Below are 144,179 nucleotides of genomic sequence, written 5' to 3'. Positions count from 1 at the left end.
CACACACTGACAGCATTCACATACATATACACACAGACACACTACACAGCATTCACATACATATACACGCAGACACACAACACACACTGACAGCATTCACATACATATACACGCAGACACACAACACACACTACACAGCATTCACATACATATACACGCAGACACACAACACACACTACACAGCATTCACATACATATACACGCAGACACACAACACACACTACACAGCATTCACATACATATACACGCAGACACACAACACACACTGCACAGCATTCACATACATATACACGCAGACACACTACACAGCATTCACATACATATACACGCAGACACACAACACACACTGACAGCATTCACATACATATACACGCAGACACACAACACACACTACACAGCATTCACATACATATACACGCAGACACACAACACACACTACACAGCATTCACATACATATACACGCAGACACACAACACACACTGCACAGCATTCACATACATATACACGCAGACACACAACACACACTACACAGCATTCACATACATATACACGCAGACACACAACACACACTGCACAGCATTCACATACATATACACGCAGACACACAACACACACTGCACAGCATTCACATACATATACACGCAGACACACAACACACACTACACAGCATTCACATACATATACACGCAGACACACAACACACACTGCACAGCATTCACATACATATACACGCAGACACACAACACACACTACACAGCATTCACATACATATACACGCAGACACACAACACACACTGCACAGCATTCACTACAGATGTCAGCCCTCTATGCTCTGACCCAGGTACAGTACTGTATCTTATTGTGACTGACAGCTCTGTGCACTAATGAAGCCAACAAAGAGGAGTAAAAGCTTCTTTGCAGATTTTTGCATCCCTGGAAGTTCAATCATTGACAAAGCCCTGGGAAAAGGTTAGCTACAGCAATGAGTGGAACTGGCTACACATGCAGCTTGATCAGCATATTCCCCCTTTAAACAGATTGCACTCTGCTTGCCTGTCTACAGCTGCCTGCCCTTCGACAATGCCACAAGAAATGTCAGTGCCACTGCCCATAACAGGAGGAAATAGAAAGAATCTCTGTTCTGCATAAACTACAGCAACAGGGAAAGGACTGTAAAGATTAAATGTACTACCCACCTTGTAGTAACTTCCTGACTTGTTGCTGCAGATGGTCCAGGAGTGAAACGGGAACTGGCTACACCCACAGCTTCAGCCTCCTGCTTACAGATCAGCATTCCCTCCTGTTAACAGAGCCTGCGCTCTGCTTGTCTGCCTGAAGCTGTCTGTCCTTTCCCCTTACCACAGTACATGTAACTGCAGATAAGAGGAAATAGAATCTACACTGCATAACTCCAGCAGCAATAGGAAAGGGGCTATAGGGTACACTGAAGTATCTCTCACTGACATGCTGCAGGCACTCCCACCCCCGGCAGACAAAATATGCTAATGAGCTGTGCCTGTGTCTGCAATGAGCTCCGTAACTGCACTGACTGAAGCTGTATCTCTGTCAGAATCTCTCACTCGCTGTGCATTTTTAAAAAAATCAGATCTCTTCTGCTAGTGCTGTGCTGTGTATTGCAGGCTGTTTATTTGCAAGATAATCTTGCAAATAAACAGCCTGCAATACACAGCACAGAACTAGCAGAAGAGATCTGATTTGAAAACGCACAGTGAGAGAGAGATTCTGACAGAGATACAGCTTCAGTCAGTGCTGTCTGTTACAGAGCTCAGTCTCCACTCTCCTGCAGAGTGTCCCCTCAGTGACTGTCTACCTAAGCAGCACGGTTCAGGCAGTAACCCTATTTCACGCCCGAAATGACTAAAGTACCAGGCAATCTTACTTACTCCCTAACTCAGTCAGATTCTGCATGCCGCTGCCCCCCCATAAAAAAGCACAATTAAAACAATAAAAGTTTTCACTTAGCTGCTCTGATTCAGGGCCCCCTTGCCTGGCAGTAAGTCCACTCCTGCACATGCTGGCTGCTATCTTCTGGCTGCTGCCTGAGATGCTCCTCCCAAACACACAGTTCTTAGTGTGCGAGTGTCACGTGACAGCTGGCTCCCGCACACTAAGAGCTGTGCGATAAGGAAGGCAATGGGCTGGCCTGTAGGTGGCGCTGCAGTCAATGCAGGCTGAAAGTGGAAAAAGCTATTGCCTATACTTCTATCTATCGCACGTGCGATAGATAGAAATATAGGCAAAACAGCCCTTTCCACTTTCAGCCTTAAGAATTAAAAACTGCAGTTTTAATGTTTTTTTACTCAAAACTGCAGTGGAGCCTGCAAGATTGTTTTATTTTATCAACAATAAAGTTTTAAAAATGTATTTATTTATTTTTATTTCTAACTTTTTTTTTTTCATTAGGGGTCAGGGGGTTCCAGGGGTCAGGGGTTCCAGGGGTCAGTCAGGGGGTGCACGTGCTCAAGTGCTCCTATAGAGGAGCCTCCACTGTCATGAACTGGGAAAAAACCTCTGAAGAAACGACAGGAGGTTAATGAGCAGAATTTAAATGTTAGCTAGTCTTAAAAGAACTAGACTCCTCAATATCCAATATAATCAACACCTTTTTAACAACGAATGTACTCTACAGGGAGTGCAGAATTATTAGGCAAATTAGTATTTTGACCACATCATCCTCTTTATGCATGTTGTCTTACTCCAAGCTGTATAGGCTCGAAAGCCTACTACCAATTAAGCATATTAGGTGATGTGCATCTCTGTAATGAGAAGGGGTGTGGTCTAATGACATCAACACCCTATATCAGGTGTGCATAATTATTAGGCAACTTCCTTTCCTTTGGCAAAATGGGTCAAAAGAAGGACTTGACAGGCTCAGAAAAGTAAAAAATAGTGAGATATCTTGCAGAGGGATGCAGCACTCTTAAAATTGCAAAGCTTCTGAAGCGTGATCATCGAACAATCAAGCGTTTCATTCAAAATAGTCAACAGGGTCACAAGAAGCGTGTGGAAAAACCAAGGCGCAAAATAACTGCCCATGAACTGAGAAAAGTCAAGCGTGCAGCTGCCAAGATGCCACTTGCCACCAGTTTGGCCATATTTCAGAGCTGCAACATCACTGGAGTGCCCAAAAGCACAAAGTGTGCAATGCTCAGAGACATGGCCAATGTAAGAAAGGCTGAAAGATGACCACCACTGAACAAGACACACAAGCTGAAACGTCAAGACTGGGCCAAGAAATATCTCAAGACTGATTTTTCTAAGGTTTTATGGACTGATGAAATGAGAGTGAGTCTTGATGGGCCAGATGGACGGGCCCGTGGCTGGATTGGTAAAGGGCAGAGAGCTCCAGTCCGACTCAGACGCCAGCAAGGTGGAGGTGGAGTACTGGTTTGGGCTGGTATCATCAAAGATGAGCTTGTGGGGCCTTTTCGGGTTGAGGATGGAGTCAAGCTCAACTCCCAGTCCTACTGCCAGTTTCTGGAAGACACCTTCTTCAAGCAGTGGTACAGGAAGAAGTCTGCATCCTTCAAGAAAAACATGATTTTCATGCAGGACAACACTTCATCACACGCCTCCAAGTACTCCACAGCGTGGCTGGCAAGAAAGGGTATAAAAGAAGAAAATCTAATGACATGGCCTCCTTGTTCACCTGATCTGAACCCCATTGAGAACCTGTGGTCCATCATCAAATGTGAGATTTACAAGGAGGGAAAACAGTACACCTCTCTGAACAGTGTCTGGGAGGCTGTGGTTGCTGCTGCACGCAATGTTGATGGTGAACAGATCAAAACACTGACAGAATCCATGGATGGCAGGCTTTTGAGTGTCCTTGCAAAGAAAGGTGGCTATATTGGTCACTGATTTGTTTTTGTTTTGTTTTTGAATGTCAGAAATGTATATTTGTGAATGTTGAGATGTTATATTGGTTTCACTGGTAAAAATAAATAATTGAAATGGGTATATATTTGTTTTTTGTTAAGTTGCCTAATAATTATGCACAGTAATAGTCACCTGCACACACAGATATCCCCCTAAAATAGCTATAACTAAAAACAAACTAAAAACTACTTCCAAAACTATTCAGCTTTGATATTAATGAGTTTTTTGGGTTCATTGAGAACATGGTTGTTGTTCAATAATAAAATTAATCCTCAAAAATACAACTTGCCTAATAATTCTGCACTCCCTGTATTTAAAAATAAAAAAGTAGATTTGTTAGTGTCAAATATCTGATGAAGTATATTCTAAATGAGAAAAAACATCATAAGAGAAGGATAATTTAGTATGTTGTCGGTCATTTGAAAATTCATCAACTAAATGAGAAGTTTAAAAAAGACCTATAAATTTTATTAGAAGGCAGGATGTCAGACAAAGCCTTTAGGATAGAATCAGAAAAACATTCTCATAGATTCCTAGGTATATCTTGTACATTAGATGTAAAAAGAATAGCAATAGATAATGCATAAATACTAATGGACTCTGCATGTAAAAGTTTATCATGATAACTTATTACAAACCATAGCTAAAAATTCATAACATTAAAATAAATGAACTTAGCTTTGGTAGGACTGATATCAGTCATCAGGAATCCAACAGTATTTTCTGATACAGTAACAGTTTTTGGAATATCTTGCAATATGTAATAGAAAAACAACATATAAAGCAAAATTATCAAATTCCTTAAATGACAGTTTCAGGAATGGGAAAAAAATTCAAACAGAACAAGCCTCTAGAAACCAGAAGCAACTAAAAAGTGAGACTTAAATAATGCAAAAAAAACTGGCGCCAAGTATGACGCCCACATATTTTTTGGCGCCAAAAACGTCTGTAACAAACACGAGTCAAAAATGACGCAACTACGTGAAAACTTCCGGCATCAACTAAGACGCCGGAAATTACGTCATTGACGTCAGACAAACGTCAATCTCGCGCCAAAAAAGTCTTGCGCCAAAAATGACGCAATAAATTCTAGCATTTTATGCACCTGCGAGCCTAACAGCCCGCAGTTTAAAGGAAAAAAGTCAATTGAAAATTTTAGGTAAGAAAAATATTTCATTCATATGCATTTTCCCAAAAAATGAAACTGACAGTCTGAAAGAAGGAAAATAAACTGATTGACCTGAATCATGGCAAATATAAGTATAAAACATATATTTAGAACTTTACATATAAAGTGCCAAACCATAGCTGAGAGTGTCATAAATAAAATAAGACTTACTTACCCAAAGACGCTCATCTACATAAAGTAGATAGCCAAAACAGTACTGAAACAAGAATCAGTAGAGGTAATGGTATATAAGAGTATATCGTCGATCTGAAAAGGGAGGTAGGAGAAGAAATCTCTACGACCGATAACAGAGAACCTATGAAATAGATCCCCTAGAGGAAGACCATGGTATTCAAATAGGCAATACTCTCTACACATCCCTCTGACATTCACTGCACTCTGAGAGGAAAACCAGGCTTCAGCCTGCTGCGAAGCGCATATCAACGTAGAAATCTAGCACAAACTTACTTCACCACCTCCATGGGAGGCAAAGTTTGTAAAACTGAATTGTGGGTGTGGTGAGGGGTGTATGTATAGGCATTTTAAGGTTTGGGAAACTTTGCCCCTCCTGGTAGGAATGTATATCCCATACGTCACTAGCTCATGGACTCTTGCCAATTACATGAAAGAAAGCTTAGATTTAGATGACACATCAGCCGACCAGGACTTAAGCCATAACGCTCTACGCGCTAAAATGGCAAAACCTGAATTCTTTGACGCTAACTTAGCGAGATGAAAAGTGGCGTCTGTAATAAAAGAATTAGCTAGCTTAAGAGCCTTAATTCTGTCCAGAATATCTTCTAGTGGGGTCTCCACCTGAAGAGCCTCTTCTAGAGCCTCAAACCAAAAGGCAGCTGCAGTTGTTACAGGAACAATGCATGCAATAGGTTGAAGAAGAAAACCTTGATGAACGAAAATTTTCTTTAGGAGACCCTCTAATTTTTTATCCATAGGATCAACGAAAGCACAACTGTCTTCAATAGGTATAGTTGTGCGCTTAGCCAAAGTAGAAATAGCTCCCTCCACCTTAGGGACCATCTGCCATGAGTCCCTCATGGTGTCAGATATGGGAAAAAATTTCTTAAAAGCAGGAGGGAGAGCGAACGGAATACCTGGTCTATCCCACTCCTTAGTAACAATGTCCGAAATCCACTTAGGGACCGGAAAAACATCAGTGTAGACAGGAACCTCTAAATATTTGTCCATTTTACACAATTTCTCTGGAACTACAATAGGGTCACAATCATCCAGAGTCGCTAAAACTTCCCTAAGCAATAAACGGAGGTGTTCTAGCTTAAATTTAAATGCCGTCATATCTGAATCTGTCTGAGGGAGTAACCTTCCTGAATCATAAATCTCTCCCTCAGATAGCAAATCCCTCATCCCTACCTCAGAACATTGTGAGGGAATATCGGATACGGCAACTAAAGCGTCAGAAGGCTCAGCATGTGTTCTTAACCCAGAGCTACTGCGCTTCCCTTGCAACCCTGGCAGTTTAGATAAAACCTCTGTAAGGGTAGTATTCATAACTGAAGCCATATCTTGCAAGGTGAAAGAATTAGACGCACTAGAAGTACTTGGCGTCTCTTGTGCAGGCGTTACTGGTTGTGACACTTGGGGAGAACTAGATGGCAAAACCTGATTTCCTTCTGTCTGAGAATCATCCATTGCCAAACTCAAAATATGTTGTCTGCAAGTTATATACATATCAGTACAAGTGGGACACATTTTAAGAGTGGGTTCCAGAGATAGGCACGGACCAAGGCTGTGCCGGACATTTTCCAAAGTACAGACATTAGTGAAGGATGCCAAGGTACATTTCAAATTAAAAACATCAAACAACACTATCTTTTCCGAGAGGGTACTGGATGCATGGTGGAATAGCCATCCAGTAGAAGTGGTAGAGACAATGAAGTAGTTTAAACATGTATGGGATAGGCATAAGGTTATGCTAGATATAAGATGAGGCCAGGAACTAATTAAAGTATTCAGAAAATTGGGCAGACTAGATAGGCCGCATGGTTCCTATCTGCCGACATATTCTATGTTTCTATAAGTCAGGAGAACGACACTTTGCTGTCAAATGGGCTGCACTTTGGATGCCCCTGGTCTAGTTCCACAAGTACAAATTAGTCATCTAATCAAACAAGTTTAAAATAACATTTTTATAAAGACTGCTTGTGGTATTACCTTTTATTTTTTGTGTGGTTATATTGAGAGTCTGCAACTCCTGACCAAACTCACCCACCTTGATGTTAATTGCATGATTATCATGGTTGGTTACTTGGTTACGTAAGGTTTGTCAGAGTAGGCAGCGACACCAGCACCACGCTGCCACACAGATCAAGGAATTGGGACGGGTCAAGACTCACGGTTAGTTGACTGCAGGCAGCTTGCTTCTTCCCTCACTTTCCCGCTACTAAGCGTGGCGCCACTTCGGTCAAGGAAGAGTGAGGACCAGCATTCATCTGCCCTACTCCTCCCTCCCCTCCGCAAAACGGGTAGCGGACACTGCAAGGGCCACTCACGGACACCAGTGTCCGTGTACGGACACCTTGCCTATCCCTGGTGGGTTCCACAATAGCTTCTAAACAAATTGAGCAATGAGTTTCCTCAATGTCAGACATGTTGAACAGGCTAGTAATGAGACAAGCAAGCTTGGAAAACACTTTATTTAATGAAAAAAAAACACAATTTTCAAAAAACGGTACTGTGCCTTTAAGAGAAAGAAAAAAAAAGGCGTACACAAACTGCAAAACAGGTTAAAATAGCTTCAAACTTTCTGAAATTTTAACAGTGTACCTATTAAGCTTTAGGAGGATTGCACCCCAAGTAAATAAGCAATGCACCCCCAATTAACCAAACCGGAACACAAAATGTCTAAAACCGGTTTAAACCCCTATTAGCACCTTGCCACAGCTCTGCTGTGGCCCTACCTGCCCTTAGGGAACATTAAAAAGATATTAAAGCTTCAATTAGGCCCTCAGGATGAATATCAGGGCCTCAGGAGAAGTTTCTTGCTGCTTGCCAGTACAACTGAATGCGCAACAGAGGCGCGAAAATAGGCCCCGCCCACCACACTCGATGTGGCTGGGGCCTACCCAAATCCAAAAAAACCTTGCCTGAAGCCATGTGGGTTATAATAACCCCAATATAAGCCAAATGAACCCTCATGCAAAAGTCCCAATAAAGAACATTACTCCCAGAACACCCAAACGTTTGTCCTCAAATCTCTCATACAAAATGAGTGCCCAAAATAAATAAACCAAATAAGCCCTTTATGCAAGCTAGTAAAACCTCTTAACCCTAGGATTACTGCTTCCCCTTCCCCTAAAGGGGATACTGTCAGCCTTTCTGAGTTAACACAGTCTCTGCAGAAAAATGACTGAACATACCTCATTGCTGTATAGCAAGAACCGTTCCTCACACTGAAGTTTTCCTGTACTCCTCAGCTTCTGTGGGAACAGCAGTGGACCTTAGTTACAAATGCTAAGATCATCATCCTCCAGGCAGAAATCTTCATCTATGTTCTGCCTGAGAGCAAATAGTACAACACCGGTACCATTTAAAATAACAAACTCTTCATTGAAGATAAAATAAAAACTAACAGTTTAACACCTCTTCTCTTTACCCTTCCTGCTTAGAGCCAGCAAAGAGAATGACTGGGGGTGGAGTTAAGGGGAGAGCTATATAGACAGCTCTGCTGTGGTGCTCTCTTTGCTACTTCCTGTCAGGAAAGACAATATCCCACAAGTTAGGATGAATCCGTGGACTCGGTACATCTTGCAAAAGAAAAGCAGGAATGTGAAGCATAGGAGCCGGCCCATTTTTGGTTGAGAACCTGGGTTATGCTTGCTTATTGTTGGGTAAATGTAAGCCTCCAATAAGCAAGCGCTATCCATAGTGCTAAACCTAAAATGGGCTGGCTGCTAAGATTTACATTCCTGCTTTTAAAATAAAGATAGCAAGAGAACGAAGAAAAATTGATAATAGGAGTAAATTAGAAAGTTGCTTAAAAACATAATTTATGCTTACCTGATAAATTTATTTCTCTTGTGGTGTATCCAGTCCACGGATCATCCATTACTTGTGGGATATTCTACTTCCCAACAGGAAGCTGCAAGAGGATCACCCACAGCAGAGCTGTCTATATAGCTCCTCCCCTAACTGCCACTACCAGTCATTCGACTGAAGACAAGCAAGAGAAAGGAGAAACTATAGGGTGCAGTGGGGACTGTAGTTTAAAATAAAAAACACCTGCCTTAAAATGAAAGGGCGGGCCATGGACTGGATACACCACAAGAGAAATAAATTTATCAGGTAAGCATAAATTATGTTTTCTCTTGTAAGGTGTATCCAGTCCACGGATCATCCATTACTTGTGGGATACCAATACCAAAGCTATAGGACACGGATGAAGGGAGGGACAAGGCAGGCACTTAAACGGAAGGCACCACTGCCTGCAAGACCTTTCTCCCAAAAATAGCCTCCGAAGAAGCAAAATTATAAAATTTTAAAAACCCATGTGGAAGCTACCGCTCTAGTAGAATGAGCTGTAATCCTTTCAGGAGTCTGCTTGCCAGCAGTCCCATAAGCTAAGCGTATTATACTCCTTAGCCAAAAGAAAGAGAGGTTGCCGAAGCCTTTTGGCTTCTCCTCTGTCCAGAGTAGACAACAAAAGATGCAGATGTTTGACGAAAATCTTTAGTAGCTTGTAAATAAAACTTTAAAGCATGAACCACGTCAAGATTGTGTAAAAGACGTTCCTTCTTTGAAGAAGGATTAGGACACAGTGACGGTACAACAATCTCCTGATTGATATTTTTATTAGATACCACCTTAGGTAAAAAAAACAGGTTTGGTACGTAACACTACCTTATCTGCATGAAAAATGAGATAAGGGGAATCACATTGTAAAGCAGATAACTCCGAAACTCTTTGAGCCGAGGAGATAGCTACTAAAAACAGAACCTTCCAGGATAAGAGCTTAATATCTATGGAATGCAAAGGTTCAAACGGAACCCCTTGAAGAACCTTAAGAACTAAATTTAAACTCCAAGGCGGAGCAACAGGTTTAAACACAGGCTTGATTCTGACTAAAGCCTGACAAAACGCCTGCACGTCTGGAACCTCAGCCAGACGTTTGTGCAAAAGAATAGACAGAGCAGAAATCTGTCCTTTTAAGGAACTAGCTGACAAACCCTTCTCTAATCCTTCTTGGAGAAAAAATAATATCCTAGGAATCCTGACCTTACTCCATGAGTAACCCTTGGATTCACACCAATGAAGATATTTACACCATATCTTATGATAGATTTTCCTGGTGACAGGCTTTCGCGCCTGTATTAAGGTATCAATGACCTACTCGGAGGAACCACGCTTTGATAAAATCAAGCGTTCAATCTCCAAGCAGTCAGCCGCAGAGAAATTAGATTTGGATGGTTGAAAGGACCCTGAAGTAGAAGGTCCTGCCTCAGACGCAGAGTCCATGGTGGAAAGGATGACATGTCCACCAGATCTGCATACCAAGTCATCTATCAGCGCTGCCTTGGGATCCCTGGACCTGGATCCGTAACAAGGAAGCTTGGCATTCTGGCGAGACGCCATGAGATCCAGTTCTGGTTTGCCCCAACGTTGAATCAACTGTGCAAACACCTCCGGATGGAGCTCCCACTCCCCCGGATGAAAAGTCTGACGACTTAGAAAATCTGCCTCCCAGTTCTCTACTCCTGGGATATGGATAGCTGATAGATGGCAAGAGTGAATCTCTGCCCATTGAATTATCTTTGAAACCTCCAACATCGCTAGGAAACTCCTTGTTCCCCCTTGATGGTTGATGTAAGCTACAGTCGTGATGTTGTCCGACTGAAATCTGATGAACCTCACTGCCGCTAGCTGAGGCCAAGCCTGAAGAGCATTGAATATCGCTCTTAGTTCCAGAATGTTTATTGGAAGGAGTGCCTCCTCCTGAGTCCACAACCCCTGAGCCTTCAGAGAGTTCCAGACTGCACCCCAGCCCAGAAGGCTGGCATCTGTTGTTACTATTGTCCAATCTGGCCTGCGGAAGGTTATACCTTTGGACAGATGGACCCGAGATAGCCACCAGAGAAGAGAATCCCTGGTCTCTTGATCCAGATTTAGTAGAGGGGACAAATCTGTGTAATCCCCATTCCACTGACTGAGCATGCAGAGTTGCAGCGGTCTGAGATGTAGGCGGGCAAACGGAACTATGTCCATTGCCGCTACCATTAAGCCGATTACTTCCATACACTGAGCCACCGAAGGGCAAGAAGTATAATAAAGAACACGGCAGGAATTTAGAAGTTTTGACAACTTGTCCTCTGTCAGGTAAATCCTCATTTCTACAGAATCTATCAGAGTTCCCAGGAAAGAAACTTTTGTGAGAGGGGAGAACTCTTCTTTTCGTTCACTTTCAGGAATGCCAGAACAATGTCCGTATGGGACTTGGCAATTTGGAAATTCGACGCCTGTATCAGAATGTCGTCTAAGTAAGGGGCTACTGCTATGCCCCGCGGCCTTAGGACCGCCAGAAGTGACCCCAGAACCTTCGTAAAGATTCTTGGTGCCATAGCTAACCCAAAGGGAAGAGCCACAAACTGGTAATGCCTGTCTAGGAAGGCGAACCTGAGAAACCGATGATGATCTTTGTGTATCGGAATGTGAAGATAAGCATCCTTTAAGTCCACGGTAGTCATGTATTGACCCTCCTGGATCATAGGTAGGAATGGTTCGAATAGTCTCCATCTTGAAAGATGGGACCCTGAGAAATTTGTTTAGGATCTTGAGATCTAATATTGGTCTGAAGATTCCCTCTTTCTTGGGAACCACAAAGAGATTTGAATAGAAGCCTTGCCCCTGTTCCTCCTTTGGACCTGGGTGGATCACTCCCATAACTAGGAGGTCTTGAACACAATGTAAGAATGCCTCTCTCTTTATCTGGTTTGCAGATAATTGTGAGAGGTGAAATCTTCCTTTTGGGGAAGAAGCTTTGAAGTCCAGAAGATATCCCTGGGACACAATTTCCAATGCCCAGGGATCCTTGACATCTCTTGCCCAAAGCCTGGGCGAAGAGAGAAAGTCTGCCCCCTACTAGATCCGTTACGGGTCGGGGGCTGATCTTTCATGCTGTCTTAGAGGCAGCAGCAGGCTTCTTGGCCTGCTAACCTTTGTTCCAGGCCTGGTTAGGTCTCCAGACCGGCTTGGACTGGGCAAAATGTCCCTCTTGTTTTGCATTAGAGGGAGTTGATGCCGCGCTCATCTTAAAGTTTCGAAAGGCACGAAAATTAGTTTGTTTGGTCCTTAATTTATTAGACCTATCCTGAGGAACAGCATGACCTTTTCCTCCAGTAATATCAGAAATGATCTCCTTCAGTCCAGGCCCGAATAGGGTCTGCCCCTTGAAGGGAATGTTGAGAAGCTTAGACTTTGAAGTAACGTCAGCTGACCAGGATTTAAGCCATAGCGCCCTACACGCCTGTATAGCAAAACCTGAGTTCTTCGCCGTTAGTTTGGTTAAATGAACAACGGCGTCAGAAACAAATGAATTGGCTAGCTTAAGCGCTTTAAGCTTGTCAAGTATATCATCCAATGGAGTTTCTACCTGTAAGGCCTATTCCAGAGACTCAAACCAGAAGGCCGCAGCAGCAGTGACCGGGGCAATGCATGCAAGAGGCTGGAGAATAAAACCTTGTTGAATAAACATTTTCTTAAGGTAACCCTCTAACCTTTTATCTATTGGATCTAGGAAAGCACAACTGTCTTCAACGGGAATAGTTGTACGCTTAGCTAGGGTAGAAACTGCTTCCTCCACCTTCGGGACCATTTGCCATAAGTCCCGTGTAGCGGCATCTATTGGAAACATTTTCTTAAAAATAGGAGGGGGAGAGAACGGTGCACCTGGTCTATCCCATTCCTTAGAAATAATTTCTGAAAACCTTTTAGGTATTGGAAAAACATCAGTGTAAACAGGCACTGCATAGTATTTATCCAATCTACACAATTTCTCTGGCACTATAATGGTGTCACAGTCATCCAGAGTAGCTAAAACCTCCCTGAGCAACACGCGGAAGTGTTCAAGCTTAAATTTAAATGTAGACATATCAGAATCAGGTTGAAGCATCTTCCCTGAGTCAGAAAAATCACCCACAGAAAGAAGCTCTCCTGCCTCAGCTTCTGCATATTGTGAGGGGATATCAGACATAGCTACTAAAGCGTCAGAGAGCTTTGTATTTTTTCTAGTCCCAGAGCTGTCTCGCATTCCTTGTAACCCTGGTAGTTTGGACAATACCGCTGTAAGGGTATAATCCATAACTGCCGCCATGTCTGGGCGCGCTAGATGTACTTGGCGCCACTTGAGCGGGAGTCCCTTGAGTGGGAGTCAAAGGTTCTGACACGTGGGGCGAGTTAGTTGGCATAACTTCCCCCTTGTCAATTTCCTCTGGTGATAAATCTTTTAAAGACAGAATATGATCTTTATAACTTAAAGTAAAATCAGTACATTTGGTACACATTCTAAGAGTGGGTTCCACAATGGCTTCTAAACATAATGAACAAGGAGTTTCCTCTATGTCAGACATGTTTAAACAGACTAGCAATGAGACCAGCAAGCTTGGAAAACACTTTGATAAATGTAAACAAGCAAAAAATAAAAACGGTACTGTGCCTTTAAGAGAAACAAATTTTGTCAGAAATTGAAAAACAGTGATAAAAAGCAGGAAATCTTCCGAAATCTTTACAGTGTGTATAATAGACTAACAGAGCATTGCACCCACTTGCAAATGGATGATTAACCCCTTAGTTTCAAAACCGGATAAAAAAAACCCATATAAATGTTTTTTAACAGTCACAACAAACTGCCACAGCAGCCCTACCTGCACATACAATGACTTTTGAAGGCACAAAAACCCTTTGTAGAGGCGCTAAGTGTTCAGGGGAAGTCTCAAGCTGCAAAAACTACTGCACGATTTAGGCCTGAAATTAGGCCCCTCCCAACCTGTACTCACAGTGAGAGGGCCATAAAAAACTATCCCTAGGCAAAATCTAGCCAGCCATGTGGAAAAAACTGGGCCCCAATAAAGTTTTATCACCAATATGTAGAAAAAAACGTTTAAACACTTCCAGCAAACGTTATCTTATTTTCAGGAATGTGAGAAAGTAATAAGAATATTATCTTTTACAGCAAGCATGATACTAGTCGTTATTAAATCACTGTAATCAGGCTTACCTTAAATAAATCCGGTATTAACGGCATTTTCTAGCATATTCATTTCTCTAGAAAAATTTAAACTGCACATACCTCATAGCAGGAGACCCTGCACGCCATTCCCCCAGCTGAAGTTACCTCATCTCTTCAGTTATGTGTGATAACAGCAATGGATCTTAGTTACAACCTGCTAAGATCATCAAAAACCACAGGCAAACTCTTCTTCAACTTTCTGCCTGAGGCTAAAACAGTACAACTCCGGTACCATTTGAAAATAATAAACTTTTGATTGAAGATAAATGACATAAATTCACCACATCTCTGTAGCTACTTCCTATTGTGTCGAGAGCTGCAAGAGAATGACTGGTAGAGGCAGTTAGGGGAGGAGCTATATAGACAGGTCTGCTGTGGGTGATCCTCTTGCAGCTTCCTGTTGGGAAGGAGAATATCCCACAAGTAATGGATGATCCGTGGACTGGATACACCTTACAAGAGAAATATCATGCTATATCTGAATGCTGAAAGAAAAATTTGGGTTCAGTGTCCCTTTAATTCTACAAAAACATAATTTATGTAAGAACTTACCTGATAAATTCATTTCTTTCATATTAACAAGAGTCCATGAGCTAGTGACGTATGGGAATATACATTCCTACCAGGAGGGGCAAAGTTTCCCAAACCTTAAAATGCCTATAAATACACCCCTCACCACACCCACAAATCAGTTTAACGAATAGCCAAGAAGTGGGGTGATAAGAAAAAAAGTGCGAAGCATATAAAATAAGGAATTGGAATAATTGTGCTTTATACAAAAAAATCATAACCACCACAAAAAAGGGTGGGCCTCATGGACTCTTGTTAATATGAAAGAAATGAATTTATCAGGTAAGTTCTTACATAAATTATGTTTTCTTTCATGTAATTAACAAGAGTCCATGAGCTAGTGACGTATGGGATAATGACTACCCAAGATGTGGATCTTTCCACACAAGAGTCACTAGAGAGGGAGGGATAAAATAAAGACAGCCAATTCCTGCTGAAAATAATCCACACCCAAAATAAAGTTTAATGAAAACATAAGCAGAAGATTCAAACTGAAACCGCTGCCTGAAGTACTTTTCTACCAAAAACTGCTTCAGAAGAAGAAAATACATCAAAATGGTAGAATTTAGTAAAAGTATGCAAAGAGGACCAAGTTGCTGCTTTGCAGATCTGGTCAACCGAAGCTTCATTCCTAAACGCCCAGGAAGTAGATACTGACCTAGTAGAATGAGCTGTAATTCTCTGAGGCGGAATTTTACCCGACTCAACATAGGCAAGATGAATTAAAGATTTCAACCAAGATGCCAAAGAAATGGCAGAAGCTTTCTGGCCTTTCCTAGAACCGGAAAAGATAACAAATAGACTAGAAGTCTTACGGAAAGATTTCGTAGCTTCAACATAATATTTCAAAGCTCTAACAACATCCAAAGAATGCAACGATTTCTCCTTAGAATTCTTAGGATTAGGACATAATGAAGGAACCACAATTTCTCTACTAATGTTGTTGGAATTCACAACTTTAGGTAAAAATTCAAAAGAAGTTCGCAACACCGCCTTATCCTGATGAAAAATCAGAAAAGGAGACTCACAAGAAAGAGCAGATAATTCAGAAACTCTTCTAGCAGAAGAGATGGCCCAAAAGGAACAAAACTTTCCAAGAAAGTAATTTAATGTCCAATGAATGCATAGGTTCAAACGGAGGAGCTTGAAGAGCTCCCAGAACCAAATTCAAACTCCAAGGAGGAGAAATTGACTTAATGACAGGTTTTATACGAACCAAAGCTTGTACAAAACAATGAATATCAGGAAGAATAGCAATCTTTCTGTGAAAAAGAACAGAAAGAGCGGAGATTTGTCCTTTCAAAGAACTTGCGGACAAACCCTTATCTAAACCATCCTGAAGAAACTGTAAAATTCTCGGTATTCTAAAAGAATGCCAAGAAAAATGATGAGAAAGACACCAAGAAATATAAGTCTTCCAGACTCTATAATATATCTCTCGAGATACAGATTTACGAGCCTGTAACATAGTATTAATCACGGAGTCAGAGAAACCTCTTTGACCAAGAATCAAGCGTTCAATCTCCATACCTTTAAATTTAAGGATTTCAGATCCGGATGGAAAAAAGGACCTTGTGACAGAAGGTCTGGTCTTAACGGAAGAGTCCATGGTTGGCAAGATGCCATCCGGACAAGATCCGCATACCAAAACCTGTGAGGCCATGCCGGAGCTATTAGCAGAACAAACGAGCATTCCCTCAGAATCTTGGAGATTACTCTTGGAAGAAGAACTAGAGGCGGAAAGATATAGGCAGGATGATACTTCCAAGGAAGTGATAATGCATCCACTGCCTCCGCCTGAGGATCCCGGGATCTGGACAGATACCTGGGAAGTTTCTTGTTTAGATGAGAGGCCATCAGATCTATCTCTGGGAGCCCCCACATTTGAACAATCTGAAGAAATACCTCTGGGTGAAGAGAGCATTCGCCCGGATGCAACGTTTGGCGACTGAGATAATCCGCTTCCCAATTGTCTACACCTGGGATATGAACCGCAGAGATTAGACAGGAGCTGGATTCCGCCCAAACCAAAATTCGAGATACTTCTTTCATAGCCAGAGGACTGTGAGTCCCTCCTTGATGATTGATGTATGCCACAGTTGTGACATTGTCTGTCTGAAAACAAATGAACGATTCTCTCTTCAGAAGAGGCCAAAACTGAAGAGCTCTGAAAACTGCACGGAGTTCCAAGATATTGATCGGTAATCTCACCTCCTGAGATTCCCAAACTCCTTGTGCCGTCAGAGATCCCCACACAGCTCCCCAACCTGTGAGACTTGCATCTGTTGAAATTACAGTCCAGGTCGGAAGAACAAAAGAAGCCCCCTGAATTAAACGAAGGTGATCTGTCCACCACGTTAGAGAGTGTCGAACAATCGGTTTTAAAGATATTAATTGATATATCTTCGTGTAATCCCTGCACCATTGGTTCAGCATACAGAGCTGAAGAGGTCGCATGTGAAAACGAGCAAAGGGGATCGCGTCCGATGCAGCAGTCATAAGACCTAGAATTTCCATGCATAAGGCTACCGAAGGGAATGATTGAGACTGAAGGTTTCGACAAGCTGTAATCAATTTTAGACGTCTCTTGTCTGTTAAAGACAGAGTCATGGACACTGAATCTATCTGAAAACCCAGAAAGGTTACCCTTGTTTGAGGAATCAAAGAACTTTTTGGTAAATTGATCCTCCAACCATGATCTTGAAGAAACAACACAAGTCGATTCGTATGAGACTCTGCTAAATGTAAAGACTGAGCAAGTACCAAGATATCGTCCAAATAAGGAAATACCACAATACCCTGTTCTCTGATTACAGACAGAAGGGCACCGAGAATCTTTGTGAAAATTCTTGGAGCTGTAGCAAGGCCAAACGGTAGAGCCACAAATTGGTAATGCTTGTCTAGAAAAGAGAATCTCAGGAACTGATAATGATCTGGATGAATCGGAATATGCAGATATGCATCCTGTAAATCTATAGTGGACATATAATTCCCTTGCTGAACAAAAGGCAATATAGTCCTTACAGTTACCATCTTGAACGTTGGTATCCTTACATAACGATTCAATAATTTTAGATCCAGAACTGGTCTGAAGGAATTCTCCTTCTTTGGTACAATGAAGAGATTTGAATAAAACCCCATCCCCTGTTCCGGAACTGGAACTGGCATAATTACTCCAGCCAACTCTAGATCTGAAACACAATTCAGAAATGCTTGAGCTTTCACTGGATTTACTGGGACATGGGAAAGAAAAAATCTCTTTGCAGGAGGTCTCATCTTGAAACCAATTCTGTACCCTTCTGAAACAATGTTCTGAATCCAAAGATTGTGAACAGAATTGATCCAAATTTCTTTGAAAAAACGTAACCTGCCCCCTACCAGCTGAACTGGAATGAGGGCCGTACCTTCATGTGAACTTAGAAGCAGGCTTTGCCTTTCTAGCAGGCTTGGATTTATTCCAGACTGGAGATGGTTTCCAAACTGAAACTGCTCCTGAGGACGAAGGATCAGGCTTTTGTTCTTTGTTGAAACGAAAGGAACGAAAACGATTGTTAGCCCTGTTTTTACCTTTAGACTTTTTATCCTGTGGTAAAAAAGTTCCTTTCCCACCAGTAACAGTTGAAATAATAGAATCCAACTGAGAACCAAATAATTTGTTTCCCTGGAAAGAAATGGAAAGTAGAGTTGATTTAGAAGCCATATCAGCATTCCAGGTCTTAAGCCATAAAGCTCTTCTGGCTAAGATAGCCAGAGACATAAACCTAACATCAACTCTAATAATATCAAAAATGGCATCACAGATGAAATTATTAGCATGCTGGAGAAGAATAATAATATCATGAGAATCACGATTTGTTACTTGTTGCGCTAGAGTTTCCAACCAAAAAGTTGAAGCTGCAGCAACATCAGCCAATGATATAGCAGGTCTAAGAAGATTACCTGAACATAGATAAGCTTTTCTTAGAAAAGATTCAATTTTTCTATCTAAAGGATCCTTAAACGAGGTACCATCTGACGTAGGAATGGTAGTACGTTTAGCAAGGGTAGAAATAGCCCCATCAACTTTAGGGATTTTGTCCCAAAATTCTAACCTGTCCGGCGGAACAGGATATAATTGCTTAAAACGTTTAGAAGGAGTAAATGAATTACCCAATTTATCCCATTCCTTGGAAATTACAGCAGAAATAGCATTAGGAACAGGAAAGACTTCTGGAATAACCGCAGGAGCTTTAAAAACCTTATCCAAACGTATAGAATTAGTATCAAGAGGACTAGAATCCTCTATTTCTAAAGCAATTAGTACTTCTTTAAGTAAAGAGCGAATAAATTCCATCTTAAATAAATATGAAGATTTATCAGCATCAATCTCTGAGATAGAATCCTCTGAACCAGAAGAGTCCAAAGAATCAGAATGATGGTGTTCATTTAAAAATTCATCTGTAGAGAGAGAAGATTTAAAAGACTTTTTACGTTTACTAGAAGGAGAAATAACAGACAAAGCCTTCTTTATGGATTCAGAAACAAAATCTCTTATGTTATCAGGAACATTCTGCACCTTAGATGTTGAGGGAACTGCAACAGGCAATGGTACATCACTAAAGGAAATATTATCTGCTTTAACAAGTTTGTCATGACAATTATTACAAACAACAGCTGGAGGAATAGCTACCAAAAGTTTACAGCAGATACACTTAGCTTTGGTAGATCCAGCAGGCAGTGGTTTTCCTGTAGTATCTTCTGGCTCAGATGCAACGTGAGACATCTTGCAATATGTAAGAGAAAAAACAACATATAAAGCAAAATAGATCAAATTCCTTATAAGACAGTTTCAGGAATGGGAAAAAATGCCAAACAACAAGCTTCTAGCAACCAGAAGCAAATGAAAAATGAGACTGAAATAATGTGGAGACAAAAGCGACGCCCATATTTTTTAGCGCCAAATAAGACGCCCACATTATTTGGCGCCTAAATGCTTTTGGCGCCAAAAATGACGCCACATCCGGAACGCCGACATTTTTGGCGCAAAATAACGTCAAAAAATGATGCAACTTCCGGCGACACGTATGACGCCGGAAACGGAAAAGAATTTTTGCGCCAAAAAAGTCCGCGCCAAGAATGACTCAATAAAATGAAGCATTTTCAGCCCCCGCGAGCCTAACAGCCCACAGGGAAAAAAGTCAAATTTTTGAGGTAAGAAAAAATATGATAATTCAATGCATAATCCCAAATATGAAACTGACTGTCTGGAAATAAGGAAAGTTGAACATTCTGAGTCAAGGCAAATAAATGTTTGAATACATATATTTAAAACTTTATAAATAAAGTGCCCAACCATAGCTTAGAGTGTCACAGAAAATAAGACTTACTTACCCTAGGACACTCATCTACATGTTTGTAGAAAGCCAAACCAGTACTGAAACGAGAATCAGTAGAGGAAATGGTAAATATAAGAGTATATCGTCGATCTGAAAAGGGAGGTAAGAGATGAATCTCTACGACCGATAACAGAGAACCTTATGAAATAGACCCCGTAGAAGGAGATCACTGCATTCAATAGGCAATACTCTCTTCACATCCCTCTGACATTCACTGCACGCTGAGAGGAAAACCGGGCTCCAACTTGCTGCGGAGCGCATATCAACGTAGAATCTAGCACAAACTTACTTCACCACCTCCCTTGGAGGCAAAGTTTGTAAAACTGATTTGTGGGTGTGGTGAGGGGTGTATTTATAGGCATTTTAAGGTTTGGGAAACTTTGCCCCTCCTGGTAGGAATGTATATTCCCATACGTCACTAGCTCATGGACTCTTGTTAATTACATGAAAGAAATTTACATTTTAATCTTGACAGCCGCATCCAGCTTCCCCCGGTCGTTGCAAGCCTCTTCATACGTCAGAAATGATGGATCGGTCATCCTCCAATCACGACTTCCCCCCCCCCGGGGAAATCAGTGTCTGATTTAACGCCGTGATTGGAGGATGTTGAATTCCTCATTTTAGACCCAGGAAGAGGTTTTGCGACGGGCGGAGGAAGCTGGAGCAGTTGTCAAGATTAAAAGGTAAGTATTTTTTCACAACACGAGTGAAATGTAAATTTTGATGAATTAAAGTGCCCCTGTTTTTAGTTGAATTTTTAAAAACCGGGCACTTTAACATCAAAATTTACATTCACTTTAAAAAACAATGGCCAGGGTGAGATAAATCAGATAAAACTAATTCTGACTCTTATATTCATTCTTGAAAAGTAAATGTCCTTAAAGTGATTGTAAATCAATGACGAATCCGGCTTCCTCTAATCGTTGCGTGCCCCTATTGGCGTCTAGCTCGTGCGGTATGCAACGACTGGAGGAAGCCGGATTCCTCATCCATATGCAAAATACAGAAGATGATGCGGGCGGTCTGTTTACAGTAATGAAAAGGTAAGTATTTTTTTTAAAAAAGCGTCATTGTAAATTTTAATGAATTAAAGTGCCCCTGTTTTTAAGAGGATTTTTAGATACTGGGCTTTAATTCGTTAAAATTTACAATCACTTTAAGAGAAATACGTTTTCTGCAGATCTCACAATTCGGTGTAGTTTCTCCTTTAATGATAATGTAGCAGAGCTATACCAGGTTAAAATAGAGGATGATAAATCGGATTAGTTGATGACTGAATAAAAATAAGTTAACAGTTTTTGAGAGAGGCTAAATTTTTTTACGTTGTCATAAGAAGTACAACCGTCTGAGATTTTTTAACCCCTTAAGGACCGGGCATTACAGACAAAAACTTCCGCAAAAGACCAAAGCATTTTTAGCATTTTTGCCATCACTACATTTAAACAGAAATAGAGCCTTTTTTATATTTACTTATCAAAACTATATTTTTTTTTAGTAGACAACCCAAAGTATTGATCTAGGCCCATTTTGGTATATTTCATGCCACCATTTAACCGCTAAATGCGATCAAATTAAAAAAAAAACAATTTTCACAATTTTAGGTTTCTCACTGAACTTATTTACAAACAGCTTGTGCAATCGTGGCACAAATGGTTGTAAATGCTTCTCTGGGATCCCCTTTGTTCAGAAATAGCAGACATATATGGCTTTGGCATTGCTTTTTGGTAATTAGAAGGCCGCTAAATGCCGTTGCACACCACACTTGTATTATTCCCAGCAGTCACGGGGTTAATTAGGTAGCTTGTAGGGTTAATTTTAGCTTTAGTGTATAGATTACCCTCATACATCACACCCCCAGATCCCTCCTTGACCCATCTCAAACAGCTCTCTTCCCTCCCCCACCCCCCAAAGGTCACCCCCATCTTAAGTACTGGCAGAAAGTATGCCAGTATAAAAAAAAAGGTTTAATTGTTTATATATTTTCTGCAGGGTAATATCCTCCCTTACCTCCCAACCCCCCAAACAGCTCGTTAACCCTCCCCCTCTACATCTTTTGCTGCCATCTTAGGTACTGGCAGCTGTCTGCCAGTACCCAGTTTTCTGCAAATTAGGCACAAAAAAAATAAAAAAATATAAAATATAATTTTTTTCAGTAGTGTAGCTGCCCCCGTCAATATCCTACCCCCCGTCAATATCCTACCCCCCACCCCCTCCCAGATCCCTTTCCCTCAACAGATGCCACATAGGATCCCCCTCATTGCCCCACCTCCTTCCCCCTCACTGCCTCACTTTTTTGTTTTGCATCGCCTGTAGCATGGCGTAGCGGTCCCACTCGCTCCCGCCCCCTCCAGCTATGGGTCGCCCACCCGCCTCCCTCCTTACCCTTACACCTACCAACGATCGGCATCACTGCTGTCCGATGCAGAGAGGGCCATAGATTGCCCCTCTCAGCATTGGTAACTCTGCAACTCTATTTCTGCAGTGCCCCACACATGGGGCATGCAGAAATAGCTCGATCTTGCTATTTTTAGCTCCACTTGTAATCTAGACCTAAATTGTTTTAATTTAAAGGGACAATCTAGTCAAAATTAATCTTTCATGGTTCAGATAGGGCATGCAGTACATCTGATACTTTGGGACTTGGTTAGGAGTCTGGGAATCAGCACAATGTTGTAAAAATAAAGCAAAACTATACCTTGTTACAAAACACCCCCAGACGCGCTATATAAATGGATCATCTACAAAACATTTATAAAAAGAAAAATCTAGTGCACAATGTCCCTTTAACTGCTTTTTTTGAACGAAGGTCCTAAACATGAATGTCAGACACAATGAGGATATTGGGAGCCTTGTGAATACTTATTAGAATTAATATTACATACAGATAACACTCACAGTGAGTGTCATCACACAGTCATTCTTAAATGGATGTTCCAGATGAAAATAAATGCACTAAAGCAAGAAGGAGCAGCGGCAGGTCAAAGCATTTCAGTTACCAATAGAAGCATCTTGTAGTAGATACGTATTAGCACAATTGTTTATACCAAACGATATCACTATGTTGGAGCTATTACTATGGATGTGGACAATATCTAAATATGCTCCGTGCACCAGCATATTAAACGGTGCTCCTGCTTAGACAGCTGGTACTTCAGGTTTTCAGGGGACAAATGTACAATGTTCTGTTCTGTATCACTATGATCTCTAGTAGAAGTTAGAACAAAGGCTGTAAATGAGACCTCACTAGTAGATGAGCACATCCCCCTCTGCCCCTAACACTCACCAGCAGGTACAGAGCCATGGTTCTCTAACTCGTCCAGATGTTTGATTTCAGGGTCCATACACCCAAAGCTCTGGCGGAGGTGGCAGCTGGACTCCACTTTCCATGCAGGCAACAGAGTCTGAAAGAACTCTCTGTATTCCTCATAATTTAGAGGTGTTCCATGATTTTGTGGGGGAACATTGCTGAGCTCCCCATCCACTAAAGTTGCAAACACTGAAGAAAAAAAAAGAAGCTCTCATTAGATTATATATACGAGACCCCTTTGTACAGACTGACACTCATAGGGAGAAGGGACAAAACTGTTATCCTGACAGTAAGTTGCCTGATCAGTCCTATAGACAATAGATGTCCTCATATCCTTCACCCTACAGTGACTGGTGATTGTCAGCTGGCAGCTTTATAATGGGGGCACCTGGCACAACTTTAGTTATTAAGTAAAATAGATATTGACTTTATTTATAAATACTGCTATTTGTTTCATTCAATTATCTTTAAAAATTATAAATCTGAGAAAACCTCACCAGCTTCTTAATAGCTTTGCAGCACTACTGAGAAAATAGAGCCAAACATTTGCAAAAACAAACAACTCATTTATTATGTATAGCTTTGGGGTTAAATGGGGTGCAGCATAAGAGGGTGGGAGACAGTGGGGAGGTGGGTGAGATGCAGTTGAGGGGGTAGAAAGGTGATGGGTGAGAGAAAGAGGAGTAAAGCCAGAAACAGGAAGTAGAAGAGGTGAAGGGAAAAGAGAGTGAGGGGAATGAGAGTGAGTGAAGTGAGTAAAATAAGACAGGGATGGGGAGGAGAGGTGGAGAGTAAAAGGAGAGACAGAGGTGGCTGGTTGTATGAGAGAAAGGGGAGAGGAGTCAGTAAGAGGGGGGACAAGAGTTGGTGCAGTGAGGAGGATAATTTAGTAAAGGGAGACACAGAGGGGTAAAGGGATGACAGGTGTGTGAGTAAAATGAGAGGGTAAGTTTCTTACCTAGCAAGAGACACACATAAGTCTGCTCTTTCTTCATCTTCAGCAACAAAATCAGCTCAGATACAGCTACACATCAGAATTTGCCTACTACAATTATGACATCACAATCACCATCCTAGCCACTCCCCACATCTATGACATCACTGCCATTATCCTGGCCACTCCTCTCACACACTGTTACTAACAGAACACATTACACATAAAGTAATACATAAATACACAGTGGTCTGGGTTGTAATCTAATCCAATAGCCCCCTATGCTTTTCAAATGATTTATCTGAGATCTTTAGATATTTAGCTCATTCCAATTAATTTGTCAACCCCATGATAACACAGTTACTAATGCTTTTCTAAAACAATCAGCCCATTTAAACACCCTTATACCTTCTTGTTGGATTTTCTTCCTAGTCAGGATGCAGTCAATTATGGATTCCCTTGCTGGCCAGGATGCAGTTATTTTTGGATTCCCTTGCTGGCCAGGATGCACTAATTGTACCTCAGCCATATTAGCCCCCCAAATCAAATTTTTAAAACAAACTTCAATAAGTTGGTTAGATCTTTGTTAGATCAGATTTGATCAATTTTGTTTTCTTTAGATCTATCAAGGATTGGTATGAACAATTATTTGGAGGGGGGCTAACCCATCATCAGCCCCCCTTAACAAAAAATTGGACAAAACATTATTTAATTTGATAGATATTTGTTAGATCAGGTATGATAAGCTATTTATTTTGTTAGCTCTAGCATAATTACAGAGATATTAGGTATTAAATTAGGGGGGCTGGCGCCCCAAATCAAAATCTTAGACAAAAAATAATTCAGGCTAATTGATATTTGTTAGATCAGGTTTGATCAGTCAGGTATTTTGTTAGACCCAATATAATTACAGAGATATTTGGTATTAAATTGGGGCGGGGCAAAAACAATAATTAAAAAATAAAAAAAAATTAAGCTGATAGACCTTTGTTAGATTAGTTTAGTTCATTTGTTTATATTGTTAGATCCAACTTGCAAAAGGTGATATTGATAATCATATCATGGGAGCTTCCACGTATTCAGTATTGGGTGTTGGTCACATAATAAAAATTGGACTAAAAGTGATATAATTTAATAGATAGTTGTCAGATCAGGTATGATCAGTCTAGTGTTTAGTTATACCCAATATAATTACAGAGATAATAGGTATTAAATTGGGGGACTAGCCCTCCACTTAAAAACATAATTTATGCTTACCTGATAAATTAATTTCTCTTGTGATGTATCGAGTCCACGGATTCATCCATTACTTGTGGGATATTCTCCTTCCCAACAGGAAGTGGCAAAGAGAGCACCCACAGCAGAGCTGCCTATATAGCTCCCCCCTTAACTCCACCCCCCAGTCATTCGACCGAAGGCTAGGAAGAAAAAGGAGAAACCATAGGGTGCAGTGGTGACTGAAAGTTTCAAAAATAAAAAATACAAATGCCTGTCTTAGGAAAAACAGGGCGGGCCGTGGACTCGATACATCACAAGAGAAATGAATTTATCAGGTAAGCATAAATTATGTTTTCTCTTGTAAGATGTATCGAGTCCACGGATTCATCCATTACTTGTGGGATACCAATACCAAAGCTTTAGGACACGGATGAAGGGCGGGACAAGACAGGGACCTTTAAACAGAAGGCACCACTGCTTGAAGAACCTTTCTCCCAAAAATAGTCTCCAAAGAAGCAAAAGTATCAAATTTGGAAAATTTGGAAAAAGTAAGAAGCGAAGACCAAGTCGCCGCCTTACAAATCTGTTCAACAGACGCCTCATTTTTAAAAGCCCATGTGGAAGCCACAGCTCTAGTAGAATGAGCAGTAATTCTTTCAGGAGGCTGCTGTCCAGCAGTCTTATAAGCCAAACGGATGATGCTTCTCAGCCAAAAAGAAAGAGAGGTAGCCGTAGCCCTTGACCATTCCGTTTACCAGAATAAACAACAAACAATGAAGATGTCTGACAGAAATCTTTAGTTGCTTGTAAGTAGAACTTTAAAGCACAAACCACATCAAGATTGTGCAATAAACGTTCCATTTTTGATGAAGAATTAGGACACAAAGAAGGAACAACAATCTCTTGATTGATATTCTTAATAGAAACAAAACTTTCCAAGATAAATGCTTAATATCTATGGAATGCATGGATTCAAAAGGAACCCCTTGAAGAACCTTAAGAACTAAATTTAAGCTCCAAGGCGGAGCAACCGATTTAAATACAGGCTTAATTCTTTTTTTTTTTTTCTTTTTAATATTTTTATTGAGGTTTTCAAATAATATAATCAAGGACATACAATGTGAGAAGTAACATATTGCGAACTGTTACATTGCAAAAATATCATAACAATAAAAGCAAAAAACATTAGGACAGCATAAGTGTTACTGTATGTAGTAGAGTAAGAACCTCATTTTTCAAAAATTAACGTTATATCCTCCAATTACCCAAGGGGCCACTCATGTGCCCTAGAAAGTTGTTAACACTATAGAGGAGGAATTCTTTCCTAAGCAGTAGTAGTATAAGGAATTATCAAATATTGTACACAATAATGCAGCTGGTTAGCTTCCTGTAAAACAATAGGCATCACAATGATCATAATAAGGAACAGGCAAAATGGAAACATCTTGTTAGAAAATTTAATATAATATGATGTGTATCCCTCTCATGCCACATTGAGTCCCTCAAGGACCCCCATACACTGTAAATATCTTTAGAGGGAATATTATAAACAAAGTTATTTGTAGTTAATATGAATAACGAATTTTGCCAAGCTATGCGAGAAAGGGAAAGTAAGGTCAGCATTCATTATGCACTGCAAGGGTTGCTGTAGGAAAGTGATGTAGGTGCGGCATAGGCTAGATGAGCCGCATAGGTAACCCTCCTAAGCTAGGAGGTATATTATGATGTGGTGGGGGGGGGGGTAGAGGTGGTAAGTTCAATGCAGCAATAAAAAACAGGCTCTGACCTTGTAAAGTTACACAACCATATATACAGTTTCAGGGACATATAAGGGAAAAATAGAAATAGATTAAGCACATAGTGAACTAAAGTTATACCAAGGTCTGTGTTCACAAAACCAATATATTTTATGTGGATTATTTATGATATAGTGAGTGAAAAGGCCCTAAATTGTAGGATAGAAGCAGGTCCAGCCTGCCTAGGGAGCATGTTGGAGGTTTTAGGGCAAAGTTATGTGTCGCAATACATATTAACGGCCACAGCAGCAGATAATAAATTTGCCCCCTGTGTCACACACTAACAAACACAAGATAACAATAAGATATGTCCCAGGGAGCAAACAATGTAAGAGAGGCAAAACTAGATGCGTTGTCCCCAAATCATTAACATATATACATAGCTATCAGTGTATGGTCGGGAAATTGAGTGGGCAGCGGTAACCTGCTTGGACAGCCAGACAGCTAGTCAGGGTTAATCTAGCAAGACCATACATGCTTTATACACACTAGGTAAGCATTGCCTAAGCAATATTATCAATTTGCATGTTGTGAGGTATAAATTTTGCCCAAGGTGTGATATCATACCCCTAAACATAAAAAATATTGACCGTTGCAACAGTAGCTATAACACTATGGGATTAAGATGGCTAGAGTAAAAGGTCTGCAGTCTCATTACTAGTAGTGTCCAAATATGTTAAGTGCCAAAATGCGAGTACACTAGGACCAAACCAAATGTAGGTTTGTATGCAACTTTATTAAGCGATTAAACCACATCTCTCGGGTATGGGCCCTATACCCAAGGAGAGGCATGTGAACTATATTAATAAATGAGGTAGGTCCCAGTAGACTAGCCAATATTGATAGGCCTCCAAATTACCAGCCCAAAAATATAAGAATTAGGATATTCCACCCTGCCTCCCTGCAATCCCATTTGGACTATTAACTTTAGAACACTGACCCTTGCTCTGGGCTTCAAATCAAGGGCAAAGGCTATGTGGATGTAATGCAAGGTGTAAGACCAACATTAACTAATGGCAATAGAACAGAAAAACAAAACAAAAAAGATCATGCTCTAAAATTAAAGGTTAGAAAGGAATATACTAGCTGCTCCCAGGAGCCAGTGAAAAAGCTAACATTGATTTAGGAGATCTTACAAACTTTCAGTACCCATGGTGAAAGACTGAGAAAGTCTTGCAATCTACTTGGAGTGGATAAGCACAACAGAAATCAAGTCAATTCTAGGTGTATGGTGGGGGGGAGGTGGTAATGTAAATAAAATAAGTAAAATAAGTAGCTTAGACCTAGATTTGGAGTTTGGCGTTAGCCGTGAAAACCAGCATTAGAGGCTCCTAACGCTGGTTTTAGGCTACCGCCGGTATTTGGAGTCACTCAAAATAGGGTCTAACGCTCACTTTTCATCCGCGACTGTTCCATACAGCAGATCCCCTTACGTCAATTGTGTATCCTATCTTTTCAATGGGATCTTTCTAACTCCGGTATTTAGAGTCGTTTCTGAAGTGAGCGTTAGACATCTAACAACAAAACTCCAGCCGCAGGAAAAAAAGTCAGTAGTTAAGAGCTTTCTGGGCTAACGCCGGTTTATAAAGCTCTTAACTACTGTACTCTAAAGTACACTAACACCCATAAACTACCTATGTACCCCTAAACCGAGGTCCCCCCACATCGCCGACACTCTAATAATTTTTTTTAACCCCTAATCTGCCGACCGCCACCTACGTTATACTTATGTACCCCTAATCTGCTGCCCCTAACACCGCCGACCCCTGTATAATATTTATTAACCCCTAATCTGCCCCCCACAACGTCGCCGCCAGCTACCTACAATAATTAACCCCTAATCTGCCGACCGCAAAGCGCCGCCGCCTACATTATAGCTATGTACCCCTAATCTGCTGCCCCTAACACCGCCGACCCCTATATTATATTTATTAACCCCTAATCTGCCCTCCCTAACATCGCCGACACCTAACTTCAATTATTAACCCCTAATCTGCCGACCGGAGCTCACCGCTATTCTAATAAATGTATTAACCCCTAAAGCTAAGTCTAACCCTAACACTAACACCCCCCTAAGTTAAATATAATTTAAATCTAACGAAATTAATTAACTCTTATTAAATAAATTATTCCTATTTAAAGCTAAATACTTACCTGTAAAATAAATCCTAATATAGCTACAATATAAATTATAATTATATTATAGCTATTTTAGGATTTATATTTATTTTACAGGTAACTTTGTATTTATTTTAACCAGGTACAATAGCTATTAAATAGTTAAGAACTATTTAATAGCTAAAATAGTTAAAATAATTACAAATTTACCTGTAAAATAAATCCTAACCTAAGTTACAATTAAACCTAACACTACACTATCAATAAATTAATTAAATAAACTACCTACAATTAACCTAACACTACACTATCAATAAATTAATTAAATACAATTCCTACAAATAAATACAATTAAATAAACTAGCTAAAGTACAAAAAATAAAAAAGAACTAAGTTACAAAAAATAAAAAAATATTTACAAACATAAGAAAAATATTACAACAATTTTAAACTAATTACACCTACTCTAAGCCCCCTAATAAAATAACAAAGACCCCCAAAATAACAAAATGCCCTACCCTATTCTAAATTACTACATTTCAAAGCTCTTTTACCTTACCAGCCCTGAACAGGGCCCTTTGGCTGATCGGAACAGCCAATAGAATGCAAGCTCAATCTGATTGGCTGATTGAATCAGCCAATCGGCTTGAACTTGATTCTGATTGGCTGATTCCATCAGCCAATCAGAATATTCCTACCTTAATTCCGATTGGCTGATAGAATCCTATCAGCCAATCGGAATTCGAGGGACGCCATCTTGGATGACGTCCCTTAAAGGAACCGTCATTCGGCTAGTAGGCGTCGGGAGAAGAGGATGTTCCGCGTCGGAGGTCTGCAAGATGGATCCGGAAGAAAGAAGATTGAAGATGCCGTTGATAGAAGACTTCATCCGGATCATGGACCTCTTCAGCTCCCGCTTGGATGAAGACTTCAGCCGGATCATGGACCTCTTCAGCTCCCGCTTGGATGAAGACTTCAGCCGGATCATGGACCTCTTCAGCCCCCCGCTTGGGCTTGGATTAGGACATCGGAGGAGCTCTTCAGGACGGATCGGTGAACCTGGTAGGGTGAAGACAAGGTAGGAAGATCTTCAGGGGCTTAGTGTTAGGTTTATTTAAGGGGGGTTTGGGTTAGATTAGGGGTATGTGGGTGGTGGGTTGTAATGTTGGGGGGGGTATTGTATGTTTTTTTTTTACAGGCAAAAGAGCTGAATTTCTTGGGGCATGCCCCGCAAAGGGCCCTGTTCAGGGCTGGTAAGGTAAAAGAGCTTTGAAATGTAGTAATTTAGAATAGGGTAGGGCATTTTGTTATTTTGGGGGTCTTTGTTATTTTATTAGGGGGCTTAGAGTAGGTGTAATTAGTTTAAAATTGTTGTAATATTTTTCTTATGTTTGTAAATATTTTTTTATTTTTTGTAACTTAGTTCTTTTTTATTTTTTGTACTTTAGCTAGTTTATTTAATTGTATTTATTTGTAGGAATTGTATTTAATTAATTTATTGATAGTGTAGTGTTAGGTTAATTGTAGGTAATTGTAGGTAGTTTATTTAATTAATTTATTGATAGTGTAGTGTTAGGTTTAATTGTAACTTAGGTTAGGATTTATTTTACAGGTAAATTTGTAATTATTTTAACTATTTTAGCTATTAAATAGTTCTTAACTATTTAATAGCTATTGTACCTGGTTAAAATAAATACAAAGTTACCTGTAAAATAAATATAAATCCTAAAATAGTTATAATATAATTATAATTTATATTGTAGCTATATTAGGATTTATTTTACAGGTAAGTATTTAGCTTTAAATAGGAATAATTTATTTAATAAGAGTTAATTAATTTCGTTAGATGTAAATTATATTTAACTTAGGGGGGTGTTAGTGTTAGGGTTAGACTTAGCTTTAGGGGTTAATACATTTATTAGAATAGCGGTGAGCTCCGGTCAGCAGATTAGGGGTTAATAATTGAAGTTAGGTGTCGGCGATGTTAGTGAGGCGGATTAGGGGTTAATAACTTTATTATAGTAGCGCTCAGGTCCGCTCGGTAGATTAGGGGTTAATAAGTGTAGTTAGGTGGAGGCGACGTTGTGGGCGGCAGATTAGGAGTTAATAAATATAATATAGGGGTCGGCGATGTTAGGGCAGCAGATTAGGGGTACATAGGGATAATGTAAGTAGCGGCGGTTTACGGAGCGGCAGATTAGGGGTTAATAATAATATGCAGGGGTCAGCGATAGCGGGGGCGGCAGATTAGGGGTTAATAAGTGTAAGGTTAGGGGTGTTTAGACTCGGGGTGCATGTTAGAGTGTTAGGTGCAGACGTAGGAAGTGTTTCCCCATAGCAAACAATGGGGCTGCGTTAGGAGCTGAACGCGGCTTTTTTGCAGGTGTTAGGTTTTTTTTCAGCTCAAACAGCCCCATTGTTTCCTATGGGAGAATCGTGCACGAGCACGTTTTTGAGGCTGGCCGCTTGCGTAAGCAACTCTGGTATCGAGAGTTGAAGCTGCGTTAAAAATGCTCTACGCTCCTTTTTTGGAGCCTAACGCAGCCTTTATGTGGACTCTCAATACCAGAGTTATTTTTATGGTGCGGCCAGAAAAAAGCCGGCGTTAGTTTTTCGGGTCGTTACCGACAAAACTCCAAATCTAGCCGTTAGGGACTGAAAGGCTTATTATGATAAAGGGGAAGGGTAATTGGGTAAATGTATTAGGTATCAAATGCAAAGTACACTAAGTAGACAGGCTTCAGTGCTACAGGGCCACATAAACATACGCAGATTTCCATGATTAACAAGGGAAAAATGCATGAATAGGAGACCCTAATAGGTGTCAGCTTAACAAGCGTGGAATGGCCCAGTGTAGAAATCATGCACATTTGCTGTTATGATAGGACAGTTAAACATACGATATTGGTAACATGTCTGAGACTTTATCATGTAAGAAAAAGACCCTACTTATACAGGGCGATTTACAATGTAATGTAGAGCGAGATCTAAAAGCTAGATCCAGAATTCTTCCATAGAGCCATAAACTTGGAAGAAGAAAAAAATGGGCACCCACTGCCCCAGCTGCTGGTAGTGATGTGCCCTAATTAGAAACAACTCCAAGGCTCTACAAGCATGGCTAATACAATATAGATACCTCTTATCTAGAAATGTAGTATGATGGCTGCTCTAACTCATTCATATGTGATAGTCAAGCTAACTTTTCAAAGGTTATGAGCAGCTAAGAGTGTGTAGCAGGAGCCCAGATAGAAAAAGTTTGATATGGTGCAAGACATATCTGAGGGTTAAATAGGTCAAGCATCATATGCTAGGGCGTTAAGCAGTATTAGATTCAGCAAGGGAACACACTTTAGGTACTAGGTAAACATTTCTAGTTAGAACAGAGCCCTTTGCAACAATAGAGCAATACATTACATAATATATAAAACAGTGTATAATACAGATTAATCTATCTAAATTGCATACAACTGAAGGTAACTAAAGTGGCTAATCAGTAGTGTGCTAAAGCATCAAGTCCAAGGCTGGTCTCCCCCAAAACAAATAAGACCATTTTATATAACTATAGGGAATGTCAGTTTTTTCATTCAATCCACCACAAAAACCCAGTAAAATACAATTATAAAGGTCTTTGAGAGTGAAATAGAAAATTATGATTCCACAAGAGGAGATTAATAAGTGAATTGTGCATTACTAAATTAGGGTGTCCGTTTTCTCTTATGTTCTCTTTAATCAATTTGCAGCCTGGGTGAGAGATGAAGCAGTGGAGCGGCATACTAGAAGGGAGAAGCTTTTACCCCACTCCAGAACGAAAGGTTAAAGGCAGTCCATGGGCCAGCTGACATCTCCCGTTCATCCTATAGGGCACTATATGCAGGTCCGAGCATGAAGTCAGGCAAGTGGTCATCTCACTGTTATGAGTGCCTCGGAGATCTCCTTTAATGCCTTTTGAGTAGTCTAGCTTAGAGGGACTTCGGTAGGGTGACCCGCAAACTAATGGCATGAGCAGCCCTCGCACCCATATCCACCCGGTAGTGCGCTGGAGTGAATCAGCTAGCGGTGCATCTCCTCTGTAAGGCACAGTCCGTTTTAAGGCATGCGGTTTATTAACTATATCCAGTTCATCTCCATCATCCTGCTCCTCTGTCTCCTGGATAGCACAAGGCAATGATGGGCGTCCTGCTTGATACACCAAAAATGGCGGCTGTCGTGGGTCAATTGCCTGCTGCGCACTTCGCTTCAGAGTCAGGTAGAGCGATCGGAGCAACAGTATAAGTAATGAAGGGCTTGGAAGGCTCAATCCCTGCGACCTTAAAGGCTCCGCCACAGCGGTCCAGCAATTCCTTCATTTGATTGATGATGAGCTCAGCCATATTTTCCCCCATTCAGTATACTCGTGGTAGTTAGGAAATAGGGACCACAGGAGTGATTAGTACTGCCAAGCTGCCTCAAAAGTAGCAGGAATATAGCTCTTTAGCTGAATCTCCAAAGTGGGGTAGAAATTGATAGAATAGGGCATAAATCCTTTAAAAATTATTAAATGAATTAGGAGCTCTTGGAATGTGCGTCTTATCTCAGCGAGAGTTGGCTCCACCCCCCTACAGGCTTAATTCTGACCAAAGCCTGCCTAAATGCTCGAACGTCTGGGACATCTGCCAGACGTTTGTGTAGTAAAATAGACAAAGCAGAGATTTGTCCCTTTAGAGAACTAGCTGATAATCCCTTCTCCAAACCCTCTTTGAGAAAAGACAAAACTCTAGGAATCCTAACCTTACTCCAAGAGTAACCTTTGGATTCACACCAATAAAGATATTTGCTCCAAATCTTATGATAGATCTTTTTGGTGACAGGCTTTCTAGCCTGAATCAGGGTATCAATGACTGACTCAGATAAACCATGCTTTGCTAAAATCAAGCGTTCAATTTCCAAGCAGTCAGACGCAGAGAAATTAGATTTGGATGCAATAACGGACCCTGGATTAGAAGGTCCCGCCTCATTGGCAGAGTCCACGGTGGAACCGAGGACATGTCCACTAGGTCTGCATACCAAGTCCTGCGTGGCCATGCAGGAGCTATCAGGATCACCGAAGCTCTCTCCTGCTTGATTCTGGCAACCAGACGTGAGAGGAGAGGAAACAGTGGGAATACATAAGCCAAATTGAAAAACCAAGGCACTGCTAGAACATCTATCAGCACCGCCTTGAGATCCCAAGACCTGGACCCGTAACAAGGAAGTTTGGTATTCTGACAGGACGCCATCAGATCCAAATCTGGCGTGCCCCATAGCTGAATTAGCTGGGCAAACACCTCCAGATGAAGTTTCCACTCCCCCGGATGAAAAGTCTGATGACTCAGGAAATCCGCCTCCCAGTTCTCTACTCCTGGTATGTGGATCACTGATAGATGGCAAGAGTGATCCTCTGCCCATCAAATTATTTTGGTAACTTCCATCATCGCTAGAGAACTCCTTGTTCCTCCCTGATGATTGATATAAGCTACAGTCGTGATGTTGTCCGACTGAAACCTGATGAATTTGGTTGCAGCAAGCTGAGGCCACACCTGAAGCGTATTGAAAATCGCTCTCAGTTCCAGAATGTTTATCGGAAGAATCGATTCCTCCCGAGACCATAAACCCTGAGCTTTCAGGGAGTTCCAGACTGCACCCCAGCCTAACAGGCTGGCATCTGTCGTTACTATGAGCCACTCTGGCCTGTGGAAACACATTCCCTGAGACAGGTGGTCCTGAGACAACCACCAGAGAAGAGAATCTCTGGTCTCCTGGTCCAGATGCAGTTGAGGAGATAAATCTGCATAAACCCCATTCCACTGTCTGAGCATGCTTAGTTGCAGTGGTCTGAGATGTAGGCGGGCAAAAGGAACTATGTCCATTGCCGCTACCATGAGACCGATTACCTCCATACACTGAGCCACTGATGGCCGAGGAATGGAATGAAGAGCTCGGCAAGTGGTTAAGATCTTCGAATTTCTGACCTCCGTCAGAAAATTTGTCATTTCCACCGAGTCTATCAGAGTTCCTAGAAGGAAACTCTAGTTTGAGGGAAGAGAGAACTCTTCCTTATGTTCACCTTCCACCCGTGAGATCTCAGAAAAGCCAACACAGTGTCCGTATGAGATTTGGCCAGCTGGAAAGTTGACGCCTGAATTAAGATGTCGTCCAGATAAGGCGCCACTGCTATGCCCCGTGGACGAAGAACCGCCAGAAGGGACCCTAGTACCTTGGTGAAAATTCTGGGAGCCGTGGCCAACCCGAAGGGAAGGGCCAAAAACTGGTAATGCCTGTTTAGAAAGGCAAATATGAGAAATTAATGATGATCTCTGTGAATAGGGATGTGTAGATAAGCATCCTTTCAATCCATTTAGTCATATATTGACCTTCCTGGATCAGAGGAAGAATAGTCCAAATGGTCTCCATCTTGAAAGATGGAACTTTGAGGAACTTGTTTAGAATCTTGAGATCCAAGATTGGTCTGAAAATTCCCTCTTTTTTGGGAACCGCAAACAGGTTTGAGTATAAATACAGAGAATAAGATATCAGCGCTAATCAAAATATATATATAAAAAAAAATTATTTGTAACTAAATATAAAGGTCACAGATGAGGTATGGGATTACATATAGAAAATGCACACAAAATAATACAAAATAATACAAAACAATAATATGCCCATGAAGTTACAAATAAAAAAATTTTTAACAAAGACAATGCAAACCTAGATTCCAAAATAATAATCCCGTGTGAGATAGAGATAATGTCCAATGTTTGGGATAGACCTAGGTTGTACCCAAAATGATGCAGCTTCTCTTTGGTGATGATTCCTGTGATCACCAGAGTCACGTAGAAACTAGAGCAAAAGAGGTACAAGAAGCGCAAACAAGCTTGAGTATTTTATTACAAACAAGTATTTAAAATAAACATAGTAACTTACACTTAGGTAAGCAGATGTATTCCCCGGTTACATTCAGAAACAGCAGTCTGAGTCCTGAACAAGCAGGCAGAAATATGTCCAGATGTAGCGGTGGACCGCCGAACAGAAAGTCGGCGTCTGACGTCACTGCGAGAAACAGGATCCGGAGCGTCCCCCTTTAGGCCTCAACCTCTCAGCTGTCAAAACTGTCTGAAGAGACAAGTCACCCTTAGTGAGATCACTAAGGGTGACTTGTCTCTTCAGACAGTTTTGACAGCTGAGAGGTTGAGGCCTAAAGGGGGACGCTCCGGATCCTGTTTCTCGCAGTGACGTCAGACGCCGACTTTCTGTTTGGCGGTCCACCGCTACATCTGGACATATTTCTGCCTGCTTGTTCAGGACTCAGACTGCTGCTGTTTCTGAATGTAACCGGGGAATACATCTGCTTACCTAAGTGTAAGTTACTATGTTTATTTTAAATACTTGTTTGTAATAAAATACTCAAGCTTGTTTGCGCTTCTTGTACCTCTTTTGCTCTAGGTTTGAGTAAAATCCTAGCCCCTGCTCCTCTCTTGGGACTGGGCGGATCACCCCCATGGTATATAGGTCTTCTACACAGCGTAAGAACGCCTCTCTCTTTGTCTGGTTTGCAGACAATCGAGAAATGTGAAATCTCCCCCTTGGAAGGGAGTCCTTGAATTCCAGAAAATATCCCTGGGACACAATTTTTTTTTTAAATATTTTTTATTGAGGTTTTACAGAACTAACAAATAACAGAAATCGCCTGTTGACATCATAGATGAACAATACAATTCAAATTTAGTAAGTTATTCAAAAAGTTGTAGCATAAACAAAAGTAGGCTAATGAAACCTCATTTTATGATAGGTAGTATAAATGACTAACCAGTTAGAAATCAACTCTCAGGCCATACGGCCTCTGAAAATAAAAGAAGACTGGTATACAGATAAATATTCTTTTTATGAACTTCAGGCTATGAGGGGGGGGGGGGATATTCAGCGGGTCAGCACCGCTTGTCAAATATGGGGAGGTATGGGAGGGCGGAGCCAGATAAGAGAGCAACAGAGAGGATATGATGGGACCTCTAGGGAAGTTGCTGGGGAGTTAAGGGTAGATTCAACAGTCTACATAGGCCATATAAAATTTGGGGTACAAGTGAAAATAAGAGAAATTTTTATAGTCATATAGTTATTGCTATAGATATTCTTGGTTTCTCCTTGAGATCTAGCTAGGAAGGACCATATAGTAAAGTATAATATTAGCAGAGATCATAGTAAATCATACTGGAGTGTATTAACTAGGCATAATTTCATCAAGCATAGTGGACAGAACTATTATTGTACCCAACTCTAGGCCAAGAGGGTATAAGTATCTATGTTGACCTGATTTGTGCCAGATTGAGGGAGGATGACGTATGGAATAGTCAGAAGATAACTTTTATGATACATAGCATAAAACATATATGGAGGTTGTCATAAAGGATATGAGCATATATATTATAGATTCAGTTGTACTTGCCATAACTCCACAACTATTGAAAGGTCAAGTCATATGCAAGGCAGCGAGCATCGCAGGTGGCAGTATGTAATAAGGGCTAGTTACCTTTTGGGCACATCATACATTATGCAGTATTACTGAGAACAGAGCCATTACTGTATGTTTCTCAGATTAGTGTCTAAGGGAGTGACCCTCTATATACGTGAACATAGTTGAGGCGTGTTGGTATATAACCATTACCACAGTCAAACATTAGTTAAATCATGCTAGACACGCCAAACATCTAGCTAAATTATATATAGCTGGAGCAGTTAGATATAAAGCTTATGTGGTCTCACAATGGTGGATAATGAGCCAATCTAAAACTTAAGTAATCTAGACATATCCTTACCAAAAAACTAATGCATAGTTGAACAATCATTTGAGTAAGTGCTTTGAGGCGTAGGGAACAAAATATACCTATTTATGGAGATGTTGAAATATGAGAGTAGAATCTTCCAATCTTGTATTTATGTTATATACTGAACAGGATGAACACCTGTTATCTTATATAAGGGGTATAGGTAGTAAAGTATAGGTACACCCTAAGAGGTTCATATAACCCTGAGTGAGCTTTATAGTGAGTGTTGACAAGTGGGACATTCAATACACCAAATAACGAGTTGATATTAACAAGAGATATACTGCCCTGCCACAAGGATAAAAATATAATCGGACCTATATGTACAGTGGAGGAGACGGACACATCTGTTTATTAGCAATACTATAGTTAGCGATATGACACCCGAAGCTCATTGTATGGGAGGTATGACGCTAAAAGATATCTGAGAGACAAGTGCTTTACTTGTAGAGTCATCAATAGGTAATTGCTGCTTGCCATGTATGTTACCTAGCATAAGTTTAAAATGTGTTTTACCAACTAGCATCATATGTGGAAACAAGAACAAGCTTTGCGAAGTAGTGCATAAACTTTTAGAAATACTTATATAGTTGCTGCAGCGCATAGTAAAATATTTTAGCCTCCAAAGGAATTAACTAGTTAGAATGCTATATATTATATATTGCAGAGAGAGGTCTCCACGTCACTTTCATAAAAGAAGTCAAAACATCACAATATGTACAACTAGAGTCTGAAAGTGAATATATTGTAGGGAGAATCAGAATCTGCCAGATATCTTTAACAGGGCAGGGGATGTATTAATATAAACTCAACCACACTTCCCCTGACAGTCTGATGGCCTAGAGTAGGGATGTAGCAGAGAGCATGCTTAAAAATAAGAAGATTAATTCTATATAGGGGAAAAAGGAAAACAGAGCTATAAATAACTAGGATGGGTCTATGTGCTACCAGTGTATAATAAACATATGTGGTATTGCGGCGGCAGTTAGTGTAAACAGCTCTCAAGCATACAACAGAGGTCAGTTACAAGGAGGTATAGGAAAGTCTCCAGGGTCTATATAGAAGCTGTGATACAAATATGCTGTAAGGAGCACTGCTCACCACTCTTGGGTCCTATATTAAAGTAAAATAAAGTGAAGGTCTATGAGAGCAAAAAATAGTGTAAACATATAACCACAATATCTACATCTCCATTAATGGCAAGAGAGCAATACGTATTTATAGTTTGGAGGGAGATAGACCATTTTAAATTATAACAAAATGATATGCTCTTAAACATTGCAAGTTAAGGAATAGTCCGGTGCGAACTGTTCATGAGTGTTGGAGTCTGTTATTAACCACAATAGCTACAGCATTGGGCTTACGGAGGCATCCAGGGGTCACCGGAAAAAAGAAGCCTGATATCGGAGCTGATGAATAAGGCTTCAGCTGCGCAGCTTCTAAGCTCACCCCACTCCTACCTTTATGCAGCTACTGGAGGATAGATCAGAGTCTGTCAGCGGTGCGGATCTGCATGGCGCGATAGTAAGGGAGCCCAGGACAGCACACCTCCATACCGGAGTTGACTGCTCCTCACATGGCGTGAAAACGGACTTAGGTAGGTCAGAGGGAACCAGGGCTGAATGTTTGAGGTGGCTGAGACTCTGAGCATCCGCAAACAGTTCCGCTGCAACCCAAGGGCTGTCTTCAAAGAGATTAAGTTCCGGTAACCAAGCTCTTACAGGATCCGACCACGGCGTTGCTGGTAAGGCTGTTAGACTACCGCTAGTGGGAGCTGGTATTATGGCTAGTGGAGGCCCAGTTTCTTGCTGTTGAGAGGTATCCGCCATGTTAGTGAGAATAGGCTGTATGAGGCTTGATTGAATGCTGAGCCCCATCAGCTCCGCCATATGGAATCGGGGACACCCTTTGCCTGAATGGTGTATATCTTCTGGACATTGAGGTGTATCGCAACTCATCTGGGTAGCGTCCAAAACCACACTCGTTGTTGGTGCATTCTGGGTTTCATTCATAGTTGCTCTGAGCACCACTGTTAGGTCCTCGTAGTGGGCGTCCATAGTGAAGATTAAGTTATGCAGCATCAAGATAGCTTGCCCCTCCATAGCGTATATGTAGCTGAGTCTGAGTCTCCAAGACGAATAACAGAGCGTGACTGTCTTTTAAAATGGCACCGTACCTCACATAGTCAGCTTAGCAGGGCAGAAAGATTCTTATGTCGAAATGGTAGCTAAGACAAAGTTTTTAGAGCCATTGAGATATTCATCCTACTCGTCAAGGCTCAGTAAAGATTTAAGCTTGATATAAGGCTCCTTAATGCGTTCAAAATAAGCTAATATTTAAACAAATGTTAGGAGCTCTAAAAAGATGCGTCTCTCTGCATCGGCAGTTGGCTCCGCCCTGGGACACAATTTTTAAAGCCCAGGGATCTTGAACATCTCTTGCCCAAGTCTGAGCAAAGAGAGAGAGTCTGCCCCCTACTAGATCTGGTCCTGGATTGGGGGCAACCTCTTCATGCTGTCTTGGTGGCAGCAGCGGACTTCTTGGGCTGTTTACCCTTGTTCCAAGTCTGGTTAGGTCTCCAGACTGACTTGGATTGTGCAAAATTTCCCTCCTGCTTTGAAGTAGAGGCAGTTGAAACGAGACCACTTTTAAAGTTCCGAAAGGAACGAAAATTATTTTGCTTAGCCCTTGTCATATATATATATATATATATATATATATATGTTTGTATGTATGTGTTTATATATCTGAGATCTTCCATCTTGAGAAAGGCCCAAGGTGGGGCCGAGATTTAGACAGTCACTGCTAGAGTCTGTAAATAGGGTAAGCCTATTCCTATTAGTTCTTATATTATTTATCATTATTTGTGATTTTCACATGTGATTTTTGTTGTTACAGGTATCAACTTTATTGGATTCTTTGTTCACTACATTTTTTTGGATCACTATCTTTGTATTCTTTTTATTTTTATTTTGTATTTATTATGTTTTATTTTTTTTAATTTTATTATTATTTTTTTCACCGTATATATATATATATATATATATATTTTTTTTTTTTTTTTTTTTTTTCACCAAATATATTTTTTCACTGGATATTACTTCATTAGGATTCATCACATTAGGATTCTCCATTTGGATACACTGGACACTCACAGAGGACACTTATAGAGGACATTATATTTATTTCCATTGGATTTTTTTGGACACTATAAACAGTTACGCCAGTAACTGGTTATCACTAATTTGAGGACACTCATCCTTAGGAATTTACTAACTGTTTTTATTGTTTTTAATTGTCTTTGTGGACTGTGTATAGGGTACCCTAGTATATGTATAATTTGTATTAAATGTATTTTTAACTATATTGTTTACTTTGATATTATAGTATTTATAGATACTTTAGCCATTATGCTACTCCCTTCCATCATTCATATCCAGTGCCGATTATGTTTTACTTGCTCATTTCCTTTGTTGCATTCTGCTCCCATGCATTCCCCTTCCTTCTTGGTTCCAGAGATATGAGGTGATGCATGCTCCCTATGTGTTCTTTACTCAGATGACACCTTAGACAGGGATAATATAACATAACTGCTTATTCTACGTTAACCGCCCCATGAGTGGCAGACATTTTGCGTGATAATATCTTACTGGGATATACTTATATATAGCGGATCCTATTTCATCCCCAATAAATTAGAATGCCTGCTATTTCAGAGAAATGCCAAGTGTGTAGTACATAATAGTTGTTAACTGTGTTCCTATGACTAATTTGCCATATCATTATGAATAAGATCACTGTTAATTCTCTAATATGGCTCCTACCCACAGCTACAACAATTTAGTTACAATTTTAACCCTGATCTCATATCTTTAATAGCTTATTACAGACTATAGAGGTAATATACTACTATCCTAAAGTATTACACCTTACCCAAACAACATTTCACCTTGGTCATCTTAATTTAAAGAGTGGATCAGTGTGCTGTCTGCAGCCGAGATGGCTCACCTCAGTCTCTTTAACTATGACCACTCACACCAGTATATTCCCCCATACTTTTTACTAAATGATCCCATTTCCTATATCAAGAGCTGTACAACTCTAGATTTGGTGATGTTACACACCCTTGAATATGTTCGTCTGCACTTACAATTGTTTATATATTGGCTCTAGGTGTTCATAGATTACAATATGCCTTGCCTGTGCGCCTACAGTAAAGCCTACTCCTAGCTCTCATGTTTGTTTGTTTTTTAGAATTATATGCAATAATGGTTCCATTATTATTATTATTAGTATTTTTGTTAATTTTAGATAATGGGCCCACAAGTGGCCCTTTTATTCCAGATCCCTTATATTCCCCTCTCAAGTTTCACCCAGCTTTCAAAAGTCCAAGAGAGGCTGATACCTTTTGATAAGGGGAAATCATTTACCATTAAGATAGATTCTATAAAGGGATATTTCATTTGTTATTCAAAAATAAGATACCTGTTAGAGTCCAAGAGTGACTCTTTTTGTTCCTCCCCTAAACCCTCCCCTCTGCTGTCTGATTTATGTCTCTGGTCCAAGAGTGGCCAATGTTTATAATTAAGGAAGCTTATACTCTATACTTTATGTCAATATCCTAGAAAGGGATACTTACTTTCACATATAATTTTGTTAGTTCCCTAAACCCTCCCCACTATTGCTTGATTTATATTTCTGGTGGTCCAAGAGTGGTCAATGTTTATAATTAAGGGAGTTTATATTCTATACTTTATCAATATCCAGGAAGGTAATACTCACTTCCTCATATAAAGAAAAAAGGAAATTTATGCTTACCTGATAAATTTATTTCTCTTGTGGTGTATCCAGTCCACGGATCACCCATTACTTGTGGGATATTCTCCTTCCCAACAGGAAGCTGCAAGAGGATCACCCACAGCAGAGCTGTCTATATAGCTCCTCCCCTAACTGCCACCTCCCAGTCATTCAACCGAAGACAAGCAAGAGAAAGGAGAAACTATAGGGTGCAGTGGTGACTGTAGTTTAAAAATTTAAAAAACACCTGCCTTAAAAAGACAGAGCAGGCCGTGGACTGGATACACCACAAGAGAAATAAATTTATCAGGTAAGCATAAATTTTGTTTTCTCTTGTAAGGTGTATCCAGTCCACGGATCATCCATTACTTGTGGGATACCAATACCAAAGCTTTAGGACACGGATGAAGGGAGGGACAAGGCAGGTGCTTAAACGGAAGGCACCACTGCCTGTAAGACCTTTCTCCCAAAAATAGCCTCCGAAGAAGCAAAAGTATCAAATTTGTAGAATTTAGAAAAAGTATGGAGCGAAGACCAAGTCGCCGCCTTGCAAATCTGTTCAACAGAAGCCTCATTTTTAAAAGCCCATGTGGAAGCCACTGCTCTAGTGGAATGAGCTGTAATTCTTACAGGAGGCTGCTGGCCAGCAGTCTCATAAGATAAGCGGATTATACTTCTTAACCAAAAGGAAAGAGAAGTTGCTGAAGCCTTTTGGCCTCTTCTCTGTCCAGAGTAAACAACAAACAATGTATTTGGTACACATTCTAAGAGGGGGTTCCACAATGGCTTCTAAACATAATGAACAATGAGTTTCCTCTATGTCAGACATGTTTAAACAGACTAGTAATGAGACCAGCAAGCTTGGAAAACACTTTAATAACTGTGAACAAGCAGAAAATAAAAACGGTACTGTGCCTTTAAGAGAAAAAAACAATCACAGAAACTGCAAAACAGTGAAAAAAGCAGTAAATCTTACGAAATTTTTACAGTGTGTATAATAGGCTAAAAGAGCATTGCACCCACTTGCAAATGGAGGGTTAACCCCTTAGTTTCAAAACCGGATAAAAAAAACGATATAAACGTTTTTAAACAGTCACACAAAACTGCCACAGCTCTACTGTGGCCCTACCTGCCCATACAACGACTTTGGAAGGCACAAAAACCCTTTAGAGAGGTCCTAAATGTTCAGGGGACTCCTTCAGGGAAGCTGGATGTCTCAAACTGCAAAAACTAATGCACAATTTAGGCCGAAAATAGGCCCCTCCCAGCCTGTACTCACAGGGAGAGGGCCTTAAAAAAACTATCCCTAGGCAAAAACAGAATTTATGCTTACCTGATAAATTACTTTCTCCAACGGTGTGTCCGGTCCACGGTGTCATCCATTACTTGTGGGATATTCTCCTCCCCCACAGGGAAAGGCAAGGAGAGCACACAGCAAGAGCTGTCCATATAGTCCCTCCCAGGCTCCGCCCCCCCCAGTCATTCGACCGACGGTTAGGAGAAAAAAAGGAGAAACTATAGGGTGCCGTGGTGACTGTAGTGTATAGAGAAAGAAATTCTTCAAACCTGATTAAAAAACCAGGGCGGGCCGTGGACCGGACACACCGTTGGAGAAAGTAATTTATCAGGTAAGCATAAATTCTGTTTTCTCCAACATTGGTGTGTCCGGTCCACGGTGTCATCCATTACTTGTGGGAACCAATACCAAAGCTTTAGGACACGGATGAAGGGAGGGGGCAAATCAGGTTACCTAAACAGAAGGCACCACGGCTTGCAAAACCTTTCTCCCAAAAATAGCCTCCGAAGAAGCAAAAGTATCAAATTTGTAGAATTTGGACAAAGTGTGCAGAGAAGACCAGGTCGCTGCCTTACATATCTGATCAACAGAAGCCTCGTTCTTGAAGGCCCATGTGGAAGCCACAGCCCTAGTAGAGTGAGCTGTGATTCGTTCAGGAGGCTGCCGTCCAGCAGTCTCATAAGCCAATCGTATGATGCTTTTCAGCCAAAAGGAAAGAGAGGTAGCAGTAGCTTTTTTGACCTCTCCTCTTGCCAGAATAAACGACAAACAGAGAAGACGTTTGTCTGAAATCCTTTGTTGCTTCTAAATAGAACTTTAAAGCACGGACTACATCTAAATTGTGTAACAAGCGTTCCTTCTTTGAAACTGGATTCAGACACAAAGAAGGTACAACTATTTCCTGGTTAATATTCTTGTTGGAAACAACCTTTGGAAGGAAACCAGGTTTAGTACGCAAAACAACCTTATCTGAATGGAACACCAGATAGGGCGGATTACACTGCAGAGCAGATAATTCAGAAACTCTTCTAGCAGAAGAAATAGCAACCAAAAACAGAACTTTCCAAGATAACAACTTGATATCTATGGAATGTAAGGGTTCAAACGGAACCCCTTGAAGAACTGAAAGAACCAAATTTAGACTCCAGGGAGGAGTCAAGGGTCTGTAAACAGGCTTGATCCTGACCAAAGCCTGAACATCTGGCACAGCTGCCAGTCGTTTGTGTAACAAGACAGATAAAGCAGAAATCTGTCCTTTTAGAGAACTCGCTGATAATCCCTTATCCAAACCTTCTTGGAGAAAGGAAAGGATCCTAGGAATTTTAATCTTACTCCATGAGAATCCCTTGGATTCACACCAACAGATATATCTTTTCCATATTTTATGGTAATCTTTCTAGTCACAGGTTTTCTGGCTTGTACCAGAGTATCTATCACAGAATCCGAAAACCCATGCTTAGACAAAATCAAGCGTTCAATTTCCAAGCAGTCAGCTGGAGAGAAACTAGATTTGGATGTTCGAATGGACCTTGTACTAGAAGATCCTGTCTCAAAGGTAGCTTCCATGGTGGAGCCAATGACATATTCACCAGGTCTGCATACCAAGTCCTGCGTGGCCACGCAGGAGCTATCAAAATCACAGAGGCCTTCTCCTGTTTGATCCTGGCTACCAGCCTGGGAATGAGAGGGAACGGTGGAAACGCATAAGCTAGGTTGAAAGTCCAAGGCGCCACTAATGCATCCACTAGAGTCGCCTTGGGATCCCTGGATCTGGACCCGTAGCAAGGAACCTTGAAGTTCTGACGAGACGCCATCAGATCCATGTCTGGAATGCCCCATAATTGGGTCAACTGGGCAAACACCTCCGGGTGGAGTTCCCACTCCCCCGGATGAAAGGTCTGACGACTCAGATAATCCACCTCCCAGTTTTCCACTCCGGGATGTGGATCGCAGACAGGTGGCAGGAGTGATCCTCCGCCCATTTGATGATCTTTGTCACCTCTCTCATCGCCAGGGAACTCCTTGTTCCCCCCTGATGGTTGAAGTAAGGAATCTTATGAATCTGGCCTTTGCTAGTTGAGGCCAAGCCCGGAGAGCATTGAATATCGCTCTCAGTTCCAGAATGTTTATTGGTAGAAGAGATTCTTCCCGAGACCATAGACCCTGAGCTTTCAGGGAATCCCAGACCGCGCCCCAGGCTAATAGACTGGCGTCGGTCGTGACAATGACCCACTCTGGTCTGCGGAAGCTCATTCCCTGGGACAGGTGATCCTGGTCAGCCACCAACGGAGTGAGTCTCTGGTCTTCTGATCTACTTGAATCACTGGAGACAAGTCTGTATAGTCCCCATTCCACTGTTTGAGCATGCACAGTTGTAATGGTCTTAGAAGAATTCGCGCAAAAGGAACTATGTCCATTGCTGCAACCATCAACCCTACTACTTCCATGCACTGAGCTATGGAAGGCCGTAGAACAGAGTGAAGAACTTGAAAAGCGTTTAGAAGCTTTGACTCTCTGACATCTGTCAGGAAAATCTTCATTTCTAAAGAATCTATTATTGTTCCCAAGAAAGGGACTCTTGTTGACGGAGACGGGGAACTTTTTTCTATGTTCACCTACCACCCGTGAGATCTGAGAAAGGCTAGAACAATGTCTGTGTGAGCCTTTGTCTTTGAAAGAGACGACGCTTGAATTAGGATGTCGTCCAAGTAAGGTGCCACTGCAAAGCCCCTGGGTCTTAGAACCGCTAGAAGGGACCCGAGCACCTTTGTGAAAATCCTTGGAGCAGTGGCTAGTCCGAATGGGAGAGCCACAATAGGTAATGTTTGTCCAGAAAGGCGAACCTTAGGAACTGATGATGATCTTTGTGGATAGGAATATGCAGATACGCATCCTTTAGATCCACGGTAGTCATAAATTGACCCTCCTGGATTGTAGGTAAAATCGTTCGAATAGTTTCCATTTTGAACGATGGCACTCTGAGAAATTTGTTTAGAATTTTTAAATCCAGAATTGGTCTGAAAGTTCCCTCTTTTTTTTGGGAACTACAAACAGATTTGAGTAAAACCCCTGACCTTGTTCCACAGTTGGAACTGGGTGTATCACTCCCATCTTTAACAGGTCTTCTACGCAATGTAAGAATGCCTGTCTCTTAACTTGGTTTGAAGATAAGTGAGACATGTGGAACCTTCCCCTTGGGGGTAGTTCCTTGAATTCTAGAAGATAACCCTGAGAGACTATTTCTAGTGCCCAGGGATCCTGAACATCTCTTGCCCAAGCCTGAGCAAAGAGAGAGAGTCTGCCCCCTACTAGATCCGGTTCCGGATCGGGGGCTACCTCTTCATGCTGTCTTGGTAGCAGCAGCAGGCTTCTTGGCCTGTTTACCCTTGTTCCAGCCTTGCATTGATTTCCAAGCTGGTTTAGTCTGGGAAGCGTTACCCTCTTGTCTAGAGGCTGCCGAGTTGGAAGCCGGTCCGTTCCTGAAATTACGAAAGGAACGAAAATTGGACTTATTCTTAGCCAGAGCGCTCTGCGCGCCACAATTGTAAACCCTGAATTTTTTGCCGCTAACCTCGCTAACTGCAAAGCGGCGTCTAAAATAAAGGAATTAGCTAACTTAAGTGCGTAAATTCTATCCACGACTTCCTCATACGGAGTCTCCCTACTGAGCGACTTTTCCAGTTCCTCGAACCAGAACCACGCCGCTGTAGTGACAGGAATAATGCACGAAATAGGTTGAAGGAGGTAACCTTGCTGTACAAAAATCTTTTTAAGCAAACCCTCCAATTTTTTATCCATAGGATCTTTGAAAGCACAATTGTCCTCAATAGGAATGGTCGTGCGCTTGGCTAGAGTAGAAAACTCCCCCTCGACCTTAGGGACTGTTTGCCATGTGTCCTTCCTGGGGTCGACCATAGGGAACAATTTCTTAAATATAGGAGGAGGGACAAAAGGTATGCCTGGCTTCTCCCACTCCTTATTCACTATGTCCGCCACCCGTTTAGGTATCGGAAAAGCATCAGGGTGCACCGGGACCTCAAGGAACTGTCCATCTTGCACAATTTTTCTGGGTTGACCAGATTGTCACAATCATCCAGAGTAGATAGCACCTCCTTAAGTAATGCGCGGAGATGCTCTAATTTAAATGTCACAACATCAGGTTCTGCCTGCTGAGAAATTCTTCCTGTATCAGAAATTTCCCCATCTGACAAACCCTCCCTCACTGCCACTTCAGATTGGTGTGAGGGTATGACAGAAAAATTATCATCAGCGCCCTCCTGCTCTACAGTGTTTAAAACAGAGCAATCACGCTTTCTCTGAAATGCTGGCATTTTGGATAAAATATTAGCTATGGAGTTATCCATTACTGCCGTCAATTACTGTATAGTAACAAGCATTGGCGCGCTAGAAGTACTAGGGGTCGCCTGCGCGGGCATAACTGTTATAGACACAGAAGGAGATGATGTAGAACTATGTCTACTTCCTTCATCTGAGGAATCATCCTGGGCAACTTTACAATTTGTGACAGTTCTGTCCTTACTTTGTTTGGACGCTATGGCACAATTATCACACTATATTTGAAGGGGGAACCACATTGGCTACCATACATACAGAACATGATCTATCTGAAGGTACAGACATGTTAAACAGGCTTAAACTGGTTAATAAAGCACAAAAACCGTTTTAAAACAAAACCGTTACTGTCTCTTTAAATGTTAAACAGGGCACACTTTATTACTGAATATGTGAAAAACTAGGAAGGAATTATCCAATCTTTACCAAATTTTCACCACAGTGTCTTAATACATTCAAAGTATTGCACCCCAACTTTCAAGCTGTTAACCCTAAAAATGTGGAAACCGGAGCCGTTTTTAATTTTAACCCCCTTACAGTCCCAGCCACAGCCTTTGCTGCAACTTCACCAATCCCAGGGGGGTATATGATACCAAATGAAGCCTTCTAGGAACGTTTTTAGTGGATTCCAGACCCTCACACATGCAGCTGCATGTACTGAACTCAAAATTAACTGCACAGTAATGGCGCGAAAATGAGGCTCTGCCTACTACAGAGAAAGGCCCTTCCTGACTGGGAAGGTGTCTTAACAAGTGCCTGGTGCTAAAAACGTTCCCCAATGTTATAAAAGTGTGAAATACAACTTTAAACTGCATATAATACTTAAATAAAGCAATTGATTTAGCCCCTAAAAGTGTCTACCAGTTTATAGCCCATAATAAGCCCTTTATTCTGTTTGAGACTAAGAAAATGGCTTACCGATCCCCATGAGGGGAAAATGACAGCCTTCCAGCATTACACAGTCTTGTTAGAAATATGGCTAGTCATACCTTGAGCAGAAGAGCCTGCTAACTGTTTCCCCCAACTGAAGTTATCTCATCTCAACAGTCCTATGTGGAAACAGCAAACGATTTTAGTAACTGCTGCTAAAATCATATTCCTCTCACAAACAGAACTCTTCATCTCTTTCTGTTTCAGAGTAAATAGTACATACCAGCACTATTTTAAAATAACAAACTCTTGATAGAAGAATAAAAAAACTACAACTAAACACCACAAACTCCTCACCATCCCCGAGGAGATGCTACTTGTTCAGAGCGGCAAGGAGAATGACTGGGGGGGCGGAGCCTGGGAGGGACTATATGGACAGCTCTTGCTGTGTGCTCTCCTTGCCTTTCCCTGTGGGGGAGGAGAATATCCCACAAGTAATGGATGACACCGTGGACCGGACACACCAATGTTGGAGAAATCTATTCAGCCATGTGGAAAAAATTGGGCCCCGGAATAAAGTTTTATCACCAATTTGTAATAAACGTTCATACACCTTCAGCAAACGTTATATCTATTCAGTAATGTGAGTAAATAAAAAAAATATGACCCTTTACAGCAAGCATGATACCAGTCGTTATTAAATCACTGTAATCAGGCTTACCTTAAATAAATCCGGTATTGTCAGCATTTTCTAGCATATCATTTCTCTAGAAAAATTTAAAACTGCACATACCTCAGAGCAGGAGACCCTGCACGCTATTCCCCCAGCTGAAGTTACCCATCTCTTCAGTTATGTGTGAGAACAGCAATGGATCTTAGTTACAACCTGCTAAGATCATCAAAGACCACAGGCAGACTCTTCTTCAACTTTCTGCCTGAGGCTAAAATAGTACAACTCCGGTACCATTTGAAAATAACAAACTTTTGATTGAAGATAAACTACATTAATGCACCACATCTCTCTAGCTACTTCCTATCTTATCGAGGGCTGCAAGAGAATGACTGGGAGGTGGCAGTTAGGGGAGGAGCTATATAGACAGCTCTGCTGTGGGTGATCCTCTTGCAGATTCCTGTTGGGAAGGAGAATATCCCACAAGTAATGGATGATCCGTGGACTGGATACACCTTACAAGAGAAACTAAGGTTGATTTTGTGTCTTACTTTACTATGTATGCAGTATTGCAGTATGAATATTTTCTATTACTGTTATATTTAATTGCCAACTTGTATTATAATACATGCCCTTTAACCATGTATCTTGCAATGCTATGTATAACAATGACCTTGTCGATTGCTATCATGTGTTTCACGTTGGCTGTATATACGGAAATCTTGTACTGTTTTTACTTTTCAACCTCAAATTAAAAAAAAACAAAAAAACTTTTATGATTCAGATAGAGCATGCAGTTTTAAGACACATTCCAATTCTACTGCATTAAAAAATCACATTAAAAACATTAAATCACAAACATTACACATTGCGATGATTGAAAGTCACTGAGATGCACAAAACTTGTGTCATGGTGCTGCAAAAAGCAAAAACAACGCTCTTTAAACAATATGACAGTTTTCCAGAGCGAAGGTGTTTGATTCTTACTTATAGCAAAATACTCTGGTCTCTGTATGGGTATCCTCCAATTCAGGAGTCTCAAGACTTCTCAATAGTGCCACTTCCCCACTGCTATCTTATTTGTATCTGAGGCTCAGAAACCAGTGAACAAGCAATAAGGTAGTGGGGTCAGTGATTTACTTAGGATATACAAATAAGAGAGAAGTCGGGAGATACCCTTATCAGTTTATTCAGTGCTCCCCCCTCCTCCAAGATGTGACTACCTGTTTCCCAGAGGTACGTACCACCACAAAAAAAGCCTTTGCAACACATACTAAAAAAATGTAATGATTATAGAGCTTGACACACTTCCAGTGCAAGGTAACCCCTGCAGCATGACAAGCTATCGCAGGAAACTTGCTCATTCTGCCCATCACTGGTTGCTCTTGGGAGGGTGGCAAGGAGTTCAGGATTTTGTGCCATGGCGCATTAGGGTATGACCAGGAACACCCTGTGTGCACGCCTATGTGTGTAAGGATTTCTCCAGTTATCTTCTTGACTCTTTGAGTCTGGAAGCAGCAGTGAGGAAGCAAATAAAGAATGGCAACCTGAGGAGAACATCAACAGCCAACTTAAGAATGAAGTCCAGTCTAACTTTGTTGAGAGACTGCTTTCCAAGGAGGAAAACCCTTTGTATTGGTGGAGCTAACAAAGATAAATATCCCACCATGGCGAAATTTGCAAAATCCTTGTTATGCATCCCAGGCACCTAAACACCATCTGAGCGCCTCTTCTCTGCTGCAGCCAATATAACTTGTAAAAAGAGAGCCAGCCTCAGCCAGGAGCAGGTGGACATGTTGACATTTTTGCACATCAATGGAAAGTTTCTGGAACAGTGAATAACAGAATGTTATAAACAGTGATAGTCTTCCTCCTTCTAGTTCTTCTTATCAAATAGTTTGTGGTTTTGTTTTGCTTGATTATAAAAATGTGTTATGCTGCCTAACAATTGGACAAACAGTTGTGCTAATGTAAAGTTTTAGTCTGAAGTTTATATTTGTAACAGTTTGTAAATTGTATTTTAAAGGGATATTAAACTGCTGTGCACAACTACAAAATAATAGTAACTACTCACTATGTCATTGCAGTTCATCCTGTTCCTGCAGCTCTTTTAAATCAGTACTCCTGTTTTAATAGCTTAAAGGTGCCAGATACTTAAGCTCCGCCTCTTCATGATGGGTGTCGCCATCTTGGAGTGCAACTATTTCCACAGCCTGTGACAGAAGCAGTGCACACTCACAGATCAGTAACATTGCCAACTTTTTTAGTTGTATCATGCACATTAACACATTAACACTTAACAGCCTGCTTTGCCTAAATTAATTTAAGAGTGGATAATTATCTATTCTTGGGTTAATAAAATCATACGCCTAGATTACGAGTTGTGCGTTAGGGTAAAAAAGCAGCGTTAAGAGGTCCTAATGCTGCTTTTTTACGCCCGCTGCTATTACGAGTCTTGAAGGTTTAGGGTCACCGCACACTTCTTTGGTCTTACTGCAAAACGACTTACGTAAACTTTGTAAAGTCTTTTTTCTTTGGGACTTCCATAGCGCCGGTATTACGAGTCTGTCCTGGGAGGCCAAAAAGTGAGCGGTACACCCTACCCCATCAACCTACATTATATGTATTAACCCCTAATCTGCTGCCCCAACATCGCCGACACCTACATACTATTTATTAACTACCAATGTCGCCGCAACCTACCTACATTTATTAACCCCTAATCTTCCGCCCCCAACGTCGCCACCACTATATTAAAGTTATTAACCTCTAAACCTAAGTCTAACCCTAACCCTAACACCCCCTAACTTAAATATAATTACAATAAATATAAATAAAATTACTATCATTACCTAAATTATTCCTATTTAAAACTAAATACTAACCTATAAAATAAACCCTAAGCTAGCTACAATATAACTAATAGTTACATTGAAGCTAGCTTAGGGTTTAATTGTATTTTACAGGCAAGTTTGTATCTATTTTAACTAGGTAGAATAGTTATTAAATAGTTATTAGCTATTTAATAACTACTTAGCTAAAATAAATACAAATTTACCTGTAAAATAAAACCTAACCTAAGTTACAATAACACCTAACACTACACTATAATTAAATAAATTAACTAAATTAAATACAATTACCTAAATTAAATTAGCTAAAGTACAAAAAAAACAAACACTAAATTACAGAAAATAATAAACAAATTACAGATATTTAAACTAATTACACCTAATCTAATAGCCCTATTAAAATAAAAAAGCCCCCCCCCCAAAAAAAATAAAAAAACCCTAGCCTAAACTAAACTACCAATAGCCCTTAAAAGGGTATTTTGCAGGGCATTGCCCCAAAGTAATCAGCTCTTTTACCTGTAAAAAAAAAATACAAACAAACCCCCAACAGTAAAACCCACCACCCACACAACTAACCCCCCAAATAAAATACTATCTAAAAAAACCTAAGCTCCCCATTGCCCTGAAAAGGGCATTTGGATGGGCATTGTCCATAAAAGGGCAGTTAGCAAAGTCCCTAACCTAAAAATAGAGTGCATGTAATGTGAAAATATCCATCCGATGCGGAGCTGGTCCATCTTCAAGACATCCGACGCGGAGCATCCTCTTCTTCCGACGACTAAAGCTGAATGTACCTTTAAGTGACGTCATCCAAGATGGCGTCCCTTAGATTCCGATTGGCTGATAGAATTCTATCAGCCAATCGGAATTAAGGTAGAAAAAATCCTATTGGCTGATGCAATCAGCCAATAGGATTGAAGTTCAATCCTATTGGCTGATCCAGTCAGCCAATAGGATTGAGCTCGCATTCTATTGGCTGTTCCAATCAGCCAATAGAATGCAAGCTCAATCTTATTGGCTGATTGGATCAGCCAATAGGATTGAACTTGTCCATCTAAGTTTAAATGAGCAGTGTTCTGCAATATGACTTCTGTTAAATAATTTCCAAAAACGGCTCTTAAGGGTGTACACCCACAGTTAATCCACCCCAGGAGGAAAAAAAAACAATACTATGTGGAATAACCCTGATTTCCAATAACAGGTTTCATGCGTCTTGGCAAGCTCTCCACAAGTCTTTCACATTGCTGTTGGGTAACTTTATGCCACTCCTGGTGCAAAAATCCAAACAGCTCAACAACTTTGTTTCATGGCTTGTGACTGTGACGGATACCCTGGCTACAGCGACTGGGTAGCTCCGCCAAACGGGTCCTGCTTCCTCCCTGCCGACTGCAGCTATGTAGCTGGCAAGTGACCACAGCCTGTAGCCACCCCTGATGCCCGACAGCACCAGTACTCAGGGTCCCACCCTGTGGCAGACTCCGGCTACCCAGACCAGGTAGCTCTGCCAGAGGGTCCTTCCTCTGCCTGAAACAGGCTGCTATGTAGCCCAGGAAAGTGATTTTAGCAGGAGCCCACCCAAATAACTAGACATACTAGAATTCAGGTGAAACAGGAACTCTCTTTATTGTAAAACATACACTCCTTTTATACACACAGCTCATCTTGATAAAAACCTGGACAATCCCACAATTTTCCCGCCATTCCCGCCCCTCCAGACTGACCGACACCTCCATAGCAGCCACAGTCCCACAGAATCCCAGTACCTAGGGGTGGTGGTTTTGGGGTGATCCCGGTAGAGCAACAGCACTTCCAGGGTGTCCCCAGATGCCACAGTCCAAAAATTAGTTTACTGGGGACCGGAGTTACAGGCCATTGAAGTTATGGGGTTAGGGGTGTCCAAAACCCCCGGTTCCCAAAGGAGCTCCCCTCCGATAATTCCCCCACCTCTTGGTTTCCCTAGGCGCGACTAATCCCCAAAAGATCGGAGCTCTGGGGCACATGGTTGCTGGAGTGACCAGGAGTAAATTTAGCGGGTGTCCTGCTGTCCTGTGGCTGACTGGGAGTTCCAGGAGCCCGGCCAGCCTAGGAGGGTTTTCCCGGTCATAGACCAGCTCTTCTCTTAACAAGTTTAGAACACAAAAACACGCCAACAAAAAGCTTCCAGAGATTGTTTTTACTCTGAGGAGCCCAAAACCACTGAGAAACAACAGGGGTGAGGTTGTAGGGGGTAGGGGTTTAGCCCTTGCAGCCCGGTATCTATGACAGTGACCATCCATCTTCCTCTTGATCACATTGCAGAAGTTTTCAATGAAGTTAAGGTCTGGAGACTGGGCTGACCATGACAGGGTCTTGATCTGGTGGTCCTCCATTCACACCTTGGCTGTGTGTTTCATGCAATATTATCCTGCTGGAAAAAAAAACAATCCTCAGAGGTAGGGAACATTGTCAGAGCAAAGGAAAGCAAGTTTTCTTACAGGATAACCTTGTACGTGACTTGATTCATGAGTCCTTCACAAAGCAAATCACTTTGATCACTGAAGCAGATCATCACGATCCACCACCGCGTTTCACAATCGGTGAGAGACACTGTAGCTTGTAAGTCTCTGTCTAACCATTAGACAATCAGGTGTTATCATTTTTTTTGCAAATGAATGCTCTAAATGACAATATTTTAATTTGGATTTTGGGAGAAATATTGTCAGTAGTTTATAGAATAAAACAACAATATTAATTTTATTTAAAACATACCTATAAATAGTAAAACTAGAGAAACTAGGGCCTAGATTTGGAGTTTGGCGGTAGCCGTGAAAACCAGCGTTAGAGGCTCCTAACGCTGGTTTTAGGCTACCGCCGGTATTTGGAGTCAGTCAGGAAAGGGTCTAACGCTCACTTTTCAGCCGCGACTTTTCCATACCGCAGATCCTCTTACGTCAATTGCGTATCCTATCTTTTCAATGGGATCTTCCTAACTCCGGTATTTAGAGTCGTGGCTGAAGTGAGCGTTAGAAATCTAACAACAAAACTCCAGCCGCAGAAAAAAGTCAGTAGTTAAGAGCTTTCTGGGCTAACGCCGGTTCATAAAGCTCTTAACTACTGTACTCTAAATTACACTAACACCCATAAACTACCTATGTACCCCTAAACCGAGGTCCCCCCACATCGCCGACACTCGATTAAATTTTTTTAACCCCTAATCTGCCGACCGCCACCTACGTTATACTTATGTACCCCTAATCTGCTGCCCCTAACACCGCCGACCCCTATATTATATTTATTAACCCCTAACCTGCCCCCCACAACGTCGCCGCCAGCTACCTACAATTATTAACCCCTAATCTGCCGACCGCCACCTACGTTATACTTATGTACCCCTAATCTGCTGCCCCTAACACCGCCGACCCCTATATTATATTTATTAACCCCTAATCTGCCCCCCTCAACGTCGCCTCCACCTGCCTACACTTTTTAACTCCTAATCTGCCGAGCGGACCGCACTGCTACTATAATAAAGTTATTAACCCCTAATCTGCCTCACTAACCCTATAATAAATAGTATTAACCCCTAATCTGCCCTCCTTAACATCGCCGACACCTAACTTCAAACATTAACCCCTAATCTGCCGACTGGAGCTCACCGCTATTCTAATAAATTTATTAACCCCTAAAGCTAAGTCTAACCCTAACACTAACACCCCCCTAAGTTAAATATAATTTAAATCTAACGAAATAAATTAACTCTTATTAAATAAATTATTCCTATTTAAAGCTAAATACTTACCTGTAAAATAAATCCTAATATAGCTACAATATAAATTATAATTATACTATAGCTATTTTAGGATTTATATTTATTTTACAGGTAACTTTGTATTTATTTTAAACCAGGTACAATAGCTAAAATAGTTAAAATAATTACAAAATTACCTGTAAAATAAATCCTAACCTAAGTTACAATTAAACCTAACACTACACTATCAATAAATTAATTAAATAAAATACCTACAATTACCTACAATTAAACCTAACACTACACTATCAATACATTAATTAAATACAATATCTACAAATAAATACAATGAAATAAACTAACTAAAGTACAAAAAATAAAAAAGAACTAAGTTACAAAAAATAAAAAAATATTTACAAACATCAGAAAAATATTACAACAATTTTAAACTAATTACACCTACTCTAAGCCCCCTAATAAAATAACAAAGACCCCCAAAATAAAAAAATGCCCTACCCTATTCTAAATTACTAAAGTTCAAAGCTCTTTTACCTTACCAGCCCTGAACAGGGCCCTTTGCGGGGCATGCCCCAAAGAATTCAGCTCTTTTGCCTGTAAAAAAAAACATACAATACCCCCCCCAACATTAAAAATGAGACAAATAAAATTTGAATTATATAGATCGATAAGACTGATATTTACAATCAATTTACTAACGAATTGTATAAATTTATTATAAATAATTATGTATATATTATACAAAAGTGTAAAAATTCCATCTTATATACATAAAGAAATAAAACATATCTCTATTTATAGTAACACTAAAGATGTATCTAACCAAATAATCCACCTTAAATTTTGGGAAAGATATCCATATATTTAACTATAAAAATGTAAAAATTCCACCTTATATACAGAAAGAAATAATGTATTTCTATTTATACCACCAGAAAAGATATGTATAACTAAAGAATCCACCTTAAATTCTTGAAAAAAATCCACCTTGAATAAACCACCAATCGAAATGAAGAAAGTATTAACCAATCAGGAAGAGAGGAGGGCTTTTTAAAATACCGGGTTACAGAACTCAAATCATTCGTCTTGATAAAGCCAACCGGCGAAACGCGTAGACGTTACTCACTGCAGCCCATATATCCCCTGCAAGATCTCAAATAATAATTGAGTACGGGGGAAGAAGAAGGCAAAGAAATAAAACAAACGGCCGTTTGTGTATTGAATACTTGAGGAGCTGTTAACACGCCGGAGCGTGCAACGCAAGTTCTCACCCTATTGTCAAGCTTGCTGCCGGAGCTGACTGTCTAAACTAATCAGAACAGAGGGTATTGAACCACCGGAGCCGCACAGATAAATACAGGCTCAAAAAACCAAAGCTCCCAGGAGATTCTTGTATCGTACAAGATCAGGAAACAGAAAGGAGACATACAAAATCTTCCCGGTAAGATAGAATTGCAATATCGCCAGACACAGTAGGTGTCAGAAGACCCGGTAAGCCCTATAATAACACTTACAAACATTCACAAAAAAGACTTAAGTGTTACAAGTTTACTAATAAACATTTCTACATATTCCTCTGACAACAAAATAACGAAAGTGTATCAGATTGCATAACACATATGAACTTTTAACTGGATCTGTGCAATTTTATAGCAATAACGAGAAAGAAAAAAAGAGGAAAAAATGGACTTTTAAAATCAAAGCTTCTAACATTTTTATTTGCAAATATAATTCTAAGACATCAAATTGCAATAAGTTGTTTAGATAAAGTGGATCAAGGTGGTATTATGTAACTACAATTTAATTTAATTATATGTATAAAGTATAAGATATAAGGTGTTTTATATTTTAAGCTAGTTACAATCTGTTTTAACTTTTGTCATACAGGGAGACGTCCCATATTTGAATTTATCGTGTCCTCAATCACCATATTTTGTGCAATAAATTTTACTGTATTATATCAAAATATAAACCTGTATTTTATAAAAAATATATACTTGTTTTTATACTGTTCATAAGAATTTTTAATAACATACATTTTTTAGAAAATATCCTACAAATAAATTACATATTTATTATATTTATCAATCTCCATATCTTCCTTTAAGCTTTTTTTAGCGCTCCCAAACTATATATATTTTAAGTTTTTTGTTTATTGATTTGGTAATTATAGGGAAGATTACTTGTGAGGGAGCATAAGGATAACTACGTGGCGCTTATCTTAATTTAACCCCTAAACTTTGTATTTATTTTAAACCAGGTACAATAGCTAAAATAGTTAAAATAATTACAAAATTACCTGTAAAATAAATCCTAACCTAAGTTACAATTAAACCTAACACTACACTATCAATAAATTAATTAAATAAAATACCTACAATTACCTACAATTAAACCTAACACTACACTATCAATACATTAATTAAATACAATATCTACAAATAAATACAATGAAATAAACTAACTAAAGTACAAAAAATAAAAAAGAACTAAGTTACAAAAAATAAAAAAATATTTACAAACATCAGAAAAATATTACAACAATTTTAAACTAATTACACCTACTCTAAGCCCCCTAATAAAATAACAAAGACCCCCAAAATAAAAAAATGCCCTACCCTATTCTAAATTACTAAAGTTCAAAGCTCTTTTACCTTACCAGCCCTGAACAGGGCCCTTTGCGGGCATGCCCCAAAGAATTCAGCTCTTTTGCCTGTAAAAAAAAACATACAATACCCCCCCCAACATTACAACCCACCACCCACATACCCCTAATCTAACCCAAACCCCCCTTAAATAAACCTAACACTAAGCCCCTGAAGATCTTCCTACCTTATCTTCACCATACCAGGTTCACCGATCGATCCAGAAGAGCTCCTCTGATGTCCTGATCCAAGCCCAAGCAGGGGGCTGAAGATGTCCATGATCCGGCTGAAGTCTTCATCCAAGCGGGAGCTGAAGAGGTCCATGATCCGGCTGAAGTCATCATCCAAGCGGGAGCTGAAGAGGTCCATGATCCGGCTGAAGTCTTCTATCAACGGCATCTTCAATCTTCTTTCTTCCGGATCCATCTTGTAGACCTCCGACGCGGAACATCCTGCTGGCCCGACGGACTACCGACGAATGAAGGCTCCTTTAAGGGACGTCATCCAAGATGGCGTCCCTCGAATTCCGATTGGCTGATAGGATTCTATCAGCCAATCGGAATTAAGGTAGGAAAATTCTGATTGGCTGATGGAATCAGCCAATCAGATTGAGCTTGCATTCTATTGGCTGATCGGAACAGCCAATAGAATGCGAGCTCAATCTGATTGGCTGATCGGATCAGCCAATCGGATTGAACTTGATTCTGATAAATTTCCTACCTTAATAGTGTAGTGTTAGGTTTAATTGTAGGTAATTGTAGGTATTTTATTTAATTAATTTATTGATAGTGTAGTGTTAGGTTTAATTGTAACTTAGGTTAGGATTTATTTTACAGGTAATTTTGTAATTATTTTAACTATTTTAGCTATTAGCTATAGGGAGGGCAGATTAGGGGTTAATAAGTGTAGGCAGGTGGAGGCGACGTTGTGGGGGGCAGATTAGTTAATAAATATAATATAGGGGTCGGCGGTGTTAGGGACAGCAGATTAGGGGTACATATCGATAATGTAAGTAGCAGCGGTTTACGGAGCGGCAGATTACGGGTTAATAATAATATGCAGGGGTCAGCGATAGCGGGGGCGGCAGATTAGGGGTTAATAAGTGTAAGGTTAGGGGTGTTTAGACTCGGGGTACATGTTAGGGTGTTAGGTGCAGATGTAGGAAGTGTTTCCCCATAGGAAACAATGGGGCTGCGTTAGGAGCTGAACGCGGCTTTTTTGCAGGTGTACTCCTGAACCTACCTTGGTATGATTTTCAACAAAAGGAAACAAAAAGAATAAAACAAATTAGATAATAGAAGTAAATTGTAAAGTTGTTTAAAATTGCATGATTTTTTTTTTTTTACTTTACTGTCCCTTTAAAGCACTTTATTGCATTAAAAAGGGACAGTTTACCCTAGACTTTCTTCCCCTTTAATTTGTTCTCAATTATGCATTTTATCTGCTGGAGTGTATTACATTTGAAATAGCCGATTTTGCCTTTGGTATCCATACTTACTCAAAAGACCAGAGTATTTTTAACATTTTTGCTATTGCTCCATTTAAACTACCATTTAAATTACCTTTTAAAACTATATTATAATTTTTTTTGTAGACAACCCAAGGTATTGATCTGGGCCCATTTTGTTATATTTCCTGCCACCATTTCGCTGTCAAATGCAATCAAATGAAAAAAATTGTTAACTTTTTCACAAACATTAGGGTTCTCACTGAAATTATTTACACATCACATATGCAGTCATAACATAAATGGTTGTAAAAGTTCCCCTTTGTTTAGAAATAGAAGACATGCATGCCATTGCCTTTTGGTTAGTAGAAGGCTGCTAATTGCAGCTGTCCACTACACTTCTGAAATTCTTGGCAGTGAAGGGGTTAATCTAACTATAGTGTAGAGATTACCCTCCCACCTGATACCTAGCACCCCTGAATTCCTACCTGATCCCTCATAAACAGCTCTCTTCCTTCCCTCACCTCCCACTGGCCACCACCATCTTAGGCACTGGCAGGCAGTCTGCCAATAGCCGCGTTCGGCAAGCGCCTCCAGCGAGCCCAGGCTCGCTTGGAGCGTTCAGGAAAGGCTTCCAAGCAAGGTGCTGGGTGTTTGCTGAATGCTCAAATGACGTCAGTCCCAGAGCTTCCAGCTTGCTGGTAACGCTGGGAGTGAGAAGAGCAAGTGTCTGAGCGTCTCAGCTCCCTATGACGCGGCTTGGGAGCGTTTTCTTAATGCTCCCAAAACAGTGACGTTTCCAAGCGCCATGTCATCACTCAAGGGATTTAATTGGGGCTGGGTCTCGGCACTTGCCGAACATGGCCAATGTGAAGTTTTAGGGACATTTTTAAAAAAATCAATAAAAATAAAATCTGAAGTGTAGGATTCACCCCTTACTGTCTGCTAGTACCCTGTTCATATACATTTTTACATTTCTTATATATATTTTTTTATTTTTTTTTAAATTTTCAGTGGTGGCATTGTCCTTAGAAAGGCATGCAATGTGCTGCACTGGAGGAGCAGAAAAAAAGTATGCAAAGAATTTAATCCCAGCGCTGCCTAAAGCTTCTTCCACAGTCCCTGTTCAGAGAAACTGAAGTAAGAACTAAACCCATTAAAAGTGACAACTGTCTTAAAAGGGAAATGTCACTTCTAAAAAAATGAATTTCATGGCAAATAAAAAACATCATGTACGGGGGCGTAGTTACTCGGTCATCCAAAATGGCCACATTCTTTAACTCCCGACTGGTGGCATTATGTAAGGTGCTAATATTATAATTGAACACCCACAATCTGATTTACATATGGTCCTTAACACCACAAACAACCACTGTATGCTCTGGTGCTGGATCGAAACTAGAGGCCTGCATATCTGTCTCCCACAGCCACTGAAGTGATGGCACACTATTAGGATGGCCTAACCCTGGATCTACACAACACTTCTTCTGAGGAGACCAAGTAGAAGTTGGCTTACACTAACAGGACATCGTCTTGAAATCTATAATAAAGGGATCCGGTTGCATACTACAAGCAGATATCTACACACTGAGTTATGCGACATGCAGTATTTATTAAGACTTTTCAACTAGCTATCTTCAAGAGATAATATGAGCTCTGTAGCTGTCTGAAGATATCTTCTAATATAGCCCTGTCTAAACCTACTGACATTTTTTTTCTACATGACTGTGCCCTGCTTGTCTGCTATGTTGAATTTACTACTACATGGCCAGCCCGCTTAAAGTTAGTTACTATTTCACGGTTCTTACCAACACAGTGAACATGAAGCTTCTTAAAACATTTGACCAGCTGACTTTTTTGGGCAATCTGCAGCTTTATTTTTTATCCTGATTCACATGACCTGATTAATTATTTTCAACATCTCTTATATAATATGCTCCGATTGTCTGTTATAGTGCACTGCACATAGTAAGACCTACACACTTTTACCTTGGACTGTTTCATAATTTCTGATGTCACTGAGAGCGCCAAATCCCATATTTCAGTTTGCACAAATTCACAAACATAAGAAATTAAAGGCTCCTCTGACTAACTAGCACCTCTGGACAATCTGAGGCTCCATTTTTTACCTTAACCCATATAAACGGTTTATCCACACATCCACATCTTGTCAGAAGCATTTTGCTAAACTTTGATCTGTACCTTCACCTATGGCGACGTGGACGTCTACAAAACAAGATAAGCTTAATAGGTCGGTTATGACTACCCCTTGAGTGGTAAACATTTTTTTTTAAATTAACAGATAAACAAAAACAAGGGGAGGACTCAGCTACAACTCCCCCTGATGACATTGTTACACCTACTACTGAGACAACACCAGCACCAGTAGCAACTGTCTCAAATACTCAAGATTCTCGCCCGGATCGGATCAGGAGTTCGGCCCGGTGTGGTGAAGACAAGGTAGGGAGATCTTCAGGGGGGTAGTGTTAGGCTTTTTTAAGGGGGGTTTGGGTGGGTTTAGAATAGGGGTATTATACCTAGTTAAAATAATTAACTATTTACCTGTAAAATAAATATTAACCCTAACATAGCTACAATGTAATTATTAATTATATTGTAGCTATCTTAGGGTTTATTTTATAGGTAAGTATTTAGATTTAAATAGGAATATTTTAGTTTATAAATGAATTAGATTAATTTAATAAAAATTTAGTTAGGGGTGTTAGGGTTAGATAGAGTTAATATAGTTAATATAAATACTATAGTAACTATATTAACCCTAATATAATTAGGGTTAATATAGTTAATATATATAATGTAATAACTATATTAACTATAATATACTTAGGGTTAATATAGATAACATAGCTGGCGGCGGGGTAGGTAGATTAAATTAGGGGTTAATAATTTTTATATAGGTGGCGGCGGTGTAAGGGGTCAGATTACGGGATAGATAAGGTAGATGACAGCGGTGTAAGGGGTTCTAATTAGGGGATAGATAAGGTAGATGGCGGCGGTTTTAGGGGCTCACAGTAGGGGGTTAGTTTATGTAGATGGCGGCGGGGTCCGGGAGCGGCGGTTTAGGGGGTAATAACTTTATTAGGGATTTCGGGGGGGGGGTGGATCGTGGTTGACAGGGAGATAGACATTGCGCATGCGTTAGGTGTTAGGTTTATTTTAGCAGCCAGTTTAGGGAGTTACGGGGCTCCAATAGTCAGCGTAAGGCTTCTTACGGCTGCTTTTTGTGGCGAGGTGAAAATGGAGTAAGTTTTCTCCATTTTCGCCACGTAAGTCCTTACGCTGCATATTGGATACCAAACTGCGCTGGTTTGGTATACCTGCCTATGGCCCAAAAAACTACGGGCGACGGCAGAAATATACGCGCGTAACTTCTAGGTTACGCCGTATATGTGATACCAAATCAGCGTAAATATTGGCGTCGCCGGCTTTTGCGGGCGACGCTTTATATCGGATCGACCCCCTGCTTTTCAAATAAAGATAGCAAGAGAATGAAGAAACATTGATAATAGGAGTAAATTAGAAAGTTCCTTAAAATTGCATGCTCTATCTGAATCATAAAAGAAAAATTGTGGGTTCAGTGTCCCTTTAATCATGTCACCTTTTATTCTATCCAGCGAGTGTCCAGTTACTTTGCAAGCAATGAAACATCTTATTAACCAGGTGAAGTTCTGTATAAAGGATGAATGTGCTGACCTAAAGAGAGAGATAAATGAGCTGGGCTTCAGAGTGGAGGCCTTGGAAGATGACAGAGACCAAACTAGATGAATTAGAAAATAGTACACGTTGGAACATCAGACTTAAAGTGAATGCAAATTTTGATGCTAAAGTGCCCGGTTTTTAAAAATTCAATTAAAAACAGGGGCACTTTAATTCATCAAAATTTACATTTCACTCCTGTTGTGAAAAAAAACAACTTACCTTTTAATCTTCACAGCAGCTCCAGCTTCCTCCACCCATTGCAAAGCCTCTTTCTGGGTCTAAAATGAGGAATCCGGCTTCCTCCAATCACGGCATTGAATCAGACACCGATTCCCCCGGGGGGGAGCTGTGATTGGAGGATGACCTATCCATCATTTCTGACATCAAAAATGGCTTGTGACGACCGGGGAAGCTGGAGCTGCTGTCAAGTTTAAAAGGTAAGTTTTTTTTCACAACACGAGTGAAATGTAAATTTTTATGAATTAAAGTGCCTGTGTTTTTAATCAAATTTTTTAAAACCAAGCACTTTAGCATCAAAATTTACATTCACTTTAAGGGTATCTATGAAGCAGTTTCTGGCGCTAACTTGAGAACTTATCTAGGTGAATTGTTTCACTCATTACTCTGATCTTACCTATATATATATATATATATATATATATATATATATATATATATATATATATATAAAAAAATATAAAACAGCCTCCTCTGTTTGGCTAATTCTGGTCCTTTTTAAATAATAGGCTGGCTGCTTATTTTTACTTCCAAAATGTAGAAACTTGCATTTTCCAGTATTAAATCTCATTTTCCATTTACCTGCCAATTCATCTATTTTTTGTAGATCCCCTTGTAAAGCAAGGTCATCCTGCCCTGCCCCATGGTATAGGCTTGTATGTTCTAGTTTGTTTCAAACTATCTCCCATTGGTTCCTCTCTTGTGTATACTGGAAAAAAAAGAACTGGTTTAGTACCTCAGCCTTCTCCCTGCCACTGCAAATTATGCTACCCTTCACACATTTTAATGTACCTATATTGTCCTTCTTAGATTATTTGCCATTTATGTACTTAAAAAAACTTTTAGGATTTGACTTAGAATCCTTTGCAATTAATCTTTCAAATACAAAGTCTGGATAATGTGATTGCTTTTTTTTGCATGCTTTGTTACATTCCTTATACTGTTTATATGGTATGTTGAGTCTACTATTTTCTTTGAATAATTAAAAAGGTTTTTTTTTATTTCTCTTAACATATTATTTAGCTACATTGGCTTGGATTTATTTATTTTACTTTTATAATCATGTGGTATGTGTTGATATGTATATTTATTTAACAAAGTTTGCATTGTTATCCATTTATCCTCTGTATTTTTATTACAGAATACTTTGTCGCAATTTATGTTATTTAACAATTTACTTAAATCAGGGGTGGGCAGACTTTTGTAAGGCAAGGTCTACCTGTAATTTTATTCCAAGTGACGTGGTCACCTAACTAAAAAGAAAAACACCAGTCACTGGCTGAAAATTGTATTTTTACAACAAATAATACAGCTTTAAATATCAGCTGCACTCTTTAATAATAAATACAGTCACGCTCTTTAATTACTGTGAGAGCTCTCTCTTTACGTCACGTCGGGACTATCAAGCTACCTTATCTGTGTACCGCACAATCAAGACGGCTCGAGTCTAGGGCTAGCGGAGTAGTCAAGCCTGGAACACATGGAAAACCCACAGCTCAGGTACAACGATGACAATGAACTATTCTCAGCCAATCGTAGACAGACTCATTCTACAAATTTTATTGACTGGACGCCATGTCAGGTTGATTAGGGGGCAGGTCCTGTTGGCTGCTCTCCATCCGTCCACTACTAGCTGAAGACTATTGCAAATAGTTGGGACAATGACAGCGGCAGGACCTGCATGCTCTGTACTTCCTCACATAGCAACCAGACACTGGTATAGCAGCAACAGCACTGACCTGCACAATTTGGTGACAACACATTCTGGGGACAGAAAGCTGCAGAAACTAGCAGAAAGTATAGCTAATATTAGTGTGTCAGAGAAAGTATCAGAGAGCAGCATCAAAGCCTGGTACAGAGTAAGTAAAAGAACCTGAGTAGTAACAGACCCTGGGGAAAAAACACCAGACCATTCACCCAGCAGAGCCTGGTGACAAGTAACGGAGGACAGAACTAGAAATTTGCAGCAGAATATCAGACAGAGCAGGACCTGAAACTGCCAAAAGTTCTGTGGAGACCAGCCTTGTCCACTACATGTGCACAATATTCTAAACTCTCACGGAAGAACTCACACTTTTCCATGTTTACTTTCTGTCTGAATTCCTGTAGGCGCTGTAAAACAGCTTCAACATTCACTTTATGGGCAGCATCATTTTCACCGGTGATAATAATAATAATAATGTTATCTAACATAGAATGGACATGTGGAATACCTGCCAGGATCTCATCCACTATCCGTTGCCACACTGCAGGTGCAAAAGCAATTCCAAACACCATCCGTGTATACTGAAATAATCCTTTGTGAGTTATTGATAGTTAACAGGTGTCTCGAGTATGGATGTACCTCTAACTGTAAGTACGATTGATGTAAGTAAATTTTTCACCACCTGCCAGAGAACTAAACAATTCTTTAATCCGTAGTAAAGGATACTGATCAACAAGCATCAGTTAAGTGCCACTCTGAAATCTCCACAGATGCCCCCATATTCCCCCCTGACATTCACTGCTAGAAACTGAAACAATGATCCCTTGATTTCGTAGTCTTTCCAGTTCTGCTTCAATTTTATGTTTAAGTGCAAATAGTAAAACTCTTGGTTTACAAAATTTCAGAATAGTAAAGCTGAACCTGCTTGCCTTTAACTATAGCTAGGGTCCCATAAAATACAGTCTTGTATTTGTGCTTTAGTGAACTGATCCAAGTAGAATTTGAACTGCCACTTTGGTCCAGTAGTTTATTAAGAGGTACTGTAACTATTGTGGTAACTTTGGCATGCCCAATGCTTGGATCCAGGATCTACCAAACAAAGGTGGTCCTTCTAAAATGTAGAGGTGTAGCTTTTTAGTTATAACATTAAAGGACCAGTAAACACAGTAGATTTGCATAATCAACAAATGCAAGATAACAAAACAATACATTAGCATTTACTCTGAATTTCAAATGAGTAGTAGATTTTTTTCTAACAAATGTAAAAGTTATATATATTTCCACTCCCCCTGTACCATGTGATAGCAATTAGCCAATCACAAATGCATATACATATAGTTTGAATTCTTGCACATGTTCAGGAGCTGGTGATTCAAAAAGTGTAAATATAAAAGACTGTGCAGATTTTTGTTAATGGAAGTAAACTGGAAAGTTGTTTAAAATTACATGCTGTATCTGAATCATGAAAATTTAATTTGACCTGAGTGTCCCTTTAAATGTCACTGTAGGTGATACACACCCAATAGGCTTTATTATTTCATTTGAATATGTTTGCATGGTGACAACTGTTGGAACAATTGGTTGCTTTTGGCACAGGTGGTTCCAATCAGCAGCTGTGATAACAGAGACTGTTGCTCCTGTATCAACTTCCACAATGAGCGATTTGCCACCTATATACACCTTAGCTTGCAGTTCTGGTATGTCGTTCTCAGGATCTGTGTGTGTTGTTTCTCTTTGGAGACGAAAAGTTGAATATGATTTGCTGCCTTAATTTTATCTCTGTCTAAAGAACTTCTGCATGGTCTTTTTGAATGACCAATCTTCCCACACCCATAGCAGGTGCTATTGCTAAACCTGCAGGTATTTGCTGTGCGATTTTTGTCACCACATCTATAACATGCTGTCTGTGGCCCTTGTCTAGTTGGATACTGTTTATTTAGGTGCATACTTGTATGAAAAACATTTACTTATTTTTTGTTTGTGTAGATTCTGGAGCAGAACCTTAAAGGGACAGTATACTATAAAATAGTTTTTCCCTTAATGTGTTTCCAATAACTTTTTTTTACCAGCTGCAGAGTATAAAATGGGTGAGATTTGCTTTTTTTTAAGGCTTATTTGTGTATATGAATTAGCTGATGTTGTGTTTTGTAGCCACAACCTAATAAAATGGGTTGAGCTTGTAGGTATAATCAGATCTCATTACATTATCACATTATGTAAATATACATGTGTCTTTATCTTATATCTGCCCATAAACCAATCACCAATAGTTGGAGAGAACAATGGAAAATTAACATTTTATTACCTTATCTCTTCTATAACCCACTGGGAGTTAATCTCTTCTACTGGCTGTGTGAACACAGGTTGGCCTCGTGGCCAACAACTTTCAGGATGGGTGGGGATACCACAGGCTAAATAAACTAATTCAAATGCCAATATAAGGTCAATGGAAATACTTGTAAACAATTTAATACACTGCAGCAGGTAAAGTGGATCATTGGGAACAAATTAAAGGGGATAATTTTTTGAGTAAACTGTCCCTTTAAGCATGAGTTCTTTTTTTGTATTCCATTGCCTTAAAATTATGTTTTTAATATTGCCGTATTCAGGAAACTAGTGAAGTTTTTGTTAGATTCTCCTTTTACAAAAAATATATCATATCCAGAGAAAACAATTTCTGTTTATTATTTTACGTAACTAATGACATAACCAATTTTTTTTTAATTTTTTTTAAAAAGCAGTGAATTATGTCTGCCTTAATTTTTTTTTTTTTTTTTTACATTCTGCTCCTGTTGGCTCTTGCCCTTTGGACATTACAGAAGGGGTCACATAGGAAAGAGACATCAATCTCAAATGGAATTCTCTAAAATTCATTGTAAGAGTTGCTCTCTCTAGATTCTTTATTCTAGATTTTAATGTTTCTACATTTATCATCATATGTCATCATATGTCATATATCATATAAGTATTTTTTTTTATCCATCTAGATATGGTAAACTGTAGTAACAAATGAGAGTCTTTATTAGCTTCCAATTTTTATCAATAAGGCTGATATTGAACGATTAATATTCTTATAACTTAACTAAATTATTTATTTCACCTGACTCCCAAGTTCTCCCTAAATAATTTTGTAATAACCTAAGGTAATTCCTAGCCTGAAAAAAAAATGAAAAATCGCTTGTTTGAGCGCCCAAATTTTTTAATTATTCAAAGTCTGCAATATTATTGATCTGAGGATCTATAATTTGATGTAAATAAACCAAACCCTTTTCCTTCCAATTTTTTATAAATTCTGTATGAATTTCCTAAAATCTCTAGGTTCTTTTTAGGTAATTTAGAATATTTTATATGTACCAGAGCTTTACATGAGAAAGGTTTTACTAAATTATATTCTAATTTATACAATGAGAAGTGGTTACCTTCTGTTATCCAGTCTGCGACTAATTTACTTAAAGGGACATGAAACCCAAAAAAATTCTTTCATGATTCAGATAGAGAATTTTAAATAACTTTCCAATTTACTTTATCTAATTTGCTTCATTATTTAGATATCCTTTATTGAAGAAATAGCAATAGACATTGGTAAGCCAATCATGTGAGGTATCTATGTGCAGAAACCAGTCAGAACTACTGAGCCTATCTAGATATGCTTTTAAACAAATGATATCAAGAGAATGAAGCAATTTAGATAATAGAAGTACATTGGAAAGTTGTTTAAATTGAATGATCTATCAGAATCATGAAAGAAAATGTTTGGGTTAAAGGTCCATTTAAACCAGGGGTGGGCAAGAAGTAGATTGCGGTCTACCAGTAGACCGCAAGTGAATTTTGAGGTGAACGCCTGTAAGATTTCAAAAGTCTGCATAATAAGAAAAAGATTTCTCACACATCTACAGCGGCGAGGCTCTTCACTCAGAATCTAGAATTCTGGATAGAATCTAGATTCTGAGTGAAGAACCACGCCACCGTAGATGTGTGAGAAATGTTTCTCTTATGCAGACATTTGAAATCGGCTATGATTCTGAGTTTATGACGGTGGTATGGGCACTGTACTTCAGCATACGCGACTGTAGCTGAACTCGCTGACCCAGCTTTGGTTACAGGACCTGCCACCTAATCAACCTGACATGGCGTCCAGCCAATAAAATTACTTTGTAGAATGAGTCTTGAGCCGTCTTGATTGTGAGACTACTTATCATACGCAGACGCTGTACACAGATAGGGTTGCTTGACGATCCCAGCATGAGGTAAAGAGAGCGCTCTCGCAGTAAGTAAAGGCAGAGCTCAGCTTTATTTTTTAAAGAGTGCGGCTGATTTTTAAAGCGGTATCAAACAAAAATAGGACCTGCTAGCTGAAAACTGTGTCAAAAATACAAGTTTCAGACAGCAGGTCCTATTTGTGTCAAAAAACATAATTTATGCTTACCTGATAAATTTATTTCTCTTGTAGTGTATCCAGTCCACGGATCATCCATTACTTGTGGGATATTCTCCTCCCCAACAGGACGTTGCAAGAGGATCACCCACAGCAGAGCTGCTATATAGCTCCTCCCCTCACTGTCATATCCAGTCATTCAACCGAAACAAATCGAGAAAGGAGAAACTATAGGGTGCAGTGGTGACTAAAATTTAATTAAAATTTAGACCTGCCTTAAAAGGACAGGGCGGGCCGTGGACTGGATACACTACAAGAGAAATAAATTTATCAGGTAAGCATAAATTATCTTTTCTCTTGTTAAGTGTATCCAGTCCACGGATCATCCATTACTTGTGGGATACCAATACCAAAGCTAAAGTACACGGATGATGGGAGGGACAAGGCAGGAACTTAAACTGAAGGAACCACTGCCTGTAGAACCTTTCTCCCAAAAACAGCCTCCGAAGAAGCAAAAGTATCAAATTTGTAAAATTTTGAAAAGGTATGAAGCGAAGACCAAGTCGCAGCCTTGCAAATCTGTTCAACAGAGGCCTCATTTTTAAAGGCCCAGGTGGAAGCCACAGCTCTAGTAGAATGAGTTGTAATTCTTTCAGGGGGCTGCTGTCCAGCAGTCTCATACGCTAAACGGATTATACTCTGAAGCCAAAAGGAAAGAGAGGTTGCCGAGGCCTTTTGACCTCTCCTCTGTCCAGAGTAAACAACAAACAGGTTAGATGTTTGACGAAAATCTTTAGTAGCCTGCAAGTAAAACTTCAATGCAAGGACTACATCTAGATTATGCAAAAGGAGTTCCTTCTTTGAAGAAGGATTAGGGCATAATGATGGAACAACAATCTCCTGATTGATATTCTTGTTAGAAACCACCTTGGGTAAAAACCCAGGTTTTGTACGCAGAACTACTTTATCTGAATGAAAGATCAGATAAGGAGAATCACAATGTAAGGCAGATAACTCCGAGACTCTTCGAGCCGAGGAAATAGCCATCAGAAAAAGAACTTTCCATGATAGAAGTTTGATATCAATAGAATGAAGGGGTTCAAACGGAACCCCTTGAAGAACTTTAAGAACCAAGTTTAAGCTCCATGGGGGAGCAACAGGTTTAAACACAGGCTTAATTCTAACTAAAGCCTGACAAAAAGCTTTAACGTCTGGAACTTCTGCCAGACGCTTGTGTAAAAGAATAGACAGAGCAGAAATCTGCCCTTTTAAAGAACTAGCTGATAATCCTTTATCCAAACCCTCTTGGAGGAAGTACAATATTCTAGGAATCCTAACCCTACTCCATGAGTAATTCTTGGATTCACACCAATGAAGATATTTACGCCATATCTTGTGGTAAATTTTCCTGGTAACAGGCTTTCGTGCCTGTATTAGGGTATCAATTACTGACTCGGAGAAGCCACGCTTTGATAGAATCAAGCGTTCAATCTCCATGCAGTCAGTCTCAGAGAAAGTAGATTTGAATGATTGAAAGGACCTTGTATTAGAAGGTCTTGTCTCAGAGGCAGAGTCCATGGTGGAAAGGATGACATGTCCACTAGGTCTGCATACCAGGTCCTGCGTGGCCACGCAGGCGCTATCAATATCACCGATGCTCTCTCCTGTTTGATCTTGGCAATCAGACGAGAGAGCAGAGGAAACGGTGGAAACACATAAGCCAGGTTGAAGAACCAGGGCGCTGCTAGAGCATCTATTAGTGCCGCTTCTGGGTCCCTGGACCTGGATACGTAACAAGGAAGCTTGACGTTCTGGTGAGAAGCCATGAGATCCAGTTCTGGTTTGCCCCAGCGGAGCACCAATTGAGCAAACACCTCCGGATGGAGTTCCCACTCCCCCGGATGAAAAGTCTGACGACTTAGAAAATCCGCCTCCCAGTTCAGTCCGACTGAAATCTGATGAACCTCAGTTTTGCTAACTGAGGCCAAGCTAGAAGAGCATTGAATATTGCTCTTAACTCCAGAATATTTATTGGGAGGAGTTTCTCCTCCTGGGTCCATGAACCCTGAGCCTTCAGGGAGTTCCAGACTGCACCCCAACCTAGCAGGCTGGCGTCTGTTGTTACAATGGTCCAATCTGGCCTGCGAAAGGTCACACCTTTGGACAGATGGACCCAAGATAACCACCAGAGAAGAGAAGCTCTGGTTTCCTGGTCCAGATTTAGTAGAGGGGACAAATCTGTGTAATCCCCATTCCACTGACTGAGCATGCATAATTGCAGTGGTCTGAGATGCAGGCGCGCAAATGGTACTATGTCCATCGCCGCTACCATTAAGCCGATTACTTCCATGCACTGAGCCACCGTGGGGCGCGGAATGGAGTGAAGATCACGGCAAACATTTAGAAGTTTTGATAACCTGGACTCCGTCAGGTAAATTTTCATTTCTATAGAATCTATCAGAGTCCCTAGGAAGGGAACCCTTGTGAGAGGAAATAGAGAACTCTTTTCTTCGTTCACTTTCCACCCATGCGACCTCAGAAATGCCAGAACTATCACTGTATGAGACTTGGCAATTTGAAAGCTGGACGCCTGTATCAGGATGTCGTCCAGGTAAGGAGCCACTGCTATGCCTCGCGGTCTTAGAACCGCCAGAAGTGAGCCCAGAACCTTTGTAAAAATTCTTGGGGCTGTAGCCAACCCGAATGGGAGAGCTACAAACTGGTAATGCCTGTCTAGAAAGGCAAATCTCAAGAATCGATGGTGATTCTTGTGAATCGGAATGTGAAGGTAGGCATCCTTTAAGTCCACTGTGGTCATGTACTGACCCTCTTGGATCATGGGTAGGATGGTTCGAATAGTTTCCATCTTGAATGATGGAACTCTGAGGAATTTGTTTAGGATCTTTAAATCCAAAATTGGTCTGAAGGTTCCCTCTTTTTTGGGAACCACAAACAGATTTGAATAAAATCCTTGTCCTTGTTCCGTCCGCGGAACTGGATGTATCACTCCCATTACAAGGAGGTCTTGCACGCAGTTTAGGAATGCCTCTTTCTTTATCTGGTCTGCAGATAATCTTGAAAGGTGAAATCTCCCTTGTGGGGGAGAAGCTTTGAAGTCCAGAAGATATCCCTGAGATATGATCTCCAACGCCCAGGGATCCTGAACATCTCTTGCCCACGCCTGGGCGGAGAGAGAGTCTGCCCCCTACTAGATCCGTTATCGGATAGGGGGCCGCTCCTTCATGCTGTCTTGGAGGCAGCAGCAGGCTTTCTGGCCTGCTTGCCCTTGTTCCAGGACTGGTTAGGTTTCCAGGCCTGCTTAGATTGAGCAAAATTTCCCTCTTGTTTTGAGGTAGAGGGAGTTGATGCTGCACCCGCCTTGAAATTTCGAAAGGCACAAAAATTAGACTGTTTGACCCTTGATTTGGCCCTGTCCTGAGGAAGGGTATGACCCTTACCTCCAGTAATGTCAGCAATAATTTCTTTCAAACCAGGCCCTAATAAGGTCTGCCCCTTGAAAGGAATGTTAAGTAATTTAGACTTTGAAGTCACATCAGTTGACCAGGATTTAAGCCATAGCGCCCTACGCGCCTGGATGGCGAATCTGGAATTCTTAGCCGTTAGTTTAGTCAAATGAACAATGGCATCAGAAACAAATGAATTGGCTAGCTTTAGTGTTCTAAGCTTGTCAATAATTTCAGTCAATAGAGCTGTATGGATGGCCTCTTCCAGGGCCTCAAACCAGAATGCCGCCGCAGCAGTGACAGGCGCAATGCATGCAAGGGGCTGTAAAATAAAACCTTGTTGAACAAACATTTTCTTAAGGTAACCCTCTAATTTTTTATCCATTGGATCTGAAAAAGCACAACTGTCCTCAACCGGGATAGTGGTACGCTTTGCTAAAGTAGAAACTGCTCCCTCCACCTTAGGGACTGTCTGCCATAAGTCCCGTGTAATGGCATCTATTGGAAACATTTTTCTAAATATAGGGAGGTGGGGAAAAGGGCACACCGGGTCTATCCCACTCCTTACTAATAATTTCTGTAAGCCTTTTAGGTATTGGAAAAACATCAGTACTCACTGGCACTGCAAAATATTTATCCAGCCTACACAATTTCTCTGGCACTGCAATTGTGTCAGTCATTCAGAGCAGCTAATACCTCCCCAAGAAATACATGGAGGTTCTCAAGCTTAAATTTAAAATTAGAAATCTCTGAATCAGGTCTCCCCGATTCAGAGAAGTCACCCACAGACTGAAGCTCTCCGTCCTCAGGTTCTGCATAGTGTGACGCAGTATCAGACATGGCTCTTACAGCATCTACGCGCTCCGTATCTCGTCTAACCCCAGAGCTATCGCGCTTGCCTCTTAATTCTGGCAATATGGCTAATACTTGTGATAGGGTATTATTCATGATTGCAGCCATGTCCTGCAAAGTAATCGCTATGGGCATCCCTGATGTACTTGGCGCCATATTAGCGTGCGTCCCTCGAGCGGGAGGCGAAGGGTCCGACACATGGGGAGAGTTAGTTGGCATAACTTCCCCCTCGACAGACCCCTCTGGTGACAATTCTTTTATAGATAAAGACTGATTTTTACTGTTTAAGGTGAAATCAATACATTTAGTACACATTCTCCTATGGGGCTCCACCATGGCTTTTAAACATAATGAACAAGTATTTTCCTCTGTGTCAGACATGTTTATACAGACTAGCAATGAGACTAGCAAGCTTGGAAAACACTTTAAACCAAGTTAACAAGCAATATAAAAAACGTTACTGTGCCTTTAAGAGAAAATTTGAAATAACAGTGAAAAAAGGCAGTTACACTAACAAAATTTTTACAGTGTATGTAACTAGTTAGCAGAGCATTGCACCCACTTGCAAATGGATGATTAACCCCTTAAAACCAAAAACGGATTAATAAATGACAAAAAAACGTTTTTTCAACAGTCACAACAACTGCCACAGTCTACTGTGGTTGTTACCCTCCTCAAACACGACTTTTGAAGCCTTTTGAGCCCTTCAGAGATGTCCTGTATCATGCAGGAGGAAGCAGAGTGTCTCTGTCTGTAATTTTAGCTGCGCAGAAAAGCGCTAAAATAGGCCCCTCCCACTCATATTACAACAGTGGAAAGCCTCAGGAAACTGTTTCTAGGCAAAAATCAAGCCAGCCATGTGGAGAAAAACTAGGCCCCAATAAGTTTTGTCACCAAACATATAAAAACGATTAACATGCCAGCAAACGTTTTATATTACACTTTTATAAGAGTATGTATCTCTGTTAATAAGCCTGATACCAGTCGCTATTAAATCACTGCATTTAGGCTTAACTTACATTAATCCGGTATCAGCAGCATTTTTCTAGCAAATTCCATCCCTAGAAATATGTTTACTGCACATACCTTATTGCAGGGAAACCTGCACACCATTCCCCCTCTGAAGTTACCTCACTCCTCAGAATATGTGAGAACGGCAATGGATCTTAGTTACTTCTGCTAAGATCATAGAAATCACAGGCAGATTCTTCTTCTAATGCTGCCTTTGATAAAACAGTACACTCCGGTACCATTTAAAAATAACAAACTCCTCCTCTTACTACATCCATCTTTGTTGAGAGTTGCAAGAGAATGACTGGATATGACAGTGAGGGGAGGAGCTATATAGCAGCTCTGCTGTGGGTGATCCTCTTGCAACGTCCTGTTGGGGAGGAGAATATCCCACAAGTAATGGATGATCCGTGGACTGGATACACTTAACAAGAGAAATACAATTTTCAGCCAGCAGGTCCTATTTGCGTCTAAAATACAATTTTCAGCTAGCAGATACTAGTTGTAGCAAAAATACTATTCTTTGTGTTTTTTCAATAAATATATTATTGTAATTACTATTATCAATACCGTTTTGTTTTTTTAGTTAGGTGACCACATCACTTGGAATAAAAAGTAAATTTATGCTTACCTGATAAATTAATTTCTTCTACGATACGACGAGTCTACGGATTTCATCCTTACTTGTGGGATATTAACCTCCTGCCAACAGGAAGTGGCAAAGAGCACCACAGCATATATAGCTCCTTCCTTCCCTCCACCCCCAGTCATTCGACCGAAGGTTTAGGAAGAGAAAGGAAAAGCTAAAAGGTGCAGAGGTGACTGAAGTTGTAAAAAATAAAATATAATCTGTCTGCAAAATGACAGGGAGGGCCGTGGACTTGTCGTATCACAGAAGAAATTAATTCATCAGGTAAGCATAAATTTACTTTTCTTCTACATCATACGACGAGTCCACGGATTTCATCCTTACTTGTGGGATACAATACCAAAGCTACAGGACACGAATGAAACGGGAGGGACAAGACAGAGACCTAAACGGAAGCCACCACTGCTTGAAGAACTTTTCTCCCAAAAACAGCCTCAGAAGAAGCAAAAGTATCAAATTTGTAAAATTTGGAAAATAGTATGAAGAGTAGTGATGTTGCGAACCTAAAAATTTCGGTTCGCGAACGGCGGACTCGAACTTCCGCGACTGTTTGCGAACCGCCATTGACTACAATAGGCAGGCGAACTTTAAAACCAACAGGGACTCTTTCTGGCCACAATAGTGATGGAAAAGTTGTTTCAAGAGGACCAACACCTGGACTGTGGCATGCCGGAGGGGGATCCATGGCAAAACTCCCATGGAAAATTACATAGTTGATGCAGAGTCTGGTTTTAATCCATAAAAGGAATAAATCGCCTAACATTGCTAAATTGTTTGGAACAACGTGCTTTAAAACATCAGGTATGATGATGTATCGATCAGGTAGTGTAAGGGTTATGCCCGCTTCACAGTGACAGACCAAACTCCCCGTTTAAAGGGACAGTCTACACCAGAATTTTTATAGTTTTAAAAGATAGATAATCCCTTTATTACCCATTTCCCAGTTTTGCATAACTAACACATTTATAATAATATACTTTTAACCTCTGTGATTATGAAATTAGATTACACTAGCAGACTGATGTTTCAGTCAAAAAAGTTTTTTTTTTTAAATATTTACACTACTGTTACAACAAATATGAGTGGTGCCACTAACTTGGCAAGTGGGCCTGGCACACACGCTGGCAGGCAGGCAACTTCAATTAGATTACACTAGCAGACTGATGTTTCACAGTCAAAAAAGTTTTTTTTTTAAATATTTACACTACTGTTACAACAAATATGATTGGTGGCACTAGTTGGCAAGTGGGCCTGGCACACACGCTGGCAGGCAGGCAACTTCAATTAGATTACACTAGCTGACTGATGTTTCACAGTCAAAAAACATAATTTATGTAATAACTTACCTGATAAATTCATTTCTTTCATATTAGCAAGAGTCCATGAGCTAGTGACGTATGGGATATACATTCCTACCAGGAGGGGCAAAGTTTCCCAAACCTTAAAATGCCTATAAATACACCCCTCACCACACCCACAATTCAGTTTAACGAATAGCCAAGAAGTGGGGTGATAAGAAAGGAGCGAAAGCATCAAAAATAAGAAATTGGAATAATTGTGCTTTATACAAAAAAATCATAACCACCACAAAAAGGGTGGGTCTCATGGACTCTTGCTAATATGAAAGAAATGAATTTATCAGGTAAGTTCTTACATAAATTATGTTTTCTTTCATGTAATTAGCAAGAGTCCATGAGCTAGTGACGTATGGGATAGCAGATACCCAAGATGTGGAACTTCCACACAAGAGTCACTAGAGAGGGAGGGATAAAATAAAGCCAGCCAATTCCGCTGAAAAAATAATCCACAACCCAAATCAAAAGTTTTAATCTTATAATGAAAAAAACAGAAATTATAAGCAAATGAATCAAACAGAAACAGCTGCCTGAAGTACGTTTCTACCAAAAACTGCTTCAGAAGAAGAAAACACATCAAAATGTCAGAATTTAGTAAAAGTATGCAAAGAAGACCAAGTCATTGCTTTGCAAAGGTGATCAACAGAAGCTTCATTCTTAAAAAGCCCAGGAAGTAGAAACTTACCTAGTAGAATGAGCCGTAATCCTCTGAGGCGGGAATCCACCCGACTCCAAATAAGCATGATGAATCAAAAGTTTAACCAAGATGCCAAATAAATGGCAGAAGCCTTTTGATCTTCCTAAAACCAGAAAAGAAAACAAATAGACTAGAAGTCTGTCTGAAATCTGAATAGCTTCAACATAGGATTTCAAAACTCTTACCATATCCAAAGAATGAAAGAATCTTGCCAAAGAAGTCTTAGGAAAACAATAATTCCTCCCTAATGTAGTTAGAATTTACAACTTTAGGTAAGAATTGAAATGAGGACAGCAAAAAGCACCTTACCCTGATGAAAAAATCAGAAAAAGGAGATTCACAAGAAAAAACAGATAATTCAAAAACTGTTCTAGCTGAAGAGATGTCCAAAAAGAACAATACTTTCCATGAAAGTAATTAATGTCCAGAGCAAGCATATGCTCAAATAGAAGAGTCTGAAAAACCTTCAGAACCAAATTAAAACTCCAAGGAGGAGAAATTGGCTTAATGACGGGTTTGATATGAATCAAAGCCTGAACAAAATGATGAATATCAGGAAGCAACACTGCCTTATTCTGATGAAAAATCAGAAAAGGAAATTCACAAGAAAGAGCAGATAACTCAGAAACTCTTCTAGCAGAAGAGATAGCCAAAAGGAACAATACTTTCCAAGAAAGTAATTTAATGTTCAGAGAATGCATAGGTTCAAACGGAGGAGCATGTAAAGCCCTCAGCACCAAATTGAGACTCCAAAGAGGAGAGATTAACTTAATGACAGGCTTGATACGAACCAAAGTCTGTACAAAACAATGAATATCCGGATGATTAGCAATCTTTCTGTGAAAACAACAGAAAGAGTAGAAATTTGTCCTATCAAGGAACTGAAAACAAAACCTTATCCAAACCAACCTGAAGAAATTATAAAATTCTAGGAATTCTAAAAGAATGCCAAGAAAATTGAGAAAAACACTAAGAAATGTAGGTCTTCCAAACTCGATAATAAATCTTTCTAGAGACAGATTTACGAGCCTGAAACATAGTATTAATCAATGAGTCAGAGAAACCTCTATGACTAAAAATCAAGCGTTCAATCTCCATCCCTTCAAATTTAAAGATTTGAGATCCTGATGGAAAAATGGGCCTTGAGAAAAAAGGTCTGTTCTTAACGGAAGAGTCCAAGGTTGGCAACTGGCCATCCAAATGAGATCCGCATACCAAAAACTGAGAGGCCATGCTGGAGCCAACAGCAGAACAAACAAACACTCCATTAGAATTTTGGAAATCACTTTTGGAAGAAGAACTAGAGGCGAAAGGATATAGACAAAATGATAATGCCAAGGAAATATCAATGCATACACTACTTCTGGCTGAGGATCCCCGGACCTGAATAGGCCCCTGGGAAGTTCTTTATTCAGATGAGATGCCAACAGATCTATTTCTGAAAACCCTTACATCTGAAAAATTGAAAAACATATCTGGGTAAGAGAGACCATTCTCCCGGAAGTAAAGCTTGATTAACAGAGATAATCCGCTTCACAAATGTCTATACCTGGGAAAAAGACCACAGAATTTAGATAGGAGCTGGATTTAACCGAAGCAAATATCCGAGATACTTTTGTCCCAGCCTAAGGACTGATAGTCCCACCCTGAAGATTGACATATACCACAGTTGTGACATTGTCTGAAAAACAATAAACGTCTCTTCTTCAAAAGAAACTAACTGAAGAACTCTGAGAATGCACAGAGTTCTAAAATATCAAATGGTAATCTCGCCTCCTGAGATTTCCAAACCCCTTGTGCTGACAGAGATCCTCAGACAGCCTCCCAACCAAAAAGACTCACATCTGTAGAGATCATGGTCCAGGTTGAAAGAAACGAAGAGACCTGTAAAACTAAATGAAGGTGAACTTAACCATCAAATCAAGATAGTTAAACATTAGGATCTGAAGATTTAAAATGTGAAATCCTAGAATCCCTGCACCATTATTCAGCATAAAAAACTGGAAAGGTTTTCCATGAAAATGAGCAAAGGGAATTGAATCCAACGCTGCAACAAAACCTAAAACTTCCATGTATATATAGCAACTGAAGGAAATAATAGAGACTGAAGGTACCGACAGACTGAACCCAATAAAATTGTCACTTGTCTGTTTAGAGACAAAGACAGTGACCCAAACTATCTGGAAACCTAAAAAAGGTGACCCTTGTGTGAGGAATCAAGAGCTTTTGAAAAAAAGATCCTCTAACTATGTCCTGAAAGAACAAAGTTGAATCATATGAGATTCCGCAGCCTCAGAAAATAATCTGAATGAAAACAGAAAATGAAGATATGCATCTATTGTATCTAATGAAAACAAATAATGCCATCACTGACCAACATAAGGCTGAATAGTTTTGAATAAAAGCCCAAAACCCAGTTCCTAAAAATAGAACTGGAAGAAATACCCCAGAAGATTCCAGGACTGAGCAGCGCTTGAACCCCAACAGGTGATCAGCCGCGCTTCAACATTATCCCAAAATATATAGGACCGAAACACACTTAACAAAAGTGTTAGCCTTACTGGAATAGCTGGAATATCATAGAGAAAAAAAGACTTCTCACAGACGGTTTTACTCTGAACTTAATTCTGTACCCAAAATCAAAGAAATTTGCAAAACAACAAATTTCAAAAAAATCTTAAACTGCCCCTTACCAGCCAAACTGGAATACGGCACATACATTGCAATTTTAGGGAGCTGATTTTGAACTAAAAAAATTCCAATTAAAAACATGTTACTTGGGAATTTGTTCCTTAAAAAGAACAACCAAACTAATATAAGCTTAAAGTTTTAGTCTTAGAACTCAATCTTGAAGCCCAGAGTAACAGTTAAGAATTGAATCCAATTATAAACCAAATAATTGATTATTTTAGAAAAAAAGAAATATGGATTTTTAGAAATCACAAAATTCTTCTAGCTAAAACAGCTAAAGACATAGATTAAACCTCATTTGCAAAAATATTCAATAAAATGAAGACACAAATGAAATTATTAGCATGATAACCTAGTTAAAGGACCAGTCAACACACTGAACTTGCATAACAAATGGAAAACAACAAGGCAAATGCAACAGCACCTAGTCTAGTAGATTTTGTCCCTTTAACAATGCTAAAATAAATCATAATCTGATACTTGATCTTAAAGTAAACAGAAAAATGAAGCAATTGCAACATCATTCAAATAAATCACAGGTCCAAGAAAAGAACCTGAAAATAAATAATTTTCCTTAAATAAGATACATTCATCTAAAGGAAAATAAATACTATTTTGCTATAGAAACAATAGCATAATTAGCAGGAGTAGAGATAGCCCCATTAAATTGGAGAACCCTCAAAATTGAAATTAACTGCCGGCAAAGAATATAGTTTAAAACCTTTGAAGAAGGAATAAAAGAAAATTCTCAGCCTATTCCATTCCCTAGTATGAGGAACTGGAAAAAAACCTCTGAAAACACAGAAGAATAAATACGCAGAAATAAAATGTTAGCTAGTCTTGAAAAAGAACTAGTTACCTTAATATCCAAAATAATCAACACCTTTTCAACAAAGAACAAATGTACTTTAATAAAAAAATAAAAAAGTAGATTTGTTAGTGTCAATATCTGATGAAGAAAATTCTGAATGAGAAAAAACATCATCAGAGAAGGATAAATTAGTATGTTGTTGGTCATTTGAAACTTCAATAATTAAAAAAGAAGTTTGAAAAAGACCTACATTTTTTATTAGAAGGCACGATGTCAGACAAAGCCTTTAAAATAGAATCAGAAAAATATTCTTATAAATTTTCTAAGTAATTCTTGTACATAAGATGTAAAAAGAATAGCAATATATAAAGCATAAATACTAATGGATTCTGCATGTAAAAGTTTATCGTGATAACATATTACAAACCAAAGCTAAAGATAAACATTCATAACATTTAAAATAAATGAACCTAGCTTTGGTAGGACTGAACTCAGTCAACAGGAATCCCTTAGAACGTTTTGAAACAGGAACAGTGAAATCTTGCAATATGTAATAGAAAAAAAACAATATTTAAAGCAAAATTATCAAATTCCTTAAATGACAGTTTCAGGAATGGGAAAAGAATGCAAAATAATAAGCTTCTAGAACCAGAAGCAATAAAAAGTGAGGTTTAAATAATGTGAGGAAAAAAAGTGGAACAAAAAATACGCCCACATTTTTTAGCGCCAAATATGATGCCCACATTATTGGCGCTAAATACAACGCCCATATTTTTGGCGCCAAGTATGACGCCACATCCTCTGACGCCAGAACCGACGCCCACATTTTTTGGCGCAAAAAAATGTCTGAATACACATGCGTCAAAAATGACGTTAACAGAATACAACTTCCGGCATCAACTACGGCGCCGGAAATGACAAAATTTTTGTGCCAAAAAATGCCGCGCCAAGAATGACGCAATAAAAACAAACATTTTCTGCCCCCACGAGCCTAACAGCACACAGGGAAAAATGATCAATTGAAAATTTTCAAGGTAAAGAAAAATAAATTGAATTCAAATGCATTATCCCAAATAATGAAACGGACAGTCTGAATTTTAAAGGAATACTGATTATCCTGAATCATGGCAAATATAAGTTTAAAGACATATATTTAGAACTTTACATATAAAGTGCCCAACCATAGCTTAGAGTGTCATAAAAAATAAGACTTACTTACTCAAAGACACTCATCTACATATAGTAGACAGCCAAACCAGTACTGAAACGAGAATCAGTAGAGGTAATGGTATATAAGAGTATATCGTCGATCTGAAAAGGGAGGTAAGAGATGAATCTCTACGACCGATAACAGAGAACCTATGAAATAGATCCGTAGAAGGAGACCATTGACTTCAAATAGGCAATACTCTCTTCACATCCCTCTGACATTCACTGCACTCTGAGAGGAAAACCGGGCTGCAGCCTGCTGCGAAGCGCATATCAACGTAGAATCTAGCACAAACTTACTTCACCACCTCCATGGGAGGCAAAGTTTGTAAAACTGAATTGTGGGTGTGGTGAGGGGTGTATTTATAGGCATTTTAAGGTTTGGGAAACTTTGCCCCTCCTGGTAGGAATGTATATCCCATACGTCACTAGCTCATGGACTCTTGCTAATTACATGAAAGAAAAGTTTTTTTTTAAATATTTACACTACTGTTACAACAAATATGAGTGGTGCCACTAACTTGGCAAGTAGGCCTGGGACACACGGTGGCAGGCAGGCAACTTCAATTAGATTACACTAGCAGACTGATGTTTCACAGTCAAAAAAGTTTTTTTTTTTTTAAATATTTACACTACTGTTATAACAAATATGAGTGGTGGCACTAACTTGGCAAGTGGGCCTGGCACACACACTGGCAGGCAGGCAACTGCAATTAAATGACACTAGCAGACTGATGTAAAAGTTTTTTTAAAATGTTTTTACACTAATGTTACAACAGATATGAGTGGTGGCACTGAGGAAGTAGGCACAGTATATGCTGTGAGCCTGACACACAGGCTGGCAGTGGCAGGCTGGCCTGGCAACTAAAATTAAATAACACTAGCAGACTGATGTAAAAAAAAAATTTAAAAAAATTTACACTAATGTTACAACAGATATGAGTGGTGGCACTGAGGAAGTAGGCACAGTATATGCTGTGAGCCTGACACACAGGCTGGCACTAGTGGCAGGCTGGCCTGGCAACTAAAATTAAATAGCACTAGCAAACTGATGTAAAAGTTTTTTTAAAATTTTTTTACACTGTTACACCAGATATGAGTGGTGGCACTGAGGCTGGCAGTGGCAGGCTGGCCTGGCAACTGAAATTAGATTACACTAGCAGACTGATGTAAAAGTTTTTTTTTTTTTTAAAATTTACACTAATGTTACACCAGATATGAGTGGTGGCACTGAGCAATTAGGCACAGTATATGCTGTGAGCTTGACACACAGGCCTGCTGGCAACTGAAATTAGATTACACTAGCAGATGTAAAAGTTTTTTTTTTAAATTCACACTAATGTTACACCAGATATGAGTGGTGGCAGTGAGCAAGTAGGCACAGTATATGCTGTGAGGCTGACAGGCAGGCAAATGCAATTAGATTACAAAAAAAAACAAAAAAACGACTGAAGTTCTAGCCCTAAAAAGGGCTTTTTGGGGTGCTGTCCTTACAGCAAAGATCAGATGAGTCCTTCAGGACTGTAGTGGACACTGAATACACTAGCCTAGCTATCAATTTCCCTATAAAATCAGCAGCAGCAGCACTATCCCTCCTCTCACTAAGAATGCAGGATCATAATGAATCTAAAATGGCTGCTGCCCAAGAGCTGTGAGGGTCTGGGAGGGAGTGTCTGCTGCTGATTGGCTGAAATGTGTCTGCAGACTGTGAGATACAGGGTCAAAGTTTACTCAATGATGACGAATAGGGGGTGGATCGAACATCGCATATGTTCGCCCGCCGTGGCGAACGCGAACAAGCTAAGATCGCCGGGAACTGTTCTCCGGCGAACTGTTCGCGACATCACTAATGAAGAGACGAGCAAGTCGCAGCCTTGCAAATCTGTTCAATAGAAGCATCGTTTTTAAAGGCCCATGTGGAAGCCACAGCCCTAGTAGAATGAGCCGTAATTCTTTCAGGAGGCTGCTGTCCAGCAGTCTCATATGCCAGGCGGATGATACTCCTCAGCCAAAAAGAAAAAGAGGTAGCCGTAGCTTTCTGACCCCTACGCTTTCCAGAATAAACAAGGAATAAAGAAGATGATTGACGGAAATCCTTAATCGCCTGTAAGTAAAACTTCAAAGCACGGACCACGTCCAGGTTATGTAACAGACGCTCCTTCTTAGAAGAAGGATTAGGACACAAGGAAGGAACAACAATTTCCGGATTAATATTCTTATTTGAAACAACCTTAGGAAGAAATCCAGGTTTGGTACGCAAAACCACCTTATCAGAATGAAATATAAGATAAGGCGAATCACATTGTAACGCTGAAAGCTCAGAAACTCTACGAGCAGAAGAAATAGCAACCAAAAACAAAAAACTTTCCAAGATAACAATTTAATATCTATGGAATGCATGGGTTCAAACGGAACCCCTTGAAGAACTCTAAGAACTAAATTCAAACTCCAGGGAGGAGTAATTGGTCTAAATACAGGCTTAATTCTGGTTAGAGCCTGACAAAATGACTGAACATCTGGAACATCTGCCAAACATTTGTGAAGCAAAATTGACAAAGCAGAAATCTGTCCCTTTAAGGAACTTGCTGATAACCCTTTCTCCAATCCTTCTTGGAGAAAAGACAGAATCCTGGGAATCCTAACTTTACTCCATGAGTTGCCTTTGGATTCACACCAATAAAGATATTTACGCCATATCTTATGATAGATCTTTCTAGTGACAGGCTTACGTGCCTGAATCAAAGTATCTATGCCTGAATCAGAGAATCCCCGCTTAGATAAGATCAAGCGTTCAATCTCCAAGCAGTCAGCTGCAGAGAATTTAGATTTGGATGTTGGAAAGGTCCTTGAATGAGAAGGTCGTGTCTCAGAGGAAGTTTCCATGGTGGCAGAGAGGACATGTCCACTAGATCCGCATACCAAGTCCTGCGTGGCCACGCAGGCGCGATCAGGATTACTGAAGCTCTCTGCTATTTGATCCGAGCAATCACGCGTGGAAGAAGAGGAAACGGTGGAAACACATAAGCTAGGCATAACGACCAAGGCACTGCCAAGGCATCTATCAGTTTGGCCTGGGGATCCCTCGACCTGGAAGCTTGGCATTCTGTCGAGATGCCATCAGATCCAATTCCGGTCTGCCCCATCGGAGAATCAGAGAGGCAAACACCTCCAGGTGGAGTTCCCACTCCCCCGGATGAAAAGTCTGTTGACTTAAAATATCCGCTTCCCAGTTCTCTACTCCTGGGATGTAGATTGCTGACAGAAAACAAGAGTGGGCCTCCGCCCATCGAATTATCTTGGATACTTCTATCATCGCTAAGGAACTCCTTGTTCTCCCTTTATGATTGATATAAGCTACAGTCGTGATATTGTCCGACTGGAATCTGATGAACTTGGCCGAAGCCAACTGAGGCCACGCCTGAAGCACATTGAATATCGCTCTCAATTCCAGAATATTGATTGGAAGTAGAGACTCCACCTGAGTCCATACAACCTGAGCCTTCAGGGAATTCCAGACTCCACCCCAGCCCAGAAGGCTGGCATCCGTTGTCACTATCACCCACGAGGGTCTGCGGAAACACGTCCCCTGGGACAGATGATCCGGTGACAACCACGAAAGAAGAGAGTCTCTGGTCTCTAAATTCGCATAGTCCCCATTCCACTGTCTGAGCATGCATAGTTGCAGTGGTCTGAGATGAAAATGAGCAAACGGAATGATGTCCATTGCCACTACCATTAACCCAATTACTTCCATACACTGAGCCACTGATGGCCGAGGAATGGACTGATGGGCTCGGCAAGTATTTTGAATCTTTAATTTTCTGATCTCCGTCAGAAATATCTTCATGTCTACAGAGTCTATCAGAGTTCCCAAGAAGGGAACCCTTGTCCGTGGAACTAGTGAACTCTTTTCTAGGTTCACCTTCCAACCGTGAGTTCTCAGAAAGGACAACACTGTGTCTGTATGAGATTTTGTCAGATGATAAGTCAACGCCTGAATTCAAATATCATCCAGATAGGCGCCACTGCTATGCCCCACGGTCTGAGAACCGCCAGGAGGGACCCTAGAACCTTTGTGAAGATCCTGTGAAGAGCCACGAACTGAAAATGTTTGTCCAGGAAGGCAAACCTTAGGAACTGATGATGATCCTTGTGTATAGGGATATGAAGGTATGCATCCTTCAAGTCCATAGTAGTCATATATTGACCCTCCTGGATCATTGGTAAGATTGTTCGTATAGTCTCCATCTTGAATGATGGAACTCTGAGAAACTTGTTTAGACACTTGAGATCTAAAATGGGTCTGAAAGTTCCCTCTTTTTTGGGAACCACGAAAAGATTTGAGTAAAACCCCTGTCCCAGTTTTGGAACGGGACGAATTACTCCCATGGTAGAGAGGTCTTTTACACAGCGTAAGAACGCCTCTCTTTTTATCTGCTCTACAGACAATCGTAAAAGATTAAATCTCCCTCTTGGGAGAAAATCCTTGAATTCCAGTTGATACCCGTGGGTCACGATTTCCAATGCCCAGGGGTCCTGAACATCTCTTGCCCAAGCCTGGGCAAAGAAAGAAAATCTGCCCCCTACTAGATCCGGTCCCAGATCGGGGGCTGCCCCTTCATGCTGTCTTTGTAGCAGCAGCGGACTTCTTGGGTTGTTTACCTTTGTTCCAAGCCTGGTTGGGTCTCCAGACGGATTTGGATTGAGCAAAATTCCCTTCCTGCTTTGTGGAAGAAGAGGAAGCAGTCTTAACAGACTTATCCTGAGGTAAGGCATGACCTTTACCTCCAGTAAATGTCAGAAATGATTTCCTTCAACTCAGGCCCGAATAGGGTCTTACCCTTGAAAGGAATAGCTAAAAGCTTAGATTTTAATGACACATCAGCAGACCGCGATTTTAGCCATAACGCTCTATGCGCTAAAATGGCAAATCCTGCATTTTTCGCACCAATTTAGCAATTTGAAAGGCGGCATCTGTAATAAAAGAATTAGCTAGCTTGAGAGCCTTAATTCTATCCAAAATGTCCTCTAAAGGGGGTCTCAACCTTCAGAGACTCTTCTAGAGAATCAAACCAAAAAGCTGCTGCAGTAGTAACTGGAACAATGCAAGCTGTAGGTTGTAAAAGAAAACCCTGATGAATAAATCATTTCTTTAGAAGACCCTCTAAATTTTTATCCATAGGGTCTTTGAAAGCACAACAGTCCTCAATAGGTATAGTTGTACGCTTAGCCAGGGTAGATATAGCTCCCTCCACCTTAGGAACCGACTGCCAAGAGTCCCGAATGGTGTCTGATATGGATACATTTTCTTGAAAGTAGGAGGAGGAGAGAACGGTATACCCGGTCTGTCCCATTCCTTTTTTATAATTTCCGAAATTCTTTTAGGAACCGGAAAAACATCAGTGTAAGTAGGTACTCTAGATATTTGTCCATTTAACACAATTTCTCTGGTGGTATCACAATAGGGTCACAATCATCCAGAGTCTCTTAAACCTCCCGAAGTAACAGGCGGAGGTGTTCAAGCTTAAATTTAAAGGACATGACGTTCGAATCTGTCTGAGGTAACATATTTCCTAAGTCTGAAAGTTCTCCCTCAGACAGCAATTCCCTGACCCCCAACTCAGAGCCCTGCGAGGGTACATCGGAAATAGCCAATAAAGCATCAGAGGATTCAGTATTCACATTAATACCTGGCCTACTGCGTTTACCCTGTAACACTGGTAATTTAGATAATACCTCTGTAAGGGTAGTTGACATAACTGCAGCCATATCCTGCAGAGTAAAAGAATTAGACACACTTAAAGTACTTGGCGTCGCTTGTGTGGGCGTTAAAGGTTGTGACACTTGGGGAGAATTGGATGGCATATCCTGATTCTCTTCAGACTGAGAATCATCCTTAGACACACTTTCTTTATTTAAAATATGCTTTTTACATTGTAAGGCCCTTTCAGTACAAGAGGTACACAAAGTAAGAGGGTCGTTAAACACTTTATTTATTGATTTCAACAATTTCTCGAAAAAAGTGTACTGTGCCTTTAAGAAATAAAAAAGCGCACAATTTTTCCTAAACTGCCTAAAATGTTAAATAACGCTATACAATTAAATATTCAATTTGGCCAAAAATTATTGCACCTGAAGAGCAAAGGGTGAATTTAACTTCTAAAAGGCATTTTACAGCAAAAAATATATTATATTGAAAAAAATGACCCCTGCAGAACCCAAGTGTAGGCCCCACCGGAGCTAATGCCTGCTGCCTTCTCAGTCAGAGTAAACTGCGCATCTGAGCACGCGAAAATAGGCGCCGTCCATCATGGACGTCGTTAATATCAGTCTGTATAACCGCATGGGATGCGGTTTGCAAAATAAGCCATGTGGTCCCCATAAAACACTACTGTAACACTGCAGCCATACTGATTATTTGTAAGTTAATCAAATAAAAAACGTCAAGCTGCCTTTCCCAGTGTCCCATTGATATTGCTATCAGCCCAGTACTATGTCAAATAAAGATATCAACACAGGATTTTCAGTAATAACCTCTGTGTACAGGTCTACTGCTTACCCCTTCCCTTGCAGGGAAAACATGTAAGTCAGTTCTGATATACCAAGTCTCCTCAGAAATAAAAGACTGAACATACCTAAATGCTGTTTGTAGCATGAAACCGTTCTCCACACTGAAGATTTCTCTTGCACTACCTTCAGAAGCTCTGTGAGAACCAACGTGGATCTTAGTTACATCTGCTAAGATCATCAACCTCAGGGCAGAAATCTTCTTCCATATCTCCCTGAGGAAAATAGTACACCCCAGTACCATTTAAAATAAAAAAACTTCTTGATTGAAGAATCTAAAACTAACACCTCACTTTACCTCTTACTATTACTAACACAGGCAAAGAAAATTACTGGGGGTGGAGGGAAGGGAGGAGCTGTATATGCAGCTCTGCTGTGGTGCTCTTTGCCACTTCCTTTTAGCAGGAGGTTAATATCCCACAAGTAACGATGAAATCCGTGGACTCGTCGTATCATGTGGAACCTAGAGGTAGCCCTTGCCTTACAAAGTCTGCCCACCCCTGCTTTAAACATATCCAAATATAGATTTGTAGATTTGGGAGTGCAAAACCTCCAAACTTTCTTTTAAAACCTGAAGTCTATTCATTGCTATTCTTGTTTTTTTTCTTATTCCATAAAATTGTTATCATTGACAGTTTTAGTAAAAAAAATAATCATTTTAACAAGATTCATTTTTCAAGTTATCGTAAAAGGCAGATTACTCCAGTTTTTTTAATCCTCAAATAATTTATTAAATAATGAGGGAAAAATTCAAAATATATAAATCTGCTGGATCTTTAGAAATCTCTATTCAAAGATAAATAAATAATCTGCCTACTATTTAAAAAATGTGCTATTCTATTAAGATTAGTTTTATCTAACCATATAATCTCTGATTTATTCATGTTAAATTTAAATCCTGAAACAGAACCAAATCCGTTTAGGATTTTCAATATTTTAGGTAAATTTTTGCTAGGTTCTTCAATGAACATGCCATCTGCATACATGGCTAGTTTTACCTCATAATTGACGATTCAGATACCCCTCATTTCTTTCCTTAATTTGATTGCCAAAGGTTAATTGGCTAAATTAAATAGGGAAGGGGGCAGCTCTTACGGGTTCCTCTACCCAACCTGAAAAAAGACGAGAGTTCTCCATGTATTATTAAAGCTAAGGATGGTTTATCATATAGAAATTTGATAAAATTTACAAAATTTCCTGTTAGACCAAATTTCTGCAAATAAGTAAATAGGTGGTCCCAACCTACAGGGAGTGCAGAATTATTAGGCAAGTTGTATTTTTGAGGATTAATTTTATTATTGAACAACAACCATGTTCTCAATGAACCCAAAAAAATCATTAATATCAAAGCTGAATATTTTTGGAAGTAGTTTTTACGCGAACAAGCTAAGATCGCCGGGAACTGTTCTCCGGCGAACTGTTCGCGACATCACTAATGAAGAGACGAGCAAGTCGCAGCCTTGCAAATCTGTTCAATAGAAGCATCGTTTTTAAAGGCCCATGTGGAAGCCACAGCCCTAGTAGAATGAGCCGTAATTCTTTCAGGAGGCTGCTGTCCAGCAGTCTCATATGCCAGGCGGATGATACTCCTCAGCCAAAAAGAAAAAAAGAGGTAGCCGTAGCTTTCTGACCCCTACGCTTTCCAGAATAAACAAGGAATAAAGAAGATGATTGACGGAAATCCTTAATCGCCTGTAAGTAAAACTTCAAAGCACGGACCACGTCCAGGTTATGTAACAGACGCTCCTTCTTAGAAGAAGGATTAGGACACAAGGAAGGAACAACAATTTCCGGATTAATATTCTTATTTGAAACAACCTTAGGAAGAAATCCAGGTTTGGTACGCAAAACCACCTTATCAGAATGAAATATAAGATAAGGCGAATCACATTGTAACGCTGAAAGCTCAGAAACTCTACGAGCAGAAGAAATAGCAACCAAAAACAAAAAACTTTCCAAGATAACAATTTAATATCTATGGAATGCATGGGTTCAAACGGAACCCCTTGAAGAACTCTAAGAACTAAATTCAAACTCCAGGGAGGAGTAATTGGTCTAAATACAGGCTTAATTCTGGTTAGAGCCTGACAAAATGACTGAACATCTGGAACATCTGCCAAACATTTGTGAAGCAAAATTGACAAAGCAGAAATCTGTCCCTTTAAGGAACTTGCTGATAACCCTTTCTCCAATCCTTCTTGGAGAAAAGACAGAATCCTGGGAATCCTAACTTTACTCCATGAGTTGCCTTTGGATTCACACCAATAAAGATATTTACGCCATATCTTATGATAGATCTTTCTAGTGACAGGCTTACGTGCCTGAATCAAAGTATCTATGCCTGAATCAGAGAATCCCCGCTTAGATAAGATCAAGCGTTCAATCTCCAAGCAGTCAGCTGCAGAGAATTTAGATTTGGATGTTGGAAAGGTCCTTGAATGAGAAGGTCGTGTCTCAGAGGAAGTTTCCATGGTGGCAGAGAGGACATGTCCACTAGATCCGCATACCAAGTCCTGCGTGGCCACGCAGGCGCGATCAGGATTACTGAAGCTCTCTGCTATTTGATCCGAGCAATCACGCGTGGAAGAAGAGGAAACGGTGGAAACACATAAGCTAGGCATAACGACCAAGGCACTGCCAAGGCATCTATCAGTTTGGCCTGGGGATCCCTCGACCTGGAAGCTTGGCATTCTGTCGAGATGCCATCAGATCCAATTCCGGTCTGCCCCATCGGAGAATCAGAGAGGCAAACACCTCCAGGTGGAGTTCCCACTCCCCCGGATGAAAAGTCTGTTGACTTAAAATATCCGCTTCCCAGTTCTCTACTCCTGGGATGTAGATTGCTGACAGAAAACAAGAGTGGGCCTCCGCCCATCGAATTATCTTGGATACTTCTATCATCGCTAAGGAACTCCTTGTTCTCCCTTTATGATTGATATAAGCTACAGTCGTGATATTGTCCGACTGGAATCTGATGAACTTGGCCGAAGCCAACTGAGGCCACGCCTGAAGCACATTGAATATCGCTCTCAATTCCAGAATATTGATTGGAAGTAGAGACTCCACCTGAGTCCATACAACCTGAGCCTTCAGGGAATTCCAGACTCCACCCCAGCCCAGAAGGCTGGCATCCGTTGTCACTATCACCCACGAGGGTCTGCGGAAACACGTCCCCTGGGACAGATGATCCGGTGACAACCACGAAAGAAGAGAGTCTCTGGTCTCTAAATTCGCATAGTCCCCATTCCACTGTCTGAGCATGCATAGTTGCAGTGGTCTGAGATGAAAATGAGCAAACGGAATGATGTCCATTGCCACTACCATTAACCCAATTACTTCCATACACTGAGCCACTGATGGCCGAGGAATGGACTGATGGGCTCGGCAAGTATTTTGAATCTTTAATTTTCTGATCTCCGTCAGAAATATCTTCATGTCTACAGAGTCTATCAGAGTTCCCAAGAAGGGAACCCTTGTCCGTGGAACTAGTGAACTCTTTTCTAGGTTCACCTTCCAACCGTGAGTTCTCAGAAAGGACAACACTGTGTCTGTATGAGATTTTGTCAGATGATAAGTCAACGCCTGAATTCAAATATCATCCAGATAGGCGCCACTGCTATGCCCCACGGTCTGAGAACCGCCAGGAGGGACCCTAGAACCTTTGTGAAGATCCTGTGAAGAGCCACGAACTGAAAATGTTTGTCCAGGAAGGCAAACCTTAGGAACTGATGATGATCCTTGTGTATAGGGATATGAAGGTATGCATCCTTCAAGTCCATAGTAGTCATATATTGACCCTCCTGGATCATTGGTAAGATTGTTCGTATAGTCTCCATCTTGAATGATGGAACTCTGAGAAACTTGTTTAGACACTTGAGATCTAAAATGGGTCTGAAAGTTCCCTCTTTTTTGGGAACCACGAAAAGATTTGAGTAAAACCCCTGTCCCAGTTTTGGAACGGGACGAATTACTCCCATGGTAGAGAGGTCTTTTACACAGCGTAAGAACGCCTCTCTTTTTATCTGCTCTACAGACAATCGTAAAAGATTAAATCTCCCTCTTGGGAGAAAATCCTTGAATTCCAGTTGATACCCGTGGGTCACGATTTCCAATGCCCAGGGGTCCTGAACATCTCTTGCCCAAGCCTGGGCAAAGAAAGAAAATCTGCCCCCTACTAGATCCGGTCCCAGATCGGGGGCTGCCCCTTCATGCTGTCTTTGTAGCAGCAGCGGACTTCTTGGGTTGTTTACCTTTGTTCCAAGCCTGGTTGGGTCTCCAGACGGATTTGGATTGAGCAAAATTCCCTTCCTGCTTTGTGGAAGAAGAGGAAGCAGTCTTAACAGACTTATCCTGAGGTAAGGCATGACCTTTACCTCCAGTAAATGTCAGAAATGATTTCCTTCAACTCAGGCCCGAATAGGGTCTTACCCTTGAAAGGAATAGCTAAAAGCTTAGATTTTAATGACACATCAGCAGACCGCGATTTTAGCCATAACGCTCTATGCGCTAAAATGGCAAATCCTGCATTTTTCGCACCAATTTAGCAATTTGAAAGGCGGCATCTGTAATAAAAGAATTAGCTAGCTTGAGAGCCTTAATTCTATCCAAAATGTCCTCTAAAGGGGGTCTCAACCTTCAGAGACTCTTCTAGAGAATCAAACCAAAAAGCTGCTGCAGTAGTAACTGGAACAATGCAAGCTGTAGGTTGTAAAAGAAAACCCTGATGAATAAATCATTTCTTTAGAAGACCCTCTAAATTTTTATCCATAGGGTCTTTGAAAGCACAACAGTCCTCAATAGGTATAGTTGTACGCTTAGCCAGGGTAGATATAGCTCCCTCCACCTTAGGAACCGACTGCCAAGAGTCCCGAATGGTGTCTGATATGGATACATTTTCTTGAAAGTAGGAGGAGGAGAGAACGGTATACCCGGTCTGTCCCATTCCTTTTTTATAATTTCCGAAATTCTTTTAGGAACCGGAAAAACATCAGTGTAAGTAGGTACTCTAGATATTTGTCCATTTAACACAATTTCTCTGGTGGTATCACAATAGGGTCACAATCATCCAGAGTCTCTTAAACCTCCCGAAGTAACAGGCGGAGGTGTTCAAGCTTAAATTTAAAGGACATGACGTTCGAATCTGTCTGAGGTAACATATTTCCTAAGTCTGAAAGTTCTCCCTCAGACAGCAATTCCCTGACCCCCAACTCAGAGCCCTGCGAGGGTACATCGGAAATAGCCAATAAAGCATCAGAGGATTCAGTATTCACATTAATACCTGGCCTACTGCGTTTACCCTGTAACACTGGTAATTTAGATAATACCTCTGTAAGGGTAGTTGACATAACTGCAGCCATATCCTGCAGAGTAAAAGAATTAGACACACTTAAAGTACTTGGCGTCGCTTGTGTGGGCGTTAAAGGTTGTGACACTTGGGGAGAATTGGATGGCATATCCTGATTCTCTTCAGACTGAGAATCATCCTTAGACACACTTTCTTTATTTAAAATATGCTTTTTACATTGTAAGGCCCTTTCAGTACAAGAGGTACACAAAGTAAGAGGGTCGTTAAACACTTTATTTATTGATTTCAACAATTTCTCGAAAAAAGTGTACTGTGCCTTTAAGAAATAAAAAAGCGCACAATTTTTCCTAAACTGCCTAAAATGTTAAATAACGCTATACAATTAAATATTCAATTTGGCCAAAAATTATTGCACCTGAAGAGCAAAGGGTGAATTTAACTTCTAAAAGGCATTTTACAGCAAAAAATATATTATATTGAAAAAAATGACCCCTGCAGAACCCAAGTGTAGGCCCCACCGGAGCTAATGCCTGCTGCCTTCTCAGTCAGAGTAAACTGCGCATCTGAGCACGCGAAAATAGGCGCCGTCCATCATGGACGTCGTTAATATCAGTCTGTATAACCGCATGGGATGCGGTTTGCAAAATAAGCCATGTGGTCCCCATAAAACACTACTGTAACACTGCAGCCATACTGATTATTTGTAAGTTAATCAAATAAAAAACGTCAAGCTGCCTTTCCCAGTGTCCCATTGATATTGCTATCAGCCCAGTACTATGTCAAATAAAGATATCAACACAGGATTTTCAGTAATAACCTCTGTGTACAGGTCTACTGCTTACCCCTTCCCTTGCAGGGAAAACATGTAAGTCAGTTCTGATATACCAAGTCTCCTCAGAAATAAAAGACTGAACATACCTAAATGCTGTTTGTAGCATGAAACCGTTCTCCACACTGAAGATTTCTCTTGCACTACCTTCAGAAGCTCTGTGAGAACCAACGTGGATCTTAGTTACATCTGCTAAGATCATCAACCTCAGGGCAGAAATCTTCTTCCATATCTCCCTGAGGAAAATAGTACACCCCAGTACCATTTAAAATAAAAAAACTTCTTGATTGAAGAATCTAAAACTAACACCTCACTTTACCTCTTACTATTACTAACACAGGCAAAGAAAATTACTGGGGGTGGAGGGAAGGGAGGAGCTGTATATGCAGCTCTGCTGTGGTGCTCTTTGCCACTTCCTTTTAGCAGGAGGTTAATATCCCACAAGTAACGATGAAATCCGTGGACTCGTCGTATCATGTGGAACCTAGAGGTAGCCCTTGCCTTACAAAGTCTGCCCACCCCTGCTTTAAACATATCCAAATATAGATTTGTAGATTTGGGAGTGCAAAACCTCCAAACTTTCTTTTAAAACCTGAAGTCTATTCATTGCTATTCTTGTTTTTTTTCTTATTCCATAAAATTGTTATCATTGACAGTTTTAGTAAAAAAAATAATCATTTTAACAAGATTCATTTTTCAAGTTATCGTAAAAGGCAGATTACTCCAGTTTTTTTAATCCTCAAATAATTTATTAAATAATGAGGGAAAAATTCAAAATATATAAATCTGCTGGATCTTTAGAAATCTCTATTCAAAGATAAATAAATAATCTGCCTACTATTTAAAAAATGTGCTATTCTATTAAGATTAGTTTTATCTAACCATATAATCTCTGATTTATTCATGTTAAATTTAAATCCTGAAACAGAACCAAATCCGTTTAGGATTTTCAATATTTTAGGTAAATTTTTGCTAGGTTCTTCAATGAACATGCCATCTGCATACATGGCTAGTTTTACCTCATAATTGACGATTCAGATACCCCTCATTTCTTTCCTTAATTTGATTGCCAAAGGTTAATTGGCTAAATTAAATAGGGAAGGGGGCAGCTCTTACGGGTTCCTCTACCCAACCTGAAAAAAGACGAGAGTTCTCCATGTATTATTAAAGCTAAGGATGGTTTATCATATAGAAATTTGATAAAATTTACAAAATTTCCTGTTAGACCAAATTTCTGCAAATAAGTAAATAGGTGGTCCCAACCTACAGGGAGTGCAGAATTATTAGGCAAGTTGTATTTTTGAGGATTAATTTTATTATTGAACAACAACCATGTTCTCAATGAACCCAAAAAAATCATTAATATCAAAGCTGAATATTTTTGGAAGTAGTTTTTAGTTTGTTTTTAGTTTTAGCTATTTTAGGGGGATATCTGTGTGTGCAGGTGACTATTACTGTGCATAATTATTAGGCAACTTAACAAAAAACAAATATATATCAATTTCAATTATTTATTTTTACCAGTGAAACCAATATAACATCTCAACATTCACAAATATACATTTCTGACATTCAAAAACAAAACAAAAACAAATCAGTGACCAATATAGCCACCTTTCTTTGCAAGGACACTCAAAAGCCTGCCATCCATGGATTCTGTCAGTGTTTTGATCTGTTCACCATCAACATTGCGTGCAGCAGCAACCACAGCCTCCCAGACACTGTTCAGAGAGGTGTACTGTTTTCCCTCCTTGTAAATCTCACATTTGATGATGGACCACAGGTTCTCAATGGGGTTCAGATCAGGTGAACAAGGAGGCCATGTCATTAGATTTTCTTCTTTTATACCCTTTCTTGCCAGCCACACTGTGGAGTACTTGGACGCGTGTGATGGAGCATTGTCCTGCATGAAAATCATGTTTTTCTTGAAGGATGCAGACTTCTTCCTGTACCACTGCTTGAAGGTGTCTTCCAGAAACTGGCAGTAGGACTGGGAGTTGAGCTTGACTCCATCCTCAACCCGAAAAGGCCCCACAAGCTCATCTTTGATGATACCAGCCCAAACCAGTACTCCACCTCCACCTTGCTGGCGTCTGAGTCGGACTGGAGCTCTCTGCCCTTTATCAATACAGCCACGGGCCTATCTATCTGGCCCATCAAAACTCACTCTCATTTCATCAGTCCATAAAACCTTAGAAAAATAAGTCTTGAGATATTTCTTGGCCCAGTCTTGACGTTTCAGCTTGTGTGTCTTGTTCAGTGGTGGTCGTCTTTCAGCCTTTCTTACCTTGGCCATGTCTCTGAGTATTGCACACCTTGTGCTTTTGGGCACTCCAGTGATGTTGCAGCTCTGAAATATGGCCAAACTGGTGGCAAGTGGCATCTTGGCAGCTGCACGCTTGACTTTTCTCAGTTCATGGGCAGTTATTTTGCGCCTTGGTTTTTCCACACGCTTCTTGCGACCCTGTTGACTATTTTGAATGAAACGCTTGATTGTTTGATGATCACGCTTCAAAAGCTTTGCAATTTTAAGAGTACTGCATCCCTCTGCAAGATATCTCACTATTTTTGACTTTTCTGAGCCTGTCAAGTCCTTCTTTTGACCCATTTTGCCAAAGGAAAGGAAGTTGCCTAATAATTATGCACACCTGATATAGGGTGTTGATGTCATTAGACCACACCCCTTCTCATTACAGAGATGCACATCACCTAATATGCTTAATTGGTAGTAGGCTTTCGAGCCTATACAGCTTGGAGTAAGACAACATGCATAAAGAGGATGATGTGGTCAAAATACTCATTTGCCTAATAATTCTGCACTCCCTGTATAGTCACATGCTTTTTCTCTGTCTAATGAAAGAATTGCAGGGTTTTTTATGTCTTGTATTGTAGTATTGTTTATCTGTTGATTCCAAAAGGTTATAAAATTTAAGACTTTGTGGATATTTAGACACTGAACGACCTTTCATGAAACCTGTTTGGTTCATGGTTATAAGGTCTGGGAGGATATTTAGTAATCTCTTGGCAACTATACTTACCTGGATTTTATAATCTAGATTCAGGAGTGAAATTGGTCTGTACGCAGTGACTTCTAAGGTTTGTCAATTTTAGGTATTACCATGAGGGAGTCTGAGAATCTTGTTGAGAAAATGGTCTTTTTTTTTCTTATAAGAAGAATTTTTTTTCCTATAAGAAGTAGAATTATATAAATTAAATAAAATTGGCGTCACCTCATCTTTTAATATCTTTAAAATTCTGATGGGAGATGATCAGGGCCTGGTGCTTTATTTAAAGTGAATTTATTAACATAATTCTAAATCTCCCTTAATTCGAGAAGTTGATTGAGTTCCTCTAATGCCTGTGGGGAGATCTGACCAATATTTAAATTCTTTTCAGAGTTTATTTTTCAAATTCCCCTCTTAAAAACTATATAGTTCTACATAATAGTTTACAATCTTTTCCATTTTTTTTATGCTTGTATAGATTTTTACTTCTTGAAAGATCAATTTTTTTTTTTCCTATTGGAAAAATTACTTTTTGTAATAGCCATGTTTTGTATTGTGCAGTCTAATCAGTATAAGCTCTTTTCTCCTGAATACAGTATTTTGCTTGCTGAACTGTTCTCTAGCTATACTGCACACATTTGCTCCAGCCTTAATGCATTCAACATGTATAAGCAGAGATACTGTCTCAAATGCATCATTATATTCTGCTAGATGTTGATTCCTCTTTGCTTGCCATATCCAGTGCAGCAAGCATTGCTCCTTTTTTGTATATAAATCTAACAATACTTTAACCAGTGAGTCTAATACCAGTAGCAGAAGCACAATCATTAAATCTCTTGCACACACAAGAAATCAACATAGGGTTTATAATCCCTGCTCATTTGCAAGGGTTTGGAAATCTTTAAATCTAGAAGAAACACTCAATAAAACATTGAAAATAATTCCCAAAAATGTAAATTAACAGTACTAAAGGGCTATAATAAATAAAACAAAAAACTTGCTACCCACATGTCAAAGTCACCATGGATGTATTATAAACCACAAGCCATGCTAAGGAGCCATTGACAAAGACATACCGGTTATCTAATATTTCGTAGAGGAGCAGAAACCACCTTTGTAATATCATTTGTCTGGAACAATGAAATGGTTAGCATACAAAAGTTGTCCTTAACAGCCTATTTCATGTAGTACAGCTCGAAAGTGCCTACTTGAATCTCATTTTTAAACGCAGACTGTTTTGTGCATTTATTAATAATCTTGCTTTACTGATATGAATTGTATAATAATTCAAGTAATTTCCCTTTATAGTTGGAGTTTGCTGAACTTTAATTAAACACACAGAGCCTAACCCTATGGGAGATAGTGTCTGAAGATCAATGCTGATCATTGGAAAGAGGAATAAAAGTTATTTGAAACTTCTTGCTCCTTCCTTGGTCAGACCTAGCTAACTGCAAAAGAAAGGGTGCATGTTTGCCCATTTGAGTAGGTGACATATAGACCTTTTATATATATATATATATATATATATATACACACATTACTCCCATAACTGCTATATTCCAGTTAGATTGTTGAAACTTTGCAAAAGCCTCTTTCTAAAGGTAGCTTTCCTCAACTTGGGGTGTGTAAGGATCTTGGTTGCTTGTTCTGCTCTTTAGACTAATATACCCAGTAGTTAATCGAATGGCAAATTTGCACCATCGCCACAGGTGATGTGTGTTTTACAGCATGTCTGTTACTGTCCTGCTATAAAGAGGTTAAACTAACCTTAGGCAGCACTAATGAAGATTTGGGAGATGACTTTACCTGAATGGGGTCAGTATCTATACTCTAAAAATGAGGGGAGAGAGAAAAAAAAAAAAGTTGGAAGCAGATCTTGATCAAGTTAGTAAGGCAGGGTACAGAAAAGGTAAATTCAAACAGGCTAAAAAGTGTACTCAATTTGTAATACTACCCTTGTGAGAAAGGTGGTATGGGACTGTCCTAACTCTTCTTGGTGACAGGCAGCATAACCAATAGTAACATATAATGTTCAGTTGTTCGACACATGAAACTTATCTCAAACATCAAATTTAAAGGGACAGAGTTCCATTGAAGCTACATGTTTAACAAAATAGTGATTTTATCAGAAAGTTGTGCAATAAGTTAATCACACCACACTGAAAGCAACTGAAAACAAAAGCAGCCATTTTAAAGTTGTTACAATGAAAGATTTTCTTTTTCCTTGCCCCTCAGTGTCACATGAGTATGGGTAGCCAATCAGTAGATAAGCCTTTGAATGGCTGTGGATGCTTAGAAGTTACTGGTAACATCAGTGATGAACTCACCCGCCCATCATGAAAACAGTTACTGGAAAACTGCATTGTGTTCCTAGACATAGAGCTCATACAAATTGATGTTAAAGTTGCTAAGAGTTAACTTAATATAAGTATATATTTTGCACGTTAGTCTTTTTTTTAAACCCCTTCTGAACACTTTTTCTATGAGTGAAGTGCTGTTAATTTTAAAGTAGATTACCTTATTCAGAGACAGTATAAAAAAAAATGCAGCTGCTAAGCAGAAATATAATATCCATAAAGTTGTCATGAAAGGAAAAAATACTCAGTCTATTGTATTCATGTTTAACCTGCTTACATGTATGGAAACACAGAAGCATTAGACCTTACTAAATTGTCAAAAGGCGTTGTGGACAAGTACACTTAAATTATACATAACCACAGTGTGATGGCCGAAGAAAAATGTAAATCACAATGTAGGAAAACTCGCTCTGGCAAAGAATGGACACGTTGCGGCAGTAATATGATAAAGGGAGCTTAAAATAAAAATATATATTTATGCTTACCTGAACAGTTAATTTCTTTTGTGGTGGTAAGACTCAACAAGCCATTACTCCTGAGAACTGAAGGCAAATATTCTCAAAACTTCAGGAGCCCTTAAAAACCCTCCTAACTCCCTGATAGACTAGTTGGACATATAACCAAGCAAGGGGAAAAGCAATAAAAAAAAAAAAAAGGAAGAGGGGGAGAAAAACTGCCGCCAGAAAAAAAAAAAAAAAAAAGGATTAAATATGGCAAATAAATAAAAAAATGGTCAAGTCTCAGACTCTAACCACCATGAAATAAATTAATTGATCAGGTAAACTTATTTTCTTCATAAAGGTGGTGAGATAACCAAGCTGGGAAGCCCACAACATTTATCCTTTAAAGCAAAAACTTTAAATATTGAATGCCCTAGAACTACGGTTTCCTACCAAAAGCCATTTCAGAAAAATCAATCATCAAATAGGAAGAATTAGGGGGGGTTCCCAAGCTGGAGTAATCAGAATTACTGATACTTCCTGATTAATCTTGGCTATCACTTTTAGTAACAGAACAAGAGATGGAAAGATGCAAGCCAGACAAAACAAGCAATGAGCTACTAGAACAACCACAAACTTCACCTGGGGATCCATGAAGTTCTCAAAATATCTGATGAACTTGTTGCTCAACCAAGAAGCCATCAGATCTATTTCTGGAAGACACCAATCATCCACAGTCTGATAGAAAACCTCTAAATGAAGAAAATACACCCTTGATGAAGAGACTAGCAACAGAGAAGTCTGCTTCCCCCCCCCCCCCCGGAATATGAACTGCATAAACTGAACAAAGATCAGGCTCTGCCCAGAACACCTCCCTCATCAACAGAGAACTGCAAGTTCCTTCTTGATTATAGAAGCCACCACTGTGACATTGTCTTAATGCAAATGCAGATGTTTATCTTCAACAGAAGCCAGCCATGAAAATTGCACAATGTTCCAGAACATTTATAGGTACCCTCACTTCATGAAGAGCCCAAACTCCCTTCACTCTGAGACCCCCATATTGCACTTAGTCTTTCAGGTTGGACAGACCAAAAAAAAAAAAAGGCCCTAGAACAAAGCACTTATTAATATATCAACAAAAAACAGGAATGGTCTTGCTCAGAAATCCAGAAGGATTTTCTGAGAAAGATACCTGCATCAAAGACTTATCTTCATATCCCTATCCACAGGGCTCATCTTCAGTTTCTATTGTAGCTATAACCTTACCCTGTAGAACAAGAGGTAGAATAGTCCTAAATTGTCTCCATCTTAAAAGTAGGAACTGGCCTATAAGAAGTCCCCTCCTTCTTGGAAACAATTAACATGTTGAAATAAAACCTCTTTTCTAGTTCCAAGATTGGAACAAGGCCAATGATTCCCATAGATTTCAGATCTAAGGCTAAGGCTCTTGCCTTTAAAAGATTCTTCAGAACATGAAAAAGAAGAAACCTCCTCCTAGGAGGCCTAGAATCTATTCAGAACCCATGGGTCTTGGAGATTGAAACCAAAAGGTGTAATTTTTTTTTTTTTTAAATATTTTTTTATTGAGGTTTTTCGAATGTTACAACAAAAAGAGAAAAAATGTGTGTCACAGATACAATAAATAAATATATATTATCTTTTCAGGCGGGTATATTAACACCCACATGCGAGAGCTTATTTTGTTTATGACATTATAATGTACAGGAGACTAGGTAACCCAGAAACCTAGGTTAAATAATAAGAGATGAGTATCCAAATAGACATTCTTTGCACAGGGTGGGCATCAAAGGAAGGACCTGCTGTTTATATAACTAATAGGGAGGGACATAGCTTTGTCAGAGTATAATTATTAAAGGGACACTGAACCCCAATTTTTTCTTTCATGATTCACATAGAGCATGCAATTTTAAGCCACTTTCTAATTTTTTCCTATTATCAATTTTTCTTCGTTCTCTTGCTATCTTTATTTTAAAAAGACATCTAAGCTTTTTTTTTTATTCAGAACTATGGACAGCACTTTTTTATTGGTGGATAAGTTTATCCACCAATCAGCAAGAACAACCCAGGTTGATCACCAAAAATGGGCCGGCATCTAAACTTACTTTCTTGCATTTCAAATAAAGATACCAAGAGAATTAAGAAAATTTGATAATAGGAGTAAATTACAAAGTTGCTTAAAATGTCACGCTCTATCTGAATCACAAAAGAAAAAATTTGGGTACAGTGTCCCTTTAACAAAATAAAGTGTTTCTAGTACGTATGGTATACCAAGAGAGGCTTGGTTATAACAGTGCTATAGCATCAAGTGCAGTAATGATCTGAGTAAAGGGTTATCCCCTATCTAAAAACAGAAATCTCTCCCGACCCTCCTGAGGGCTTAAGTGTTTAATACAGGGGAACGCAAAGGATATAAAATACAAAGAACCCCTTTCTGTATCTGCAGGTCACTTGCATATCTACGTTCTATAATATGAGGTATACCACAACTGGGTTGTATACTTCAAGGTTTTAGACCCCCATGAAACTTAGACATGTCTAACATCTTAATATTGCAGGGAATATGGATAGAGAGTGCATGAATAAACCTTCTGGGAGCTTATTAGCAGTAGCTAACTAGATAAGTTGCAATTGTATATTTAAACTTTCTGAGTGAGTAAAACCCAGAATAATAACCTCTCAACTCTATTTTCTGAATGGATATGAGCTAGAATCCAGTATTCCATCTGGGCATGCAGAGGTGCACCTGTAAATATGAGAGCAGAGAAAATAGACATAGAGCTAGATAGCGTTGCTCATTCATCAAACACTAACCATGCAAAGTACTTAGGAAAATAGTATATATGTAAAAGGAACTATTCTGCAAAGAATTAGTTTAAATGAAACATTAAATGCTATATAAATTATTAGGTGGCGTCAAGTATTTGGACACTATAAGGTCAATATATAGTACAGCGTTTTGCCACGAGCACTATGTAATAGTAAAATATATGTACATGTTGCAATGATCCTGCAGTGGGGATTTTTATGAGATAAGATAAGCAGGAGCTGACCTATACAAATAGCATATTAACTCCACATCTCTACCCCTCTTAACAAGTATAATGATTTGGACTTCTTTTGAACATCATAAAAAAAAAAACAGGGCAAATATGGATCCAAACAGTTTATATTAAGTAAGCTTAGTGTCTGGTCTCATATGCTACATTTTGTCATGAATCCTTCTGGGATATAAAGGCAAGTTACAAAGGGGAGCCAATACCCTCAGCAACTGTTTAGAAAACTACCCCATGCTCACAGCATACATCAAGAGAAGGAGTACAGCCCAAACATAAAGCTGAGGAGGTGTAATAGGCAGATAATATCCTTTGAATTTGGACAGAGAGACCTTAATAAGTAACATAACCTGTTCACTCATATAAACAACTGTTAGCTGTGCGTCCCTAATAGAGTATTGTTAACTTAGCAATTGTATATGCAAACAGCCTAGGAGTTTAGGAATTTGATGCAGCTTGCAGACCACTGTCTAACTTTCTCTGTAGAGCCATCTTTTAACAAATTGTCAATCAGATCTACTGCAGTTGGGTGAAAGCGTTCTATAAATTAGTGACAATAATAGGGTCAATTACAATAGCATGTAGACAAGAAACTGGGGTAGAATAGTTCAACATTTCAAACCTAGTGAGGGACAAAAAGCAAGTCATGTTAAAAAAAAAACAATAAACATAGAAATCAGAGACAGGTAAATGGGACAGTGTTAACATTGGAAGTCCACAATAAGTGAAAAGTTTGATGAAGGAAAGGCTCAAAAGCATTGCGGTTTCAACTTTCCTAACCACCAGGGATCTCCATTATAAAGCAATAACCAGTCTTACAACGGTGCAGACATTCGATCCAGCCCTGCTCATCCGTCAGATGACCCATAAAACTAGCCACCCGGATCAAAAGGGCCCCGCAGTAAATCATAGGAATATGTGGTGCCTCCTCCGTGGGATACTTGTGGGAGATCCAGTAGTCGAAGGACCCATTTTAACCTGTGTGACTAAGATGGCGGACTGCGCATTATAAACAATCTTCAGCCTCTCTGTATATCTCCAAGGATTCACCCCGGCACTCACCTTGCATAACTGGGGCATGTAGGTACTTCTACAGAGATTAGTAGCAGGGCTATTTTTCTCCAGCTCCATCCCAGTCGGCTGCTTCGAGGCTAGATCAGTATGCAAGACTGCGCTTAGCAAAGCTAGATCTGAGGAGGTCTCTGAGGACAGGGGAGCTGTGGCCCGAGAGTGAACGCCATTAGGTCACTCAACCAGAGTAGAAAGAGCACCGCTATCTTCGTCTGTGCTCTCACCCTGGGGACAAAAGTGTTGCAGGTCATGGTTTTCCTCCGATAGGCTAGCTGTCATGACAAAGTCCTCTCCCGGAGCATCTGCCGAGTGCTCCCTGTCAGAAGAGAGGCATCGGGTAAGAGAGGCAAACTGCGCCTCCATACGGAGCTCTAATGTGGCGAGCGCAGCCCATATTTGCGCATCCATCCTCTCTAGTGTCTAGATAAACGATATCGTCCCAAGTAGAGAAGTATCAGAAGAAAGATCCTATTCTAGGGACAGATATACCATAATATGTGAGTTGTACCAGTATTGACTGTAGAGACAGCGGGCTTTTCACTTTCTATGATATCGTGGCGTGCCTGACGTCCTTGCTGTAATGGCGGCTCCTCGCCTCTTCACAGGGTCAATTCTGTATGGGGAATAAGAAGCTAGGTTAGAGGGCGATTGACCATACTGTCCTATGCTTTGCCAGGTAATTCTCCTCTTGATAGGCTGTGAAAAGAGGCTGCGATCTGTATGTGATTCGGTTCTCAGTAGGTCTGCTCAACTCTATTTTCTCAAGAACTGCATGTCAGCATCTAAATGATGCTCCCATGTAAGCTGTGAGTCTTAAGCCTATTTAAATTATTTATAACTTAGATTTTGGGGCTTTATGGCAAGTTTTAGTATATTATAGGCAGGAGCTCTCAACACCTGCATCTGCTCAGCTTCACAGTTGGCTCCGCCCACCCCAAAAGGTGTAATATTAATCCCAACCAGAAGGTATGGATCAGGGCAGTACCCTCAGACTAAATAGAGGAGGCAAATTTCTTAGACTGTCTAGACGTAATCCAATTTAAATCTAGCTTCCAGGCAAATCTGGAAGAACCCCATTTCTGAATAATAGAGAAGGACTTAAAGTTCCTACATTGACAAAAGAAACAAAACAAAAAATAAAACTATATAAAAAGCCCTGATCTTACACTTAGACTTCTTGTTCTAAAGGGGGAAAAACACAATTTATGCTTACCTGATACATTTATTTCTCTTGTGGTGTATCCAGTCCACGGATCATCCATTACTTGTGGGATATTCTCATTCCCAATAGGAAGTTGCAAGAGGACACCCACAGCAGAGCTGTCTATATAGCTCCTCCCCTAACTGCCATATCCAGTCATTCGACCGAAAACATGCAGAAAAAGGAGAAACCATAGGGTGCAGTGGTGACTGTAGTTTAAATGAGAAAATTACCTGCCTTAAAATGACAGGGCGGGCCGTGGACTGGATACACCACAAGAGAAATAAATTTATCAGGTAAGCATAAATTGTGTTTTCTCTTGTAAGGTGTATCCAGTCCACGGATCATCCATTACTTGTGGGATACCAATACCAAAGCTAAAGTATACGGATGAAGGGAGGGACAAGGCAGGTACTTAAACGGAAGGTACCACTGCCTGTAAAATCTTTCTCCCAAAAATAGCCTCCGAAGAAGCAAAAGTATCAAATTTGTAGAATTTTGAAAAAGTATGAAGCGAAGACCAAGTCGCCGCCTTGCAAATCTGTTCAACAGAAGCCTCATTTTTAAAGGCCCAAGTGGAAGCCACAGCTCTAGTAGAATGAGCTGTAATCCTTTCAGGAGGCTGCTGGCCAGCTGTCTCATAGGCTAAACGGATTATGCTTCTTAGCCAAAAAGAAAGAGAGGTTGCCGAAGCCTTTTGAACTCTCCTCTGTCCAGAGCAGACAACAAACAAAGCAGATGTTTGACAAAAATCTTTAGTAGCTTGTAAGTAAAACTTTAAAGCACGAACCACGTCCAGATTGTGTAATAGACGTTCCTTCTTTGGAGAAGGATTAGGACACAAGGATGGAACAACAATCTCTTGATTGATATTCTTGTTAGATACCACCTTAGGTAAAAACCCAGGTTTGGTACGCAGGACTACCTTATCCATATGGAAGATCAGATAAGGAGAATCACATTGTAAAGCAGATAACTCGGAGACTCTACAAGCCGAGGAAATAGCTACCAAAAACAGAACTTTCCAAGATAAAAGTTTGATATCTATGGAATGAAGAGGTTCAAACGGAACTCCTTGAAGAACCTTAAGAACCAAATTTAAGCTCCATGGGGGAGCAACAGGTTTAAACACAGGCTTGATTCTAACCAAAGCCTGACAAAATGCCTGAACATCTGGGACATCTGCCAGACGCTTGTGCAAAAGAATAGACAGAGCAGAAATCTGTCCTTTTAAGGAACTAGCTGACAATCCTTTTTCCAAACCATTTTGGAGAAAAGATAATATCCTGGGAATCCTAACCCTTGGATTCACACCAATAAAGATATGTACGCCATATTTTATGGTAAATTTTCCTGGTGACAGGCTTTCGTGCCTGTATTAAGGTATCAATGACTGACTCGGAGAAGCCACGCTTTGATAAAATCAAGCGTTCAATCTCCAGGCAGTCAGTCTCAGAGAAATTAGATTTGGATGGTTGAAAGGACCCTAAAGTAGAAGGTCCTGTCTCAGAGGCAGAGTCCGTGGTGGAAAGGATGACATGTCCACCAGATCTGCATACCAGGTCCTGCGTGGCCACGCAGGCGCTATCAAAATCACTGATGCTCTCTCTGCTTGACCTTGGCAATCAGTCGAGGGAGCAGAGGAAAAGGTGGAAACACATAAGCCAGGTTGAAAGACCAGGGCGGTGCTAGAGCATCTATTAGCGTCGCCTTGGGATCCCTGGACCTGGATCCGTAACAAGGAAGCTTGGCATTCTAGCGAGACGCCATGAGATCCAGTCCTGGTTTGCCCCAACGATGAATCAATTGTGCAAACACCTCCGGATGGAGTTCCCACTCTCCCGGATGAAAAGTCTGACGACTTAAAAAATCCGCCTCCCAGTTCTCTACACCTGGGATATGGATAGCTGATAGGTGGCAAGAGTGAGTCTCTGCCCAGCGAATTATCTTTGAGACTTCTAACATCGCTAGGGAACTTCTTGTTCCCCCTTGATGGTTGATGTAAGCCACAGTCGTGATGTTGTCTGACTGAAATCTGATGTACCTCAGAGTTGCTAACCGAGGCCAAGCCTGAAGAGCATTGAATATCGCTGTTCCAGAATATTTATTGGAAGTCGTTACAATTGTCCAATCTGGCCTGCGAAAGGTCATACCTTTGGACAGATGGACCCGAGATAGCCACCAGAGAAGAGAATCCCTGGTCTCTTGATCCAGATTTAGTAGAGGGGACAAATCTGTGTAATCCCTGTTCCACTGACTGAGCATGCATAGTTGCAGCGGTCTGAGATGTAGGCGTGCAAACGGCACTATGTCCATTGCCGCTACCATTAAGCCGATTACTTCCATGCACTGAGCCACCGAAGGGCGCGGAATGGAATGAAGAACACGGCAGGAATTTAGAAGCTTTGATAACCTGGACTCCGTCTGATAGATTCTGTAGAAATGAAAATTTACCTGAGTCCCTAGGAAGGAAACTCTTGTGAGGGGGGATAGAGAACTCTTTTCCTCGTTCACTTTCCACCCATGCGATCTCAGAAATGCCAGTACTACGTCCATATGAGACTTGGCAATTTGGAAGTTTAACGCCTGTATCAGGATGTCATCTAAATAAGGGGCCACTGCTATGTCCCGCAGCCTTAGGACCGCCAGAAGTGACCCTAGAACCTTCGTAAAGATTCTTGGGGCTGGAGCTAATCCAAAGGGAAGAGCTACAAACTGGTAATGCCTGTCTAGAAAGGCAAACCTGAGAAACCGATGATGATCTTTGTTATCGGAATGTGAAGATAAGCATCCTTTAAATCCACTGTAGTCCTATATTGACCCTCCTGGATCATAGGTAGGATGGTACGAATAGTTTCCATCTTGAATGATGGAACTCTGAGGAATTTGTTTAAGATCTTTAGATCCAAAATTGGTCTGAAGGTTCCCTCTTTTTTGGGAACCACAAACAGATTTGAGTAAAAACCCTGTCCCTGTTCCTCCTTTGGAACTGGATGGATCAGTCCCATAACTAGGAGGTCTCGTACACAGTGTAAGAATGCCTCTCTCTTTATCTGGTTTGCAGATAATTGTGAAAGGTGAAATCTCCCTTTTGGGGGGGAAGCTTTGAAGTCCAGAAGATATCCCTGGGATGTAATTTCCAACACCCAGGGATCCTGGACATCTCTTGCCCACGCCTGGGCGAAGAGCGAAAGTCTGCCCCCTACTAGATCCGTTACCGGATAGGGGGCCGTTCCTTCATGCTGTCTTAGAGGCAGCAGCAGGCTTTTTGGCCTGCTTACCTTTGTCCCAGGTCTGGTTTGGTCTCCAGACCGTCTTGGACTGAGCAAAAGTTCCCTCTTGTTTGCATTAGAGGAAGTTGATGCCGCACTTGCCTTGAAGTTTCGAAAGGCACGAAAATTAAACTGTTTGGCCCTTGATTTGGACCTGTCCTGAGGAAGGGCATGACCTTTTCCTCCAGTGATATCAGCAATAATCTCCTTCAAACCAGGCCCGAATAGGGTCTGCCCCTTGAAGGGAATGTTAAGCAGCTTAGATTTTGAAGTCACGTCAGCTGACCATGAATTAAGCCATAGCACCCTGCGTGCCTGTATAGCAAAACCAGAATTCTTAGCCGTTAGTTTAGTCAAATGAACAATGGCATCAGAAATCAAAGGAATTGGCTAGCTTAAGTGCTCTAAGCTTGCCAAGTATGTCATCCAATGGAGTCGCTACCTGTAAAGCCTCTTCCAGAGACTCAAACCAGAACGCCGCAGCAGCAGTGACAGGAGCAATGCATGCAAGGGGCTGTAGGATAAAACCTTATTGAATAAACATTTTCTTAAGGTAACCTAATTTTTTTATCCATTGGATCTAAAAAAAGCACAACTGTCCTCGACAGGGATAGTAGTACGCTTTGCTAAATTAGAAACTGCTCCCTCCACCTTAGGAACTGTCTGTCATAAGTCCCGTGTGGTGGCGTCTATAGGAAACATTTTTCTAAAAATAGGAGGGGAAGAGAACGTCACACTTGGTCTATCCCATTCCTTATTAATAATTTCTGTAAACCTTTTAGGTATTGGAAAAACATCAGTACACACCGGCACTGCATAGTATTTATCCAGTCTACACAATTTCTCTGGCACTGCAATTGTATCACAGTCATTCAGAGCAGCTAAAACCTCCCTGAGAAACACACAGAGGTGTTCAAGCTTAAATTTAAATGTAGAAATATCAGAATCAGGTTGCATCATCTTTCCTGAGTCAGAAACATCACCCACAGACTGAAGCTCTCCCTCCTCAGCTTCTGCATATTGTGAGGCAGTATCAGACATGGTTCTTAAAGCGTCAGTATGCTCTGCATTTCATCTAACCCCAGAGCTATCTCGCTTACCTCTAAATTCAGGTAGTCTGGTTGATACCGCTGACAGTGTATTACCCATGACTGCCGCCATGTCTTGTAAAGTAATCGCTATGGGCGCCCTAGATGTACTTGGCGCCATTTGAGCGTGAGTCCCTTGAGCGGGAGTCAAAGGATCTGACACGTGGGGAGAGTTAGTCGGCATTACTTCCCCCTCGTCAGATTCCTCTGGTGATAAAATTTTTTAAAGACAGAATATGATCTTTATTGCTTAAAGTGAAATCAGTACATTTGGTACACATTCTAAGAGTTAACAAGCAAATATAAAAAACAGTACTGTGCCTTTAAGAGAAACAAATTGTCAAAATTTGAAAAACAGTGAAAAAGGCAGTAAATCAAACGAAATTTTTACAGTGTATGTAATAAGTTAACAGAGCATTGCACCCACTTGCAAATGGATGATTAACCCCTTAATTCAAAAAACGGATCAAAAAAACGATAGACGTTTTTTAACAGACACAACAAACTGCCACAGCCTGCTGTGGCCCTACCTTCCCCAATAAACGACTTTGGAAAGCCTTTGAGCCCTTTAGAGATGTCCTATAGCATACAGGGGACTCCTGAGGGAAGCTGGATGTCACAGTTTGTAATTTTAACAGCAACAACTGTAACTTTTATACTACAACAGTGGAAAGCCTCAGGAAACTGTTTCTAGGCAAAATTTAAGCCAGCCATGTGGAAAAAACTAGGCCCCAATAAAGTTTTATCACCAAAGCATATATAAAAACGATTAAACATGCCAGCAAACGTTTTATATTGCAATTTTATAAGGGTATTACCCCTGAGAGTAAGCATGATACCAGTCGCTATTAAATCACTGTATTCAGGCTTAACTTACATTAATCCGGTATCAGCAGCATTTTCTAGCATTTTCCATTTCTAGAAAAAATTGTAACTGCACATACCCCATACCAGAGTAACCTGCACGCCATTCTCCCGCTGAAGTTACCTCTCTCCTCAGACATATGTGAGAACAGCAATGGATCTTAGTTACAACCTGCTAAGATCATAGAAAACTCAGGCAGATTCTTCTTCTATTTACTGCCTGGGATAAAATAGTACAACTCCGGTACCATTTAAAATAAACTTTTGATTGAAGATAAAAAACCAACTGTATTTCACCACTCTCTCTTACTACCTCCATGTGTGTTGAGAGTTGCAAGAGAATGACTGGGTATGACAGTTAGGGGAGGAGTTATATAGACAGCTCTGCTGTGGGTGTCCTCTTGCAACTTCCTGTTGGGAATGAGAATATCCCACAAGTAATGGATGATCCGTGGACTGGATACACCTTACAAGAGAAAGCTCCTTTACCTCCAGTCACAGGAGAAATATCATCCAGACCAGGATCAAACAAAATTTTCCCATGAAAATTAAGTGACAAAAGCCATGTCCTATCAGAAATCTGCAACCTTAAAGGGACACTGAACCCAATTTTTTTCTTCTGTGATTCAGATAGAGCATGCAATTTTAAGCAACTTTCTAATTTACTCCTATTATCAATTTTCCTTCGTTCACTTGCTATCTTTATTTGAAAAAGGCATCTAAGCTTTTTTTTGGTTCAGTACTCTGGACAGCACTTTATTGTCGGGTGAATTTATTCACCAATCGGCAAGAACAACCCAGGTTGTTCACCAAAAATGGGCCGGCATCTAAACTTACATTCTTCCATTTCAAATAAAGATACCAAGAGAATGAAGAAAATTTGATAATAGGGAGTAAATTAGAAAGTTGCTTAAAATTTCATGCTCTTTCTGAATCGCGAAAGAAAATTTTTAGGTTCAGTGTCCCTTTAACAGGATTTGAAAAAGGTTGACAATTAAACAAAAACAAAAAAAGAAACCAGTTTGCTAAAAAGCCTTCCTACAAAAAGACTAACTTCCTATTCATAGCGTCTAGTTAAAGAAGTACTATCCTCATGAGGAACATTAGAACGTTTAGTAAAAGTAGAAATAGCCTCATCTATCTTAGGGATAGTTTCCCCAAACTCTATGTTAGAAGCTGGTAAAGGAAATATTAAAGCTATAGAGATAGTTCTGAAACAACATCAGGAACCAAAAAAAAAAAAATCTCAGTTGAAAAACCAAACCAAAAACCAGACCTTTTCTAAGAAACCCTAGGATCTTTGTTCAGGTCTAAAAAGAAAGAGGATGATGCTGTATCTTGGTCAGAGACCAACTCCTGATCATCTAAAAATAACACCATCTAAGACGAACCAGGGTCAGAAACATCTAATTGGAATATATGTCTTAAGTTGCATAAGCTAAATGATGGATTATAAAAAACCAACTCCTTACGCGTACTTACAGGGGAAGGGGTATATCCATCACTCTTTCAGATACGGTAGAGCATACAAAACCTTTAAATCCTGGCCCAAAATTTGAAGAACTCCCTGTATAGAGCAAACAGAGGGGCAACAGATATACTTAGCAGCAAACAAAGCATTGGACTGATTAAAATGCAATAAATGACCCATGCAAGAATTGCAAAGCTGAGGGATTACATCAATAAATTTGCAAAAACACACTTCATATTAGTAGGAAAGTGATCAGAGGATCAAGCGTCTAAGGAACCATATATAATAGTGGGGACAGAACCAGAATGCTCCATCATGAAAAAACAGGCGTAGACTGAAAACCATGGAAAAACATAATTTATGTAAGAACTTACCTGATAAATTCATTTCTGTCATATTGGCAAGAGTCCATGAGCTAGTGACGAATGGGATATACAATCCTACCAGGAGGGGCAAAGTCTCCCAAACCTCAAAATGCCTATAAATACACCCCTCGCCACACCCACAATTCAGTTTAACAAATAGCCAAGAAGTGGGGTGATAAAGAAAGGAGTAAAAAGACTCAGAGGAATGTGGAAATAATTGTGCTTTATACAAAAAATCATAACCACCATAAAAAAGGGTGGGCCTCATGGACTCTTGCCAATATGAAAGAAATTAATTTATCAGATAAGTTCTTACATAAATTATGTTTTCTTTCATGTAATTGGCAAGAGTCCATGAGCTAGTGACGTATGGGATAGCAAATACCCAAGATGTGGAACTCCACGCAAGAGTCACTAGAGAGGGAGGGATAAAAATAAACAGCCACATGCTGAAAAATTAATCCACAACCCAAAATATAAGTTATTCTCATGAAGAAAAGAAAAACTTAAAACATCAGCAGAAGACTCAAACTGAAACAACTGCCTGAAGAACTTTTCTACCAAAAACTGCTTCTGAAGAAGCAAAAATATTAAAATGGAAGAATTAAGTAAATGTATGTAAAGAAGACCAAATTGCCGCTTGCAAATTTGATCAACTGAAGCTTCATTCTTAAAAGCCCACGAAGTGGCGTCTGATCTAGTAGAATGAGCTGAAATTCTCTGAAGCAGGGATTAACCAGACTCCAATAAGCTTGAAGAATCAAAAAGCTTTAATCAACAAACCAAGGAAATAGCAGAAGTTTTTCTGACCTTTCCTAGGACCAGAAAATATAACAAAATAGACTGAAGTCTTTGCTTAGTAGCTTAAATATATTTCAAAGCTCTCACCACATCCAAAGAATGAAAAGATCTTTTCCAAAGAATTCTAAGGATTAGGACACAAGGAAGGAACAACAATTTCTCTACTAATGTTGTTAGAATTCACAACCTTAGGAAAAAAATAGAAATGAAGTCTGCAAAACCGCCTTATCCTGATGAAAAATCAGAAAAAGAGATTCACAAGAAAAAGCAGATAGCTCAGAAACTCTTCTAGCAGAAGAGATGACCAAAAGGAACAATACTTTCCAAGAAAGTAGTAAAATGTCCAAAGAATGCATAGGCTCAATATTGAGGAGCCTGTAAAGCCTTCAAAACAAAATTAAGACTCCAAGGTGGAGAGATTGATTTTATGACAGGCTTAAATACAAACTAAAGCCTGTACAAAAACAGTAAATATCAGGAAGTTTAGCAATCTTTCTGTGAATGAAACAGAAAGAGCAGAGATTTGTCCCTTCAAGGAACTTGCAGACAAAACCTTATCCAAACCATCCTGAAGAAACTGAAAAATTCTTCCAACTCTAAAAGAATGCCAAGAGAATTAAGAATACCATAAAATGTAGGTCTTCCAAAGTCAATAATAAATCTTTCTAGAGATAGATTTACAAAAACTTGTAACACAGTATTAATCACCGAGTTAGAGAAACCTCTATGACTTAGCACTAAACGTTCAATTTCCATACCTTCAAATTTAATGATTTGAGATCCTGATGGAAAAACGGACCTTGAGACAGTAGGTCTGGCCCTAACGGAAGTGGCCAAGGTTGGCAACTGGACATCCGAACAAGATCCGCATACCAAAACCTGTGGGGCCATGCTGAAGCCACCAGCAACACAAACGATTGTTCCATGAGGATTCTGGAAATCACTCTTGGAGGAAGAACTAGAGGCGGGAAAATATAAGCAGGTTAATAACACCAAGGAAGTGTCAGCACACCCACCACTTCCGCCTGAAAATCCCTGAACCTGGACAGGCATTTGATAAGTCTCTTGTTTAAATGAGAGGCCATCAGATCTATCTGTGGCAGACCCCATATCTTGAACAATCTGAGAAAACACATCTGGATAGAGGAACCACTCCCCAGGATGTAAAGTCTGACGGCTGAGATAATCCGCCTCCCAATGTCTATATCTGGGATATGCACCGCAGAAATTAGACAGGAGCTGGATTCCGCCCAAGCAAGTATCCGAGATACTTCTTCATAGCTTGTGGACTGCGAGTCCAACCCTGCTGATTGACAAATGTCACTGTATGTGATATTGTCTGTTTGAAAATAAATGAACAGTTCTCTCCAACAAAGGCCAAAACTGAAGAGCTCTGCGAATAGCACGGAGATCTAAAAAATTGATTGGTAATCTCGCCCTCTTGAGATTTCCAAAAACCCCTTGTGCTGTCAGAGATCCCCAAACAGCTCCCCAACCTGAAAGACTTGCATCTGAAGAGATCATAGTCCAGGTTAGCCGAACAAAGAAGCCCCTTGAACTAAACACTGGTGATTTACCACCATGTCAGAGAGTGTCAAATATTGGGATTTAAGGATATTAATTGAGATATCTTAATATAATCCCTGTACCATGGATTGCAGCAAACAAAGCTGGAGAGGTCTCATGTGAGAACGAGCAAAGGGAAATGCGTCCAATGCTGCAGTCATGAGGCCTAAATTTTCCATGCATATAACCACTGAAGGAAATGACTGAGACTGAAGGTGCCGACAGACTGCAACCACTTTCAAACGTCTTGTCTGTTAGAGACAGAGTCATGGACACTGAATCTATCTGGAAACCTAAAAAAGGTGACCCTTAGTCTGAGGAATCAAGAAACTCTTTGGTAAATTGATCCTCTAACCATGTTTCCGAAGAAACAACACTGGTTGATTAGTGTGAGATTCTGCAGAACGGAGGACTGAGCTAGTACCAATATCATCCAAATAAGGAAACACTGCTGCTAATCCAAAAATGGAAAAGCAAGGAATTGGTAACTCTTGTCTAGAAAAGAGAATCTCAGAAACCGATAATGATCTGAATGAATCAGAATATAAAGGTATACATCCTGCAATTCAATATGGACCTAATGTCCTTGCTGAATAAAAGGCAGAATAGTCCTTAAAGACACCATTTGAAAATTGGTATTCTTACATAACGATCCAAAATTTTCAGATCCAGAATTGGTCTGAATGAAATTTCCTTCTTTGAGACAAAGAATAGATTTGAATAAAAAAAAAAACAGACCTTGTCCCTGAAAAGGAACTGGCATGACTACCCCTGAAACTCCAGGTCTGAAACACACTTCAGGAAAGCCTGAGCTTTAACTGGATTTGCTGGGATACGTAAGAGAAAAACATCTTCTCACAGGAGGATTTATCCAGAATCCTATTTGAAACCCCTGAGAGACAATACTCTGAAACCATTGATTTGGACCAAATTATCCAAAATTTTCTTGAAAAAAAAAAACCTTAATCTGCCCCCTACCAGTTGAGCAGGAATGAGAGTCGCACCTTCATGCGGACTTAGGGGCTGGCTTTTTGGTTTCTTAAATGGGATGGATTTATTCCATTTAAAGAAGGTTTCCAAATGGAACCAGATTCCATAGGGAAGGATTAGGTTTTTGTTCCTTATTGAAAAAAAGAATGAAAACAATTTAGAAGCTTAATATTTACCTTTAGGTCTCTTATTACCTTGGAAAGAAGAAATAGCAATCTAGAATTAAAAAGTCACAACAACAATCCAAGATTTAAGCCTCAACTCTTGTAGCTAAGAATAGCTATAGACATAGATCTTAACATAAAAAAATGGCATCCAAACTGATTAGTATGTTGCAGAAAGCGAACAATACTAAATAAATCAGAATCCAATTCTTGTTGCGCTAAAAAAGTTGCTGCAGCTGCAACATCAGCCAAAGAAAATGCAGGCCTGAGATGACCTGAATATAAATAAGTTTTCCTTAGATAAGATTCAAGTCTCCTATCTAAAAGAACTTAAGTACTATATTCCATAGGAATAGAGGTACATTCAGCAAGAGTAGAAATAGCCCCAACAAGTTGAGGATCTTTTCCCAAAACTCTATAGAAATTGCTGGTAAAAAGATACAATTTTTTAAAAACCTTGAAGGAATAAAATAGGTACCCTGCTAATTCCATTCCTTAGAAATCATAAGAGAAATAGCATCAGGAACGGAAAAAAACCTCTGGAGCAATCACAGAAGGTTTAAAAAACAGAATTTACTAGTTCTAATATCAAGAGCACTAGTTTCCATGATATCCAAAATAACACTTTTTCTAACAAAGAACGAAAATACTTCATTTTAAATAAGTAGATTTGTTAGTGTCAATATCTGAGGAAAGATCTTCTAAATCAGATAGATCCTCATCAGAAAAGGATAATTCATTACATTGTCGGTCATTTGAAATTTCATCAACCTTATGAGAAGTTTTAAAAGACCTTTATAATAATTAGAAGGCAGAATAGCAGACAAAAGCCTTCTGAATAGAATCAGAAACAAATTCTTAAAATTTCATAGGTGTAACATGTACATTAAAGGTTGAAGGAACAACAACAGTAAATGTTCTATAAACTGATGGATACAATATCTGCATGTAAAAAGTTTATCATACAATGACATTCGGAAATATAATGCACTTAGATTTAGTAGTACCGACATCAGGCAGCAAAGTTCCAACAGATACTTCTGAGGCAGGATCAGATTGAGACATCTTGCAAAATGTAAAATAAAAAACATATAAAGCAAAATTTGTCAATTTCCTTAAATTACAGTTTCAGGAATGGGAAACAAATGCAAATAGCATAGCCCTCTGACATATAAAAAGGCAAGAGGCAAAAGCAATGGGGCAAATAAATATTGAAAAAAATTTAGCGCCAAGTATGACGCACAACGTAACTGAAATTTTTTTTGGCGCCAACCATGTCCGAAAATGACACACTAACGTCACTAACGATGCAACCGTGTGAACTTCTGCGTCAATTACGATGCCAGAAATGACAAACTTGCGTCAACGGACGTGCCTTTCGCGCCAAAAATTCTCGGGCCAAGAATGACGCAATAAAGTGTAGCATTTGGCACACCCGCGAGCCTAAGTCAGCCCGCAATTTGAAACAAAGTAGTCAATTGAAAAAAGACTAAACCCCAGGTAAGAAAAATATTTCTTAATATTAACTTCCCCAAATATGAAACCGACAGTCTGCAAAAAGGAAATACATGAACCTGACTCATGGCAAATATAAGTACAATACATATATTTAGAACTTTATATAAATGCATAAAGTGCCAAACCATAGCTAAGGTGTCTTAAGGAACAAAAACATAAAGACACCCATCCACATATAGCAGATAGCCAAACCAGTACTGAAACAGTTATCAGTAGAGGTAACAGTATATGAGAGTATATCGTCGATCTGAAAAGGGACGTAGGAGATGAATCTCTACGACCGATAACAGAGAACCTATGAAATAGACCCCCGTTAGGGAAATCATTGTATTCAATAAGTGATAATCCCTTCACGTTCCTCTGACATTCGCTGTACTCTGAGGAATAGGGCTTCAACAATGCTGAGAAGCGCATATCAACGTAGAAATCTTAGCACAAACTTACTTCACCACCTCCATAGGAGGCAAAGTTTGTAAAACTGAATTGTGGGTGTGGTGAGGGGTGTATTTATAGGCATTTTGAGGTTTGGGAGACTTTGCCCCTCCTGGTAGGATTGTATATCCCATACGTCACTAGCTCATGGACTCTTGCCAATTACATGAAAGAAATAAATGTGGTAGGCAAATTATAATCAAGGATTTAAAACACAAGAATCAAAAAAAAGAAAATTTATGCTTACCTGATAAATGTATTTCTTTTTAGACACGATGAGTCCATGGATTTCATCCTTACTTGTGGGATATTCACCTCGTGGTCAGCAGGAGGCGGCAAAGAGCACCACAGCAGAGCTGTTAAATAGCTCCCCCCTTCCCTCCCACTCCAGTCATTCGACCAAAGTTAGTTAGAGAAAGGAAAAGCCAAGGTGCAGAGGTGTCTGAAGTTCACAAAAAATAATAACCTGTCTCAGAGAACAGGGCGGGCCGTAGACTCATCGTGTCTAAAAAGAAATACATTTATCAGGTAAGCATAAATTTTCTTTTTAAAGACATGAGTCCACGGATTTCATCCTTACTTGTGGGAAACAATACCAAAGCTAGAGTACACGGATGATAAAGGAGGGACAAGACAGGGAACCTAAACGGAAGGCACCACTGCTTGAAGAACCTTTCTCCCAAAAACAGCCTCGGCCGAGGCAAAAGTATCAAATTTGTAAAATTTAGAAAAAGTGTGAAGAGAAGACCAAGCTGCATCCTTGCAAATCTGTTCTACAGAAGCTTAATTTTTGAATGCCCATGAGGAAGCAACAGCCCTAGTGGAATGAGCCGTAACTCTTTCAGGAGGCTGCTGTCCAGCAGTCTCATATGCAAAACGGATGATACTCTTCAGCCAAAAAGAGATAGCCGTAGCTTTCTGACCCTTAAGTTTCCCAGAGAAAACGACAAACAAAGAAGACTACTGACGAAAGTCCTTAGTCACTTGTAAATAAAATTTTAAAGCACGGACCACGTCCAAATTGTGCAAAAGACGTTCCTTTGGAGAATAAGGATTAGGACACAAGGATGGAACCACAATTTCCTGATTAATGTTCCCGTTTGAAACAACCTTAGGAAGAAACCCTAGGACAGTACGTAAAACTATCTTATCCGAATGAAAAATAAGGTAAGGAGAATTGTATTGTAATGCCGAAAGTTAGACACTCTTCGAGCTGAAGAAATGGCAAGAAACAGAAAAAACTTTCCAAGATAACAACATAATATCTAAGGAATGCATAGGCTCAAACAGAACCCCTTGAAGAACTTTGAGAACTAAATTCAGACTCCACGGAGGAGTAATTGGTTTAAATACAGGCCTGATTCTAAATAAAGCCTGACAAAAGGACTGAACATCTGGGACATCCGCCAGACGTTTATGTAACAAAATAGACAAGTCAGAGATCTGACCCTTAAGGGAACTTGCCGATAAACCCTTCTCCAATCCTTCTTGGAGAAAGGACAAAATTCTGGGAATCCCAACTACTCCATGAGTAGCCCTTGGATTCACACCAATAAAGATATTTATGCCATATCTTATGGCAAATCTTTCTAGTCACAGGCTTACAAGCCTGAATCATGGCATCTATGACCGAATCATAAAATCCCGCCTAGATAAAATTAGGCGTTCAATCTCCAAGCAGTCAGCTTCAGAGAATCTAGATTTGGTGAAGGAAGAGCCCCTGAATCAGAAGATCCTTCCTCAACGGGAGTCTCCAAGGAGATAGAGATGCCATCTCCACCAGATCCGCATATCAATTCTGTGAGGCCCGGTCAGTGCCATGAGGATCACCGAAGCCCTCTCCTGCTTGATTCGAGCAAATACCCGAGGAAGAGCAAACAGAGACAATAAGTATGTTAGACTGAAGGTCCAAGGGACCGCCAGAGCATCTATCAGTTCCAGGAAATATCAATTGCTGGGAGCAATTGAAAAGAATGTACTTACATAGCACTCAGCAGCACAGGTTTTTAACTAGCTAGGTACCATAGGTGAAGAAGCCCATGAAAGGCAAGTTTAAAACTTAACTTTTATTAACTCGATTAAAAAATAAAATTCTAAAAAATATCAGCTAGTGTGACCGAGAATGAAGGTGATTTCAGGGGGGGGAAAAATTACCTCCCAAATCACAATATGTATAATATAAATACCCCTGTATGGTCTCCTAAGGTAATACCCTTAATAAAAAAAGGAGTAATACAGATGTACCTCTTAATTAAGTTGGTTTGGGTGTGTGTCAATATCACAATAAGAATACCCCTGCTGTTACTCTTTGTCTGAGTCAGGGGATATCAAAAGTAAAGTCACACCTTCCAAAATAAATTATATGGTACAGTTGTCTATAGGAGATGTGAGCTTACAACAGTTAAGGTAAAGTTAAATTTGTTATTGGGTACCGGAATAGGTAGGATACTCCTATTATTTACTAGTCAGTTAATGGTTACTAGTGAGATTCAACACCTATTATCCTCTTATTTATCTTGCATAACATAGTGTACTGGTATTGTTTGGATTATTATATAGATGGTACTAGGAATACAGTTACCAAACCACGTACTTGTAATATCAGTTCTGTTTTTTATCATCCAATCAGATAATAAAGCCACTGAGGATGTGTTGATTCTAAAAGTACCCACGCTATTACAGCAAATTCACGTTGTATTGGGGTGAAATATCTGGAAAATCAAGTCATTCACAGGAATGGAATAATTATATGACTCAAAGAAATATTTATAATTTTACCCTAATTGCCTTTGTCTCTTCAATGTATAGGACACTGTAGTGATATTAACCACTATGAGGTCGATATGGCTAGTGTGGCTACGCCTAAATTATAATTAGATAGTCCTGGCTTGCCAATGTTTCCCTTATAAATGGGAAATAATCTTAACAGCCTCCACAGCAAATATTCCTTATGTTGTAAATAAATCCCTTGTAGAATTACACAAAACTCAGTACCCCGAAGTTATTCTGTTAATATATTGTTAACTATTGCAGTATAATATTGAGGAATGCTTGGTGTAACATACTTGGGTGTAGTAAGACTTTAGAGACACTTGCACATTGAATGCATACCAATCTCAGTTGGTTTATTATTGGAGGGTGAGAATATGATTACCGGAGGAGCTGTTTGTATCAGGGAACCGCTATTCCTATATGACCAGTATTTCCCTTGTTCGGATCTGATTAGTTATATATACTGAGTTATTTACGATAATATAAATGATACCCAGACTGCTCAGTGCACAGGTTATCTCGAGTGTGTTAATTCCATAGATATCTTGCACTTAGTGTCAAAAGACTGTGCCGCGATTTATGCTAATGCCACTGTTGGATTAAATATTATATTATTATTATTATAATTAGCACTGTATCGCTGGGAAAATAATTTCTTTTAAATATTTGTCGTTGAATACTTTTGATTAACTCCCCAAACTCGTAGTTCAGTTGTTACACTCTATTTGTAACTGACAGTGCAGCTGTCTGGTATGTATGAGAGGGAACTACTCTCCCCTCTTCTTAAAATGGGATTTACAGTGTGAGCGGACCGATATACAAGTAAATATAAATGGGTTCCTGCTGGTATATAGTTAGCGGTTTAGGATCCTGGCTGTAAGTTTAAATTAAATTTTCCCTCCGGTAACTCTATTGTCTTTGCTACCGCTGAGAGATAGTAGTTGTTAGGATACTTAGGTCAGGTAAATTATTAGGTTGTCTTAAGCGCAAATATATTTCAACCAGGCACTCATACATACATACAGGTTTAAATTAAATTCTAATAATACATTCGCTCAACAAGTCACACTGCTGTTTTGTTTAAAAGGGAGAGATAATCTCCCGTAGCCCTGACATGTTTCGCCTAAACGGCTTTGTCAAAGGTGACAAATAAATTGTAGTTTGTTACTCCCAAGAGATATATATGATATATATGTCTATACAGGCAATTAACCCTTGGAAGTAAACAGATTATTTTAGACAGTAGCGGGGTGAAATGTCTAATTAGTTTGTTAGCCTTTACAAAAAGCACCAGATCATTGTAGGAAATGAGCAGCAAAATATATGTATTTGCCTGGATATTAGTCTGTGAAATAATTCCAAGGACACGTCGTATAAATATACTGGTAGCTCAATCTCATACTAAAAAATAGTTACAATGTTGTTTGGCTTTTAGTTACAAATGTTGCAACTTGTAGTTGTTTAACTCTCTCATATAAGGGATTGACAGTTTTTTAAAAAAAACCGTTAATGGCCATAAGGTGTGGTGTATGCCTTTAAAGCCAGTGACATTAGCAGCTGTGTATTTTAAGGTTTGCACCGATTGTATCCCCACTATTATTTGACACCAAAATAGGGTTATTATCAACAGATTAATATATCTATTGTTGCAAAAATTATTGATTTGTATGACATGCTCTGACTCACTATGTGAACCAGAAAATCTATGTCTATGTATTTGCAACCAATTTAAATACTGTATTGACTTAACACCTAAAACGGTTAGTTTTCAGAAAAAATATACTCTGCTTCTTGCAAGAAAAATGCAACACTCTGAAATCTCTATATACCACTGCCACCATTGAATATTAACTCTTTAAAGCAAAGGCAAATGTAGGATCCTAGAGACAGCTCCTACTATATAGGAAGCCAACAAGTTAGCAAATGAGAAAAGTTATCAGACTAAGCTTCAGAAAGGTCTCTTCTATAGCGGAGACCTGATTAAGGTTTAACTTCCTATGTATATCGAGATCATAAGTGCTATTCGAATATTGACTGAGTCAGCCTTCTAAAAAAAAAATAGAGGTTCCATAACCTCGTGATAGTGCCCCATCAGCCCGAATACCTCCATAGACTGAGGGTCCAAAGAGAATACAGAAGAACAAGACAAGTATCAATCCTTGACTTCCTGACTTCTATCAGAAAAGGCCTTATTGATGGAAATACCTTTCACTCGAGAGAATGCAGGAAGGATAACTCATGTCCGAGAGTGAACCAGCTTGTTGTAACAAAGTCGCCTGGACTAGGATGTCATCTAAATATGGCGCTGCAATGCACCATGGAAATTCTGAAAACTGTGGCAAGAGCCACAAACAAAAAATATTTGTCCAGAAAGGCAAACCATAGGAACTTGCGATGATCCCATAGAAGGGAACATGCAGATACCCGTCCTTTAAACTTGCAAAAAAATTGATCCTCCTGGATCAAAGGAAGGATGGTACCAATAGATTCCACCTAGGAGGACGGTAATGTCTTAGATTGCATAAATCTAAAATTAGTCTGAAGGTTCCCTGCTATTTGGGAATCACAACCAGATTGAAATAAATCTCAGAACCTGTTCTTGAACCAGAGCTATCACTCCCAGGGGGGAGAGGACTCCCACCTAATGAAAAGAACACAACCTCTATCTGGTTCCAGATAAATATAAATATATATATATATATATATATATATATTGGGTACTTGTAAAGCACAGTAAAACACCCAAAAGGGTCTCAAGGCACTGCTCATGTTATTGACCTTACTGGAGGCCAAACCTGCAACCCTTGGGTTGATACAGAGCTCAGCCACAGTGTCCTAGTATGCTGAGCTATATGTCCTGGGCACTATCTGTCTGAATAGAACCAGACCACGTATGAGCTAGTATGCTGCCATAAAAGGTAGTAATACTAATCTGGAACAAACCCACTACCCCAATATCTATGGGATCCTGAAAGAGAATAGCTATCCTCTACAGGGATAGAAGTCTTCTGGTCATTATGGAATTGTCTTCCAAGACTCCTTGAGAGGTCTTCTACTAAAAAAACGCTCAGTCAATATAGAAAATGTGAATAAAAAGGTAATGCCCATTCACTTACATCTCTTTGTACCGCTTCTTGGTACCAAAACAACTAAACAATGACAGAAATGTCGTTCCAGAGTAGCTAAAAAAACTCCTTAGTATTAACCGGAGCAGAGTTGGCTTAAACCTGAAGATACTACTTCAGTATCAGCGCGAGGAATCATACCGCCAGGACTGAAATTTTTCCACCAAAGTATCCCCTTCCTCATGTAACTTGGAGGAAACCTCTAAACAAGTAGTCTACAGTGACAGAAACCTCACTCACTGAATATTTATTCTTCCTCTTGTGCTCTCCTTGCAGCATGGGAAAAGCCGACAACACACCTGACAAGCCCAGATGGCAACTATGTCTAGCAAGATAACCCCAATAGGAGTCGAGAAGGAAGCGCAGGGTACTGGATGAATGGACGCTAAGATTTTAGGACACTTGAGGGGAGGGCTGCATAAATAATGAATAATGCCCGAAAGCTTTAAAAAAAATCCAAGGCAATGTCGGCTCTGAAATTTTTATTTATTTTTTTAATTAAAAAAAAAAAAAATCTCATAATACATGGAGACTTTAGTCAAAGACGTACAAAGAATAACCTCCTTATTCCTTTAAAAAAAAAAACAAAAAAAACTGTTACCGTGACTTTAAATGATAAAGGAAAAAGTTTTGACCCAGTTCCTTTACATTGTACATGCCATTAATAAGGAGAAAAGGATTCTTAGATCCTGAATAAGTAACAAAAATAGCCTCCGCAGAAGCAAAAGTATAAAATTTGGAAAATTTGGAAAAAGTATGAAACGAAGACCAAGTCGCCGCATTACAAATCTGTTCAACAGAAGCCTCATTCTTAAAAGCCATGTGGAAGCCACAGCTCTAGTAAAATGAGCAGTAATTCTTTCAGGAGACTGTTGGCCAGCAGTCTCATAAGCCAAACGGATGATGCTTTTCAGCCAAAAGGAAAGAGGTAGCCGTAGCCTTCTGACCTCTCCGCTTACCAGAATAAACAACAAACAATGAAGATGTTTGACTGAAATCTTTAGTTGCTTGTAAGTAGAACTTTAAAGCACGAACCACATCAAGATTGTGCAACAGACGTTCCTTCTTTGAAGGATTAGGACACAGTGAAGGAACAACAATCTCTTGATTGATATTCTTATAAGAAACAACCTTAGGAAGAAACCCAGGTTTTGTACGCAAAACCACCTTATCTGCATGGAAAATAAGATAAGGGGAATCAGACTGTAAAGCATATAGCTCAGAAACTCTTCGAGCCGAAGAGATAGCTACTAAAAACAAAACTTTCCAAGATAGAAGCTTAATTTCCATGGAATGCATAGGTTCAAACGGAACCCCTTGAAGAACTTTAAGAACTAAATTTAGGCTCCATGGCGGAGCAACAGGTTTAAATACAGGCTTGATTCTGACCAAAGCCTGACTAAATGCTCTGCCAGACGTTTGTGTAGAATAATAGACAAAGCAGATATTTGTCCTTATAAGGAACTAGCCGATAATCCTTTCTCCAAACCTTCTTGGAGAAAAGACAATATTCTAGGAATCCTAATCTTACTCCACGAGTAACCTTTGGATTCACACCAATAAAGATATTTGCGCCAAATCTTATGATAGATCTTCCTGGTGACAGGCTTTCGAGCCTGAAGCAGGGTATCAATGACCGACTCAGAGAAACCACGCTTTGATAGAATCCGGCGTTCAATCTCCAAGCAGTCAGACGCAGAGAAATTAGATTTGGATGCGTGAACAGACCTTGGATTAGAAGATCCTGCCTCATTGGCAGAGTCCATGGTAGAACCAAGGACATGTCCACTAGGTCTGCATACCAAGTCCTGCGTGGCCACGCAGGTGCTATCAGAATCACCGAAGCTCTCTCCTGCTTTATTCTGGCAACCAGATGTAGGAGAGGAAATACATAGGCCAGATTGAAGGACCAAGGCACTGCTAGAGCTACCGCCTTGAGATCCCGGGACCTGGACCCGTAACGAGAAAGTTTGGCATTCTGACGGGACGCCATCAAATCCAATTCTGGTGTGCCCCATAGCTGAATCAGCTGGGCAAATACCTCCGGATGGAGTTCCCACTCCCCCAGATGAAAAGTCTAACGACTTAAGAAATCCGCCTCCCAGTTCTCTACACCTGGGATGTGGATTGCTGAGAGATGGCAAGTGTGATCCTCTGCCCATCGGATAATTTTGGTTACCTCCATCATCGCTAGAGAACTCCTTGTTCCTCCTTGATGATTGATATAAGCTACAGTCTGACTACTACCGACTGAAACCTGATGAATTTGGCCGAAGCAAGCTGAGGCCACGTCTGAAGCGCATTGAATATTGCTCTCAATTCTAGAATATTTATTGGGAGAAGAGATACCTCCCGAGACCATAAGCCCTGTGCTTTCAGGGAGTTCCAGACTGCATCCCAGCCTAGCAGGCTGGTATCTGTCGATACAATGAGCCACTCTGACCTGCGGAAACACATTCCCTGAGACAGGTGGTCCTGAGACAACCACCAGAGAAGAGAATCTCTGGTCTCCTGGTCCAGATGCAGTTGAGGAGACAAATCTGCATAATCCCCATTCCACTGTTTGAGCATGCATAGATGTAGTGGTCTGAGGTGTAGGCGGGCAAAAGGAACTATGTCCATTGCCGCTACCATGAGTCCGATTACCTCCATATACTGAGCCACTGATGGCCGAGGAATGGAATGAAGAGCTCGGCAAGTGGTTAAGAGCTTTGATTTTCTGAACGCCGTCAGAAATATTTTCATTTCTACCGAGTCTATCAGAGTCCCTAGGAAGGAAACTCTGGTAAGAGGGAAGAGAGAACTCTTTTTTATGTTCACCTTCCACCCGTGAGATCTCAGAAAAGCCAACACAATGTCCGTGTGAGACTTGGATAGCTGGAAAGTTGATGCCTGAAATAAGATGACGTCTAGATAAGGCGCCACTGCTATGCCCCGTGGTCGTAGAACTGCCAGAAGGGACCCTAGCACCCTTGTGAAAATTCTGTGAATAGGGATGTGTAGATACGCATCCTTTAAGTCCACGGTGGTCATATATTGACCCTCCTGGATCAGAGGTAGAATAGACCGAATAGTCTCCATCTTGAATGATGGTACTTTGAGGAACTTGTTTAGAATTTTGAGATCCAAGATTGATCTGAAAGTTCCCTCTTTTTTGGAAACCACAAACAGGTTTGAGTAAAAACCTAGTCCCTGTTCCTCTTTTGGGACTGGGCGGATCACCCCCATGGTATGTAGGTCTTCTACACAGCGTAAGAACGCCTCTCTCTTTGTCTGTTTACAGACAATCGAGAAATGTGAAAAGTCCCCCTTGGAAGAGAGCCTTTGAATTCCAGAAAATATCCCTGGGACACAATTTCTAAAACCCAGGGATCGTGAACATCTCTTGCCCAAGCCTGAGCGTAGAGAGAGAGTCTGCCCCCTACTAGATCCGGTCCTGGATCGGGGGCTTCCCCTTCATGCTGTCTTAGAGGCAGCTGCCGGCTTCTTGGCCTGTTTACCCTTGTTCCAAGCCTGGTAGGTCTCCAGACTGATTTGGATTGGGCAAAACTCCCCTCTTGCTTTGCAGCAGAGGAAGCTGAAGCGGGACCACTATTGAAATTCCAAAAGGAACGAAAATTATTTTGTTTGGTCCTCATCTTATTTGATCTATCCTGAGGGAGGGCATGACCTTTCCCTCCAGTGATGTCTGAAATAATCTCTTTCAGTTCAGGCCCGAATAGGGTCTTTCCTTTGAAAGGGATGTTCAAAAGTTTAGATTTAGATGACACATCAGCAGACCAGGGTTAAGCCATAACGCCCTGCGTGCTAAAATGGCAAAACCTGAATTCTTTGCCGCTAATTTAGCCAGTTGAAAAGCGGCATCTGTAATAAAAGAATTAGCCAATTTAAGGGCCTTAATTCTGTCCAAAATTTCATCTAATGGAGTCTCCATCTGAAGAGCCTCTTCTAGAGCCTCAAACCAGAAAGCAGCTGCAGTAGTTGCAGGAACAATGCACGCAATAGGTTGAAGAAAACCTTGATTAACAAAAAATTTCTTCAGGAGACCCTCTAATTTTTTATCCATAGGATCTTTGAAAGCACAACTGACTTCAATAGGTATAGTTGTACGCTTAGAGTAGAAATAGCTCCCTCCACCTTAGGAACTGTCTGCCACGAGTCCCGCATGGTGTCGGATATGGGAAACATTTTCTTAAAAACAGGAGGGGGAATGAACAGAATACCTGGTCTATCCCACTCCTTAGCAATAATATTCACAATCCTCTTAGGGACTGGAAAAAAACATCAGTGTAAACAGGAACCTCCAAGTATTTATCCATCTTACACAATTTCTCTGGGACCACTATAGGGTCACAATCACCTAGAGCCGCTAATACCTCCCTGAGCAATAAGCGGAGGTGTTCAAGCTTAAATTTAAAGGCCGTCATATCAGAATCTGTCTGAGGAAGCGTCTTTCCTGAGTCAGAAATTTCTCCCTCAGATAACAAATCCCTCATCAGATATGGCTACTAAAGCGTCAGACTGCTCAACATTTTTCCTTAACCCAGAGCTGTCCCGCTTTCCTTATAAACCAGGCAGTCAGGATAAAACCTCTGTGAGGGTTGTATTCATAACTGTGGCCATGTCTTGTAAAATAAATGAATTCAACGCACTAGAGGTACTTGGCGTCACTTGTGCGGGTGTTACTGGTTGTGACACTTGGGGAGAGCTAGATGGCGAACCCTCATTTACTTCTGACTGAGAATCATCTATTGCTCTATATTTAAGTGCTAATATATGTTCTTTATAGTTTATAGACATATCGGTACAATTGGGACACATTCTAAGAGGGGGTATCACAATGGCTTCCAAACATATTGAACAAGGATTTTCCTTGATGTCAGACATGTTAAAAAGGCTAGTAATGTAACAAGCAAGCTTGGAAAACACTGTAATCAAAGTAAATAACACTTAGAAATAAAACGGTACTGTGCCTTTAAGAGAAAAAAAGCTGCACGAATTCTGCAAAACAGTATAAAAAAGCAGTAAACATAACAAAATTTTTACAGTAGTATCATATAGCCTTAGTAACTTTGCACAGCTATGCAAATAATCAATTAACCCCTTAATGGCAAAACTGGATTGAAAAAACATCAAAACCAGTAAAAAAAGACTTTCAGCACTTTGCCACAGCTCTGCTGTGGCTCCTACCTGCCCTTCAGAACAATTTGTGGGGGAAAAAACTTCTTTTACAGCCCTCAAAACACAGCAGAAACCTCTGGAGAAGCAGTTAGAAGTCTCAGAGGAAAAGAAACTGCACAACCGAGGCGCGAAAATAGGCCCCTCCCACCTCACTCAATGTTTTGAGGCCTAACAGACAAACACTAGAGTGTCTCTAAATTACCCATGTGGGTTAGAAAACTCAAAAGCAAACTACAATGACCCCTTTAGTCCCTTCAAAAAAACGTTATAATTGCATCATTTACTGAATAAACAAAAACGTTTTTACCAAACAGTGTCACCAGTAACTAATGAGCCCTTCATGCAAGCTGAAATTCCTATCCAAGTGTCTGAATACAGCTTACCCTTCCCTCATGGGGCTATTGCCAGCCTTTTCTAGAAATAACAGTCTGTCTAGAAAAAAATAGACTGAACATACCTTAATGCAGTTTAGCATGCAAACAGTTGCCCCAACTGAAGTTTTCCTGTACTCTTCAGCCCTTGTGAGAACAGCAGTGGATCTTAGTTACAAAGTGCTAAGATCATCATCCTCCTTGCAGAAATCTTCATCCCTTTTCTGCCAGAGAGTAAATAGTACACACCGGTACCATTTAAAAATAAACTTTTGCTTGAGAAAATAAAAACCTAACATTTTTGTCACCACACTCCTCTTTGCCCTTCCTAGCAGTTAAGCAAACAGAGAGAATGACTGGGGGTGGAGCTAAGGGGGAGCTATATTGGCAGCTCTGCTGTGGGTGCTCTCTCTGCCACTTCCTGTAGGGGAGGAGAATATCCCACAAGGATGAATCCGTGGACTCGATACATCTTACAAGAGAAACAACAATAAATAAAACAAAATTTATGCTTACCTGATAAATTTCTCTCTCTTGTGGTGTATCCAGTCCACGGGTTCATCCATTACTTGTGGGATATTCTCCTTCCCAACAGGAAGTTGCAAGAGGACACCCACAGCAGAGCTGTCTATATAGCTCCTCCCCTAACTGCCACTCCCAGTCATTCGACCGAAGACAAGCAAAAAAAAGGAGAAACTATAGGGTGCAGTGGTGACTAGTTTAAAAATAAAAAAACATAATTTATGTAAGAACTTACCTGATAAATTCATTTCTTTCATATTAGCAAGAGTCCATGAGCTAGTGACGTATGGGATATACATTCCTACCAGGAGGGGCAAAGTTTCCCAAACCTTAAAATGCCTATAAATACACCCCTCACCACACCCACAATTCAGTTTAATGAATAGCCAAGAAGTGGGGTGATAAGAAAGGAGCAAAAGCATCAAAAATAAGGAATTGGAATAATTGTGCTTTATACAAAAAAATCATAACCACCACAAAAAGGGTGGGCCTCATGGACTCTTGCTAATATGAAAGAAATGAATTTATCAGGTAAGTTCTTACATAAATTATGTTTTCTTTCATGTAATTAGCAAGAATCCATGAGCTAGTGACGTATGGGATAGCAGATACCCAAGATGTGGAACTTCCACGCAAGAGTCACTAGAGAGGGAGGGATAAAATAAAGACAGCCAATTCCGCTGAAAAATTAATCCACTACCCAAATCAAAAGTTCTTATTTTTATAATGAAAAAAACTGAAATATAAGCAGAAGAATCAAACTGAAACAGCTGCCTGAAGTACTATTCTACCAAAAACTGCTTCTGATGAAGAGAAAACATCAAAATGGTAGAATTTAGTAAAAGTATGCAAAGAAGACCAAGTCATTGCTTTGCAAATCTGATCAACAGAAGCTTCATTCTTAAAAGTCCAGGAAGTAAAAACTGACCTAGTAGAATGAGCCGTAATCCTCTGAGGCAGGGATTAACCGGACTCCAAATAAGCATGATGAATCAAAAGCTTTAACCAAGATGCCAAAGAAATGGCAGAAGCCTTCTGACCTTTCCTAAAACCAGAAAAGATAACAAATAGACTAGAAGCCTGTCTGAAATCTGAATAGCTTCAATATAATATTTCAAAACTCTTACCACATCCAAAGAATGTAAGAATCTTACCAAAGAAATCTTAGGATTAGGACACAAGGAAGGGACAATAATTCCTCTACTAATGTTGTTAGAATTCACAACTTTAGGTAAAAATTGAAATGAGGACAGCAAAAACCACCTTATCCTGATGAAAAATCAGAAAAAGGAGATTCACAAGAAAGAACAGATAATTCAAAAACTGTTCTAGCTGAAGAGATGTCTAAAAAGAACAATACTTTCCATGAAAGTAATTAATGTCCAAAGAAAGCATATGCTCAAACAGAAGAGCCTGTAAAGCTTTCAGAACCAAATTAAGACTCCAAGGAGGAGAAATTGGCTTAATGACAGGCTTGATACGAACCAAAGCCTGAACAAAACAATATCAGAAAGATTTAGCAATTCTTCCTGTGAAACAGCACAGGAAAAGCAGAGATTTGTCCTTTCAAGGAACATGCAGACAAAACCTTATGAAGAAACTATAAAATCCTAGGAATTCTAAAAGAATGCCAAGAGAATTCATAAGAAGAGCACCATGAGATGTAAATCTTCCAAACTCTAAAATGAATCTTACTAAACACAGATTTACGAGCCTGCAACATAGTATTAATCACGGAGTCAGAGAAACTTCTATGACTAAGTACTAAGCGTTAAATTTTCATACCATCAAATTAATAATTTGAATTCCTGATGAAAAAAACGAATGTTAAAATATAAGGTCTGGCCTTAATGAAAGTAACCAAGATTGGCAACTGGACATCCGAACAAGAACCATATACCAAAACCTGTGTGGCCATGCTGGAGCCACCAGCCACACCAAATATTGCTCTCTGATGATTTTGAAAATCACTCTTAAAAGAAGAACCAGAGATGAAAAAATATAGGCAGAGTGATAATTCCAAGGAAGTGTCAATGCATACACTACTTCCGCCTGAGGATCCCCGGGCCTGAATAGGCCCCTGGGAAGTTCCTTGTTTAGATGAGATGCCATCAGATCTATTTCTGGAAGCCCTCACATCTGAAAAATTGAAAAACATATCTAGGTAAAGAGACCATTCTTCCGGATGTAAAGCTTGATTAACAGAGATAATCCGCTTCCCAATTGTCTATACCTGGGAAAAAGACCACAGAAATTAGATAGGAGCTGGATTTAGCCCAAGCAAATATCTGAGATACTTCTGTCACAGCCTAAGGACTGATAGTCCCACCCTGATGATTGACATACGCCAGAGTTGTGACATTGTCTGTCAGAAAAAACAATAAACGTCTATTCTTCAAAAAGAAACCAACTGAAGAACTCTGAGAATGCACGGAGTTCCAAAATATCAAAAGGTAATCTCGCCTCCAGAGATTTCCAAACCCCTTGTGCTGACAGAGATCCTCAGACAGCCTCCCAACCTAAAAGACTTGCATCTGTAGAGATCATGGTTCAGGTTGAAAGAACCGAAGAGACCTGTAGAACTAAATGATGGTGATCTTAACCACCGAAACAAAGATAGTTAAACATTAGGATTCAAAGACATAAAAAGTGATATCCTAGAATCCCTGCACCATTATTCAGCATAAAAAACTGGAAAGGTTTCCTATGAAATGAGCAAAAAGAAACGAATCCAATGCTGCAGCCAAGAAACCTAAAAGTTCAATGCATATATAGCAACTTGAAGGAAATAGAGACTGTAGGTTCCGACAAACGGAACCCAATAAACTTGTCACTTGTCTGTTAGAGACAAAAACATTGACACAATCTATCTGGAAACCTAAAAAAGGTGACCCTTGTGTGAGGAATCAAGGAGCTTTTGATAAAAAGATCCTCTAACCATGTCTTGAAGAAACAACAAAGTTGAATCGTATGAGATTCCGCAGAACGAAAAGACTGAGCCAGTACCACAATACTGTCCAAATAAGGAACACTGAGAACCTTGAAAAGATTCTTAGAGCTGTCGCTAGACCAGAAGGAAAAGCAACAAATTGGTAATGCTTGTCAAAAAAAAAAAAATGAGAAAAAAATGTGAAAAAAGTGGCGCTAAGTATAACGCCTACATTTTTTGGCACCAAGTATGACGCCCACATTTTTTGGCGCCAAGAATGACACCCACATTTTTTGGCGCAAACGTGTGTAACACACATGCGTCAAAAAATGACGCAACCATGAACAAACGTCCGGCGTCAACTATGGCGCCGGAAATGCCAAAAAGTTTGCGCCAAAAATGACGGAATAAATTAAAGCATTTTCTGCCCTCGCGAGCCTAACAGCCCGCAAGGAAAAAAGTCAATTTGAATATTTTTAATGTAAGAAAAAATATTAATTCATAAGCATTTTCCCAAAAAAATGAAACTGACAGTCTGAAAGAAGGAATACTGAATATCCTGAATCATGGCAAATATAAGTTTAAAACATATATTTAGAACTTTACATATAAAGTGCCCAACCATAGCTTAGAGTGTCATAAATAAAATAAGACTTACTTACCCTAAGACACTCATCTACATAAAGTAGATAGCCAAACCAGTACTGAAACGAGAATCAGTAGAGGTAATGGCATATAAGAGTATATCGTCGATCTGAAAAGGGAGGTAGGAGAAGAAATCTCTACGACCGAAACCTATGAAATAGATCCCCTAGAGGAAGACCATTGTATTCAAATAGGCAATACTCTCTTCACATCCCTCTGACATTCACTGCACTCTGAGAGGAAAACCGGGCTTTAGCCTGCTGCGAAGCGCATATCAACGTAGAATCAAGCACAAACTTACTTCACCACCTCCATGGGAGGCAAAGTTTGTAAAACTGAATTGTGGGTGTGGTGAGGGGTGTATTTATAGGCATTTTAAGGTTTGGGAAACTTTGCCCCTCCTGGTAGGAATGTATATCCCATACGTCACTAGCTCATGGACTCTTGCTAATTACATGAAAGAAACACCTGCCTTAAAGTGACAGGGCGGGCCATGGACTGGATACACCACAAGAGAAAGAAATTTATCAGGTAAGCATAAATTTTGTTTTCTCTTGTAAGGTGTATCCAGTCCACGGGTTCATCCATTACTTGTGGGATACCAATACCAAAGCTTTAGAACACGGATGAAGGGAGGGACAAGGCAGGCACTTAAACGGAAGGCACCACTGCCTGTAAGACCTCCCAAAAATAGCCTCCGAGGAAGCAAATTTGTAGAATTTAGAAAAAGTATGAAGCGAAGACCAAGTCGCCGCCTTACAAATCTGTTCAACAGAGGCCTCATTTTTAAAAGCCCATGTGGAAGCTACCACTCTAGTGGAGCTGTAATTCTTTCAGGAAGCTGCTGGCCAGCAGTCTCATAAGCTAAACGGATTATGCTACTCAGCCAAAAAGAAAGAAGATGCCAAAGCCTTTTGGCCTCTCCTCTGTCCAGAGTAGACAACAAACAATGCAGATGTTTGACGAAAATCCTTAGTAGCTTGTAAATAAAACTTTAAAGCACGAACCACATCAAGATTGTGTAATAGACGTTCCTTCTTTGAAGGATTAGGACACAGTGATGGAACAACAATCTCATGATTGATATTCTTATTAGATACCACCTTAGGAAGAAACCCAGGTTTGGTACGCAAAACTATCTTATCTGTATGGAAGATCAGATAAGGGGAATCACACTAAGGCAAATAACTCTGAAACTCTTCGAGCCGAAGAGATAGCTACCAAAAACAGAACTTTCCAAGATAGAAGTTTGATATCTATGGAATGCAGAGGTTCAAACTGAACCCCTTGAGGAACTTTAAGAACTAAATTTAAACTCCATGGCGGAGCAACAGGTTTAAACACAGGCTTGATTCTATTTAAAGCCTGACAAAACACCTGAATGTCTGGAACATCTGCCAGACGCTTGTGCAGAAGAATAGACAGAAATCTGTCCCTTTAAGAAACTAGCTGACAATCCCTTCTCCAATCCTTCTTGGAGAAAGGATAATATCCTAGGAATCCTGACTTTACTCCATGAGTAACCCTTGGATTCACACCAATGAAGATATTTACACCATATCTTATGATAGATTTTTCTGGTGACAGGCTTTCGAGCCTGAATTAGGGTATCAATGACTGACCCAGAGAAACCACGTTTTGATAAAATCAAGCGTTCAATCTCCAAGCAGTCAGCCATAGAGAAATTAGATTTGGATGTTTGAATGGACCTAGGAGTAGAAGGTCCTGCCTCAGCGGCAGAGTCCATGGTGGAAGGGATGACATGTCCACCAGATCTGCATACTAAGTCCTGCGTGGCCATGCAGGTGCTATCAAAATTACTGAAGCTCTCTCCTGCTTGATCTTGGCAATCAGACGAGGGAGGAGAGGAAATGGTGGGAACACATAAGCCAGGCTGAAGGACCAGGGCACTGCTAGAGCATCTATCAGCGCTGCCTGGGGATCCCTGGACCCGTAACAAGGAAGCTTGGCGTTCTGACGAGACGCCATCAGATCCAGTTCTGGTTTGCCCCATAGTTGAATCAGCTGGGCAAATACCTCCGGATGGAGCTCCCACTCCCCCGGATGAAAAGTCTGCCGACTTAGAAAATCCGCCTCCCAGTTCTCTACTCCTGGGATATGGATAGCTGAGAGATGGCAAGAGTGAACCTCTGCCCATAGAATTATCTTTGAAACCTCCAACATTGCAAGGGGGCTTCTTGTTCCCCCCTGATGGTTGATATAGGCTACAGTCGTGATATTGTCCGACTGAAATCTGATGAACCTGACCGCAGCTAGTTGAGGCCAAGCCTGAAGAGCATTGAATATCGCTCTCAGTTCCAGAATGTTTATCGGAAGGAGGGCTTCCTCCCGAGTCCACGAACCCTGAGCCTTCAGGGAGTTCCAGACTGCGCCCCAGCCCAGAAGGCTGGCATCTGTCGTCACTATAGTCCACTCTGGCCTGCGGAAACTCATTCCCCTGGACAGATGGACCAGAGATAACCACCAGAGAAGAGAATCCCTGGTCTTTTGATCCAGATTTAGCAGAGGGGACAAATCTGTGTAGTCCCCATTCCACTGATTGAGCATGCAAAGTTGCAGTGGTCTGAGATGTAGGCGGGCAAACGGAACTATGTCCATTGCCACTACCATTAGGCCGATTACTTCCATACACTGAGCCACTGACGGCCAAGAAGTGGAATGAAGAGCATGGCAGGAAGTAAGAAGCTTTGATAACCTGACCTCTGTCAGAAAAATTTTCATTTCTACTGAATCTATCAGTGTTCCTAGGAAGGAAACTCTTGTGAGAGGGGAGAGAGAACTCTTTTCTTTGTTCACCTTCCACCCGTGAGACCTCAGAAAGGCCATAACAATGTCCGTATGGGACTTGCCGATTTAAAAAGTCGACGCCTGTATCAGAATGTCCTCTAGGTAAGGAGCCACCGCTATGCCCCGTGGCCTTAGAACCACCAGTAGAGACCCTAGAACCTTCGTAAAGATTCTTGGTGCCGTGGCTAACTCCACGGTAGTCATATATTGACCCTCCTGGATCATCGGGAGGATGGTTCGGATAGTCTCCATCTTGAAGGATGGGACCCTGAGAAATTTGTTTAGTATCTTGAGTTCCAAGATTGGTCTGAAAGTTCCCTCTTTTTTGGGAGCTATAAACAGATTTGAATAGAATCCCTGCCCCTCTTCTTCTCTTGGAACTGGGTGGATCACTCCCATAACCAGTAGGTCTTGAACACAACGTAAAAATGCCTCTCTCTTTATCTAGTTTACAGATAATTGTGAGAGATGAAATCTCCCCTTTGGAGATGAAGCTTTGAAGTCCAGAAGATATCCCTGGGAAACAATCTCTAATACCCAGGGATCCTGGATGTCTCTTGCCCAAGCCTGGGCGAAGAGAGAAAGTCTACCCCCCACTAGATCCGGTCCCAGATCGGGGGCTACTCCTTCATGCTGTCTTAGAGGCAGCCGCAGGTTTCTTGGCCTGCTTCCCCTTGTTCCAAGCCTGGTTAGTTCTCCAGACTGGTTTGAGTTGGGCGAAATTTCCCTCTTGTTTTGCATTAGAGGAAACTGAAGCTGCGCCACTCTTGAAGTTTCGAAAGGAACGAAAATTATTCTGTTTGGTCCTTAACTTATTGGACCTATCCTGAGGAAGGGCGTGACCTTTACCTCCAGTAATATCAGAAATGATCTCCTTCAGACCGGGCCCGGATAGGGCCTGTTCCTTGAAGGGGATGTTGAGAAGCTTAGACTTTGAAGTAACGTCTGCTGAACAGGACTTAAGCCATAGCGCCCTACGCGCCAAAATGGCAAAACCTGAATTTTTAGCCGTTAGCTTGGCTAAATGAAAAATGGCATCAGAAATAAAGGAGTTAGCTAACTTAAGAGCTTTAATCCTGTCTAGAATATCGTCTAACGGGGTCTCCACTTGTAGAGCCTCCTCAAGAGACTCAAACCAAAAAGGCAGCTGCAGCAGTAACTGGGGCAATGCATGCAAGAGGCTGGAGAATAAAACCTTGATGTATAAAAATTTTCTTAAGGAGACCCTCCAATTTTTTATCCATAGGATCTAGGAAAGCACAACTGTCCTCGACGGGGATAGTTGTACGCTTAGCTAGGGTAGAGACTGCTCCCTCCACCTTAGGGACCGTCTGCCACGAGTCCCGTATGGTGGCATCTATGGGAAACATCTTTTTGAAAGCAGGAGGGGGAGAGAACAGCACACCTGGTCTATCCCATTCCTTAGTAATAATTTCTGAAAACCTTAGGGACTGGAAAAACATCAGTGTAAACAGGTACTGCAAAGTATTTGTCCATTTTACACAATTTCTCTGGAACCACAATGGGGTCACAGTCATCCAGAGTCGCTAAAACCTCCCTAAGCAATAAGCGGAGGTGTTCAAGCTTAAATGCTTTCATCTCAGAATCAAACTGAAGTAACGCCTTCCCTGAGTCTGAAATGTCACCCACAGATAGAAGCTCACCTGCCTCAGCTTCTGAGTATCGTGAGGGTATATCGGACACAGGCAATAAAGCGTCAGAAAGCTCTGTATTAGTTCTAGCCTAAGAGCTGTCTCGCTTTCCTTGTAGCCCTGGCAGTTTGGAGAATACCTCTGTGAGGGTAGCATTCATAACTGCCGCCATGTCCTGTAAGGTAAAAGAATTAGACGCGCTAGATGTACTTGGCGTCACTTGAGCGGGAGTTATAGGTTCTGACACATGGGGAGAGTTAGATGGCATAATCTCCCTCTTTCTGGTCAGAGAATCCCCTGGAGATAAATCTTTAAGCGCCATAATATGGTCTTTATAGTTTATAGAAATTTCAGTACATTTGGTACACATTCTAAGAGGGGGTTCCACAATGGCTTCCAAACATATTGAGAGTTTCCTCTATGTCAGACATGTTTAACAGACTAGTAATGAGACAAGCAAGCTTGGAAAACACTTTAATAAAAGGTGAAAATCAACTAAACAAAAACGTTACTGTGCCTTTAAGAGAAAAAAAAACTAGCACTTAAACTGCAAAACAGTGAAAATATACAGTAAAATCTTTGAAATTTTTAGTGTGAATAAGGGACTAAAGCAGCATTGCACCCACTTGCAAATGGATGATTAATCGCTTAGGTCCCAAACCGGATTGAAAAACGTTAAGTCAATTGAGCACCATGCCACAGCTCTGCTGAGGCTCCTACCTGCCCTTAACTACGATTTTGTGCAGAAATAACCCCTTTGAAATGGTTCTTAGATGCCAGAGGACTCTTCTGGGGAAGCTGGATGTCTCAGTCTGAATGAAAACTGTGCAGTTAGAGCGCTAAAATAGGCCCCTTTCACCATGTACTGGATGTCAGAGAGGCCTTAAGAAAATACTCCTGGGAGTATCTGACTAGCCATGTGGAAACTAGGCCCCAAATAAAGACTTATCTCCCTCAGAGGAAAAAATGTCCTATTCATGAAATCATGTAAACGTTTTGTCACTAAGCAATATGAATATCATCATGAGTATTACCGTTATGTAAGCATGATCCCAGTTGCTGTTAAATCACTGCATCAGGCTTACCTCAAATACACAAGGCTCTGTCAGCATTTTCTAGAACTTATTCTTCTCTCTAGAAATAAAAATACTGAACATACCTCAAAAGCAGGTAATCTGCAGGCCGTTCCCCCAACTGAAGTTTTCCCATATTCTTCAGTTATGTGTGAGAACAGCAATGGACCGTAGTTACAAACCGCTAAGATCATCAAACCTCCAGGCAGAATTCTTCTTCTAATTTCTGCCTGAGAGTAAAACAGTACAACGCTGGTACCGTTTAAAAATAACAAACTCTTGATTGAAGGTAAAACTACACTAAGTCACCACATATCTCTTAATACTTCCTTTCTTGTCGAGAGTTGCAAGAGAATGACTGGGAGTGGCAGTTAGGGGAGGAGCGATATAGACAGTTCTGCTGTGGGTGTCCTCTTGCAACGTCCTGTTGGGAAGGAGAATATCCCACAAGTAATGGATGAACCCGTGGACTGGGTACACCTTACAAGAGAAATAGTAGTTGTTTGGACTACTCAAAGATAATTAGGTATTGCGTAAAAGCCTCTCTGCTATATTAAACACAGCAGAGACGGCAAAAGACTACTCAGTACGCATGATCCGTACTTAGAGTAAAGCCTCTCTGCTGCATGAGCTTCAAAACAGCCAAAAGTTATCCAGAGCACTTAAACTCATACTGATTATGATAATCCTCTCTACTGCCCATGTTTTATTATTATACCTCGCAGCAGAGGTATCCGCAGCACTGAATATTAGTGTAAAAAAAATATAAGCCTGTCCTCTGCATAGAGGCGCTGCTCATGTTCCCAGACGTCTAGCGCAGCATAGCAAAGCATAAAGACGTTCCTGAAAGATAGAAACCTCTCTGCGGCATAATCACAACGCAGCAGAGGCTTCCGGTGCCCAGAAAAGCTGTCACTCTAACCACCCGGGAAGGAGACAAGGAATGCGCAACAATGGCGCTTAACTTAGACCCGCCCATCGTGGGCGTCTCTAAACTCCTGGGCGGCAAAAACTAAAAAGCAGCCGCATCTTTACAAATGAAAAGTACAGTCCTATCAAACATAAAACTGAACAAACCTCCCAGACGGTTGAAAGTAAAATAAGCCTTTGGGAGCTGCAAACGTGCTAAATTATAATAAAAACAGAGCCACTTCCCCACGTCCTCCAGTGCCTGCATGTCCTGCCAGATAAACTGTCCCCCTCCCTCTTAGGGCCAGAGTTATCCAATGTAGGGTATAATAGTGTGCTAAATTTTCCAGTGTATGCGGTTTCCCTGCAGCATATCCTTTAGCAGAAAAAAGAATTTAGCACTTAATTCAGAAATCTGCCCGGCAGGAGGGCAGCCCACACGGCTTGCGAGGTCCTCATCCTCACATTGGCATGTGGAACAGAAAATGTACAGAGTATATTCTCTTCCATCAGACTTTTACAAGCAGGGCAGCAAATCATGTATGGGAGGCGCAGTGAGAATTATGTCCCACAAGTTCCCATTGCTTTAAAGCCACCAAAAGCTCTCCTGTAGAGACTGATATGGACTATGGCTACAACATAGAACAAAGCAGCACTCTGGCACTACTTTAAAAATAATAAACTCATGAATGAAGAATCTTTTCTAACACCTCACTTTACCTCTTCCCATCACGTAGGCAAAAAGAATGACTGGAGTGGGAGGGAGGAGCTATTTAACAGCTCTGCTGTGGTGCTCTTTGCCGTGGACTCATCGTGTCTTTAAAAGAAATATATATAGGCAGGTAAATACATAAACAGAGATCCTTCATTAAATACATAAAAATAATAGAAAATCTTAACCCCTCCACCAGATAAGGCCAAAGCACTATAAATCCACTAAACAACGCAGTGGGAAAAGAGCAATATGCACATACCAGACACAGCTCTCTGGCGGAGAGGGAAACGCAGACGTACATATACAAGCACAAGCATCCAAAGCGTGCTATTAATCTACATGTGCAAAACCGAAACTCTCTAAAAAGAAAATTTATGCTTACTTGATAAATTTATTTCTTTTTTGACACGATGAGTCCACGGATCATCTAATTACTATTGTGAATACCACTCCTGCCCTGCAGGAGGCGGCAAAGAGCACCACAGCAAAGCTGTTAAATATCACCTCCCTTCCTTCCCAACCCAGTCATTCGACCGAAGTAAAGGAGAGAAAGGAAGTAACAAGTTGCAGAGGTGTCTGAAGTTTATAATATCCAACAACCTGTCTTCTCAAAAACAGGGCAGGCCGTGGACTCATCGTGTCAAAAAAGAAATAAATTTATCAGGTAAGCATAAATGATCTTTTCTTTTTAATGACACGATGAGTCCAGGGATCATCTAATTACTATTGGGAATCAATACCCAAGCTAGAGTACACAGATGATACGGGAGGGACAAGACAGGGAACCTAAACGGAAGGTACCACTGCTTGAAGAACCTTTCTCCCAAAAGCAGCCTCAGACGAGGCAAGTGTGTCAAATTTGTAAAACTTTGAAAAAGTGTGGAGAGGACCAAGTATCAGCCATGCAAATCTGTTCCACAGAAGCCTCATTCTTGAATGCCCATGGAGGAAGCAACAGCCCTCGTGAAATGAGCCGTAACTCTCTCTGGAGGCTGCTGTCCAGCAGTCTCATATGCAAAACGTATAATACTCTTCAGCCAAAAAGAAAGAAGTAGCCGTAGCCTGTCTGTCCCTTACGTTTTCCTGAAAAAAAAAACACAAACAAGGCAGAAGACTGACGAAATTCCTTAGTCGCCTGCAGGAACAACTTTAAGGCACGAAC

At 40.2% G+C, this 144,179-nt stretch overlaps 1 long non-coding RNA gene across 1 annotated transcript in view; it reads right to left on the bottom strand.

Moving 5' to 3' along the window:
* The window catches only part of LOC128653095 (uncharacterized), a 52,409-nt gene extending 50,889 nt beyond the window's left edge, over positions 1-1,520 (bottom strand). Inside the window, exon 1 of the long non-coding RNA XR_008401334.1 lies at positions 1,198-1,520. This is a non-coding gene — a long non-coding RNA (uncharacterized LOC128653095). The remainder of the gene's footprint in view (positions 1-1,197) is intronic.
* Positions 1,521-144,179: the final 142,659 nt, after the last annotated feature.

This window comes from Bombina bombina, chromosome 3 (assembly GCF_027579735.1).
Source record: "Bombina bombina isolate aBomBom1 chromosome 3, aBomBom1.pri, whole genome shotgun sequence".
In the NCBI taxonomy this organism is placed as follows: Eukaryota; Metazoa; Chordata; class Amphibia; order Anura; family Bombinatoridae; genus Bombina; species Bombina bombina.
Note: the sequence above shows the minus strand (reverse complement) of the source record. Positions and strands in the feature narration are given on the sequence as shown.